This window comes from Homo sapiens, chromosome 2, assembly GCF_000001405.40.
Source record: "Homo sapiens chromosome 2, GRCh38.p14 Primary Assembly".
NCBI lineage: Eukaryota > Metazoa > Chordata > Mammalia > Primates > Hominidae > Homo > Homo sapiens.
In genome coordinates this window covers 185,449,737-185,593,915 of record NC_000002.12, presented here as the reverse complement: position 1 = coordinate 185,593,915, position 144,179 = coordinate 185,449,737, and the positions used below count along the sequence as shown (strand labels likewise).

At 34.2% G+C, this 144,179-nt stretch overlaps 1 long non-coding RNA gene and 1 pseudogene across 4 annotated transcripts, besides 5 other annotated features; one reads left to right on the top strand and one right to left on the bottom strand.

Moving 5' to 3' along the window:
- Positions 10,021 to 10,596: an enhancer, noted in NCBI's record as "OCT4-NANOG hESC enhancer chr2:186448047-186448622 (GRCh37/hg19 assembly coordinates)". NCBI's record gives its function as "activates a minimal SCP1, AML or CMV promoter by ChIP-STARR-seq in primed H9 embryonic stem cells {active_cell/tissue: H9 hESC(primed)}" and the evidence as "EXISTENCE:reporter gene assay evidence [ECO:0000049][PMID:30033119]".
- Positions 10,220 to 10,514: a silencer, noted in NCBI's record as "tiled region #9118; K562 Repressive non-DNase unmatched - State 24:Quies". NCBI's record gives its function as "represses a minimal TATA promoter and a strong SV40 promoter by Sharpr-MPRA in K562 cells {active_cell/tissue: K562}" and the evidence as "EXISTENCE:reporter gene assay evidence [ECO:0000049][PMID:27701403]".
- Positions 24,997 to 26,196: an enhancer, noted in NCBI's record as "MED14-independent group 3 enhancer chr2:186432447-186433646 (GRCh37/hg19 assembly coordinates)". NCBI's record gives its function as "activates an origin of replication core promoter dependent on BRD2, BRD4, P300/CBP and CDK7 cofactors, and independent of MED14, by STARR-seq in HCT116 cells {active_cell/tissue: HCT116}" and the evidence as "EXISTENCE:reporter gene assay evidence [ECO:0000049][PMID:35650434]".
- Positions 46,098 to 48,194, top strand: ELF2P4 (ELF2 pseudogene 4; annotated as a pseudogene).
- On the bottom strand, positions 84,286 to 112,001 carry LOC124906104 (uncharacterized). 4 transcript variants are annotated; one of them, XR_007087400.1, is made up of 3 exons: positions 110,825 to 112,001; positions 91,177 to 91,253; positions 84,286 to 89,852 (listed from the first exon to the last, which is right to left on the bottom strand). It is a non-coding gene; the product is annotated as an uncharacterized LOC124906104 (long non-coding RNA). The 4 variants fall into 4 exon arrangements; XR_007087404.1 differs by lacking the exon at positions 110,825 to 112,001 and adding an exon at positions 97,402 to 98,132; XR_007087392.1 differs by having other exon boundaries at positions 84,286 to 91,253.
- Positions 108,318 to 108,820: an enhancer, noted in NCBI's record as "H3K27ac hESC enhancer chr2:186349823-186350325 (GRCh37/hg19 assembly coordinates)". NCBI's record gives its function as "activates a minimal SCP1, AML or CMV promoter by ChIP-STARR-seq in primed H9 embryonic stem cells {active_cell/tissue: H9 hESC(primed)}" and the evidence as "EXISTENCE:reporter gene assay evidence [ECO:0000049][PMID:30033119]".
- Positions 109,881 to 110,381: an enhancer, noted in NCBI's record as "H3K27ac hESC enhancer chr2:186348262-186348762 (GRCh37/hg19 assembly coordinates)". NCBI's record gives its function as "activates a minimal SCP1, AML or CMV promoter by ChIP-STARR-seq in naive H9 embryonic stem cells {active_cell/tissue: H9 hESC(naive)}" and the evidence as "EXISTENCE:reporter gene assay evidence [ECO:0000049][PMID:30033119]".
- Positions 112,002 to 144,179: the final 32,178 nt, after the last annotated feature.

Here is a 144,179-nt window from a genome sequence, read left to right as displayed (position 1 = left end):
AGTATTCCCTTTGAAAACTGGCACAAGACAGGGATGCCCTGTCTCACCATTCCTATTCAATATAGTGTTGGAAATTCTGGCCAGGGCAATCAGGCGGAAGAAAGAAATAAAGGGTATTCAATTAGGAAAACAGGAAGCCAAATTGTCCCTGTTTGCAGATGACATGATTGTATATTTAGAAAACCCCATCATCTCAGCCCACAGTCTCCTTAAGCTGGTAAGCAACTTCAGCAAAGTCTCAGGATACAAAATAAATATGCAAAAATCACAAGCATTCCTGTACACCAATAACAGACAGAGAGCCAAATCATGAGTGAACTCTCATTCACAATAGCTTCAAAGAGAATAAAATACCTAGGAATCCAACTTACAAGGGAAGTGAAGGACCTCTTCAAGGAGAACTACAAACCACTGCTCAATGAAATAAAAGAGGACACAAACAAATGGAAGAACATTCCATGCTTATGGATAGGAAGAATCAATACCGTGAAAATGGCCATACTGCCCAAGGTAATTTATAGATTCAATGCCATCCCCATCAAGTTACCGATGACTTTCTTCACAGAATTGGAAGGAACTACTTTAAAGTTCATATGGAACCAAAAGAGAGCCCACATTGACAAGACAATCCTAAGCCAAAAGAACAAAGCTGCAGGCATCATGCTACCTGACTTCAATCTATACTACAAGGATACAGTAACCAAAACAGCATGGTACTGGTACCAAAACAGAGATATAGACCAATGGAACAGAACAGAGCCCTCAGAAATAATACCACACATCTACAACCATCTGATCTTTGACAAACCTGACAAAAACAAAACTGGGGAAAGGATTCCCTATTTAATAAATGGTGCTGGGAAAACTGGCTAGCCATATGTAGAAAGCTGAAACTGGATCCCTTCCTTACAGCTTATACAAAAATTAATTCAAGATGGATTGAAGACTTAAATGTTAGACCTAAAACCATAAAAACCCTAGAAGAAAATCTAGGCAATACCATTTAGGACATAGGCATGGGCAAGTACTTCATGATTAAAACAACAAAAACAATGGCAACAAAAGCAATATAGACAAATGGGATCTAATTAAACTAAAGAGCTTCTGCACAGCAAAACAAACAAACAAAACAAAACAAAACAACAACAAAAAAAACTACCATCAGAGTGAACAGGCAACCTACAGAATGGGAGAAAATTTTTACAATCTACCCATCTGACAGGGCTAATATCCAGAATCTACAAATAACTTAAACAAATTTACAAGAAAAAAAAATCATACAATTCCATCAAAAAGTGGGCAAAGGATATGAACAGATACTTCTCAAAAGAAGATATTTATGCAGCCAACAGGCACATGAAAAAATGCTCATCATCACTGGCCATCAGAGAAATGCAAATCAAAACCACAATGAGATACCAAATCACACCAGTTAGAATGGCGATCATTAAAAAGTCAGGAAACAGGTGCTGGGGAGGATGTGAAGAAATAGGAACACTTTTATGCTGTTGGTGGGACTGTAATCTAGTTCAACCATTGTGGAAGACAGTGTGGCGATTTCTCAAGGAACTAGAACTAGAAATACCATTTGACCCAGCCATCCCTTTACTGGGTATATACCCAAAGGATTATAAATCATGCTGCTATAAAGACACATGCACACATATGTTTACTGCGGCACTATTCACAATAACAAATACTTGGAATCAACCCAAATGTCCATCAATGATAGACTGTATTAAGAAAATGTGGCACAGATACACCATGGAATACTATGCAGCCATAAAAAAGGATGAGTTCATATCCTTTGTACGGACATGGATGAAGCCAAAAACCATCATTCTGAGCAAACTATCACAAGGACAGGAAACCAAACACCACATGTTCTCACTCATAGGTGGGAATTGAACAATGAGGACACTTGGGCACAGGGTGGGGAACATCACACACTGGGGCCTGTCATGGGGTGTGGGGAGCGGGGAGGGATAGCATTAGGAGAAATACCTAGAAGGAGGAGCCAAGATGGCCGAATAGGAACAGCTCCAGTCTACAGCTCCCAGCGTGAGCAACGCAGAAGATGGTGATTTCTGCATTTCCATCTGAGGTACCGGCTTCATCTCACTAGGGAGTGCCAGACAGTGGGTGCAGGTCAGTGGGTGTGCGCACCGTGCACGAGCCGAAGCAGGGCGAGGCACTGCCTCACTTGGGAAGTGCAAGGGGTCAGGGAGTTCCCTTTCCGAGTCAAAGAAAGGGGTGACAGACGGCACCTGGAAAATCGGGTCACTCCCACCTGAATACTGCGCTTTTCCGACGGGCTTAAAAAACGGCGCACCACGAGATTATCTCCCATACCTGGCTCGGAGGGTCCTACACCCACGGAGTCTCGCTGATTGCTAGCACAGCAGTCTGAGATCAAACTGCAAGGCGGCAGTGAAGCTGGGGGAGGGGCGCCCGCCATTGCCCAGGCTTGATTAGGTAAACAAAGCAGCTGGGAAGCTTGAACTGGGTGGAGCCCACCACAGCTCAAGGAGGCCTACCTGCCTCTGTAGGCTCCACCTCTGGGGGCAGGGCACAGACAAACAAAAAGACAGCAGTAACCTCTGCAGACTTAAATGTCCCTGTCTGACAGCTTTGAAGAGAGCAGTGGTTCTCCCAGCACGCAGCTGGAGATCTGAGAACCGGCAGACTGCCTCCTCAAGTGGGTCTGACCCGCGAGCAGCCTAACTGGGAGGCACCCCCCAGCAGGGGCACACTGACATCTCACAAGTCAGGGTATTCCAACAGACTTGCAGATGAGGGTCCTGTCTGTTAGAAGGAAAACTAACAAACAGAAAGGACATCCACACCGAAAACCCATCTGTACATCACCATCATCAAAGACCAAAAGTAGATAAAAACCACAAAGATGGGGAAAAAACAGAACAGAAAAACTGGAAACTCTAAAAAGCAGAGCGCCTCTCCTCCTCCAAAGGAACACAGTTCCTTACCAGCAACGGAACAAAGCTGGATGGAGAAAGACTTTGACGAGCTGAGAGAAGAAGGCTACAGACGATCAAATTACTCTGAGCTATGGGAGGACATTCAAACCAAAGGCAAAGAAGTTGAAAACTTTGAAAAAAATTTAGAAGAATGTATAACTAGAATAACCAATACAGAGAGGTGCTTAAAGGAGCTGATGGAGCTGAAAACCAAGGCTCGAGACCTACGTGAAGAATGCAGAAGCCTCAGGAGCCGATGCGATCAACTGGAAGAAAGGGTATCAGCGATGGAAGATGAAATGAATGAAATGAAGCCATAAGGGAAGTTTAGAGAAAAAAGAATAAAAAGAAATGAGCAAAGCCTCCAAGAAATATGGGACTATGTGAAAAGACCAAATCTACGTCTGATTGGTGTACCTGAAAGTGATAGGGAGAATGGAACCAAGTTGGAAAACACTCTGCAGGATATTATCCAGGAGAACTTCCCCAATCTAGGAAGGCAGGCCAACGTTCAGATTCGGGAAATACAGAGAACACCACAAAGATACTCCTCGAGAAGACCAACTCCAAGACACGTAATTGTCAGATTCACCAAAGTTGAAATGAAGGAAAAAATGTTAAGGGCAGCCAGAGAGAAAGGTCGGGTTACCCTCAAAGGGAAGCCCATCAGACTAACAGTGGATCTCTCGGCAGAAAGCCTACAAGCCAGAAGAGAGTGGGGGCCAATATTCAACATTCTTAAAGAAAAGAATTTTCAACCCAGAATTTCATATCCAGCCAAACTAAGCTTCATAAGTGAAGGAGAAATAAAATACTTTACAGACAAGCAAATGCTGAGAGATTTTGTCACCACCAGGCCCGCCCTAAAAGAGCTCCTGAAGGAAGAGCTAAACATGGAAAGGAACAACCGGTACCAGCCGCTGCAAAATCATGCCAAAATGTAAAGACCATCAAGACTAGGAAGAAACTGCATCAACTAATGAGCAAAATAACCAGGTAACATCATAATGACAGGATCAAATTCACACATAACAATATTAACTTTAAATGTAAATGGACTAAATGCTCCAATTAAAAGACACAGACTGGCAAATTGGATAAAGAGTCAAGACCCATCAGTGTGCTATATTCCGGAAACCCATCTCACGTGCAGAGACACACATAGGCTCAAAATAAAAGGATGGAGGAAGATCTACCAAGCCAATGGAAAACAAAAACAGGCAGGGGTTGCAATCCACATCTCTGATAAAACAGACTTTAAACCAACAAAGATCAAAAGAGACAAAGAAGGCCATTACATAATGGTAAAGGGATCAATTCAACAAGAAAAGCTAACTATCCTAAATGTATATGCACCCAACACAGGAGCACCCAGATTCATAATGCAAGTCCTGAGTGACCTACAAAGAGACTTAGACTCCCACACATTAATAATGGGAGACTTTAACACCCCACTGTCAACATTAGACAGATTAACGAGACAGAAAGTCAACAAGGATACCCAGGAATTGAACTCAGCTCTGCACCAAGTGGACCTAATAGACATCTATAGAACTCTCCAACCCAAATCAACAGAATATACATTGTTTTCAGCACCACACCACACCTATTCCAAAATTGACCACATACTTGGAAGTAAAGCTCTCCTCAGCAAATGTAAAAGAACAGAAATTATAACAAACTATCTCTCAGACCACAGTGCAATCAAACTAGAACTCAGGATTAAGAAACTCACTCAAATCCGCTCAACTGCATGGAAACTGAACAACCTGCTCCTGAATGACTACTGGGTACATAACGAAATGAAGGCAGAAATAAAGATGTTCTTTAAAAACAATGAGAATAAAGACGCAACATGCCAGAATCTCTGGGACACATTCAAAGCAGTGTGTAGAGGGAAATTCTTAGCACTAAATGCCCACAAGAGAAAGCAGGAAAGATCCAAAATCAACACCCTAACATCACAATTAAAAGAACTAGAAAAGCAAGAGCAAACACATTCCAAAGCTAGTAGAAGGCAAGAAATAACTAAAATCAGAGCAGAACTGAAGGAAATAGAGACACAAAAAACCCTTCAAAAAATTAATGAATCCAGGAGCTGGTTTTTTGAAAGGATCAACAAAATTGATAGACCACTAGCAAGACTAATAAAGAAAAAAAGAGAGAAGAATCAAATAGACACAATAAAAAATGATAAAGGGGATATCACCACCGATCCCACAGAAATACAAACTACCGTCAGAGAATACTACAAACACCTCTACGCAAATAAACTAGAAAATCTAGAAGAAATGGATAAATTCCTCGACACATACACACTCCCAAGACTAAACCAGGAAGAATTTGAATCTCTGAATAGACCAGTAACAGGATCTGAAATTGTGGCAATAATCAATAGCTTACCAACGAAAAAGAGTCCAGGACCAGATGGATTCACAGCCGAATTCTACCGGAGGTACAAGGAGGAACTGGTACCATTCCTTCTGAAACTATTCCAATCAATAGAAAAAGAGGGAATCCTCCCTAACTCATTTTATGAAGCCAGCATCATTCTGATACCAAAGCCAGGCAGAGACACAACAAAAAAAGAGAATTTTAGACCAATATCCTTGATGAACATTGAAGCAAAAATCCTCAATAAAATACTGGCAAAATGAATCCAGCAGCACATCAAAAAGCTTATCCACCATGATCAAGTGGGCTTCATCTCTGGGATGCAAGGCTGGTTCAATATACGCAAATCAATAAATGTAATCCAGCATATAAACAGAGCCAAAGACAAAAACCACATGATTATCTCAATAGATGCAGAAAAAGCCTTTGACAAAATTCAACAACCCTTCATGCTAAAAACTCTCAATAAATTAGGTACTGCTGGGACGTATTTCAAAATAATAAGAGCTATCTATGACAAACCCACAGCCAATATCATACTGAATGGGCAAAAACTGGAAGCATTCCCTTTGAAAACTGGCACAAGACAGGGATGCCCTCTCTCACCACTCCTATTCAATATAGTGTTGGAAGTTCTGGCCAGGGCAATTAGGCAGGAGAAGGAAATAAAGGGTATTCAATTAGGAAAAGAGGAAGTCAAATTGTCCCTCTTTGCTGATGACATGATTGTATATCTAGAAAAACTCATTGTCTCAGCCCAAAATCTCCTTAAGCTGATAAGCAACTTCAGCAAAGTCTCAGGATACAAAATTAATGTACAAAAATCACAAGCATTCTTATACACCAATAACAGACAAACAGAGAGCCAAATCATGAGTGAACTCCCATTCACAATTGCTTCAAAGAGAATAAAATACCTAGGAATCCAACTTACAAGGAATGTGAAGGACCTCTTCAAGGAGAACTACAAACCACTGCTCAAGGAAATAAAAGAGGATACAAACAAATGGAAGAACATTCCATGCTCATGGGTAGGAAGAATCAATATCGTGAAAATGGCCATACTGCCCAAGGGAATTTACAGATTCAATGCCATTCCCATCAAGCTACCAAAGACTTTCTTCACAGAATTGGAAAAAACTACTTTAAAGTTCATATGGAACCAAAAAAGAGCCCACATCACCAAGTCAATCCTAAGCCAAAAGAACAAAGCTGGAGGCATCACACTGCCTGCCTTCAAACTATACTACAAGGCTACAGTAACCAAAACAGCATGGTACTGGTACCAAAACAGAGATATAGATCAATGGAACAGAACAGAGCCCTCAGAAATAACGCCACATATCTACAACTATCTGATCTTTGACAAACCTGAGAGAAACAAGCAATGGGGAAAGGATTCCCTATTTAATAAATGGTGCTGGGAAAACTGGCTAGCCATATGTAGAAAGCTGAAACTGGATCCCTTCCTTACAGCTTATACAAAAATCAATTCAAGATGGATTAAAGACTTAAACATTAGACCTAAAACCATAAAAACTCTAGAAGAAAATCTAGGCATTACCATTCAGGACATAGGCATGGGCAAGGACTTCATGTCTAAAACACCAAAAGCAATGGCAACAAAAGACAAATTGACAAATGGGATCTAATTAAACTAAAGAGCTTCTGCACAGCAAAAGAAACTGCCATCAGAGTGAACAGGCAACCTACAAAATGGGAGAAAATTTTCGCAACCTACTCATCTGACAAAGGGCTAATATTCAGAATCTACAATGAACTCTAACAAATTTACAAGAGAAAAACAAACAACCCCATCAAAAAGTGGGCAAAGGACATGAACAGACACTTCTCAAAAGAAGACATTTATGCAGCCAAAAAACACATGAAAAAATGCTCACCATCACTGGCCATCAGAGAAATGCAAATCAAAACCACAATGAGATACCATCTCACACCAGTTAGAATGGCAATCATTAAAAATTCAGGAAACAACAGGTGCTGGAGAGGATGTGGAGAAATAGGAACACTTTTACACTGTTGGTGGGACTGTAAACTAGTTCAACCATTGTGGAAGTCAGTGTGGCGATTCCTCAGGGATCTAGAACTAGAAATACCATTTGACCCAGCCATCCCATTACTGGGTATATACCCAAAGGATTATAAATCATGCTGCTATAAAGACACATGCACACGTATGTTTATTGCGGCATTATTCACAATAGCAAAGTCTTGGAACCAACCCAAATGTCCAACAATGATAGACTGGATTAAGAAAATGTGGCACATATACACCATGGAATACTATGCAGCCATAAAAAATGATGAGTTCATGTCATTTGTAGGGACATGGATGAAATTGGAAATCATCATTCTCAGTAAACTATCGCAAGAACAAAAAACCAAACACCGCATATTCTCACTCGTAGGTGGGAATTGAACAATGAGATCACATGGACACAGGAAGGGGAATATCACACTCTAGGGACTGTTTTGGGGTGGGGGGAGCGGGGAGGGATAGCATTGGGAGATATACCTAATGCTAGATGATGAGTTAGTGGGTGCAGCGCACCAGCATGGCACATGTATACATATGTAACTAACCTGCACAATGTGCACATGTACCCTAAAACTTAAAGTATAATAAAAAAATAAATAAATAAAATTAAATTAAAAAAAGGAGAAATACCTAATGTAAATGACGAGTTAATGGGTGCAGCACACCAACAAGGCACATGTATACATATGTAACAAATCTGCACATTGTGCACATGTACCCTAGAACTTAAAGTATAATAAAAAATAAAAACTCTACACTTTAACTTCAATCCTCTAACTTTTCTACTTTCTGTTGTCTTTATTCAGATCTTTTTAAACCATCTCTTAAAAATTGTTGTAGCTATTGTTTTTGATAGGTTTGTCTTTCTTTCTTATACTAAAGATATGAGTGGTTTCCAGATTGCAATTACAGTGTCACACTATTCTCTGTTGAGAACAGGCCCCCAGATCTGGCCATAAACTGGCCCCAAAACTGGCCATAAAGAAAATCTCTGCAGCACTGTGACATGTTCGTGATGGCCATGACGCCCACGCTGAAGGTTGTAGGTTTACCGGAATGAGGTCAAGGAATACCTGGCACACCCAGGGCGGAAAATTGCTTAAAGGTTCCTAAACCACAAACCATAGCATGAGCAATCTGTGCCTTAAGGACATGTTCCTGCTGCAGATAACTAGCCAGAGCACATCCCTTTGTTTTGGCCCATCCCTTTGTTTCCCATAAGGAATACTTTTAGTTAATCTATAATCTACAGAAACAATGCTTATCACTGGCTTGCTGTCAATAAATATGTGGGTAAAACTCTGTTCCAGGCTCTTAGCTCTGAAGGCTGTGAGTCCCCTGATTTCCCACTCCACACTCTATATTTCTGTGTGTGTGTCTTTAATTCCTCTAGTGCCGTTGGGTTAGGGTCTCCAAGACCAAGCTGGCCTTGGCAATTCTGTATTTATGTATTTACCGTTAGCAGGTGATTTCTGGTTGTTCATTAGTGTCCTTTCCTTTCAAACTGAAAAATTTCCTTTAGCATATCTCGTACGACAGGTCTTGTGCTGAAAAAAATCCCTTAGCTTTTGTTTGTCAGGAAAAATATTTCTCTTTCATGTTTGAAGGATAATTTTCCTGGATATGTTATTCTAGGTTGACAGTACTTTTCCTTCAGCACTGAATATTTTATCCTACTCTCTTCTGTCCTAAAACGTTTCTCTTGAGAAGTCTGTTGCCGGGCATATTGGAGCCCCTTTATTTGTGATTTGCTTCTTTCCTCTTACTGCTTTTAGGACCCTTTCTTTATTTCTAACCTTTACAGTTTAACTAATGTATGCCTTGAGCCAGTCTTATTAGGGTTGAATCTTCTTAGAGTTCTATGACCTTTTTGTATCTGGTTATTCATATCTTCCTCTAGGCTTGGAAATTACTGTTATTATTCCTTTGCATTAACTTTCTACTCAGATCACTCTCTCTATGTCTTCTTTATGGCCGATAACTCTTAGAATTGCCTTTTTGAGGCTATTTTCTAGATCTTGTAGGTATGTTTTACTTTTTTTCTATTTTTCTTTATTTTTTTTTCTTCTGATTGCATTTTCATATAGCTTGTCTTCAAACTCACTATTTTTTTCTTCTTCTTGATTGGTTCTGTTGTTGAGAGACTCATGCATATTTTCAATTTGCCAGTTAAATTTTTCAGCTCCAGAATTTCAGCTTGATTTTAAAAAACTGTTTCAATCTTAATGTTAAATTTCTATGACAGAATTTAGAATTTCTCCTCTGGGTATCTTGAAGTTCACTTAGTTTGCTCAAGGCCACTATTTTGAATTCTCTGAAAGATCACATTTCTTAGTCATTCCATTTACACCTTATTTAGTTTGGTGAGGTTGTGTTTTCCTGGATATGCATGATGACTGTGAACATTTGTTGATGTCTGGGCATTGAAGAGTTAGGTATTTATTCCAGTCTTTGCTGTCTGGGGTTGTTTGTCTGGGCATCTTTCTTTAGCAGGTTTTTTATGTATTCAGAGTAGACTCAATGTTGCGATCTAAACCTGTGGTCACTGCATCCATATCAGCACTAAAGGGTGCCCTAAGCCCAAGAATGCTCTAATTCTTGCCAACTCCTACAGGCACCACTTTAGTAGGGCTGGGTAAAATAAGAGAGAATTTACTTAGTTATCAGACAAAGTATCTTGCCCTCTTCCCACTCTTCCCCCACAAATCGGCATAAGAATCTCCACATTCTGTGCTGCCTGGAGTTGGGAGAGGGGTGACATGGGCAGTCTTGTGGCCACCACAGCTGGCATGGCACTGGGTCATTCCTGAGATTTTGCACAAGACCTGTGGTGACTAATACCTGGCTACCACTGATGTTTATTCAAGACCCAAGGGCTGTGAGTCAGCAGGTGGTGATTCTTGTTGTAATGGGTTCTTCCCTTCCTGGCAGCACATTCCATTCTGGCCCAGGATGGGGGTAGAAATGCTATGCGGAAGACCTGGAATTGGAAACTTTAGGAATCTACTTGGTGCTTTATTTTACTGTCATTGACCTGGTACTTAAGTTGAAGGACAAAGTTCTCTGTACTCTTCCCTCTCCTTTCCCCAAATAGAAAGAGTCTCTCTTTGACCTCTACTTCCTGGAGTTGGTAGACAGGTGAAGTAGATACTACCTTGGCCACCACAGGCAGTGTTGCACTGTAATGTGCACCCCAATGCCACTGCTTCTGAGACCAGCACAGCACCAAGGCTTGCCCAAGGACTGCAGTCCTTGTGATCTGACTACCATCCAAATTTATTCTTGGCCATAGGCCATGTTAGTTCACCAGTGGTGGAGCCAGCCAGGACTTATGTTTAATGAGCTGGGGCTGAGAAAAGTTCCTCTCTGGCCCTGGGCTGGTCTAAATGCTGCCTCTGTGAGCTGCAACAAAATTCTACCCTATGTTTTGTTTCGCCATGACAGGTCAGCACTGAGTTACATTGCATAGACACACACTCAACTCTTCCTCCCCAAAGAGCACAAGCTTTTCTCCACGGTGCTGATATGGGATGAGAGAAGGATGGTGTAGGCATTACAAGATTGTTTTCTGCCCTCTTTGATGCTTCTGTCTTTGATATTATGTTAACATCAGGTACTGTGATGGCTTGTCTGATTTTTTTTGGTTATTACTGAAGGTCCTTTCTTGTGTACATAGTTGTTCAGTTCGATGTCTCTGTGGGAGGATGATTGCAGCAGAGTTCTATTCAGCCATCTTGCTCTGCCTCCCTCTCCTATTAAGGAATGAGCCAAGTCTTATATAAACATACACATATCAAATATTTAGCACAGTATCTGCAACACAGTTAGTACTGTTTTTTTTTATTGTAACATGATCTAATGCAGATAAGTAATCAAGTGGAGAAAATTTATGAGACTCACTATTTAAAAACTTGCAAAAGAAATATTTAAGCGTTATTGTATATAACACAAAATTCAATAATAAAATGTTTAAACTTTCCTTTCTATAAAACATCAAAGTAATAAATCTATGAGGTAGTGTCCTGAATAAAATGTGAGACGAGGGAGTTTTCAGTTGTGGTAATCACCATTTTCTTTCCAATAAGTTGAGTCTCTAAGTGGCCAGACAATAATTAAACTAATAACATAAACCATTAGCTGGTCATAAAAGGCTTTGTTGTTGTTGTAAGATGACAGCTGTGCAGATAGATGAACCAAGGAAGTATTGAGTGGTACAGGAACTACCACAGCACTGAGATTTAATTTCTAGATGTATACTACTATGAATTTTGATGGCATTCAAAACTTTCCTGTTTTGCATAAGTTATCCCTTAGGTTTCTCTGTGCCACTTCTAAAATAGTCTCTAAACACCTACCTTGGCCTTTGACTGACTCCCTAAATTAAAATGACTATTATTAAGAAAATATGTGCAACTTATTTTGTACACTCTGAGTCTAACTCATAAAATAATACACAATAACCAGTAGGTTATGTCATAGTTTTAAACTAAAAGCCTAACAAAAATAGGTCATTAAAAGTTAATGGGATTTTTCTCACTCTGTAGGAACATAATTCTCTATGCTTCTGTCATCTTCATTCTAATCCTGAGATCCAGCTGTTGAATAGACTTGAGATTATCACACAGTATACATTTATGTGTAAAATTGAATTCCTATTAAAGCTCATTTCTTCAATTGAAATATGCCTTGTAGCATTTCCCACGAAGAAGCCTGCTGTGGTCTGTCATGATACACTGAAAACAGACTTTCCTCTTTCAGCTTACTGCTTAGTGCCTGGGGAATGTGTTATTTATTCTATTTTCTTTTGTTTATTTCTTTTGGTTATAATCTGCACTATTTTGACAGAAAGAACACCAATTTGGCACTACTCTGTTTAAAATAAAGTGGAGTATATAATATTCTCACATTACCAATACTGTTTAAATGTGGAAACTCATAACAGGCAAATCAGTGTGCTGCTGCAAGAAATACTTGTAAGAATAATTGTCTCCTCTGTATTGTTATGGTAATAATTTCACTGGAAATAGTTTGGATTTTAAGAACTTACCCTAGACACATCTTAATCTTAGTATGAAATAGATTGACTATATTCTCATCACAAATAATAAAGAATTATTTTGAATTCGGATTAACATTTCAGTTCATAATATTTTTCCCCATCTGGTTCCTCTTCTGATCACTCTCATCACTTATCTGACTAGTGGGAAACATTTAAATGTCTTTCCTGATTTTAGTACTTAATATACGTTTATTTTTTCTTAATATTACAGAAAAAGTATTCTTTTTAAGATGTACATCTGGGAATGTGATTCCACTGCTGAAAATATTCAATGGCTTCTTAATATCTGTGATTCACTCATACATTAATCTTGGACCTATGTTGGATTATTATAACAAGACATTCAGGAGAAAAAAGAATTGTAAAAAAGAACAGTTCAAAGTATAGTATTTGAGAGAGAAGAAAGTTTTTTTTTCATAAAATTTACCTCCTGAAGAAAAAAAAAAGAATTATATAAAATATTCTTAAAATCTTGTGAGATTTTAGAAGCAATATTAAAAAAGAATAGGATTAAAAATACACCCAAACTCCCGAACTGAGAAAGAACATTATAAACATTACAAAAATTCTAAAGCTACACAGATTCTAAAAGAGATAATTATAAGAACTACGATGCTAAGCGTATCTTAACATTACCCTAAAGTGTAGAGCAATATGGCTTCGCAGTTTAACATCAGAGGAAGAACAACAGGAATTTTATTTTCTCAAAATAAGCAGTGAAAGCCAGAAAACAATGAAATGATATACAGTTGACCCAAAGGTGAAAGGTAAAACAATAAAGCTTTTGGGAAAAAATATGTAATATAGCTTGATTATTTGGGATAGACAATGATATTACAATCAGATATAAAAATGCAATTGATAAAGTTCAAGAAAATATAAAATGGATACATTAGAATTAAGTAATTTTACTCAAATTTACATCTGGAATATAAAACTCCTAAAAATTAATAATAAGGGGCCGGGCGTGGTGGCTCACGCCTGTAATCCCAGCACCTGGGAGGCTGAGGCGGGCAGATCACGAGGTCAGGAGATCGAGACCATCCTGGCTAACATGGTGAAACCCCGTTTCTACTAAAAATACAAAAAATTAACTAGGTGTGGTTGGGCACCTGTAGTCCCAGCTACTTGAGAGGCTGAGGCAGGAGAATTGCTTGAATCTGGGAGGCGGAGGTTACAGTGAGCCGAGATCACGCCATTGCACTCCAGCCTGGGGGACAAGAGTGAGACTTAATCTCAAAAAAATAATAGTAATAATAATAATAATTCAATAGAAAATTGAGTGTTTCCCCAAAAGGGCATTTAAATTGTTAAAATTTTTGAAAAACATGTGAAACTATTAGCCATTAGAAAAATAAAAAGCAGAACTAAAAATTGATATTATTATAAATCTAAAATAATACCTGAAATGAAAAAGAGGCTGGCAAGTATTTTGAGCAGTTTGAATACTGCTGGTAGGAATATAAATTGGAATACACATTAAGAGGAAGTATTTGTGTGGCTAAAGCTGAATATGTTACCACTCATAGACCTGGGCAGGCAGTACTGCCTGTTGGGGCCCTGAACCCCAGGAGTGCTATGCTTCAGATTATGTACCTTATTTATATTTCCAAGTATATCTTTTGTGTCTGGTACTTGGCATAGTACATTGCCATAGGCATCATCAATTGCAGTGAGGACTCAATCACTCACTGGTTAAAGGTGAAGCACAAACAGACCATGGTTCAAACTGACGGTGAAACTGTTAATACTTTCACCAGTGATAAACTGGTTGGTATGGTATACTGGTTGAAGGAAATGCACTGGTAAGTGTGGTATCTCAGACTTCTGAGAGTTTCAGAACAACAGTAATTATTATTCAAAAATGAATATAAGGACTATTGTTAGACGTTGCTAATGTACTAAAGAAAAGTGGTGCATATCTAAGAATGACTAATTACCAAGTTAAATCAAAATGTGAAAACCAGGTAATCTCAAAGCCAGTACAAAAGGCACTCTTATCTTATTTAGATAAAGGCTAGAAATCACTAAGACCTGTGGCACATTATAATTATAGCAATGCTCCAATGAAGGTTGTGAATTTATCATCCCCAGCAGTCTACGCCAAGTATGCCTTCCCTGATTGGAAATAATAAATCCCTGAGATTTGGGGTGTGGGCATTCAGGAATCATGCACTCAACAACCCTGAATTCTCATATTTTCCTTAATCCTATGAATCCTCCTAAGTGACTCATTTCTGTCCTAAAACGCCAGTGTTTTCTTCCTAGCTTAAAATTGATACAGAGTTCTCTGTCTTGCAAGAGAACGTGTGCCTGTTTAGGATCTATGCCCTATACCCCTACTGGCCAACAGATCAATAACTATTGTTAAATTACAACACAACCCAGCCAGGTGATATATATGTATCACCACATAATGATGTTTCAGTCAGTGATAAATCACATATATGAGAGTAGCCCCATAAGATTATAATAGTGTATTTTTACTATACCTTTTCTATATTTATATATGTTTAGATACACAAATACTTACATTATGTTTTGCATTACATTTGCATTTGCAGTTGCCTACAGTATTCAGTACAGTAACATGCTGTACAGGCCTGTAGCCTAAGAGCAATAGGCTATACCCTATAGCCTAGGTGTTTTGTGTAAGTACACTCTATGACATTTGCACAATAATGAAATCATCTATAGACACATTTCTCAGAAAATATTCAAATTGCTTAACATACACTGTAGTGCAAGAGTTATTGCTGATTCAGTTTACTGAGGACTATCTAAAAATCAATGCGAGTGGGAAAACAAATTGAACTTGTACTGAGATTTGAGGGATTCCAATACTGTTTCTCTTAAGCTACAGCCCCTTAGGCGTCACATAAAATGAAACACATAATCAGCTTTCAGTATGTGTTTGCCTTCATTAATCATAAACTGTAGGCAAAGCCTGAGCTTGCAAATTTAGATCCTTTATTGTTGCTTCATGTTAATGATTATTGTCATTTATTTCCCTTTGGGTTTAACATTTTGAGCAACTACAGAGCACAGATGGTTGAAAGTCCTTGCAGAAATGTGATCAGCAAATGTGAACGAGTTGTATCCAAAATGCATGACAAAGGAAAATACTAAATTACTCCCTAACCTAGATAATCAATCAAAATATTATGCTATAATATATATAGCATATATAAATATATATAGCAAAACAGTCACAATTTTATTCTATCACTGAAATCCCAGCATGTGTACATTATGACATTGAGCACTAACCTCCAACTGAATGCTTACATTAAATAAAAAGATATATAAAAACCAAGTATTTTAATTGATGCTGACATTAACATACTAATTTTATTTCATCCATAAAAATATAGCTAACAATAAAAACATTTAGAAAAAACTGTATCATTTTAAACATCTTTACATTAGCATCTATAAAGCTGTGTTAATTTATAAAACTGTTTTAATCCTATAAAACTGTTCAACCATAATTGGAACTTTAGTTGCATATGAATATCACCTAAATAAGAAAGCCAATAATTTATATATAATATTATTTATATATTCATATATCAATTTAAATTTACAAGTCTCTCTACTTTTGATTCAGAGAAATTAATACACAGCCTTGAAACCAATCCTTGGTCAGGTTGCTACCTACATAAAAGGAATAATTCAGAAAATGATATGGCTGAATAATTACCAGACTTATTTTTAAAAATAAGCTTATTTATTTTTATTTGACAAATAATAGTTATATATATTTATGGGGCACAATGTGATGTTTTGATCTATGTATACATTAGAAAAAGATTAAATTAAGCTAATTAACACATCCACCACCTTACCAATTTAACATTTTTTTGTGTGTGGTGAGAACATTAAAAATCTATTAATTCAGCAGTTTTGAAATACATACTACATTATTAACTGTGTCATGATGAAGTGCAAAAGATCACTAAAACCTATTCCTCCAGTCTAACTAAAACTTGTATCCTTTGATCAACATATCCCCTTTCCATAACCATTTCAAACATGTTAGGAGCAATTAATCCGTTTCAACCACAGCTTTTGAAAAGGAGATCAGTATGTTACTACAGTCTTTTAAAATACTATTTTTTTTATTTTAAAATTGTGGCCATTCTTGTGGGAGTAATATGGTATCACATTGCGGTTTGCATTTCCCTGATAATTAGTGATATTGAAAAGGGAACGCTTTTACATTGCTGGTGGTAATGTAAACTATTACAACCACTATGGAAAACAACATGGAGATTCCTTAAAGAACTAAATGTAGATATACCATAAAATCCAGCAACTTCACTACTGGGTATCTACCTAGAGGAAAAGAAGTCATTATATGAAAAAGACACTTTCACGGGCATGTTTATAGCAGCACAATTTGCAATTGCAAAAATATAAAACCAGCCCAAATGCCCATCAGTCAATGAGTGGATAAAGAAAATGTGGTATTTATATGCCATGGAATACTACTCAGCCATAAGGAGGACTGAAATAATGGCATTCACAGCAACCTGGATGGAGTCGGAGACCATTATTCTGTGTAAAGTAACTCAGGAATGGAAAACCAAATATTGTATATTCTCTTTTGTAATGGGAGCTAAGCTATGAGAATGCAAAGGCATAAGAATGATACAGTGGTCTTTGGGGACTTGAGGTAAATGGTGGGAGGGGGCTGAGGGACAAAAGACTACACATTGTGTACAGTATACACTGCTTGGGTGATGGGCTCACCAAAATCTTAGAAATCACCACTAAAGAACTTATCCATCTAACAATACAGCACATGTTCCCCAAAAAACTATTGAAATTTTTTCAAAAAGACTATGGAATTTAGGGAGAGAAAATCTGTGTCTTACTGTGACTAAGTAGACTGAGTGACTCAGGAATATTTTTGAAATATTGGTGCTTCAAAATGTTGATCTAACTGGTAGTTTCAACAGGTTTGATTTATAACAAATAAAAAATATCCTTAGTAAATTGAGAATAGCGGCATTTCCATTGTCACGTAGTGTTTCTCAAAGAGTAGATTGCCTGCACCTGAATTACTCATTATGTCAGCAAAACATAGATTCTTATTTCCATCTTAGTTCTATCAAATCAAATTATCTGAGAATGGGTCCTGAGAAACTATGATACCAATAAATTCCCCTGGTCATTTTTAGCAAAACTAAAGTTTTAAAAGCATTGTAAGAAGCTGAATAATTATTTAACTGGACTAAGCTTTTTTTGCCAAGTACAGTCAATTCTTGTTAATAAAGAGAGTTTCCATGAAGTCACCACCAACAATGAGCTAGTGAATACTGAACTATTGCTCCAAGAAGAATACACTCTGGCACATAACCACTTTCTTTTTCTTTCTTTCTTTTTTTTTTTTTTTTTTTTTTTTTTAGACAGAGTCTGCTCTGTAGCTCAGGCTGGAGTGCAGTGGTGCAATCTTGACTCACTGTAACCTCCACCTCCCGGGTTCAAGCAATTCTCCTGCCTCAGCCTCCCAAGTAGCTGGGACTACAGGCGCCTGCCACCACGCCTGGCTAATTTTTGTATTTTTAATAAAGACGGGTTTTTATCATGTTGGCCAGGCTGGCCTCGAACTCCTGACCTCAGGCAATCTGCCCACCTTGGCCTCCCAATGTGCTGGGATTACAGGTGTGAGCCACTACACCTGGCCCATATAACCACTTTTTATAGCCAGGAACAAATGTATTTTATCTGCTCTAATCTGGATGCCTTTAGTTTTAATTTCAAGGATCAAGATTTAGAATAGTAACAACAAAAGTACTTGAACAGGGAACTGGAATTGCCATCTCTATTGAAGCTTAAAATGTGAAAAATATTGACCGAGAGTCTAAAATCTCACTTCAGTCATTCTCCAACCTTCACCTCTTATTGGGGATCTTGGTCTTTTTTGCAATGGTTTAGGTAAAGTGGACTTGTGTGTTCTATGACATTTTTAAGATTGCTTTTGCCCTATTCCAGGCAAATTGATTAAATCTTGCTTTTGCTCAATTTTAATTGACTATGCTAAATGTGGACTTAACCATTCACTCCCAGGGAGTCAACTATACATACAGTAATCTTAAAAGGTTACCAAAAAAATCACTGCTTTGATTATGGAAATGATAAAAGTAGGTTAATTGACTTCATTTTTAAAATTGTTCTACATGGCCAGTGTATTAAACAGAGGTTCCTAAAGGTTGCCAATGGACACCTGAGGATTAAACATGGTGGCTCCTCTAATTGCATCAGATACATGACATGGAAGTTTAACAGGTCAAAGAGATTGGTATGCTATTGTATACCTGGCCAATTTCTTTTTCATTCCAATTTTGGAGTCTAGCCAGGCATATGTGTCAATATAGTTAACTCCTCTTGACTTTCCTCCTCTAAGGAAGTAGTTTATCATCTGTGCGATGTACTCATTTGCTCTTGGTTATTGAATCTAATATCTACTTAACATTATTGGAATATTATTCTAGCAAGCTGAAACTTTTGTGTAGTATTACAGTAGACTATATGTTTCCATGCCACAATTTTGTGTGAATGTACACTGAAATCATAATAAACAAATAGAAGGTGACTGGCAAATGTAGCTAAAATTCATTTTTCTGCTCAATCTGTGAAAACTGGTAATTACATGGATAAATTTTTATCAGAGACATTCTTCAAACTGTGGAAAATAAGGAATTATCTCATATAATCTTCCCAATAAACAAGAAATTCAGAGACTGGCAGGGTTATTTAGGTTTTGTCAAAATTATATTCCATAGATTTTCTTTACCACTCTCACAATGCCATCACCCTACTCATATTTCCTGGAATCACCACCCTAAAAAAATTTATTACTTGTACTTACAACAATGTCTCAGGTTCTGCTTCTGGGGCTACTCAAAGTAAGATACAAGAGTAAACTAAAACTCACAAAGAATCATCGTTTACTCATTTTAATTATTGGTTGCTTTTACACAACCTACTTCTACTCCAGATGTCATCTAAAGTAAAAAGTGGAATTATAAATGTTAAATAACATCAGTGATTAGATGAGATGTAAACCAAATGCTACAATAAAAAGACTATGCTTCTCACATTTAATTGTGGGGAAAGTGTCTGTCTGCAGGCTACATAAAAGAGAGATATGTAAAATATAAGGACAAAGAAATGTTGGAAGTGAAAAAATTTTAATATTCATGTTTCATGTCAATGTAAAGGAAATAACATTCCATAACCTTAATAATGTAACAAAATTAAATATGAGTTAAAATCATTACTAGAGATAGAGACATTTTATAATCAGAAAAGTGTTAGTATAATTGAAATATTGAATAATTTTAAATTTACACTTAACAAATTTAAATATAGCTTCAAAATATGCATTATACATTTAAAAGTTATTTACAATAAATTCTTTAAATAATCCCTTATGAATCTTAATAAAACAGATTAAAGTGAAAAAAATCAAATAAACATATGGCTGGCTCAAATACAGCATAAAATTGACTGTGTTTACCTGACATAATCCACAAAATGTAGAAAAGGTAAAAATATAAGCAAATAGTTTTTTTTCTTTCTTTTTTTTTTTTTGAGACGGAGTCTCGCTCGTTGCCCAGGCTGGAGTGAAGTGGCACCGCCATCTCTACTCACTGCAAGCTCCGCCTCCCGGGTTCATGCCATTCTCCTGCCTCAGCCTCCCGAGTAGCTGGGACTACAGGTGCCCGCCACCATGCTTGGCTAATTTATTGTATTTTTAGTAGAGACGGGGTTTCACCATGTTAGCCAGGATGGTCTCGATCTCCTGACCTCGTGATCCACCTGCCTGGGCCTCCCAAAGTGCTGAGATTACAGGCGTCAGCCACCACGCCTGGCCGGCAAATAGTTTTAGAATCATCTCTGTGAAACTGATCTCATGAGCCTAATTGGTAAATTTGCTTTTTATATTTGTATTGATTTTATATTCTTATAGATTCATATAGATTTTAACATATCTGAGAACACAAAGTTCTGCACAATACTTACATGTCTTGCTTACATTAAGTATTTAATCAATAATTGTTAATAAGTGAGCAAATGAATGCAATTTGGTTTACGAATACATGCATATATTGGCACTCCACTTTGACACATTTATTATAAATGTATTTGTCGATATGCCTTATGTCAGTTATTTCATTCACATAGTTGAATTATAACCATCCCAATGCCCAAGCAGATTTCAGAAAAATGTAATGGAAAAATATTTCAGAATGACTCTAAAGTGTCTTTAGAACTTTGATTATTTTAAGTCTTGACAAATGAATTGGTGATTACATTCTATCTTCACAGCATAATTTATAATAATGTTCTTTGTTTTTTTTTTTTTTTTTGAGATGGAGTCTTGCTCTGTCGCCCAGGCTGGAGTGCAGTGGTGCAATCTTGGCTCACTGCAAGCTCTGCCTCCCAGGTTCACACCATTCTCCTGCCTCAGCCTCCCAAGTAGCTGGGACTACAGGCACCTGCCCCCACGCCCGGCTAATTTGTTGTATTTTTAGTAGAGATGGGGTTTCACCATGTTAGCCAGGATGGTCTCGATCTCCTGACCTTGTGATCTGCCCGCCTCGGCCTCCCAAAGTGCTGGGATTACAAGCGTGAGCCACTGTGCCCGGCCTATAATAATGTTCTTAACTAAAAATATTGCAAAGCCATTTCAGATATCAAGTTTAAAAGTTTGATAATTTCTTTCCACAATCTAATAATAAAAAACACTACAAGTTCATTTTGTAATTATTTTTTAATTGCATTCTCTGTGTTCTATCAGCCAAATTACTACTGTAGATCAGGTTTCCATCCATCTGGACAAATTCAACTGCTTCCTAAGAAGTGTCTTAATTCTGCAATACTTTCCTCAAATCAATCTATTCAGCAATCAAAGCAATCCATTTAATATTTAAATCTGATTATATCTTTTCTATTGTTTAGTAAAACACTCAATGCCTCTGAATTGTCTACAAGATTAAAGTCAAAATATTATATATGAAACATAAAGCTTTCATGATTTGATTTCTACCTATCGCTCCAGTATAATCTCTTGCTACTTCCTGGTTTTTAGTTTAAATTTCAGAAATAACTCAAATTATATATTTTACACAACATACTATCAATTTGTTGCCACTGCATCTTTTCTTATTCTGTCTCACAGCTAAAAATTACTTACAATTGTCTGTGTGATTTGCCTACGTAGACCCTACTTTCCTTTTAAATCTCTGTTTGTATGCTCTCTTTCCCAGGAAGACTTTCTGACTCCATATTATATTATGTGTCATTACCTTTCTTAACATTCTACAGGATTGATTTTATAAGACTACATTATAATAACTTTTTAATACATCTGTACCTTCCATGAGATTGAAAGTTCCTAAGGATCATTAAATATGTCTCATTATGCTTTTTACTTTTAGTGTTAACACACTGCCTTGCACATTGTAACCTTTCAACAATTCATTATTGAGAGCATATAATTTTGCAAAATTAATGCTGTATAAGCTTGATATTTGATAGTTTCTCTAAAGTAAAACGCTTTATCAGTCTATCATAGTATTGTAAATGTGAAAGGTTTAAGAAGTATATAATCACTATTTCATACTTTAACAACTTTCTTAGAAGATTTACTATAAAAGAGACTACAAATTTCAATATCTACTGCCTCCCATCTCCTTTCAGGAATAGAAAAAGCAAAATTATCTAATGAAATAATAGCAGATTTTAAGAAATTCTAAACAATTTTGGGAGACATCTTTAAGAAAATATTTCAGAAACATCAATAGCAATTAGTTATAGTCAATGTTTAAGGTGCTATTTATGAGTATAGATAATCCATTGTTTGCAAAACTATTTAATATTGAGTATGTTTTTTTGGAATACACATGTAAGCTTTTATAAATTTTTTTTGTTATGCTTGTATGGTGAAAATGGTGAAAATTCCTTCGGTAATTTTTTAAATGTAACTGAAAGCTCTTCAAAGTAATGAGAAAAAATTCTGAATGAAGTTAATAAATATGAAAGAAACAATACTCAATTGAGAACATTTAAGTAAAAGCATACTGCTACATGAGATTGTTCTAAAGAAATGGAATCTTTGAGTTTGATAGAGGAGGCATTTAGAGTCCAACTAAGAAGATAGAAATGGAGGGCCTTGGAAGAGAAAAAACACCCATGGAACCACACCTGCACCATTCCTGTTAGGTAGCTAGTGGGAGGAAATGTAGTTAAGAACTTCCTCTTATGCCAGGATGTTTGCTTAGAAGGGACTGTTCCAACTTCAGTACAGGCACAATAAATCAACTAAATATCCTTAACTTGATCCAGAGCTAATTGCAATATCATTAGTATTTGGTTCACCACAGTTTTGCCTGCCACCTCTGTGGGTTTCACTTAGGCACTCATGGATAATAACCAAGATGGAGTCCCTATGGCCAACCCCAGACATGCTCAGATGCAACATCCCCAAGGGGGAACTATACCCCTCTCATTAGGGCAGAACCCACAGATGACTTCCTTGTTTTTGTCACATAGAAGTCCCAGAGCTCAGCCCCATTTCTGGCAACCCACTATTGGGTCCCCTCTGGTTGTTGAGAGCTTTTCTGTCATTTAACTACTCTGCCTTACTTACTCTCCGGTGTCTATGTGCCTTATTTTTCTTGCTCATGGGACAAGTACTTGGATCTAGCCAAACTAAGGAGTAAGAAAACTACCACAAGATCACAACCTAGAAATCTTTGAGACTGTTTTAAAATGTCTAAATAATTTATTTCCTTATAAATTAATATTTTTTCTCTTGTCATCATTTTATAAGCAGAACTATTTTATTTTGCTTGTCTGCTAAGCATTGTTGCCATTTGAAATCAAGGGTGAATGTTATTTAAATAGTGAAAATAAGTTTTCCAAAAGTCTTCATAATATGCTTTTTAAATTTGTAGAAATATAATTAAATGATCTTTGTGTTTGGATAACAAATACCTTATAATAGACAAGCCATTTTGACCACTAAGACAGATGTACACTCCTTAATGATTCTATTTTTAAATTTGATATCTGTTTTAAAATGTTTTCAAAAATACTTAAAAGTGTCTATTTATTTTATGAAATAATAAATATTTTTATATCTGCTTACATCACACTTAAAAAATGAAAATTACAGAGAACATTCTAGCTGTGCTGATATTGAGAGAACTGCAGATTAAGTTAAATTTGTAACACCTTTTTAGGTCAGATGATCACTTTCGTTTTACAAACACACATAAAATAGCTGCTTAACATTTTAGTACCATTGGATAGAATACTAATACATTAGACAACAGTGAGTGTTTTTAAAAGTGAAAAACAAATTGAAATAAAGATTAATTTTACCTATTTCTGACCTTTAATTAAATGCAATAATAAAGGATATACTCTCTTGTGTTTGGCTTCATCTACTCAACTTGATGCTTGCAGGATTCATCCATCAATACACGATACATATACCAACAGTATGCTTCTCTTTCATTGCTGTATGGTATCACTTTGTAGTATATACACTACACTTTATCAACTCTCCTGATGAGTAGACATTTGGATTGCTTCTAGTTTTGCATATTGGTTTTGCTAAACCATGTTTGGTTATTAACATTAGATTGTGTTGCCAAATCACTTTTAGAAGTGATTGTACCTACACTTTTAGCTGCTGCCTCTGTGGTGGCAGTCACTCTCAAGTACCAGCAGCACCTCTACTTCTGTAGCCAAAGAAAAAAGACATGGGAAGCAAGTGGGTTATTCATACCATGGGCCAAGCCAACTGCCTGCAAAGCAGTTAGCTACAAAAGTTCTTTGCAAGAGTTTTTCTTGTGAACCCTGAAAATCTGCGACAGGTCTCAGTTAATTTAGAAAGTTTATTTTGCTAAGGTTGACAACGCATGCCTATAACAAAGCCTCAGGAGGTTCTGATGACATGTGCCCAAAGTTGTGAGAGCACAGTTTGGTTTTATACATTCTAGGGAGACATAAGACATCAATCAACATATGCAAGATGAGCATTGGTTCAGTCTGGAAAGGCAGTGAAACTTGAAGTAAAGTCAGGAAGACTCAAAGTGGGGAAGCGGCTTCCTGGTTATAGATAGATAAGAGACAAATGGTTGCATTCTTTGGAGTTTCTGATTAGCCTCTCCAAAGTAGGTGGTCAGATATGCATTTATCTCAGTGAGCAGAGGGGTGACTTTGAATAGAATGGGAGGCAGGTTGGCCCTAAGCAGCTCCCAGCTTGACTTTTCCATTTAGCTTAGTGATTTGGTGCCCCCAAGATTTATTTTCCTTTCACAGTCTGCTATTAGAAACATGAAGAAACCTTAGTACAATGACACAATTATTATATCAGGAATTATCAAACTTTTCCAAAACTTCTGATTTTTATAAACTCTCTAGCCTCTGATGCAAACAATTGTACAGGTCTTCAAAAGATAACTGTGCTTCCTTAATGCAGCTACTTGTAATGTGCAGGAACAAGTGAAGCCTAACAGTCTGATCTGTTAAAAAATATTCACCTGACTTCTATCCACGCAAAATATATAATTATGTCCCCTAACATTTAGAAACATTACACATAAGTGCTGCTTATGGTTCAATTTGATGGGAAACATACATTTTGTTGTGAATTATTTATTGGTAATTATAAACACTAGGTATTTTTTTCCCATTGGGTTGAAACTAGAGGACAGAATCAGGTTTTTACTAGGTTTTCTTTATTATTTTTATTTGCATGAGGATATTTAATATCATTTCCGGGACATACAATCCAAGTAAAAGTGTTTCATTGAACATATGTCAGCAATTCAATATTAAAACAATTATAAATAAACCTTGAAATTTCCTGCATTTGGATGTTTATAACTGAAGTAAATTATTTTTTGATGTTAACTAGATGATGTTTGCAGCCTTTTAAAAAAAAATCACATGATGGATAATATCCATTCACAGTACATGTGTAAATAAATTTTTCTACATGCAGGAACATATTTTTAATGTTATTGGTCTTCTGCTTCTTTCTGTTATATTTGCTATCAAAATGTATTTCACTGTCTTTAAGCAAAGTGATGATACTAATGAGACAGCCAAATGACTAGGCAGATAAAAAGGGGGTACCCAGAGAATCTCCGACCTGCTCCACAAGGGTTTACATCAGGTGCTTTTGTGCAGATGAGGAAACCTGCCCAGGGCTTGTCTGGGCATGCCCACAGCAGACTGGAGCCCGACATGTGCACTGGGGAAAGTGGGTGGAGCCACAGGGAATTTCGCGCCTTGGAGTTCCGGGGAGTCTGATCGCTTTAGTTCCTTTGTGGTGGCTTGGGATTCAGTCTATGAGGTCGAGGACCTGTTAACAGGACTACCATGTCGTTTTGCTGAGACTTTTTCTTTTTTCTTTTTCACCAAATAAAACCCTGCTCTACTCATCCTTCAATGTGTGTGCCTAAATTTTCTGATCATGTGACAAGAACCTGGGTTTTAGCTGAACTAAGGAACAAAATTCTGCAATACTAATTTATATCTCCACTGGCAGTGTGTGATTGTTAGTATTCACAGCCTCGCATATGTTGGTTCTGGTTTCTTTGTTGTTTTTAGTTTCTTAATATTTTGTTTTTGTAATTTTGGCCATTGTCGTGGGTAGATAATGGTATCTCATAATTTTTGTTTTCATTTCCCTGATAACTGATAATGCCGACCATCTATTCCTTTGTTTGGCTCTTTTTTTTTTTTTTTTTTTTGGTGGGGGGTGGACAGTTTCTCACTCTGTTGCCCAGGCTGGTGTGCAGTGGCACAATTATGGCTCACTGCAACCTCTGCCTCCGGGGTTCAAGCTATTCTCCTGCCACAGCCTCCCAAGTAGCTGGGATTACAGGCACAAGCCCCCACACCTACTAATTTTTGTATTTTTTGTAGAGACAGGGTTTTGTCATGTTAACCAGGCTGTTCTCAAACTCCTTACCTCAAGTGAACTACCTGCCTTGGCCTCTCAAAGTGCTTGGATTACAGGAGTGAGTCACCGTACCCAGACAGCTCTTTTTTGAAATACCTGTTTAAGTCTTTAGCCCATTTTTTCCCACCAGATGTTCTCTCTATACTTTTTTACTGCTTTAACAGTTATTTATATATTCTGGATAAGAGTGGTCTGTTTAACATATGTACTGTAAACATATTCAATTTCCTGGCTTGACTTTTTAGTCTCTTATTATTTACTTTTGATGAAGACACATTTTTCATTTTAAACTAATTTATCAAATTTATTATTAGTACTTTTTGTGTCTTGTTTAAGAAATTCTTGGCTTCCTCGTTTTATTATTTATCTTCTAAAAGCTTTATTGTTTAATTATATAATTCATCAAACATTATTTTCAGTGTATCTGTAAGTGATCATCTTTTTTCCATATGTATATCTAATTTAACGAACAGCATTGATTGGGCAAACCATCCTTTACTCAGTGCGTTTTGGTGGTAGTGTAATTCAGGAGGCCTTATGAGTTTGTGTCTGCTTCTGTACTCTATTTTAATCCATTGCCATATTTGTCTCCAAATCATTATTATAATTTCATAATCCTGTTCATGGTCTTTTCTTAATTGACACATAATAATTGGATATATTTATGGGGTATAGTAAGATATTTCAATACATACATATATGTGTAATGATCAAATCAGGGTATTTAGCATTTCTATTATGTCAAACATTCATCTTTAATTTATGATGAGAGCATTCTTCTATTTTGAAGTATATTAAATAATATTGTTAACTATAATCTCTTTTCTGCACAACAGAACACCAGCACATAGTCCTCCTATATAATTGTCACCCTGTCCTCATTAACCAATCTCTTCACATTCGTCCTCACTCCTCCTTGCCCCAGCCTCTTGTAAGCATTATTCTACTCTCTTCTATGATATCAACATTTTTACATTTTGGTTTGAGTGATACCATGCAGTATTTGCCATTCTGTGACTGGCTCACTTCACTTAACAAATGCCTTCCATGTTCATCCGTGTTGCTGCAAATGACAAGATTTCATTCCTTTTTTACAGCTGAATAATATTTTACTGTGCATATAAAAACCCTCATCGATCAATTGACACTATATGTTGGTTCCATATCTTAACTACGTGAACAGTGCTGCCATAAACATGGGACTGCAGATATGGATTTGATAAACTGTTTTTATTTCCTTTGGGTATATACCCAGGAGTGGGATTGCTGAATCATATAGTAGTTCTATTTTTTAATTTTTTGAGGAATCTCCACACTGTTTTTATTGTTGCCATACTAATCTGCCTTCTCCTTTCTCCTCATCCTAACAGCATTTATCTTTTGTGGTTTTGATAATAACCAGCGTTCTCTAGAGGGATATAACTAACAGGATAGATGTATATATAAAGGGGAGTTATTTAGGATTATTGATTTACACTATCACAAAGTGAAGTCCCACAATAGACCATCTGCAAAGTGAGGAGCAAGGAAGCCAGTCAGTCACAAAACCTCAAAAGTAGAGAAGCCAACAGTGCAGCCTTCACTCTGTGGTTGAAGATGCAAATGCCCCTGGCAAACCACTGGTGTAAGTCCAAGAGTCCACAAGCTGAAGAACTTGGAGTATGATGTTCAAGGGCAGGAAGCATCCAGCATGGGAGAAAGATAAACCTGGAAGATTTAGCCAGTCTAGTCCTTCTGTATTCCCCTGCCTGCTTTTATCCTAGTTGCAATGGCAGCTGATTAGATGGTGCCCACTCAGATTGAGGGTTAGTCTGCCTCTCCCAGTCCACTGACTGCAATGTTAATCTCCTTTGATAACACCCTAAGGAACAATACTCAGGAACATACTCAGGACATACTCAGGAACAGTACTTTGCGTCCATCAATCCAATCAAGTTGACATTCAATATTAACCATCACACCATTCTAATTGGGTGAGATGATATCATCATTTTGATTTGCATCTTTCTAATGATCAATGATGTCAAACATTTTTTAAATGTACTTAGTAGTCATTAGTATGTATACTTTTGAGAAATGTCTATTCAGATTTTATCATATTTTATTTATTTATTTATTTTGGAGACAGAGTCTCCCTCTATTTCCCAGGCTGGAGTGCAGTGGTGCAATCTCAGCTCACTGTAACCTCTGCCTCTTGGGTTCAAGCGATTCTCCTGCCTCAGCCTCCTGAGTAGCTGGGACTATAGGTGCGTGCCACCACACCTGGCTAGTGTTTTTTGTATTTTTAATAGATACAGGGTTGCACCATATTGGCCAGACTGGTCTTGAACTCCTGACCTTGTGATCCACCCACCTCAGCCTCCTTATTTTATTTTTAAATCAGATTACTTGTTTTTTTTCGCTATTGAGTTTTTTGGGTTTGTTATAGATTCTGGATATTTAACCCTTGTCAGATGTACAGTTTGCAAACATCTTCTATTCTGTAAGTGTTCTCTTCCTTCTGTTGATTATTTTCTTTGCTGTGCAGAGGCATTTTAGTTTGATAACATTTCGTCTATATGCTTTTGTTGACTGTGCTTTTGAGTTCTTATCCAAAAAATTCTTGCCCAGATCAATGTCATGAAGGATTTCCCCTGTGTTTCCTTCTAGTAGTTTTATAGTTTCAGGTTTTACCTTTAAGTCTTTATCTTGAGTTGAATTATTTTATATGGTGAGAGATAGGGGTCTAGTCTCATTCTTCTACATGTGTTAAAAATCCAGTTTTCCCAGAATCATTTGTGGAAGAGACTGTCATATCCCCAGTATATATACTTGGTGCTTTTGTCAAAAATCATTTGTCTATAAGTTCATAAGTTTATTTCTGGGTTCTGTATTCTCTTTTATTGATCTATGTGTCTATTTTTATGCCAGTATCAATCTGTTTTGTTTACTATTGCTTTGTAGTATATTTTGATGTAAAATAGTGTGATGCCTTTAGCTTTGTTCTTTTTGCTCAATATTTCTTTCACTTTTGGTGTCTTTCATGGTTCCATACAAATTTTAGTGTTTTTTTTTTTCTATTTTAGCGAAGTATGTCATTGGTATTCTGATAAGGTAAATTGTGTAAATTGTGTTGAGTAGTATGGGACATTTTAACAACATTAATTCTTCCAATCTATGAACATGGGATGTCTTGCCATTTATTTGTTTGTCTTAAGTTTGTTTAGTTAATGTTTTATAGTTTTTCTTGTAGAGCTTTTTCAACTCCTAAGTTAAAACTATTCCTAGATCTTTTACTTTTCTCTAGCTATTTCAAATGGGATTGTTCCTTGATTTATTTTTCACATAGTTTATTATTGGAATATAGCAATGCTACTAATTTTAGCATCTTGATTTTGTATCCTGCCATTTTACTGAATTTGTTTATTCTTCTAACAGTGTTTTGGGGTTTGTGTGGAGTCCTTAGGGTTTTATATATATATATACACATATAGAATCAGGTCTTTTGCAAACAGAGACAATCTGCCTTCCTTCCTTCCAGTTTGGATGCCCTTTATTTTTTTCTCTTGTGTTATGCTCTGGCCAGGACTTTCTAGCACTAGGTTGAATAAAAGTGGTGAAAGTGGGTTGCCTTGTCTTGTTCCAGATCTCAGATCTCAAAGGAAATGTTTTCAGTTTTTCCTATTCAGTATGATGCTAGCTGTGGCTTTCTTATATATGGCCTTTATTATGTTGATGTATTTTTTCTACAACCGTATGTTGAGAGTTTTTATTGTGAAAGGATGTTGAATTTTACTGAATAGCTTTTCTGCATTAAATGAAATAATTCTGTAGTTTTTGTCTTTGATTCTGTTAATGTGATGTATCACGTGTTAATTTGCATATGTTGAACCAATCTTGCATCTCTAAGATGAACTTGATTATGGCAAATGACCTTTTTAATATGCTGTTGGTTTTAGTTTCCTAGCATTTTGCTGATAATTTTTTCATCCTTATTTATCAGAAATGTTGGTTTGTAGTTTTGTTGTTGTTGCTATTATGGTTGTGCCACTGTCTCATTTTTGTATTAGGGTAATGCTGACCTCATAGAAAGAGTTTGAAAAATTTACCTCCTGTTCACTTTTTTGGAATAGTTTGAGTACATTGGTGTTAGTTCTTTAAATGTTTGGTAGAATTCAGCCATGATGCCATCAGGCCCTGGGCTCCTATTTGATGGGAGACATTATTACTTATCTTATTATTCATTATTGTTCTGTTCAGCGTTTTTATTTCTTCTTCATTCAATATTAGTAGGTTATATATGTCCAGGAATTGTCCATTTTTTCCAGATTTTCCTCTTAATTGGTATATAGCTGTGTATAAAATCTCTTATCCTTTTTACTTCTGTAGTATCACTTGTAATATTTCCATTTAATTTCATTTTATTTATTTGTCATCTCTCTTACTTTCTTAGTTCATCTAGCTAAAGATTTGTCAATTTTGTTTGTTCTTTGAAAAATCAATTATTACATTGATTTTTGGTATTATATTTTTAGACAATAAAAATACAATTAAAGATATTTCTGCTCCGATCTTTTTAATTTCTTTCTTTCTACTGATTTTGAATTTAGTTTGTTCTTGTTTTTGTAGTTCCTTGGTGTGCATTGTTAGGTTGTTTATTTGAAATCCTTCTACTTTTTTGATGTAGGTATTTATTGCTATGAACTTCCATCTTAGCACTGCCTTTTCTGTGTCACATAGGTTAGAATATGTGTTGTTTTTTTATTTTCTTTTGTCTCACAATATTTTTTAATTTTCTTTTTAATTTCCTCATCTACCTGCTGGTCATTCAGAAGTTTATGTCTCTTAATTTCTATGTATTTGCAGTTTCCAATGTTCGTTTTGTTATTGATTCCAGTTTTATTTAGTTGTGATCAGAAAATACACTTGATACGATTTTTATTTTTTGAAAATTCACTGAGACTGGTTTTGTGGCTCAACACATGATCTATCCTGAAAAATGTTCTCTGTGCTGTTGAGAAGAATGTGTAATCTTCAGCTGTTAGGTGGAGATTTTCTGTAAATATCTGTTAGGTCCATTTAGTCTAGAATGCAGAAATCTGAGGTTTGTTGATTTTCTGACTGGATGAGCTGTTCATTGATGAAAGTGGAGTAAATTAATTAAAAAGTAATTAAAATCTTTTACTATTATGGTATTGCTGTCTATCTCTCCCTTTAGTTATACTAATATTTGTTTTGTATATTTAGATGCTCTACTGTTGTCTGTATGTATATTTAAGACTGTCATATCATCTGGCTGTATTGAACCTTTATCATCAGATAAAGGACTTCCTTATCTCTTTTTTCAGTTTTTGAGTGAAAGTCTATTTTGTCTAAATCTTGCTACCTCCATATTTTTTTTTTCATTTTCATAGAATTTTTTTTTCATTGTTCCACTTTTAGTCTATGCTTGTCTTTATAGGTAAACTGAGTTTTCTATAGGAAGCTTATAACTGGGTCTTGATTTTTTTTGAAAAAAATCCATTCAGCCACTCTTGTCTTTTAACTGGAGATTTCTATCCATTTACATTCAAAGTAATTACTCATAAGTAATGACTTGCTTTCATTTTGTTACTTAATTTCTGGGTATTTTGTAAATCATTTCTTCCTTGCACTTTGTGGTTAAGTGATTTTCTTCAGTAGTATGTTTTGATTCCTCGCTTTTTATTTTCATTGTATCTATATATGTTTTTGTTTTGTGGCTACCATGATGCTCACATAAAACATAGTTATAACAAGTTATTCTAAACTGATAGTAACAACTTTAATAGCGTTTAAAAAAATAAACAGAATAAAATTCAACACTTTAACTTCATTTCCCTACATTCTGAATTTTTTATGTCACAATTTACATCTTTAAATATTGCCTATCCCTTAACAAACTGTTATAGTTATAATAATTTTTTAATAGTTTTGTCTTTTAGTATTAACATTAAGAATACAAGTGGTTTACACACTACAATTACTATACAAGCTTTGTACTCTATTAGCTTATTTATAAATCATTTCATTATATTTATGGGTACTTAAGTGATTAAAGTTGACCTCCTCAATTATTAGTTAGTATTATTATTTTAATAAATTTCATTTATATTCTTCCTACTTTCTGTGTCATTACTGCTATCTATTTTAAATCCACATATTATATTTAATATTCTTTAGACATTACTATTTTTTAAATACTAAGTATTTATTTAGATAATTTAGATTTAGATTAATCTACACATTTATACTATATTTATACTTTTTTATGCTTTTTATTCCTCCCCACATTACCATTCTTCCATATGAAATTTTCTTTTTCGTAAAGAATTCCCTATAGTAATTATTTTAGGATAGATGTAATAGAGATAAATTCCCTAATATTTTGTTTTTCTGAAAATATTATTTCATTTTCAGTTATTAAAGACATTATGTTTTGTATAGATTTAGTTTTGTTTTTCAGTATACATTTTATTTTGAAAATTATTTTTTATTAGGAATTTAAAAGTATCATTTTATTGTTTTTTTGGTGACATCTTTCAGTTGAAGAAACAGTTGTTAGATTTTCCAGGTCAATAAGTATGTTTTAATTATATGGCTTTAATATTTTTACTTTTTCTTTTGTTTTCACAGTATAACAAGGTTTCCTTGGTATGGTATTCTTTATCTGTTTATTTATTTATATATTTATTTAATTTTATTTTTGAGACAGGGTCTCACTCTCTCGCCCAGGCTGGAGTGCAGTAGTGCAATTGTGGCTCAGTTCTACCTCTGTCTCCTGCGTACAAGTGATTCTAGTGCCTCAGCCTCCAAAATAGCTGGGATTACAGGCACCTGCCACAATGCCCGGCTAATTATTTGCATTTTTAGTAGGGACAGAGTTTCATCATGTTGGCTAGGCTGGTGTCAAACTCCTGGTCTCAGGTTATCTGCCTGCTTCAGCCTCCCAAAGGGCTGAAATTACAGGCCTGAGCCACCACACCAGGTGGTATTCTTTATTTATATTCTTACAAATTGTAAAGCTTATTGAATCTGTGACTCTGTGTCTTTTGTCACTTTAAGAACATTTTTAGTCATTTCTTTAACTATTGCCTTTTCCTTATTTTTTTTCTCCTCTTCTGAGGACTACTATTACATATACACTAGAATTTTTCATCATGTTCCATTTATCTCTTTTGCTTTTCTTCTGATTTTCTGTTTTGTTCTATGTCTGCACTTCAGTTATATATTTATATTAGTATTCATTATGGCTAACTGTCTCTTATATGACAAATGATCTCTTAATTTCATCTGTTGCATTATTATTTAGGGTTATTTAATTCTTCATTTCTATACTATAATTTTCAGTTCTCTGAAATCTTCACTTTCAAAGGATTTTCTTTTTGTCTCACAGGTTGATAGAGTAAGTACAGGTTAACCTTGTTCTAAAAATGAGACAACCGGGAATTTTGCTCCATTCTTTACGAGACCTAGATTATTTCCAGTATGCCTTGTTTCCTAGAATGTAAACTTCACTTGTCTTAAGTAAAAGTCTATGGCATTATCAGAGCCTATTCTATTCAGTTGAAGTGTATGACAAATGTCTCAAAAGAAAATTGTAGGAAGATGAAATTTTTTTCTCAGTTTTCTTTTTTTTTCAGCACATTAACTCCTCAATTTTGCTGTCCTTGTTATTCCTGAAGGTGAAAAATATAAGCCATACATGGGAAAGAAAACTAGTGCAGACTTGTTTTGTTTTGTTGTTCTAAGAAAACCATCTGGACAGAGAATGGGAAGATTGAAGCTGAAGTGTAAACATTGAATTGTAGTGAAATTATGTAAAAGTAAACAGCAAATCTGATAGAAAGTTATTAAAATAAAAATAAAAGAAGTTGAAAGACACCCAGTGTGTGAAGGTTTTGGAGAGAACCCATGAAAGTGTCTCATGAGAGAGACAGTTGACTTTAAACATCTGTCAGTACTAGATATGATGACCATGTTATGATAGGACCAGTCAAGAAAGAAAAGGGTAGAGACTCTTTTTCTCTTCTCTACCATACCATTCATACATAATTCCTCGTAAAGAATGTTGGCTTAAAATATTTGATAAGCCTGGAAAGCATAAAGCTCTCTAAGGTAGGTAAAAATTTCTTTTTACTTTTCTCCTCTATCAATTTTATTCTTATGAATAAGCTAAACTATCAGGGGACTGATTAAGTTTTAGTGGTATTATATTTTAGATAGGTTTTATAAAACTTTTTAATACAATGGAAGATAATTTTGAGATAATGCTTTTCAATTCTCTTCCAGTGATAGAATTTCTTTAGCTGTTTCTTATGTTAAATATCAAATAAATTATTTTATTATTGATTCATTTATTTATCTTTTTGAGGCAGAGTCTCTCTCTGTCACCCAGGCTGGTGTGGAGTGGTGTGATCTCCTCTCACTTGCAACCTGCCCCTGCCTGGTTCAACTGATTCTCCTGCCTCAGCCTCCCGAGTAGCTGGGATTGCAGGCGTCCGCCACTACGCCAGGCTAATTTTTTTGTGTTTTTAGTAGAGACGGGGTTTCACCATGTTGGTCAGGCTACTCTTGAACTCCTGACCTCAAATGATCCACCCACCTCCCAAGGTGCTGGGATTACAGGCGTGAGCCACTGTGCCCTGCCGGAAATGATTTTAAAATTTAGAAAGAATAAAACAAATACAAATACATATATAGAAGCAATTTTGAGTTTGTTATATTCCAATATGTGTGATTTTAATCAGTTAACTTTATATTATTAGTCTGCAGTTTTCATTATCATATTACCTTTGTGAAGGAGGCTTGATATTTTTTAACCTATATTCTGATTCTGTATTTTCTATCCTACTTATTCAAGCTGTTTTGAACTGCATACAATGCAGAATGTTTGCTAACTTAAAGCAAACTGGAGTGCTGATTTTATAAGGGCAATTCAATGTACAAATCGTCTTTCCCTCAAATTAGTATTCCTATCACACTAAGGCAAAACTCATGTTTTATAAACTTAATAAATTCAACTTTACACATACAGGTAAATTATAAATTAAAAATAACAAATATGAATTGTTTAAGCATTTTTCTCTTCAGCTATATTGGCAGAATAATAACATTACAATTAAAAACATTCATAGATTCTGTATATACTGACTATATAAAAAGCATTTTTGGTGGCTGATTCAGCTTTTAATAATGAAAAGACACTTTAAAAGTGAGAAAATTGTTTTAGATTAATAAGTATACATCTTGAACTTGAACTTCTATTACAACTTTAAGTATCACCAAACTTGGTAACTTTTACAATTTGAATGTTACTTATATTTTATATGTCTGCATTTCCTAGGTTCTGGAAAAGAAGTGAAATCATTAGAAAGGTGTTCTAAGCATTTTTCTAGCCTGAAGGGGAGCAGCAATCATCAGCAATCTAATAATAAAACTAGTATTCAAGAGGTGAGTTTTCTAGGAAAATTTTGCAGACCTAAGATGTTTGGAGAATTTTAATAAGCAGTCAAACTTTTGGGTACTTATAAAACTCTCTGCATATTGAGAGTTTTTCATCACTATCAATATCCCATTGTCACCCCTTGATCCTGTGTAAAAAAGACATCTGTGTGGACTTGGAGCAAAATTTTCCAAACTGTGTTCCACAGTAATTCTATAGTATATTTATAGATCACTATCTCTTACACATACACACGAGTGTAGACATATACTTTTGTGATTTACTGGATTTAATTTTCTTTTCTTGGCTGTAGTTTTTACTCAGAATTTATTATACTTTAAATGATTAGTGATTCTCCAACTAAGTGATACATATGTACATTTTCAAAAAGTATTTGGGTACAGCACCCTTCTCCCAGAATGTCTTAAAATAACTAGCATTTAGTAGGGCCTATTTTGGGAAATGTTCTCTTAAGAGTATGATGTTAACATGGCTGAGGTGATGGGTTGCGTTTCTGTATCAATCATGTAATATCTTGCCTCACAGAAGAAAGCCACATTTCTTTCCTTTGGAATAATATAACATATTTGGGTGTGTTTAGTCTAGAACCCCAATCTACTGCTTGGGGTCAATGCCACTTGATTTATAATATTAATGGCTAACATATCGTATGCTCCTAGAGAGCCTTACAAAATTTTTTACTTATATTAATGTATTTAATTCCTGCAATAAGATTGTGAGAAAAGTAACGTTGTTACATTGCTGAACTAGGAATCAGTTCAAACTGTGTGACCCCACCACTCAAATTTCATGTTGTTTACCAATATTCTACACTGCCATTTGCCTTTCAGTGTATCATATTTGATAGTTTAGAGGTAAAATATCATACAAATACTAATGGCCACAAGAATGTTTATATACAGTGTCAACCTTTATGACTACATTACTTAAGGAAAGAAACTAAATAATCAGAAGGATATCTCAATTATAAATCCAAGAAAGAAGTGAGGATACCAACATATTAGAACTGAGACGGTAGGTTTATTGCTTTAATACTATTTATGAGAACACATTTTTTAAAGAAATCTTTGGAAAATGATCATATTGTTAGAATGCACATTATTATTTATAAATTTTTTTCTTAAAATGTCACCTCACATTTAACTCCTTCAAGATTAACTGATAAGCAGAGCCACGGATGCTACCTGTACATGATTGTCTAATGATTTCACAAACATATGTTCTATCTTTTTCTTTGGATCCTGAGCTATTTGGGGGCATGCTGATCTTTTCTTACAATTATTTTGCTTTTTGTCAGCCAATATGTTTAATGAAATACCAAATACTTAGTTTTTAATAAACACTTCTCTAAACCATTAATGTATGTAATTATGGCCAGAGGCAAAAATTAATATTTGAAAAAAACACCTGATACGGCATATAGGGAAGTGGCTCAGTGCATGTTAGTATTTGAAAATAATTTTTAACCTACAATAATTTATAAAAATATATTTATCTTTGGATAGTGAAATAATCTTTTTACGTGCAAGTCATATAATTGGTGAGATTTTCTGGAAAAAATCCAAAGGACTCTAAATTTTAAGTTAAAGATAAATAAAGGAACTTAATGAAAAGTAATTATAGTTGAAAGTATAGCTGAAAAGCAATTACAGTTCTCAAGACAACTGATGAATCAAACTTAGATTTTTAAAATTGAAAACAGCAAATACAAATTTTTTTTAAAAGGAAAGCTTGTTACAGTGTCAGAAAATTCCTACTGTATTTACTAATAGTTTTGTATTAGAATCATAAGGTTAACAGAACTACACTTGTAGTACTTTCTCATCATATGATTTACCATTTGCCTCCTTTAAATTTGAAGAGTTTATCCTATGCCTGATTAATTATAAAACAAAGCAGGGCACAGTGGTGCATTCCTATAATCCCAGCTACTCGGGAGACTGAGGGGATCACTTGAGCCCAGGAGTTCAAGACCAACATGGGCAACATAGCGAGACCTTGTCTCTTAAAAAAATGAAAATAAATATATTAAATAAGTAAAGTACATTTATTGAGCTCTATGTTTCTGCACCTGCAGAATCAAGGCAGAATACAAAATAAAGTTAACAAAATAGTTGGTATAAAAAAACATATTCTGTTTAAATGCCCTTTCGTATGCTTTGGTTTTTTAAATAAAGTAACAATTTGAGAATTTAAAATCAATGTAAACAACTTATTATTTAAATGTTATTTCTTTTGTCTTACTGAATTAGAGCACCACTACATAACTTTGTACAGATGTAACCATTTTAAGGCTATATGGTTCTGCATGAGCCATGGTTAGGGAAAAATCAGTCACTTTCTCTTGATATCCTTAGGAATGTTGGAAATAATAAGAATTTTACATTCTCTTATTCTAATTACAGAAAATAAAAACAGTAATGGCTTCTGTATACTAATTGATATTATGTCAAGATAATTTTATTACTCATTAAACCAAATTAGTAATCTAGTGTTTTATTGTACTCCTGAATATTAACTAAGTTGGAATCTTATTGTGATATGATAGTTTTCCTTTGGAAATTCATAAACTCATTGAAGGCAATTTCAAAGCAAGAATTAAGAATACAACCTTGATTTCTACTTGGGCAGAAGAAGTTGGCAGCAGTTATGGTGGTACTGAAATTCTCCAGATGTTTTTAATGAGAGCTATTAATTCTCTATTCTCTAATGACATTAATTTTTCAATACAGAACACAAAAGATATGCCCTCTGAGAAAGAAGATGCAAAGTCTGCTGTATGAGAACAGATTTCTTTCTGTAACTTAAAAACTTAGAACTATTGGGATATATGTATCTTTGGAAACAATTGGGTGTGTTCAAAAAAAGTAGCAAGTTGTATGGCTCACATTTATATAATAAGAAAAGTTATTCATTTCCATATCTCTTATAAAACATGTTGTACATTGAATTGTTCTTAACCTGTAAGTAGTAACAAATACATTTTATGATATCTATGTAGAAAAAAAGAAGTGTCTGAGGTGTTTTGGAGGCTTCTAAATTGTTTCTATTTGTATTGTAAGATGAATATTCATAACTGCCTAGTGACAATATTTTTAGAAAAAATCTTTCAATTTCATATCATTCTTTAATCCAGTTAAGTATATATTTATTTATCCTGAATGTACTTGCTACAGAACAACTTCCCTTGCATGAGATATCTCTTGAGATACAGATATCTCAAGAAGTTATTTTTAAGCATGCATATATGGAAAAGAAAATAAATTATTATTTATTAACCTCTAAGTAGTGCTGCACATATAAAATGCAATTTTATTTCATTTTCTAAATAGCATTTTTAGTTTTTTAAAAAATATTTTGTAGGGAAAATCCAGCTTGTTTTATGTTTTGTTTCTGCAATGAGTAATTGGTGGGGATGATATTTGAACTCTGGTTTTTAATAGGAGATCTTTTCTTCTACAGAATTCTGCTTTCCATTCCACAATTTTATGCTAATTAGGAAATCCATAAATTAACAATTACATTTACCAGTGAATCATATTTGCTCACTGATGAAATATATATTCAGTGTCTATTATGTGTAAAGTCCTGTATTAGAAGACAGGAAAAAAAATAAACCAGGGCACTGTGATATACAGGCATTTTGGGGGGGCGCATCAATAAATGAGTTTCTTTTATAATTTGTTTTTTAATTTATGTATAATAGATGTATGTAGTTTTCAGGTACATGTGATAATTTCATGTAATCAGATAATTTGTAAAGATCAAATTATTGTACTTGGGATATAAATCACCTCAAATATTTGTCCTTTCTTTCTGTTAGAAGCATTCTAATTATTCTTTCCTAGCTATTTTGAAATGTACAATGTAGTAAATGTAGTCATTCTAATGATATAACACTTCATCTTATTTCTTCTATCAAACCATGTGTTTGTACCTGTTAAGGAACAAATGCCCCTTTTTCTTCCCAGCCTCTGGTAACCACCAATCTATCTTCAATCTAACCACCAACTGATCTTCATGAAATCCACTTCTTTAGTCCTCATATAGAATGTGAGAACATGCAATATTTGTCTTTCTGTGCTTGGCTTATTTCACTTAGCGTAATGACCTCCAGTTCTGTTTATGTTGAAGCAAATGACAAGGTTTTATTCTTTTTTTTTAATGGCTGAAAAACATCCATTGTTTTTTTAAGTGGCTGAATAACGTTGTGTACCATATTTTCTTTACCTATTTATTCATTGATGGACACATAGTTTGATTTTATATTTTAGCTATTGTGAATAGTGCTGTAATAAATGTGGGTGGGAGTGCAGATGTCTTCTCGATGTACCAATTTCTTTTCTTTCGGGCACATACCTAGCAGTGGGATTGCTGAATCATATGGTAGTTCTATTTTTATTTCTTTGAGGAACCTCCATGCTGTTCTGCACAGGGACTGTACTAATGTACGTTCCCACCAACAGTGTGTGAGGGCTCCCCTTTTTGCATATTCTCACTTGCATCTGTTTTTGCCTTTAAATCATCTCACTCAAAAGGAACAATTTTTGATCATGAATAACTCTCTGGAGTGCTGACTTGTACTAAAATCTGAATAACAAAACGAAAAATCTGAGGAAAAGGTTTTAGGTAGGGGGAACAGAAAATAAAAGACCCTGAGGCTGGAACTAGCTTAGTTCATAGACAAGTAAAAGGGAGGCTGGTACGATTAGAGCACATCAAGCAATTGGATGAGTGGTTAGAAGTGTGAAATGAGAATCGGCAGAAGCAAATAATGTAAGGCTATTGTAGGTCACTCTATGGAGATGGAATTTTGTAGGTGAAAAGCAATTTAAATAGTGTGATTTGTACTTTTAAGATATGTGGAGAATAGATTGCAGATCTCAAGAATGGAAAAAGTGATTCCAGCCAGGAGATTGTATCTTTCCCCATAATCCAAGTGAGATACAAAATTTATTGCAATTTTAAATCAGATCTGAAACTATAATTCTGAAACAAATGTTTTCCATGTAGGTATTCTCTCTCTCTTTAATGTCTTAGATTAGTGCAATGTCAAGTATAGCTACATAGAGTTTCATCTCTAGTCAGTGTAATAAGGGGTAATCATATAACCATTTCATAAGCCTCAAAAATATTATTAATAAATGTTTTTTGAGGCCCTCAACAAAAGTTTTACACTATAAAACAATTATTGAAATGTAAAAATTCTCTTTTAGTACAATAATTACTTAAAATTTTCCATCTGAAAATATCTTTTTGAAAAAATAGCTCCTTAAATGATTTTGGTTTATCAGTTCAGGCCGCTAACCAAGTAAGAACTCAAGAGTCTAAGACACTTAAAAATCATAAAGAGAAGCAGAAGAAAAGAAAATCCAAAGATAAGTTTGTAGGTGCTACCATTTTACTTCATAGAGATAGAACCTTTCAATATCCGATGTAGTGACTTTTGTGTTAGGAGCATGATAAACACTTAACCAATATAGTCCTTCCTTGAGGAAAATGTATTTGATTTAGAAAAATAATATTGTAGTTTTTATTTATTTATTTTTATTTTTTTATTATACTTTAAGTTCTAGGGTACATGTGCACAACGTGCAGGTTTGTTACATATGTGTACATGTGCCATGTTGGTGTGCTGCACCCATTAACTCGTCATTTACATTAGGTATATCTCCTAATGCTATCCCTCCCCACTCCCCCCACCCCACAACAGGCCCCGGTGTGCGATGTTCCCCTTCCTGTGTCCAAGTGTTCTCACTCATAGGTGGGAATTGAACAATGTAGTTTTTATTTATTAACAGAATGGTGAGAGTCAGAATTTATGGATTTGCATAAGATGATATATATTATATGATTATTTGGTTGTGTATTTTACAACTTATTTTTATATTTATATTCATATACTATACATACATATGTTTTTAACAGAAATCTGTTTTGAGAAACCATATTTTGCTATAGGATGAAAATCTGTAGATACATAATAGATATAGTTATTATATACAATAAATTTTCATTAGGAGGCAGAAATCCTTGTTTCTAATGGAATCAGCAGTTTTTTTCTAACTACTTAGATATACGCTATGCTTATAGTCTCTCTTAAAAATTGTCATCTCATTAAATGAGGGCAGAACTAGTGGTCTCAGTGTAGACACTTCAAATTATTCTAATTTTATTCTGTGATTATTTTGTGAGTATCAACTAGGAAAAATAAATATCAGGGTAGAAAATGTATGTGTTGAAAATTTAATTACTTATTAAGAAATATTTTAATGTTTGTTTTTTAGAATGTGGAATGCCTTACAAGCAAAATAACAATTCCGTACAGTATGTATAAGTATGTTGTTCTTTATCTTGGACTCAGTTCACTTCTTATCAATAAACTCAGTACTATTCTCCTATTTACAGTTAAAATTCTTAAAAGACTAGCCAGGCAGCTCCCATGTTTCTCATCTCATTCTCCACAAAACTCAGCCAAAGCTTTTGGCTCTTTTCTCTACTCCATTTAAACTACTCTTGTCAAAATAACCAATGACATCACTTTTGCTACATCTAATGCTTAATAGTCAGATTTCATTTTATTTAAATCATTTTGAACATTTGCCATAGTAAACCTCTCCCTCCTCCTTAAAGCACCTGCTTCACCTGGTTTCCAAGATACTGTACTCCCCTGGTTTCCCTAATTCTTGCAAAATGTCCCTCCCTCACTTTCATTCGCTGGTTTCCCCTACTTCCCAGTTCTCTTGAGGCCTTAGTTACTGCCTTTCTTTCAATTTCTGGCTATACATATTCACTTAAAGAACTCTTCTGTTAGCATGACTTGAAATTACCTTTATAAACTGATAATAATTTACTTCTTCAGCTTATACTTCTGTAAATTCCAACTAATTGATGAATCAAATCTTCCTTTCTATATATACTAGAAATCACAATTTGGTGCAACCAAAACTGAGCTTCTCATCTCCAATCACAAAACAAACAAACAAAATACGTTTTTTCTGTCACAGTCCTATCTTAGTTAATGGTTATTCCATCCTTGCATTTGCTCAAGTCAAACACTTAGAGTCATATTAGTCATAAAGATCTTAGTCATAAAGATACAGGTAGGTTAAGAAGGAATAAGCGATCTCACTTGTTAAATTAAAAATTTTCAATTGATATGTTTATGTCCATTGAAAGTGACACATATTGATGATTAATATGGAGAATCACTGTTAAATCCAGTTTTTTTTTTTCTCTTTAACCAATCACAACTCACAGTAGAGCAACTGGTCTTGTGGAAGTACGCTTATGGGAATGACAAAAGGTATTTAAAGCAGTTCTGGCAGGCAAATAATGTTCACTTTTGTCTTTTCTTCAAAATTAAGAAAATTAAGCTGTATTTTAAAAATTTATGTTCAATTTTTTGTCAGTAACCAGTTATAACAGTTTATCTGTGAATGAATATTTAAATTTAAATTAACTTTTGAAAAAACAAATGGATGAAACAATGGAGTCTTATGTGTTTATCTCTTGCTGAAGGACATACTTTAATGCAATCAAATTTATAAAATATTTTAAATAAAATACCCACAAATAAATTGTTACTTGTTTCATTGGTAATTGTCATGAAATTATAGAAAATATCAAAAAAATCTATAGGCATTCTATTTTTCTAAGCTTATTATTTTTGTTTTCTTTCAATCTAACATGATATTTCTTCCTTGCATGGCAGTATTAAAATCATTAAAAGGACGGGCGCTGTGGCTCACGCCTGTAATCCCAGTATTTCGGGAGGCCAAGGTGGCTGGATCATTTGAGGTCAGGAGTTCCTGACCAGCCTGGTCAACATGGTGAATCTCTGTCTCTACTAAAAATACACACAAAAAATTAGCCAGACGTGGTGGCGGGCTCCTGTAGTCCCAGGTTACTTGGGAGGCTGAGGCAGGAGAATCACTTGAACCAGGGAGCTTAGAGGAGCAAATGTTTAATAGCTTATATTTTAATATTAGTGAGCTTTTTTTTGCTTCTCATAAACAGTATTTTGGGTTCCTAAGACTAAAGAACGATATGCAATTTTAAGATAATAGTGAAAGATTGCATCTGAAAGATTGCATCAAAGATGTTCACTTAGAAATATTTGGTAAAACAGTGGCAAATAAGATAATTCAAGTATCACTTTCTAGCGAAATCATAGCTTGAACTATTCAGGATGTACTGGGTCATAACGCTGGAAGATCATCTCACAAAATAAACAAACTATAAAGTGTTTGTTATTGCAACTTTAATGAATCTACTGATATTGGTGATAATGTAATTCTTTTATAATATAAGAAATTTGAATATGATATAAAAGAATAATTATTTTAGCATCAATTGCTAATATTGTTAACTTTGAAGAGTACCAACTATGAAATATTACACAATATCCATTTCTCTATAAACCTAACCAAACATCAATTCCTTTTTTTTATTCATTTCAAAGTTTTAGCTACCAATACACTTTACTTCTAAATATGTCATCATAAATCAATATAACTGGGAGTTCAATATTGTTTATACATTTGTAAGATAAATTTTACATAAAGTAAAATGCACCTTTTCATATATTTAATTTTTATTTTATTTTAGATTCAGGGGATACATGAGCAAGTTTGTAATATGGATATATTACATAGTGGTGGGGTTTGGACATCTAGTGTACCCATCACACAAATAGTGATTATTGTAACCAATTGATGATTTCTAAAACCTCATCCCCACCCTAACCTCTCTCCTTTTCGGAGTCCCCAGTGTCTATTGTTTCCATGTTTATGTCTATGTGTACTCATTGTTTTGCTCTCACTTATAAGTAAGAATATGTGGTATTCGATTTTCTGTTTCTGAGTTATTGTACTTAATGACCTCCAGCTCCATCCATGTTGCTGCAAATAATATGGTTTCATTCTTTTTAATGGCAGCATAGTATCTCATGGTGTATATGAACCCTGTTTTTATTAACCAATCAATCGTCGATGGACAGTTAGGTTGATTCCATGGCTTTGCTACTGTGAATAATGGTGTGGTAAACATATGAGGGCAGGTGTCTTTTTTATATAATAATTTCTTTTCCTTTGAGTAGATACCAATCTGTGGGATTAAATGCACCAATTTTAAATTTACTGTTTAATGAGTTTTCACAAATGCTTGTATTGTAATCCAAATCCATACCAAAAAATAAAACATTATCATTACTTTATAAAGTCCCTGGATGTTCCTTTTCTTCTAATTACTGACCCACCCATCAGAGTGAAGTTTTCCTACAAAAGTCTAGTTATATCTGTTCTAGAGCTTTACATAACTAAAAGAATGTGTATATTTGGTATAAAATTTTCATTCAAAATATAAATTTTTCAAATTAACCCATTTTACATGTAAATACTAATAATTCCTTTCTTTTAATTACTGAATAACACTTCATTGTATAAATATATCCAAATAAGATTAAACAAAGAAAACCACAGCTATGTAAAACATGGTAAAACTGTGAAAACCAAAGGCAAAGAGAAACTCTGGAAGTCAGCCACAAATAGAAAACACATTGCCTCCTGGAAAGTAATAATAAGGCAGATAGATGAGTTTTCAACAGAAAGTATATAACCAGAATACAATAAAATGACATATTTAAAGTGCTGATGTATGTTATTTAAAAATAGGAAAAAGTAAAGAAACCACCAACCTTAAATTCTATACTTATTGAAAAATATCCCTCAGATATATCTTATAAATATGGCAAAATAAAGGTTCTTTTTCAGAAAAAAAAAAACAGTATGTTGAGAGACTTTATTAGCAGCAGGTAGGTAAATATCAATTAATGTAGTTCTTCAGGATAAATTAAAAGAATCTCAAATAGATGAAAATCATCCCAGATGGAAGCATGGATATTCTGGAAAACAATGAAAATCATGAGGAATATATTAAGTGGAATACATGGACTATTAAATATTTATTTATTTAATTTATTTATTTTAAGACAAAGTTTCACTCTGTTGCCCAGGCTGGAGTGCAGTGGTGCAATCTTGGCTCACTGCAGTCTCCACCTCCTGGGTTCAAGTGATTCTCCGGAATAGCTGGGATTAGAGGCATCTGCCACCAAGCTGGGCTAATTTTTGTATTTTTAGTAGAGACTGGATGCTTCATCCAGGTCTCCTACTACCACTGCATCTGTGTCAGCAACAGCAGCTCCAAGGACAGTTTGTGTGGCAATACAGGTATCTGTTGTAATGACATCATTGGGTTAGAAAATTTCAACTGTGGCAGTTCAGTCAGTTAATGCAGGTGCACCATTAATAACCAGCACTAGTCCAACAACAGCGACCTCTCCAAAGGTAGTCATTCAGACAATCCCTACTGTGATGCCAGCTTCTACCGAAAATGGAGACAAAATGACCATGCAGCCTGCCAAAATTGTTACCATCCCAGCTACACAGCTTGCACAGTGCCAACTGCAGACAAAGTCAAATCTGACTGGATCAGGAAGCATTAACATTGTTGGGACCCCACTGGCTGTGAGAGCACTTACCCCTGTTTCAATAGCCCATGGTACATCTGTGATGAGACTATCAATGCCTACTCAGCAGGCATCTGGCCAGACTCCTCCTCGAGTTATCAGTGCAGTCATAAAGGTGCCAGAGGTTAAATCGGAAGCAGTGGCAAAAAAGCAAGAACATGATGTGAAAACTTTGCAGCTAGTAGAAGAAAAACCGGCAGATGGAAATAAGACAGTGACCCACGTAGTGGTTGTCAGTGCGCCTTCAGCTATTACCCTTCCTGTAACTATGAAAACAGAAGGACTAGTGACATGTGAGAAATAAAATAGCAGCTCCACCATGGACTTCAGGCTGTTAGTGGCAGTACTGACATAAACTTTTGCAAGGGAAGTCATCAAGAAAAGTCAAAGAAGACTTTAAAACATTTTTAATGCATATACGAAAACAATCAAACTTACTGGAAATAAATTACCTATCCCATGTTTCAGTGGGAAATGAACTACATATTGAGATGCTGACAGAAAACTGCCTCTTACAGTAGGAAACAACTGAACCCATCAATAAGAAAAAGGATTGAAAGGGACCAAGTAGCTCACTACGATATCAAGTTACACTAAGGCTTGGAACACTAACATTCTGTAAGAGGTTATATAGTTTTCAGTGGGAGGGGTTGGGATGGGTAATCTCATTGTTACATATAGCAATTTTTGATGCATTTTATATGCATACCAGCAATTATTACTGTGTTTGCACAGTTCTCACTTAACTGGTGCTATGTGAAAACTCTGCTAATATAGGTATTTTAGAATGTGAATTGAAGAATGGATCCCAAAAACTTCAGAAAGAGGATAGCAAAAAATGATCTAGTGCAATTAAAAAATATATATATATGCATATATACACATATATATGCATATAAAATATATATATGTGTGTATATATGTGTGTATACATATATATACATATACGTGTGTATACATATATACATATATACGTGTGTATACATATATACATATATACGTGTGTGAATACATATATACATATATGCGTGTGAATACATATATATACATATATGTGTGTACATATATATACATATATGTGTGTACATATATATACATATATGTGTGTGTACATATATATACATATATATGTGTGTGTATACATATATATATACACACACACACATATATATATCATATAGCTTAAGCTGATTTAAAACAAAGGCCTTAGACTAATTTTCGGTTTTCTTTCTTGAAATAAGCTAATGGCTTGTTTGTGTAAAGCTTTTTTATTAAAATAAAAATTTTAAAAATCTTTTACCTAGAACAGTATTGTTATAGAATTTACATGTAACATTTTATATGGTAGTTTAAGTCTGTCAGTTTCTTAATTGTGGACAAATTAACAGTTGGCTCTGGCCTTTTGCTATAACATGCCTGTGTCACTCAGCCGTGGCATTTGTGCAGACATATCATTTTCAGTTCTGCTGTCACTTGGAAGTTCAGGCTCAGCATGAATTTTTGTCAGGTAGCTCTAATACCTGGAGTTTTCTTTGTTTGTTTGTTTTTTTGTTTTGTTTTGTTTTGTTTTTTTAGTTGAAGTTTATGAGGGAAATACCAGTGTTCAGATTTGAACTATAATAGTTTGTATATTCAACATTTGAAGTATATTCTATTTTGTTGTACTCTTGTTTCAAAGTGTATTCAAGTAGGTTTTATGAAATATAGAAATGAAATTAAAAAAAAAAAAGACATTGCCAGATTGGGAGAAAAACACCAAAGAACAAACCTCAATTATTTGCTTTTAAAAGGAGATCCACTGAAAAAATAATGTTATGGATAGGATGAAAGTAAAATAAATAGAAAAATTGTTATTAAAATAATAAGAAATATAAATTTGGTTATAGTAACATCAGAGCAGAATTAATGCAATAAATATTACTAAAGATGAAAGAGGCATTTTATAATGATAAAATATTTGGTCAATCAGAAATGCCTAACAATCTTAAAATATATAAAGCAAAAATAGATAAAAATAAAGGAGAAATATGCAAATTATCTTAACATTTAAAGATTTTAACATAATAATCATAAATTAATGGAGCAGCAAACATATATTCATCTAAAATATAGAAAATTATACAATAGTATTTATCAATTTGATGTAGACCTAATATACAAAATATATTATCCTCAAGTTCATACGAGCCATTTGTCATCTCTCACAAAACCTTCTTTATATACAAAATTTATATACACTGAAAGTTTGTGTATTTAGGTATATATACATACATATGTGTATGTATATCGTTTTACAAATTATAAAGAAAGGAAAAACTAATGAAAAATAAGCAAAATAATTAAAAAGCCACTTCACAAAAGATGATATCTAAGTGGCCAATAAGCTTATAAAACATAAGTTTAATGGAATTATTTTCAGGGAAATGCAAATGAAAATTACAATGAAATAACAGTATACTCTCGCTAAGAGTGACAACTGCAAGTGATGGTGAAGATATTAAGCAATTAAAACACTCATACATGGGAGGTAAATTTTTACAACCATTCTGAAAGAACATCTTTTTGTCAGACTCTACTAAAATTTAACATCTTTCTATTCCTGTGATTCAAGAACCCTGCTCTTATGAATATACTTAGGAGAATTGCACATACATATTCATTTCAACTTCATTTGTAGTTGCCCAAAACTGGAAACAACCCAGAGATTATTAATAGAAGAATGGGTAACTAAATTTTGGCATACAAAAACAATTGATTAGGTCACAACGATAAAAAAACAATCTACTGATGTACTCAAGAATGTGGATGAACCTCACAGATGATATATTGGGAGACAGAATGCAGACGCACGTAAGCCCATAGAGTGTTATTCTGTAAATATGTTGAAATTCAATTTAACAACAAGCAGAATTCATGGTGATACAAGTTAAAATAGAGGGTATGTATTTACGGGAAGCAACACAAGGGACCTTTCTGGGATGTTGGAAATGTTCTATATTGATGTGGGGAGTTTTACATGTGTGGTGTTTACTAAACAGTATTGACATTATTTCATGTTTCTATATATATGCTAACCATCAATAAGAATTTAAATAATATATATTTACATACCAATCACCATTTATATATCCATCATTATTCTATCTTCTTTGTCTCTATCTCAGTATTATTTATTAAGACGGAAAAGTACAAGATAAAGTTTTGTTCATGTTCAATGGACAGAAGATTTTATTTTCAATTTAGGGGAGACATTGTAATCTTCCATGTAACTATTTTTCTTCATTTTAGTAGTTTTTGTATATGGTTTATATATTATATATTAAATTTCAACATGTATCTAATCTCATAATTTAAGGTTTATCACTCATTAATTTTAATAAATTATATCTCAGTCATTACATAATTTCACTTGTTATACTTGCTTTTTAAGTACATTTATCCTTACTCTAACACATGTGATATTAACTTATCATTCTTGTTTTGTATTTATTTGCCATGGATACCTTTGTCTAAATACTTATTTTCAATCATTTTGACGTTTTGCATTAGTGTGATTTTACTAAAAATGCATATATCTCAGTTTGTTTTTCTTAACTCAATCTGAAAATTTCCTTGGTCTCATTTACTCTCCTTTACTAATCTCAATTAATCTGAACACTTCTATACTTGATTTGAGTTCTTTTGACTCACTTTAGTTATTATCCATGTTGACTGCCCCCCCTTTTTTTTAAACTTTACTTTCCCCACTTATTTTTGCAAGCTTAAACAAGCTGCTATTCAATCTATCTCCTTCTGCCTACTGATGTGGAAGTTCCTCTGTATTTTCTGTGCCACAGATGGTTACATTTTTCCTGACCTACAAATAAATATGACTCTTATCATATTTGAAAATAACAGCAGTTTTTTCTCCACCGATACTTTTTCCTATATGATGAGACTTGCTTTATTGTGTTGGTATTCAGCTGGCACTAAGCCCTCACTTGCACCCTCTCAATCTCAGCACCTGTTTGCTTCAGGTGCAAGAAGTCTTTTGATAGAAGGAATGATGGAGAAGACATTAGCATTCGGGTCACATCTTCCTAATACATGTTGCAGGGTAGTTTTCAGTTTGAATGTGAAAATTTGATTATATTATCTCTCAAACTTAGACTTCCCATTTTGTATTATTTCCCATGGTGTATTGAGGGAGAGGGAAAAGTGCAAGTGGGGAGACTTCATTATTACTTTCTGGAGATTCAGGGAGCACAAAGTAATAAAAACTGTATAATTAGTTGCAATTTAAAAAATGCCAATATTTGTGAAATAAAATGAAATTTGGGTAGAAAGAGCAGTTAAAATCAGTATACAGTAGTGCCACCAGTCTGCAGTTTCACTTTCTGTGTTTCAAAAAAAGGTGACTACAGTACAATAAGATATTTTGAGAGAGAGAGGTGCCACATTCACATAATTTTTATTAGAGTATGTTGTTATAATTGTTCTATTTTATTATTGGTTATTGTTAATATCTTATTGTGCCTAATTTCTAAATTAAAATTTATCATAGGTACATATGTTTAGGAAACATTGTACAGTATATATTGAGTTTGTACTAACTCTGATTTCAGGCATCCACTGTGGATCTTAGAATGTATCCCTTGTGGATGAGCAGGGACTACTGTATTTTGCAGTTCTTTGACAACTGTATATTAGCATTGGTCTAAAAAAGCATCTAATTGTGTCTTACATAGAGAAGGTAAGCTCTGAGATAAGGGTGATAAATTGTTTTTGACAATAAAATATGTTAAAGTCTATGAAAGAACATTTTTAATTTCAAATTGACAAAATAGAATCATTACATGTTATCTTTAAAGACATGACAATTTTATGTAAGTTTTAGAATTTTATGGAATGATTTACATGGTTTCTAATGTTCTTATCTTGGGATATAAATAAATTTCAAAAACTTATGTTTTGTTCATAATATTTTGAATATTTATTTCTTAACGAATTACCTTGCATTTACCCGCATTTAACTTGTATTCTGCCTTTTTGACTATGCTTTCTTTTTTTTTTACTCTGCTTCTTATTTTATTCTCTTTTTGTAATCTTAGAAAGTTTAGAATCATTTGCTATTTTGACAGTTTCATTCTTAATATAATTTCCTGTTTCTTTTCCTTTTTCTCATTCTTCTCCTCCTCCTCCTTCTTTTTTTTTTTTCCTTTGAAGATCTGATATTGGTAACAGTATGCTGAAAGTAAACTTACGTGATAACCCAGCTTCTCACAATAGGAGTGGAAGTGTGACCAGGTTGATTTGCCAGAATATGGTACGTACTTGCTATGAATGAGAAATTGGGAAATGGACTTTTGATCTAGCCAGTGTCAGTGCAAATACCATTTTGCTATGTGCTAGAATGTTTGCCAGTTATTTAAAAGTATCTGAACAGAACCATAGGCTAGGTATATTAAAAATCCCTCTGAATTTTACGGGAATCTTGCCCCCATCAATTGGTAATATCAGCAGCTGTGGGACAGATTGACTTGACCAAGTAACTATCAACACTGCCACAGCTTTGTCTTATGCTTCCTCTGGCCATCTATGTGAAGAAACCTGTAACCTTTGCTTGTGTCTAATGGCATCTTTCCATCACACACATCCATTGCTTATTATAATTATCATTTTATCAACAACCTAGAAAGAGCAGAGTTCTGGAAGAGCAATATCTTAGGTTGATCTTTTCTCTGATCTAAGACTTGGCACAATGAAACTTTCTCTTTGGCTGTTTTTGGAACTATGATGTTTTTGCTTGAGCTATTTTAATATGAATCTTATCTTTCTTAATAATATTATTAGGTTTCTTAAGAGGATGTGCATATCAACTGTAGCCTTTTGAAGATTTTTGTTCAATAACTTAAATTTATTGAATGCTTATTTATATGTATTATTATTTACTTGAAATAATCACATCATGCTCCTTAATAAGTTGAAGAATAATTTTATTTTTCTCTGGAGTTTTGTCAGTTTTTTCCCCAACATGTTTTCTTTAAAAAAAGTGTGTTCCAAGATAATTTATATAAATTTTGAATTTGTGTTTTGGAAAATTCAAGTGAAACTCCAACAAATCTTATATTCCATGTAGTATTTCTGAGGTAAAAATGTTGGTAAATTTTTTCAAAAATTTACCAATTGTTCTAGTCAGATAGTTTTCTCTTTTTAAGTTTGTTTTGCAATAGAGATTTCTTACCAAAAATGATACTTGACAGTTCAGAAAGCTAATATTTTCAACCAATTATTTCTGAGTTTTGTTTTCTTTTATTATCTAGATTATATTAATTCTCCAGTTGTATGTATTTTGATCTATGAGTTTATATTTGATTAAAACTTAGGCTTCATATGTAGTGTTGATGTTGTCTTGCCTATTAATAAAATTGAATGAAATGTTGTAAGTTCTCTCAGGTACAAGTCAGTTTTAATGTGTTATATTCTGAAAGTGTTAGGGATTATATTTTAAGTAATTTTTTTTCAGAAAGTTTTAAAATTTATGGGATGTGTATTAAAGTCTAAAATTTTGCTGTAAACATTTAAGGATAATTACTTTTAAGAATTTCTCAATCATTGTCATGGCAGATTTTTTTCTCATTCAAGACTACTTTATTCTAAAAAAGTACATTCATATTATATTTTACATTATAATAAATAATTTGAAAAACTTATCTCTAAAGTTTTTCTTTAGTTTGTTTTCCTAAATACATACTTTTACATTTGATCAGTTAAGCCAAACAGCAGCTAGTGGGGAGAATATGAGGTGATAATCTACCTAATGAGGGGCTTTTCCTTTTGTAGTAGATGTGAATAATTAGCTGGTAATATACCTATAAGTTATGTTGTTTCTCTGTCTGGTATTACAAAATTTCTAAAAGTAATAAATATTTATGCTCCTGGAACTCCAAGGTAAAAGGCATTCCAAGAGATGTCCTGCAAAGTCTTTTTCTAACTTCTCAGGCAGTCCCCAGGCCAAACATGCTGCTCTTCCCAAGGGTCATGGACTAAAGACTTAGAGCACACACTGACTCCTCTGTTACGACTTTTCATTCATTGCAGTTCGTGAAAAGTTGTGCCAACTTTCAGATAATGAGAACGTTTCTTTGTGTAATGTTTTTCACGTAAAAACACTAAATAAATAAATATGCGATGTTTTGATATTACTGTTTTAGGCAAAGATATCCTCTCCACTTCACTCAACCATAATTTTTAGTCAGAATATATCATAGGGAAGAAATTTGGATTTTCCAGCTTGTTGCTTTGTGTACATATCCAAGCTGCAAATACTAATGTAATACGACACTTCAGAGTGAAATAGCATTTATGCCATGTTCACACGGCTTAAAGCATGCTTATCTTTAGATTTTGTTTTATGCAACAGGTTATTTTCTTGTGCTGTAACTTTTTAAGTATAATTTTAGTGAAAAATAATAAGTCTACAAAGTTTTTTAATATTAATAAAAAAGGGCTGTAGAAAGAATGTCCTTCCAAAGAATAACTCCCTTACAGCTGCTCTCCTCTACCAACAACAATCTTTTCTTTTTCTCTTCTAGAAAATATAATAAAACTTTGTTATATTTTATGACAATCCATATGTATTTAATTTCAAATTGTTATTTATGCAAATTTTTTTAAAGTAAGATAGTTTTTATTCCTATCTATGAAAATTGTTTATGTCTTTTGAGTTAGGATTAAACACATCATAATTTTTTTGAATGCTTTAGAATATTCAGTATGAATGTTGAAACCTATTAATATTACATAGTACTTATTTGATAAATAATTGACTTTTATTAATTGTTTCATATTTGGCTATTTGAAATTGTCTTTTAGTTGTAATTGCACTCCAATATTCATTAGCTACCTTTTTTTAATTTTAAATTTTTTACTTATTTTCAAAACTTTCACTTTTCAAAGATTTGAAAGTCTTCTGCATATTCAGTATAAATATTCCTCTGCTGCCAGATTTGCATGATCAAATGGCACTGAGAAGGCAATGTTTGCCTAGGCTAGAAATGATTACTCCTTAGACAAAGGACATGCATAGTCATTTAGAGAAAGATCAAATGGAAAGTTTAACAATTTAGAATTGAGAAACTAAGGTTACTTAGACTACAAAGAAGTTTTTATCAGGAGGAATATTTAAAAAAAAAATTATTTCTGAACCTCCTTTCTGCTCATTCAATATTACAGTAATATCTTTCAGGAATGCCTCTCAATAGATGTATATGAGTGGAATTAAGCTGTTATAGACCTAAAGTTTAATTTTTTGTGTGTTTGCTCAAAAACAGGCAAGAGTACTGAATTGTGTACATTATTAACTAAAAAGTAGTAAGAGCAAAGATGCTTGTCTCTTTCTTTCCCTCTTAAATCTTCATCATCTACAACAGTGCCTGGCATATAGTGTTTATTGAATGAATATTTTTCTCAGTATACTATTTTTATAACTATTTCTAATTATACATTACATTAAGATAGGCAACAGTAATAGCATTTCACATGGGAATTCCCTTTATATCACAATAAATATGTTAACATATAATTTTTACATTTTGGACTCATATTTACAAGATAAATATTATTACCATTTTAAAAGAGTGAAACATTTGAAAATTTTCATTTGTTCATGATAATAGAGCTATTGTCTTTATAAATAGGCCCAGGAAGCAATTATATTTCTTTGTCATTTAATATTCTTTTCTCTGTGCTTAAGTATCTCTTCTGTGATAAGTTCTCATCTCCAGCTGGTATTATAAATGTCTTTTATGCTTTTTACTTCAAATTCAGTCCCAATGCTTAATCTCTGCAAATTTTCCCACTGCACTTGGAACCTTTTACTATCTGATTTCAACTCAATTTAGGTGGCTGGAATCTAACTAAATTCACATTCATAATGCATCTGTTAGATGCTGAGCTCTGTCCTAGAAACTGAGGGCTCTATAGTTGAAGAAGCATTTGGGGAGACTCATATATACATAAATGACTCAAATATATGAAAGTCTTTGTTCAGTGCTGTAAAACAGCTGTCAACAAAGGCCTCTACTAAGACACAGGGAGCAATTAATTTGAGTGAGAAAGAGAACAGAGAAGGCTTCATTTTCAGATTTTGAGATGACATATGTAATGAGTATGATATAATATGGTATATATCATGCACATGAAAATAATTTTGAAAATAACTGTACTTAAGTATTTTCCAAAGCCCAATATACGATTCAGTTTTCCCAGTAGTGGATCTTTTAATTTTAATAATTTCAGAAAAAAATGAGATTTTTCAGTATTTTTAAATTAATTTAACATTTATCCCTCTCTAGTTTGCTTGACTTGCACTTATATTGGATATATTTATTAGTTTCAAAGTATAGGTGGGTAGGATATAATAAATAAATAGAAAACCCTGCCAAAAGTCATTATAAGGCATCCAACAAAATATATATTATCTCATAGAATCTACAATGGCCAGAGTCTTGGCTTATTTACCACATCTTCTTCTTTGTTGTTGTTTGGTTTGTTTTTTAGCTGACACAGACAGAAAGAAGAAGACAAGACCTACATCTCTTCGAGGAAACAATTAGTGATTAGGCCTCTATTGCTGATTTGTATCTGAATCGGGTGAAGAATGTAGGGAAGATAATTTGTCTCATTGGTTTTTCTGTTTTTAAATTTTTATTAAAACACTCAATGATTTACTTATGTGTTTTCTATTCTGTTCAATAAGATTGCTCAGTTTTCTCTAGGTGCATAGTGTTTTAAACAATTTGGCAGTTCTTCATGGTAGAGCTTATTCTTATTAAGTGCTTTTGCCAGTTATCAAATAAATGATATGCTTCTTAAAGTAATGTCCTTTGGAGGTCAAATGGTTGTCAAACGAATTTTTTTATCGTCTAAATAATATGTCCTCATAATTTAAAATTTATTTCAGTGGCTAACCACAAAATCACATTAATTGATTATTTCAATATTTGCAGTGCTTGAAAACAATTGCTATAGAGAATGTCAATCAAACACAATATTCTTTGGAAGAATTATAAGGCAAAAGCAGCTACTCTTCTCCAGTGATAGTATTTATTATATATATATAATTTAATTTTAATATAGTTCCATGGGAAACAGTTATTCATTCTAACAAAGAGTAGAAAGAATCATAAATAATATAATGCACTAAATTATGTGCATATTTAAAAATAATCATATAAAGCAAAATGAGTTTAATATACTTTTATGTATGTATATTACTATGAGGTTTACATTAATAGAACACTTTGCTCTTTAATCTATATATAATACCTATTTCCATTATGTACCCTCTTTTAGAAATACCAAATGACAACTAGCTCTGCAATTTTTGTCTCATGGCATTTTTTTCTGATGGAGTGTAATTTCTTTAGCAGTATAATGCTATGCAATGTTTCCTGTGTATTATTTTAGGGAAAAAAATTTTAATGTTTTAAATGTCATTTAAAATGACTCATTTTAATGGCTCTGTATTATGAATAATCCTATGCCAAAATTGCATGCTTGTCAAAGAGTTGTGCTACTATAATATGTATATCTCTACATTTGTATACATTGAAATGTTTCATTTTCACAATTTTATTAGTGATGAATTTTTTTGATTAGGCATTTTCACAGTCAGTTATACAAGGTCCATTGCCTCTTTTTATTCTATTAGTTCCTTGTTTGCTATAAATATCCCAAGACTATGAATTTAAACATTTATAGTTGCAGATTTCTTTGTTGTATTTTTTTAGTTTCAAGTTGTTTCAAGTTTTCCCTCTCTTGATAATTTGGTTTTAATGCATGAATTGCAAATACATTTCTGACTTCTAATATTCATAATAGTATAGTGTTTTGCTGTATGTAAAATAGAAGTAATTATTTGATATTATATCTATATATAAAATATGTAATATTTAGATTTTTATGATTCAAAGTAATATTTTGTGAAAAATGTAAAGACTTCTTTATGTCAAAGGAAGAAAACATTAAGCAGACTTTTTGCTCATTTCAGTCAACAGAATTTGTAATGAACTTGTTCCACAGAGAGGGAAAGAAGGTAAGAGATGGCTGAACTATATCTGGATAATTTATTGAAAATAAACGAATGGAAATATAGACATTAAATTAATAAAAATGTGAGCAGATAAATAAAAAAAATTGTTTATTTGATCTCCTGTACCTCATTCCCCACTCCTAATTTCTAGAGAGACTAGTGAGAACTTTCTCATATTATTCTTAAACAATGAGATGGAATTCAGTCCAATGACATATAGAATGCTAATTGACAATCATATTCAAAATAAAATTCACAAAGAAATCAATACATGTCAGTTATTTGGGCCATTCTAAGCTACCATGTATTTCCTTTTCCTGAATACAAATTTAAGTGTGAAAAAAATACATGAAATACAAAGGCTTCTCACTTCTTAAGTCATACAAATGTTTAATGTTTATTTCAAACAGTTTCATTTTCTGAAAATAGCTTTATCAATAAGATTTTCAGGTAAGTTTTTATTAAAATACTACAAAAATCAATTGCAATGGTAACTTATTTATGTAATTTTGTTATATCGGAGAAAATGATTTTTATCAAATTATCCAGGATTGCTTAAAGTGAATGCTAGGTTTTTGGTTTTAAGGTAATTCAGAAAACAGAAAGGTATCTTTAGAATTAAATAATAAAACGGTGAGGGGACTATACTTACAATATTTCTCAAATGTGTTAAATCACTTGCTAACTTTTCTTTTGTGGAATATCTAATAGTTTTATTTTTGTTTCACCCCATGCCAGTATGAATCTGAGTTATGAAAAACATGGTTAGTGATATTTGAATATTTTTGTTTTCAATATCATCCAAGGCTCTTCCAACATTTTGTGAATAAATAAAGAGAAAATTAAGTTATTTTTGAATGACCATGTCAGTAACATACCTAAAACACTTTTTTCAATCAATTTAAAATGTTAAAGTTTCTATGAGTGTTACTGAAATTACCCTATTCCTAATGTTAATATTGTTAATAACAGTGATAATATTAATACTGTTAAAAATGTTAATGATATTATATCACATTAATACAAAAACAATGCAACGAATATAGCTTGTTTTTCATGAAATGATACTAAAATTTAGGTTAGAACAGAGGGTTTTGGCATTTGTTAAAATAATAAATAAAAGCATATTGTTTAGTCTTCACAGTTTCTATTTGATGTAAATGCTAGATCAAGTCAACAAAACTCTGTAAAGAAAGGGTTAATTTTATTGTATGGGGGACTTCAATCATAATAGTGCAGTCTACTGATAATAGAGTTGTATATGCAACATTTCTAAGCAAAGTAAAAATGAAGAATAACGTATGATATACTTTGAAAGAAGAAGAGTTTAGGAAACCACTGCAAGCAAATAGTCTTTGATAAAGGTTATTCCTGGATGTAACAACACAATTAAAGATCAGCAATTTCAGTAAGTGGCATAATCAATATCGTATTTGTTCACTAGGCACCAAAGACTTTAAATACATTAAAAAATATTAAACAGTTGCTTCGGTATTCACTGGGCAAATAATTTCAAAAACACTTTTTCTATTAAGTAATCTCTTGCTTTGGTACACTCACTTATAATGTCCAAATAAATCCACAATTCTATACAGTCAAGCATTATCTTCTTTTGGAGAATGGAAGAATAAATATACCAAATAAACTCACCCTACAATTTTCACTATTCAGAATATGTATGAGCTACTAAAAGCTGCATATAAAATTACTATACAGAGTTGGATATGTAAATAAACATGATAGAGTTCAATAAAATCACAAAAGCAAGTTTTAGAATAGTTGAAGATCCATTTAAAATACATTTGTCTTAACCAAAAGAGTTTCTGCTTTCACATACACATATAAAGAATACTTTGTTGGCCAAATACACATACATTGACAAACACACATCACTCAAACACAAACACATGCATGCACATACACACACACAATTAATGCAACTTTCTTGCACATTACCATTTAATACATTTTGAATATTTAGTGATGACTATATTTGTATATTTAAAATGTCAATTATAATGGAACATAATGGGTTCAATAAAGGTGAGATAGTAGAAATATTTGAGTTGTATTGTCATGAGTATTTCTTTAAAATAATAATTGAATATTTTAATATGAATCCACCTGCTACTTGCTCACATGATTTTTACATAGTTTGTGATATGTGTCCCCAACCAAATCTTACCTCAAATTGTAAGCCCATGTGTCAAAGAAGGGACCTAGTAGGAGGTGATTAGATCACAGGGGCTGTTTCCTCTATGCTGTTCTCATGATAGTGAGTGAGTTCTCACAAGATCTGATGGTTTAAAGTGTATAGCTTTCTTCTCTTTCTCTCCTGCCTTGCCATGGTAAGATGTATTTTGTTTCCCCTTCTGCCACAATTGTAAGTTTCCTGAGGAGTCAATTACACCTCTTTTCTTTTAAATTACCCAGTCTCAGGTAGTTCTTTATAGCAGTGTGAAAATGGACTAATACAGTTTGCATCTCAACATATCACATGGTCAGTTAGAAAAAGTAAAATAAATTAAGATGTGCTCAATTATATAGGCAGTCTTACGTATGCAATTCAGTAGACAGGTTACTGAAAATTTCACATAAAATAGGTAACAGCATTTTGGTCCCAAGAATTTTTGATAAATTAATCATTTTGATCCTGTTGGCCATCTTTAATTTGATCCCCAATTTCCTTTCAATGTTAATATTTTACAGTTTGACTCTCATGATAGCTCATCTCTTTCTTCCTTTATGCAAATATTTATTATGTACCTTTTATGTTTTGGGACTATTTCTAACCCTATACTGGTGAACAAGATGGATAAAGTATATACCATCATGGAACATACATTTAAGTGTGGGGTAAACAAACATAATTTTCTGTGTCTCTGTTGCAAAGTCTTTTTCATTTGTTCGTTTCTTCTTTTCCCTTCTTTTCTTTTCTTTATTCAACCCTTTACAAATGTAAAATCCATTCTTAGTTCATGGGCCACACAAAAAAATAGGCTATAGGCCATATTTGGCACAGCAGGCTGTAGTTTGCCAACACTTGTTACAGTTCAATGGTGTCACAATGTTTGGTTTTGGTTGTTATTATAAAGATAGGGAAACTTATTGGCAAAGGGACAAACACGTCAGACATCCTACAAATAATAGAACAATCTCAAAAAATAAAGATTATAATTGAATATCCAATAAGACTTTGAGTTATCCTAATGCCAGTCATTAAAGTGAAATATTTGATAATAGTGACATGTATCAAAATACAACTTTATCTTAGAAATTAACACAAATTATGTTTGCAAGATTTTAAAATTCATTAAAATTTCTAAGAATAAAACTAAGAATAGTCCTTTTTGTTGCTGTTATTAGGAGTCATTACTAAAAATTGTTCATCAGAAACTGCATATGGAAATCAATTTACAAATACAATGTACTTGCAGCAGTCTGCATTTATAACTGTATCACATTCACTATAATTTTTTTAAGAATAAAATTATATTCTTTGTTTCTTCTAATATACTATTATTTTATTTTAAATTACTCTTGTTTTATTTTCCTTTATGTAACAGTCAAGAAATCATATGCACACCCACCTACACATACAGGCAAAGGCAATTATAAGTATTTTATGTTATTTCTGAATTTCATTTTATAATAGGACTTTGATTAATTTAATTTAAGCCAGATTCTATCTTGGTTGTTTTCTATTATCAAAAAATGACATGGTGAAAGTAAAAGAAAGAAAAATGATGAATTTCTACTTTTGATTATTCTATACGTGTGTGTGCATACACACACACACACAGTCAGGCGTGTGCGACCATGCCTGGTCAATTTATTTTTTTTTCTTTCTTAGAGACAGAGTCTTCCTATGTTGTTCAATATTTATATATTTTAAGACATATGCTTTTTGGTGATTACACAGAATTGATTAGAATTTGAATTATTTGCCCAGTAAGTTTGCTCATCAAAATCAGTGAGAAGCAAAATGTTATCTAATATGCATTTGGCAATATGGTTTTGCAAACTATTTAGTGCTTACTCTGTGTTCATTTTTCTGAACCCCTCTGAAGTTAGGTCGCTTTTCTCATTTCACCCATTAACTTATTTAAACTTTACTTTCTTGCTAGCATTTATGAAACATACAGTTGTAATGTTTTAAGCATTAGGGACACTATCACAAAAGTCATCATCTTAAAATCATATATGACTAGTGAATGACAGGTAATGTGAGTTGAAAATAAAAGCTATCCACTTTCATACGTAAGTGGTAACTTTAACATTCATTTTATCTTTAACTCATAAAAAAATAGCTGCTTCCCTGAGACAGGATAAATAAGATCATCTAACAGTAAGTTCAAGTTTGTTTCTTTCTATCCAAATAGTTTATTGTGGTTAGAAATTTCCACATTAAATTGTGGGGTTTTGGTTGAGGTTAGTATAATATCCTACTTAGGTTGAAGTCCTCTAGTGACCTCAAGAGAGATGGAATTACAAGAAAGTTTAGAGACAAAGAGCCATTATGTGAAAAAGAATATCAACTAACGAGTCTCAAGTGTTTAAAAAATACCTAATACTTGGAAGCTTATGAGGTCAGATTCTTTCAGAATTCTTTTCTTCTTCAGTTGACATTGAAAAGGAACTAGTACATTTCCAGGTGCTCTTGAAATTATCCTTGTGACTCTAAACTTCTAAATGGAATCAGTTTAATATTCAATCCTAAAATGAAAGTTGTGTTTATTCTTTCAATAATGCTATGTCAGACATTTTTCTAGGTCCTAGATATGGATCCAGCAACAAGAAAACGAGGTTTCTGATCTTGTAGAATGTGTATTCTAATATATATGGTGGGAGATGGTGATGGGAAGACAATCAACAAATACATGTATTATTTTAAAAATTAAGTTTAATGCTAAGTGCTATGAAAAAAGTACATATGAGAGGATGGAAGGCCTGGTAATTGGTCAAGGAGTCTTCATTGGATCATCAACGTTTTCGCTTAGAAGTGAAATGCAAGAGAGAACCAGCCATATAGCAAAGCATCCAGGCAGAGGGAACTGCCAACGCAAATGTCAAGGCAGAAAAAATAAATTTTTTGAATTGTTTTAGAAATGCAAGGGCCTGTGAACTTTCAGGTCAGTGACTAAAGTTGACAGAGGTAGGTTCAAAGTGTTTTTGGAAAGGTAAGGGGTGAGATTACAAAGGACACTGAAGAGTTAAATAAAGAGTTTAGATTTTAAGTAAAACAGAAATTTAGCAGAATACTTCAAGCAGTTGAGTATCATGATCCAAAAATGACACAGAGGAATTTTTATAATAATGAAAGAATAAAAAGCCTATGGAAGAGGCTATTGCTGTTACCCAAACCAAAGAGAATTGTGACATAGCTGGAATGGTAGCTGTGGATAGGGATTGAATTATAATTTTGGTTTTAGAGTGACCAAAATTTACACACACAAGAAATACATAAGCTCCATAAAAGTAAAAAATATAACAGTTTATAAAAGTTTGTTGAATGAATGTATAGTTTAGATATGGGTATTAAGGAAAAAAGATAATTCAACAATACCTCCTAGGTTGGGGACTAGAAACTGTGGCAGATGATGCCATTTATTACGGAGGATACAAGACTGACTTGTAGTCCTTTAATATTAATAGTCTGTAGCTGCTATTCCATTGTCTTCTGTCTTCTAATATTGAAGACACTGGAACTCACAAACATGTTTTAAATTTATAGACAATTTTTTCTTTTGCCTGGAAGCTCCTTAGGTTTTCACTTTGTATTAAGAGCTCATATATTTTATCAGGGTATGGTTAGTTATAACATTTGTCACAACAATCTTCTCTGGAACTAGATTGACTCTCAAAACTAGAAGACTCATACCTAAAAGTAGTCTATCCCATAATTTACAGGTAAGAATTAAAAATGGAAGTTCTTGAACTAAAAGCCAGAATAACAAAAAAGTGTTATTTTTTAACAAATGGATGAACATAACATTTATGAATATAACTGAATATAAATAAGATATAATCAGAAATGTATCTTTAGTCATAGTATTTATTGAATTTATTTTATATATAACTTATGTAAATAATAACATTTTAAATAGTATTTATTTTATATATAATTTTAAATGCTCTGGGGGCATGAATATACACGTATATAAACTGAACACTTTTATTATATTAATATGTTGAACATTACAAAAATTAGTAAGATCTTATACAGGCATATCTCATTTTACTGTGATTTGCTTTCTTGCATGTAGCAGATACTGAGTTTTACAAATCGAAGATTTGTGGCAACCCTGCATCCAGCAAGTATGTCTGTACCATTTTTTCAACAGCATGCGCTCACTTGGTGTCTCTGTTATATTTTGATAGTTCTTGCAGTATTTCAAACTTTTTCATTATTATTATATCCGTTATGCTGATCTGTGATAAGTTATCTTTGATGTTCCTATTATAATTGTTTTGGGTTGTTATGATCCATACCCATACTAGATGGCAAACTTAATCAATACATTTGTGTGTTCTGACTGCTCCACCAGCTGGTCATTTCCCCATCTCTCTCCCATTCATCATGTTTTTTTTATTTCCTAGGACCGACGATATTGAAATTAAGCCAACTAATAACGCTACAATACCCTCCAAATGTTCAAGTGAAAGGAAGAGCCACATGTCTCTCATTTTAAATCAAAAGCTAGACATGATTAAGCTTAGTGAGGAAGGTGCTTCAAAATCTGAGATAGGCTGAAAAGTAGATCTCTTGCATCAGTTAGCCAAGCTGTGACTGCAAAGAAAAAGTTCTTGAAGAAAATTTAAAATGATATTCCGATGAATACATGAATGACAAAAGAGCAAAAGAGCCTTATTGTTGATATGGAGAAAGTTTTAGTGGTCTGAATAGAAGTTAAATCAGCCATAACATTCCCCTAATTCAAAGCTTAATTCAGAGCAAGGCACTAACTCTCTTCATTTCTATGAAGACTGAGAGAAGTAAGGAAGCTCCAGGAAATAATGTGTGAGGCTAGCAGGAGTTGGTTCATGAAGTTGAAAGAAAGAAGCTGTCTCCATAACATAAAAGTGCAAAGTGAAGCAGCAAATGCTAATGTAGAAGGTGTAGCAAGTTGTCAGGAAGACCCAGCTAAGATAATTGATGAAGGTGGCTACACTAAACAACAGATTTTCAATGTAAACAAAACAGCCTTATGTTAGAAGATGACTTCTAGAACTTTTATGCCTAAGAGATGTTAATACCTGCCTTCAAAGCTTCAAAGGAGTGGCTCTCTTATTAGAAACTAATGCAGCTGGAGACTTTAAGTTGCACCCAATCCGCATGAGATTACAAAAATTCTAAGACCCTTAAAAATTATGCTAAATCTGTCTTCCTGTCCTTTATAAATGGGAGAATAAATCCGGAATGGTAGCACATCTGTTTACAGCATGGTATATTGAATATTTTAAGCTCAGTGTTGAGACCTACTACTTAGAAAAAAAAACATTATTTTCAATATATTACCGCTCATTAACAATGCACCTAGTCACCCAAGAGCTATGATGGAGATGGACAGGGAGATTAATGCTATTTTCATGACTGCTAATACAACATTGGTTCTGCAGCCCATGTATCAGGAAGTAATTTTGACTTTCAAGTCTTATTATTTAAGAAATACATTTAATAAGACTATAGCTGCCATAGATAGATTCCTCTAATGGCTCTGGGCAAAGTAAACTGAAAATCTGGTGGAAAAGAGTCACCATCCCAGATGTCATTAAGAACATTCATGATTCATGGGAGGAAGTTAAAATACCAACATGAACAACAACTTAGAAAAAGTTGACTCCAATCCTTATGGATAACTCTGAGGGATTCAAGACTTTAGTGGAGAAAGTAACTGTAGAAGTGGCGGACAAAGCAAGATAACTAGAATTAGAAGTAGAACCTGGAGATGTTACTAAACTGCTGCAATCTCATGAGAAAACTGAATGGATGAGAAATTCCTTCTTATGAATAGCAAAGAAAGTTGTTTCTTGAGATAGAATCTAATCCCGGTAAAGGTGCTATGAACATTGCTGAAATAATAACAAAGGACTTATAATATTCCATACTCTTAGTTGACAAAGCTGTGGGAGGGTTTGAGAGGATTGATTCCAGCTTTGAAAAGTGCTGTACTCTGAGTAAAATGCTATCAAACAGCACTGGATGCTGCAGAGAAATCTTTCATGAAAGGAAGAGTCAACCAATGTGGCAAACTTTGTTGTTGTCTTGTCTTAATAGATTGCTATAGCCAACCCAACCTGCAGGAAACACCAGCCTGATCAGTCAGCTGCCATAAATGTTAAGGCAAGATCCTCCACTAGCAAAAAGTTTAGGACTCGTGGGAGGTTCAGATGATCACTAGAATTTCTTAGCAATAAAGTATTTTAAAATTAAGTATATACATTGTTTTGTACGCAAAATAGCATTGCACATATAGACTACTGTACAATGTAAACATAACTTCTATATGCACTTAGAAATCAGAAAATCTGTGTGACTTGCTTTATTGCGATATTCCTTTTATGGCAGTGTTGTGGTACTGAAACCATATCTTTGAGGTACGCCTGTATATCAAATTAGTAAAGAACATGAAAAATGGTGTATCCATGTGAAATGTTAAAGTAGGTACTGGATCTTCATTAGTGGTTCCCTATTGGTAGAAAACAATAAATTCTTCAATTCCCTGGCCATAATTAGTATTTCAGTTATGGGCCAGTGGCCAATTCTGGCCAATGAGAGTGAGAAAATCTCACTTAATAGAAGTCACCAGAAATATCTCTCACTGAATGTAAAAGAAAAAAAAAGCCTCTAAATTGAAGCAGACTTAAGATGAAGTTAAAGATCATAGAAAACAGTGCAAAGATTTAAAAAAATTCTTCCTTATAATATGTTTTATCAACTATATCAAAAGTTGTCAAGAATGTCCTCATATATCTTTCAAACCAGTTATATGTTTATTTCAGCTTTTCAGTTTTATTTTTATATATATATATATATAAACACACACACAAATAATTTTCATATATATGTATGTAAAGAGAGAGAGAGAGAGTTATGAGAAAAAAACTCCTTGGCCAAATATGAAAGAAATAAAACAGATATAATAAGTCACTATAGAAAATAATTTTAAAAAGTGAAGTAGAAAAAGACAATAAAATAGAAGGAAAGGCTTTTTAAAACATATTATGAGAGATGTAGGAAATATAAACATGGAATATAGCAAAGGTAGTTAGGAAGTTTTCAAAGAAGATTAAGAATATCTTATTTGAGTACATATCCCTTCAATATATGTACTCAAAGGAATAATTAGACTAGGTCTGCCTACAATGTTTCTTTCTTTAATGAATTATATCTCATTTTATAGAAAAAAATCTATGTCTAATAATTATTTTAGCTTTTCTCAATGTTCAAGCTTGTCATCTATTTCAAATAACACAAAGGATAAAAACATGCTTTGAATAAGCTTAAAGTTATTGAAAACTTCTACTGTAATTACTTCAATATATTCTTTGTATATTTAGTAAATATGATGTGTGTTTCATTACGGTAAGGTGTCCAAGGAAACTATTGGTTTATATAAAACACTTAAAAATAATAGCAAACAAACAACAAATTTACCTCTTCTTGAGATGGTAAGCTTACTATTACCTTTGAAAAAGATATTTAAAATGTATGCTGTGTAGAAATATAATGGCATGCTTGTATAATAAGGGCTTAATTAGATTGTATACTATAGTAAAGTGTTAAAATATAGGTGTTGCAAGATTTATTCTAAATAAGGAAATAGTAAAAAAAGATGTGCTCTTCACTAACAAAATACCACTGTTCTATTCTGGCATTAACAGACACCATATTCCATATCCAGAATAAAATTGGTGCAAAGTGCCATATTTTCCAAGTATAAAACATGACTAGGATAACTCCAGAGCTTCAGTAGTAGTTTCTTTGCTGTCAGCAAAATCAGCGGGGGCTGCAGCCAAAAGCACTGGAGCTAGTTAACAGCATAAATGTTTCTAGAAAAGAACATATTCTGAAGTAAGATATTTTAGTTCAACATTCTTCAAAATTTACCTTCTATATATGGATTTGAGTAAGGCTTGACTTTAGAGGTTGCTAAATAGAATATAAGAGGATTGGAGATTCTCTATATGTAGACAAGTGATTAATCACAATAATTAAAGTCAGTCTGTCGAAAGACACCTCAGGTGGTGCAACTATCTCACTCCAATGTATGTTGTACCTTGCTTTAAAAAAGAATTAACCTTTGAATATAAACAAATGTGCTGCCTATTTTCTAAGAAATCCTGTTTTATCATGAATATATTTTTGTGTATATTTATATATATACATAAATGGAATAACCCATATTTTAATAATTACATAAACCTTTTTATAAATCAAGAGAGGAACACTAAATTTACTATAAGCAGAAGGACAATGAAAATAGTTGCCATATATGTGTGTGTATATATATATATGTGCTGTGGAATACTATTCAGCCAAAAAAGGGTGAAATCATGTCTTTTGAAGCAACCTGAATGGAACTGAAAGCCATTATCTTGAGTGAAATAACTCAGGAAGAGAAAGCAAAATACTGCATATTCTCGCTTATAAGTGGGAGCTAAATAGTGTGTACATATGGACACAGAGAGCAGAATAGTAGACATCGGAGACTCAGAAAGGTGGGAGGGTGAGAGGAGGGTTAGGAATGAGAAATGAACTAATGGATACAATGTGCATTATTCAGATGGTGATTACACTAAAAGCCCAGACATCACCACTATGCAATATATCTGTGTAAGAAAACTGTACTTGTACCCCCAAATCAATAAAAGAAATAATTTTTAAAAATAAATAAATTTGTATGCTTAGTAACAGAATTACTTTTAAATAATAAAAACTATGTTTTTAATACAGTAAATGTCTCAAATTCCAGGAACCAATATTTATTGATTTATATTATTGATATCCTCATTTACATTTGTGACAATATGTCAGAATCTCCGAATTTTTTAACTGTTTTTATATGCCTGTAGGTAATTTCATCTTGAATTTTTGACATTTTAATATAATTATTAGCAGTTATCAAGTGGTTACCTTCTTATAATGATAATGCTATCTAGTATATAGTGCCAATAAATATTAGTTTTATTACTATTATTATTAGTGCAATAAAATATGAATTTATAAGGTGCAGTGTGGGTTTAGGGTAAGAAACACAGGAGTCTACAGAGATGCAGAGGAATGCAGTATGGATATGCATGTAGATATTGATGTAGACATAGGCATAGAAATAGATATAAACAGACATAGACATTGATTAGATGTAGATATAGACATGGGAATAGATGTAGGTATAGATATGTGAATGAGATATTGGTCATATAGACAGAGACATTGATATAGTGTATTAGTTCATTTTCACACTGCAGATAAAGATATACCTGAAACTGGGAACAAAAAGAGGTTTAAATGGACTTATAGTTCCATATAGCTGGGAAGGCCACAGAGTCATGCCGGGAGGTGAAAGGCACTGCTTACATGGCAGAGGCAAGAGAAAAATGAGGAAGAAGCAAAAGCAGAAAGCCCTGAAAAACCCATCAGACCTCGTGAGATTTATTCACTATCATGAGAAGAGCACAGGAAAGACTGGCCCCATGATTCAACCACCTCCCCCTGGGTCCCTCCCACAACACTTGGGAATTCTGGGAGATACAATTCAAGTGAGATTTTGGTGGGTTCCAGTCAAACCATATCATTCTGCCCCTGGGCCCTGCAAATCTCATGTCCTCACATTGCAAAACCGATCATGCCTTCTCAACAGTTCCCCATAGTCTTAACTCATTTCAGCATTAACCCAAAAGTCCACAGTCCAAAGTCTCATCTGAGTCAAGGCCAGTCCTTCCACCTATGAGCCTGTAAAACGAAAGCAAGCTAGTAGTTACTTCCTAGATACAATGGGGGTACAGGTATTGGGTAAATATATCCATTCCAAATGGGAGAAATTGGCCAAAACAAAGGGGTTACAGGGCCCATGAAAGTCCAAAATCCAGCAGGGCAGTCAATTTTTTTCTTTTTTTCTTTTTTTCTTTTTTTTTTTTTTGAGATGGAGTCTTGCTCTGTCACCCAGGCTGGAGTGCAGTGGCGTGATCTTGGCTCACTGCAAGCTCTGCATCCCTGGTTCATGCCATTTTCCTGCCTCCACCTCCCGAGTAGCTGGGACTACAGGCGCCTGCCACCATGCCTGGCTAATTTTTTGTATTTTTAGTAGAGACGGGGTTTCACCGTGTTAGCCAGAATGGTCTCGATCTCCTGACTTCATGATCTGCCTGCCTTGGCGTCTCAAGTTGCTGGGATTACAGGCATAAGCCACTGCACCAGGCCACAAGGCAGTCAAATTTTAAAGCTCCAAAATGATCTCCTCTGACTCCAGATCTCACATCAAGGTCACACTGATGCAAGAGGTGGGTTCCCATGGTCTCTAGCAGCTCCAACCTATGACTTTGCAGGGTACAGCCTCCCTCCTGTCTGCTTTCACAGGTTGGCATTGAGTGTCTGTGGCTTTTCTGGGTGCACAGTGCAAGCTGTTGGTGGATCTACCATTCTGGGGTCTGGAGGATGGTTGCCCTCTCTTCTCAGATGAGGGGACCCTCTCCTCCCCAGTAAGATGCAGTGTGGGGGCTCCAATCCCACATTTCCCTTCCACACTGCCCTAGCAGAGGTTCTCCATGAGGGCCCTGCCCTTGCAGCAAATTTTTGCCTGGGCATCCAGTTGTTTCCATACATCTTCTGAAATCTAGGCAGAGGTTCCAAAACCTCAGTTCTTGACTTCTGAGCACCCACATGCTCAACATCACATGGAAGCTCTCAGGGCTTGGGGCTTCCACTCTCTGAAACCACAGCCCAAGCCGTACATTGGCCCCTTTCAGCCACAGCTGGAGTAGCTGGGACAAAGGGCACCAAGTCCCTAGGCTGCTCATGGCATGAGAACCCTGGGCCCATCGAACAAAACCAGTTTTTCCTACTGGGCCTCTGTGCCTGTGATGGGAGGGCCTGCTGGGAAGTTCTCTGACATGGCCTAGAGACATTCTCCCATGATCTTGGGGATTAACATTAGGCTCCTTGCTACTTATGCAAATTTCTGCAGCTGGCTTGAATTTCTCCCCTAGAAAATGGGTTTTTCTTTTCTAATGCATTGTCAGGCTGTAAATTCTCCAAACTTTTAGTCTCTGCTTCCCTTATAAAACTGAATGCCTTTAACAGCATCCAAGTCACCTCTTGAATGCTTTGCTGCTTAGAAATTTCTTCCACCAGATACCCTAAATCACCTCTCTCAAGTTCAAAGTTCCACAAATCTCTAGGGCAGGGGCAAAATGGCACCAGTCTCTTTGCTAAAACATGACAAGAGTCACCTTTGCTCCAGTTCCCAAAAATTTCCTCATCTCCATCTGAGACCACCTCAGCCTGGACGTTTTCATATCACTATCGGCATTTTTGTCAAAGCCAATCAACAAGTCCCAAAGAGGTTTCAAACTTGCCCACATTTTCCTGTCTTCTTCTGAGCCCTCCAAATTGTTCCAGCTTCTGCCTGTTACCCAGTTCCAAAGTCACTTCCACATTTTCGGGTATCTTTTCAGCAAGGTTGCCCTCTACTGGTACCAATTTACTGTATTAGTCCATTTTAATGCTGCTAATAAAGACATACCCAAAACGGAACAAAAAAAGAGGTTTAATTGGACTTACAGTTCCACATAGTTGGGGGGGTCTCAGAATCATGGCAGAAGGCAAAAGGCACTTCTTACATAGCGGCGGCAAGCAAATTAGGCAGAAGCAAAAGTGGAAACCCCTGCTAAACCATCAGATCTTGTGAGACTTATTCACTATCATGAAAATAGTATGGGAAAGACTAACCTCCACGATTCAGTTATGTCCCCCTGGGTCCTTCCCACAACACATGGGAATTCTGGGAGATATAATTCAAGTTGAGATTTCAGTGAGGACACAGACAAACTATATCATATAGTTTAGATAGATATAGTGAGATATGAGGGAGACATTGGTCAGGGATGTACTTAGAAGAAAAACTATCATTTAGACTTTATAAAATTACAAAACAATTACTGGGATGAATTATTAGCATAAGAAATAATGCACAAAAGGGTAAAGGGCTAAAAATTTATTAGAGTGTTATAGATTTAAAAGACCTTCTAAAATCCCCCAACTGTCTCCATACACATACACACCACTTACAAAGTTTCAAGTTTATTAGGGCAGGATATAGAACACATGGAATGTATGCTGTCATACAGAACAGATGATAATGCAACAGATATTTGTGAGACACTTTCTTGAGTTGTTTTCCATAAAAGTTTCCATGCTGTACACAACACTTTTCTGCTAGAATTGAGAAGGAAGCTAATTTCTTGTTGTGACCTGCCCATTTAAACTCTGGGTAATTTACCCATCACTGGAATAAACAAACAACGGCTCCTTTAACTTTCTCTAAGCCATGAGCCTCTACTGCCCCATCAAAGCAAACTCATTATGGATGAGAGGATGGAGAGATATGTAAAAGAAGTCAGCACTAATGCCTCCTAGATTATACTTCTGCCTCCAGATCTCTAACAGACTCAAAGCCTATCTCTTCATGTACAAACACTATGTGGCTGAGTGTACAGAATGAAGAGCTGTAATGGTTAAACAGAGAAGGAAGAAAGAGGACTTTCTACAGGAGGTTGAGACATTGCATTTAAATTATATCTGATGGGAGCTAATTAAAATTTTTGAGAAAAGTAAAGAAGGGATAAATTATTCAAACTTAAAAAGAAAAACTTTCTTTTTTTGGAAGCAGAGAAGACAAAATGGAAGAAGGAGAGATTATAGAGATTTGAGATCTCAGGGTGAGATGATAGTCTTAATAAAGAACACAGTAAATGAAGGGGAGAAAGATATGTGTGTGGGAGTATGAAGGAAAAATTGAATGGGCAACGGTCGGGGAGACATGACCACATTGGAGAGAGATTTTATTGATTATATGACATATTGGGAGGGCTATGGTGAAAGAGGGAGAAGAGCTGACAATAAACCTTGTTTAAAATATCACAGTCAGTACTGAAAACTCACATCCTCAATCTACATAATGCTGGTCAGATAAAGACCTCTTGAAATTGAAGATCATAAACAGAAGTTCATTTATTGGGTTTCAGGGCTGAATTTTTAAATACCTTTTATGAATAGTCTTTATATTGATGGGAATTGAACAGCTTATATTTGTCTTTGACAAAAATGAGTGGATTTGCTAGAATTTTATTTTCTGGAACACATTTATCCAACTCTGGAGAAACATCAGAGTTCTAGACAGGTTTCAATAGCAGTCTATAAATCATCAAATTCTCCTATGAAAAGTGTCTGAGCCAACTGGTTTAGCTTGTTGAATTCATATAATTAGAAAAGAAAAAAAGGTATAGGAAAGCCAAGTTACCCCATTAGGTTGTAGGTAGAAACAGAATAGTTGCAGAATACTTAAGACATAACTTATCTAGCCATTTACTTCTGACATATATGTTTGTTTTGTTATTTCTTTAATAGTCATTATCATTTGCATTTACATATGGAGGCTCATGAATATATATATTTACATATATATGACAAATTATTTCCTGATTCTCTTCCTGTTTGACCAGAACAGGATTTTTAAAAACTTTCGCCTGCTATCACCTTGAAAATGTGAGTATATAATATTTTCTTAACATTTCACAAATAGTGTAGAGTTAATAACTAGTGTACCTATATCTCTATTGAAATTCTCTTTTGCATCATGAAAGAGAACTCAGCTATAACTAGAATCATACTCCCTTTTACATCTCCTTTATGCATGAGGAATTAACCTAGGCCATCCTCTCCATATTCTGTCTCCCCATATATTTTGTTTCCTTGTTTAGAGTAATAAAATCATAAAATATATTGAAATTGAAATTAGGGGTGAAATGTGAAATCTTACTTAGAAATATGTAAACTGTATGATTTTTACCCTAGATTTGTGCTTAGGGCACTGAACTCTTGTACACATTTGTCTACCTTTCTATTCTTACTTATTGCAGTTACCATTTGTTGAGATTATTGACTTAGTTGATTCTAATTTGGTCTTTATCCTTTCTAATCTTCTCATTTTGTTCCTCCATTATATTTTATATTTTTCTAATGTTTAATTTTCAAAATTCTTGCAATAGACAGTTTGGTCACCTGAAACTTATGGTTGTCAAAAAAATACCTATACTGATGAATCTAAAATTTCTTTTTCTAGTCCTGAGTTTTATTTTAATATATCTTACTACATATCTGGATATTCTCAACTATTTGTTAAAAAATTGTCACCATTTAATCAAAAAAATTCTTATGGTCATAAATTCTTTTTTTCCTTCATTCTATACTTCCTACCCAAATTAGATTTAAAAATAGTTCTAGACTTTGTTAGCATGTATCACTTCATTCAGTCAAAATTTTTCTGCTTTTAGCTTTTGTATTATTCTAGATTTAATCACTTTTTCTGTAGTAACTATGACTTTATTACTTACCATTTCACTAAGTGCTTGAGTCAATAATAAAAACACCCTTCACAATGTATAATGGATCAAATGTAATAGAAATTGTTTTCTAGGTAAAAGATCAAAATAGTTATTCTGCATTACCACATAGTTTTTCTCCAAGGTCTGCTTTGAGTTTCCAAACTTTTTACATTTTTCCGCTTCAACATTTACAGCTGGCTTTAAAGGTAAGTGTTCTCATGTACATCAAACTTGTACTGAGGGAAAGCACTTGGAGAATCAAACATTCATTTAAAAATTTAGTATAAGATTGATGCAAAGGTTATTGTGGTTTTTGCACCAATGTTTAGAAATGACCGGTGCATACCAGTTCCCCTCACATTTAAGCAGGTCTTGTTTGGTCAAATGGAACCCCAGGGGACAGGGACAAGATGGCTGACTAGAAGCAGCAGCAATCAGAGGCTCCCACAAAAAAGAATCAAAACAGAGTATGAATTCTGCACTGGCAACCGAAGTATCCAAATTCTGTCATCAGTACTGACTAGGTGGCTGGCGTAACCCAGAGAGAGGAGGGAAGAGTAGGTTGGTGCGTCAGCTCACCTGAGGGCCACACTGGGCAGAGGAGCCCCATACCCCAGCCAAGGGAGGCATTGAGTGAGCATGCTGCCCAGCCTGGGAAACCATGCTTTTTCCACAGAACTGGGTAACCCATGGATCGGAAGATCCCACTCATGAGCCCATGCCACCAGGGCCTCGGGTCCCAACCATGGAACTGTACAGATTCTCAACAGCCACTCACCTGGAATATGCCTAAGCCTACTGAGTTCCCAGGAGGAGGAGTGGCCATCACCACTGCTGCTGCTGCTTGCTGTCTAGGCCCTCTGAGCTCCCCGGGGAATGGGCGACAGCCAACACTGTGGCTGCTAGCTGCCTAAGACACTAAACTCCAAGGGTGAAAGGGCAGCAGCCTTCACTATGGCTCTAGGGCCAGATTTCACCCTACTGAAGCCAGGGAGCCTGGACGGCCTGGTCCCAAGAGGTATTCCCCATAACACAGCACACCAGCTGTGGCAGACTGCAGCCAGACTGCATCTTTAGGCTGGACCCTGACCCATGCCCCCTCACTGGGCAAGGCCTCTCTATAGGAACTCCAACAACTCCAGCCAGGGCCTCAGGGTCAGAACTCTGATCTCCCTGGGTCTAAACCCCTAGTGGGAGGGGTGGCCATAGTCTCCATGGACCGGCAGACTTAGTCTTTCCTCCTGCTAGCTCTGAGGAATCCAGCAGCATATCAAAAAGCTTATCCACCGCTATCAAGTCAGTTTCTTCCCTGGGATGCAAGGCTGGTTCAACATAAGCAAATCATTAAACATAATCCATTACATAAAGAGAATCAGTGAAAAAAATCCACATGATTGTCTCCATAGATGCAGAAAAGGCCGTCGATAAAATTCAACATCCCTTCATTTTAAAAACTTCTATCAAACTAAGTATTGAAGGAACATATCTCAAGACAATAAGAGCAATTTATGACAAACTCATAGCCAATATCATACTGAATGGGCAAAAGCTGGAAGCATTCGCTTTGAAAACGGTGCAAGATAAGGATGCCCTCTCTCACCACTCCTATACAACATGTTCTTTTTGCCTAGGATTTTCTTGGTTATATGGGCCCTTTTTTGGTTGCATATGACATTTAAACTAGTTGTTTCTAGTTCTGTGAACAAAGTCAATGGCAGCTTGATGGGACTAGCATTAAATCTATTGGAAGTTCTTGCCAGGGCAGTCAGGCAAGAGGAAGAAAGAAAGGGTATTCGAATAGAAAGAGAGGAAGTCAAATTGCCTCTGTTTGCAGATTATATAATCCTATATTTAGAAAACCCCATCATCTCAGCCCAAAAGCTCCTTAAGCTGATCAGCAACTTCAGCAAAGTCTGAGGATACAAAATCAAAGTGCAAAAATCACAAGCATTCCTATACACCAACAACAGACAAGCAGGAAGTCAAATCATGAATGAACTCCCATTCACAATTGCTACAGATAGAATAAAATACCTAGGAATATAGTTAACAAGGGATATTAAGGACCTCTTCAAGGAGAACTACAAACCACTACTCAAGGAAATAAGAGAGGACACAAATGAATTGAAAAACATTCCATTCTCATAGATAGGAAGAATCAATATTGTGAAAATGGCCATACTGCCCAAAGTAATTTATAGATTTAATGCTAGTCCCATCAAGCTGCCATTGACTTTGTTCACAGAACTAGAAACAACTAGTTTAAATGTCATATGCAACCAAAAAAGGGCCCATATAACCAAGAAAATCCTAGGCAAAAAGAACAAAACTGGAGGCATCATGCTACCTGACTTTGAACTATACTACGAGCCTACAGTAATCAAAACAACAAGGTACTGGTACCAAAACAAATATATAGAGCAATGGAACAGAACAGAGGCCTCAGAAATAACACCACACATTTACAACCATTTGATCTTCAACAAACCTGATAAAAACAAGCAACGGGGAAAGGATTCCCTATTTAAGAAATGGTGCTGGGAAAACTGGCTAGCCATATGCAAAAAACAGAAACTGGACCTCTTCCTTACACTTTATACAAAAATTAACTCAAGATGGATTAAAGACTTAAATGTAAAACCTAAAACCATAAAAACCCTAGAAGAAAACCTAGGCAATACCATTTAGGACATAGGCATGGGCAAAGGCTTCATGGTTAAAACACCAAAAGCAATTGCAACAAAAGCCACAATTGACAAATGGGATATAATAAATCTGAAGAGCTTCTGTTCAGCAAAAGAAACAATCATCAGAGTGAACAGACAACCTACAGAATGGGAGACAATTTTTGCAATCTATCAATCTGACAAAGGTCTAATATCCAAAATATACAAGGAACTTAAATAAATTAACAGGAAAAAAACAAAGAATCCCATCAAAAAGTGAACGAAGTATATGAACAGACATTTGTCAAAATAAGACATTTATGTGGCCAAGAAACATATGAAAAAAAGCTCATCATCACTGTCATTAGAGAAATGCAAATCAAAACCACAATGAGATACCACCTCATGCTAGTTAGAATGGTGATCATCAACTGATACCATCTCACACCAGTCAGAATGGTGATTATTAAAATGTCAAGAAACAACTGATGCTGGTGAAGCTGTGAAGAAATAGGAGCGCTTTTACACTGTTTGTGGGAATGTAAATTAGTTCATCCATTGTGGAACACAGTGTGGCAATTCCTCAAGGATCTAGAACCAGAAATACCACTGGACCCAGCAATCCCAGTACTGAGTAAATACCCAAAGGAATGGAAATCATTCTGTTATAAAGATACATGCACACATATGTTTATTGTAGCAATATTCACAATATAAAAGACATGGAACCAACTCAAATGCCTACTAATGATAGACTGAATAAAGAAAATTTGGTACATACACACCGTGATATACTAGGCAGACATAAAAAGGAATGCAATCATGTTCTTTAAAGGGATATGGATGAAGGTATAAGCCATCATCCTCAGCAAACTAACACAGGAACAGGAAACCAAACACCGCATGTACTTATCGTAAGTGAGAACTGAACAGTAAGAACACATGGACACAGGGAGGGGGACAACACACACCAGGGCCTGTTGTGCTGAGCCGAAGGGAGGAAGAGTATCAGGACAAATAGTTAATGCATGTGGGGCTTATTACCTGGGTGACTGGTTGATAGGGGCAGCAAACAACGATGGCACACGTTTACCTGTATAATAAACCTGCACGTTCTGGACATGTATCCCAGAACTTAGGTCAATTAAAAAACAAAAACAAAAACAAATGTTACCCCAAGCTCCAAGAAAGCTGGGAAATACAGCCTATCAGTAAACACAGGATGAAGAAAAAATGAGTTCTTTGGACAGAAAGACAATCTCTGCTTAAATCTCCTTAATCATGTGTAGAAGATTTAAAATGACTTTGCATACAAAATAATAATAAATTACATCAGTATCTCAAAATAAACTCAATTCCTTTATAAATTAACATGAAAATATCTCTCAAAAACATATATGTAATAAAATGAAATAAAGTTGTCTATTTTGAGAAATAAAAATAGAAATAAATTCAATAGTTACCCCTTGCTAAGAAAATTAAAGTATGTTTTGGTCACAGCAGATGGATATATGTCATTCCATATTGACTTTACTAAGTCTATACATAGTAAAGTGAAAGAAACATTTACGACAATTTTATAAAACATATATGTGGCTATTCAATGAAGAAATAAATCCAATGAATCATTGGCATTATATTCAAAGTTTCATTTCAAAAATGATTTCTAAGTATTCTGTTAGTGGTGTAAAGAATCTTTATGTATAAACATTAACATGGATTTATATAGCCAAGGGGTTAGCTTTTGAAAAAACAATCTCCTCTATCTAAACACAGCAATGGTATATGAAATATAAAAAATGTTAACTAAGTAGACATTGCTGGGAGTAAAACCACCGTAACTTACCTATGGATTAGAAACATAAAGCAAATATAAAACGTTAAACCACAGTTGATAAAATAAACTTGCTGCAATGTGAGTCGAAACTAGGCAGTTATGACCAAAATAAGGCTACTTTGGTGTAAGGAGAAATACAAATATTTGTTTTAGACAGCAAACAAGAGAAAGTTTCATTGTTAAAAGCTAGAGGTAAGAATGGAGTTACCCTCATTAAAGAGGGTAAATATTATTATTAGTTTTTGCCTTTTATTACTATTATCTACTAATTCAGGTTGTAATTTAATTCAAAATTATTCACCAACAAGGCAGAAAAAAAATCAACCTTATTACTAGCAATTAAGCAAAAGCACCTTCACTCACTGCTTCCCTGCATGTATCCCCATACCTTTAACTATCCATGGGAAGAGTCATTCCTAATTGATATCAATGGCATGATTTTGAATTCAGAGTCCAAAAGAACAGGTAGAAGTAATGGCAAAATGAGTAAAGAATGAGGAGTAAGTGAAAGGGGGGAGGGAAGAGAGAGAATTTGAGAGAGAATTGTCAACCCAGAATAAAAAGTCTGCAAAATGCAGGAATGAGTCTAACAATTTAATAAAAAGAGCCAGCAAAATCAATGATTAGAACAGTAACTGATCTGATATGAAGTGCATTTTAGATATCAGCCTGAAAAAAGTTAAAACTAGTGTACTGAAAATGAGGAATTCAAAGAAGCCACTTATAAGACAGAAAAGAAATAGTCCCTGAAATTTAAAATGCAATACATTTAATAAAATCTAAGGAAAAACTGGAATTGAAGAACACCACTGTAATGTTTGAAGTTAAGAAAGAAGATAAGAAATGGATGAATGAGCAGTTAATGGATATGGATGAAAATTTTGAGACTCCAATGAAGTTTGTGCTGTTTTCCTTCCTTTGCAATAACAACGCTAATTAGAACATTATTATACACATCTTGCTGTAGACCTGTGTGAGAGTTTCTCAAAATTTATATCTAGAGGTGAAATTGGTGGGTTGTTAAAATATACATATTTTCATTTTGTAATTTGTTTCTAAATTATTTTAATATGTACATACTCAATTTATATCCACACAAACAGTTACATTTTCTTTATATTTTAACAAGAATTGGAAACATGAAGGTCTTTTCCTATCTTTAGCGATCAAATCATTTTAAAGTGGAAAACTACGGCTTTAATTCATGTTGTTCATGTATGGACCACTGATAAGAATGTGTCATGAACAAATAATTGTATTATTACAATTCTGTGTGCCTGGGGTCCAAATTATAAATAAATAAGTTACTTTTTTCAGTGCAAGAATCTGGAAAAGTAACCAGATATATTTGAATATAGCAAGGGAAATTAATAAATACATAGAAGTAAAGATATTAATTGAAAAGAAACAAGACACAATGAAAAATAGAGGGGATCAACAAAACCAAGCACTTATTCATTTAAAAAACTAATGTAATAATTAATAAACACTAGAGGGACTGATTTGTTTTTGAGACGGAATCTCCCTCTCTTGCTCAGGCTGGAGTGTGGTGGCACGATCTCGGTTCATTGCAACCTCTGACTCCCCGGTGGAAGCGATTCTCCTGCCTCAGCATCCCAAGTAGCTGGGACTACAGGCGTGTGCCACCACGCCTGGCTAATTTTTTTGTATTTTTAGTAGAGACGGGTTTTCACCATGTTAGCCAGGCTGGTTGCGAACTCCTGACCTCAGGCAATCTGCCCGCGTCGGCCTCCCAAAGTGCTGGGATTACAGGCATGAGCCACCATGCCCAGCCAGGACTGATAACTTTAAAAGAGGAAAAAATAAGATAATATTATAAACAAAATAATGAAAAACAGTAAGATTTAAAGGTTATTTGTTAATACATTGAGTAAATTAGTGCAAATAAATTTGAAACAAGTATAAAATTCACTAGGCCCAAACTAAGTTTGACCAATATTCCATAGAAGAGGTCATCAGTCTGTTTAAAATTGTTTCACAAAATAGAAAAAAAGATCATTTTACAAAGCTCTTATAAACTTGATTATAACATTTTCTTCACAAGGAAAGCAGAAAGAAAAAACAAATCTCTTTCTGAATATAATTATAAATTATTATAAAATATTATCCAGTTGAACTTGGCAGTTTGGCACAAAACATACTATGTTCAAAAAAGTTGTTTATTTATCCCCAGCACTTCAAAATGGCTCAACTTTAGGTAATCTGTTATTATAATATATATACTCAAAGAGAGAAGGAAAAAAATCAACTTTTACATATAATTAATTGAATAAATATTTATTTGAGATAAAATCTCAGTTATTTACCAATATAAATGTCTTATCCTGATAACAACCTTTGTAGCAAACACTATATATAATTGTGAAATTTTTAATAGCAGTTATACTATAGTAACAAGAAAGAAATGGCAGCCATTGTTTTTACTCAACAGTAAACTAGTTTTTATCTAATACAAAATTGCAGAAACAAAATTGAGAAATTCAAAAGTTGCAAAGGAAGAGATAATACCATCTTTCTTTACAAATAAAATGAGAATCTATCAAAATAGCAACACAATTTTTAAGTTACTGCTAAAATTCATAGAAAAAATATTTTACAAATATTACTGGGTAAAATATAAATATAAATGTATATATTTCAAATGTAAATCAATGTGACTTATATATGCCAATATTTAGAATATAAAAAACATAGTAGGAGAATTTTTAACTATCATTATGAAACAAACAAGATATAACTTATGATTAAGCCTTAAAATTATATGCAATTTCTACCTCTAGGTTGGAAGAAATGCTTTACAACATATCAATTGCCAAACAAGCCGAAAAAATCCAGATTAAAAAAATAGCTTAAAGAAAATTATGGCCAAAAATAATAAAGAAATTAAATTAACATTAGACAAATTGAGCAGTAAGACAAACTCTTTTACTACCGATAAAGACGCTCACTTTAAACAATAAATTATTTAGTTCACTAGAAGATAGACTCATGTAAAATATATAGATATGCACCTAATAATAAAGACACAAAAATAAGGAAAGCAAAAAACACAGCTAAAGGGAAAAAGCAACAATTAAGAATCATAGTTGTATTATTCTAGACACATTTTTAAATTGCTGACAGGGTAAAAATAACAGTAATAATATATGAGACCTATAAACTATAGATCTATAAATTATATGAAACATCACCTATTCAAAATTACATCACCAATCACAGAATCCATATTCTGTTTATGTGAAAATAGAATATTCATAATATTTGTCAAGTAAGAATAAGTAAAAAAGGATGAATAATTTAAAATATGCTTGCCAACTATAGTATAATAAACTATAAAACAATTTTTAAACAATAATTAATAATTCTTATCTTCCTGGAAATTAAAAAAATATATTTGTTATTCTATCTATCAAAGAAAAAATCACAATTAAATTAAGCAAATATTCTCAATTGAATTATACAATATATAAAAACTAACAGGATACAGCTGAAGTAGTTCTTTAAGAGAAATTAAATAATTTTAAAGATGTAAAAACTGTAAAGAAATTACTTTCTTGATTTCTTTTTCAGGTCTTTCACTATTAGTATATAGAAATGTTACTGGTTTTTGTATATTGATTTTGTATTCTACAACTTTACTGAATTCATTTTGCATTTCGTCCCAGGGAGGCAGGGATGGTTTAACATACGCAAGTCCGTAAATGTGATATATCACATAAACAGAATTAAAAACAAAAACCATATGATCATCTCCATAGATGCTGAAAAAGCATTCAACCAAATTCAGCATCCCTTTGTGATAAAAACTCTCAACAAACTAGACATAGAAGGGACTTACATCTCAAAATAATGAAAGCCATATATGACAGACCCCAGCCAGTATCATACTAAATGGGGAAAGTTGAAAGCATTTCCCCTGAGAACAGGAAAAAAGAAAAGGATTCCCACTTTCGCCACTCCTATTCAACATAGTTCTAGAAGTCCTAGCCAGAGCAATTAGGCAAGAGAAAGAAAGGGCATTCAAACCGGAAAAGAGGAAGTCAAACTATCACTGTTTGCAGATGATGTGCCCCTACATCTAGAAAATCCTAAAGACTCCTCGAAAAGGCTTCTAGATTTGATAAGCAAATTCAGTAAAGTCTTAGGTTACAAAATCAACGTACACAAATCAGTATCCCTGCTATACACCAATAACAGACCCGAGAATCAAATCAAGAACTCAATCTCTTTTACAACAGCTGCAAAATATAAAATAAAATACCTACAACTATACTTAATCAAGGACGTGAAAGATCTCAGCAACGAATATTACTTCTAACAGTTTTTAGATTGAGTCTTTAGGGTTTTGTATGTATATAATTATGTTATCTGCAAACAAGGACAATTTGACTTCCTTCTTTCCAATTTGGGTGACTTTATTTCTTTATCTTGGCTAATTACTCTGGCTAGGACTTCCAGTATTATGTTAAATAAAAGTGGAAAAGTGGGTACTATTGTCTTGTTCCAGATTATAAAGGAAAAGATTTCAGTGTTTTCTCTGTTTAGTATGATGTTAGCTGTGGGTTTCTTATGTACGACTTTTATTAGGTTGATGTACGTTTCTTCTATACCCAGTTGTCTGAGGGTTTTTGTCATAAAGGGATGTTGAATTTTATCAATTTTTTTTCTGTATTTATTGAAATAACCATATGATTTTTGTTCTTATTCTTGATTTTGTTAATGTGATGTATCACATTTATTAATTTGTGTGTGTTGAACTATCCTGCATCCTTTGGATAAATTTCACTTGATTATGGTAAAATATCTTTTTATGTTGTTGAATTTGATTTAATCATCAGAGTAATGCAAATCAAAAGCACAATGAGATATCATCTTATTTCAGTTAGAATGGTTATTAATAAAAACATAAAAAACAAATTCTCTTGAGGATGTAGAGAAAAGAGAACTCATACTGTTGACGGAAATATAAGTTAGTTCAGCCATTAAGCAAAACAGCATGGAGGTTCTTAAAAATATTAAAAACAGAACTACCATATGACGCATCAATCCCATTACTGGTTATATATCCAAAGGAAATGAAATCAATATGTTAAAGAGAAATCTGCATTCCCATGTTTACTGCAGTGCTATTCACAATAGCCACGATATGGAATTAACCCAATGCCCAACAATTGATGAAAAGATAAAAATGTTGTGGTCTCTATACAATGGAATACTCTTCAGCCATAAAACAAAATGAAACCCTGTCTTTTGAGGCAACATGGATGAAGCTGAAGGACATCAAGGACATCATATTAAATGAAATAAGCCAGGCACGGAGAGACAAATACCATATGATCTCACTCATATGTAGAATTTGTAAAAGGTTGACTTCATAGAAGTAGAGCATAGAATAATAGTTATCAGAGTCTGGGGAGGGTAGTGGAGATGTGATACTGGGAGAAGCTAGTCAATGGGCACAAAATTGCGGTTAGAAAACATAAGTTTGGTGCTCTCTTACAAACTAGGGTGACTATAGCAGATAACATAGTGTATATTTCAAGATAGCTTGAAGAGATGACTTAAAATGTTATCGCCACAAAGAAATGATAAATATTTAAAACGATGAATCTGCTAATTGCCTTTATTTGATCATTATAGAATGTATACATGCATTGAAACATCACACTGTACTCCATAAATATGTACAATTATGTCATTGCAAATACAATTAAAAAAAAGCAAATTTAAAATAAAATAATTCCCATAGCTTCTATCTCAATTTACAAGAAGTTAAAACAGCAAATTTAATATAAATAATTAAAAGAAAGGAAATAATTAAGATTAACAATCAACCAGGTAGAAAACCAACTATAATAGGGAATAAAAAGCCTAAAGTTGACCCCTTTCTAGCAGCATGATCAAGGAGGCAGAAAACAAAACATAACAATATAAATTGGCAATTAAAAAATATGAAAATGGAAAATTATTGCATTTCCTATATTTCAATGCATTGAACCATAATTAGAAGGCACAACTTCATTCTGATATATGTGATATATAAAACTGGCAAATTCCTCAAAAGACATAATTTGCCAAAAAAACCTACAAGAATAAATTTTCAAATGTAAATATTTCCTTTTCTACTAATGATATTAAGTATGTTTTAGAACTTTCTGACAAATACCCCTGGGTACAGATGGCTTCACTGGCAAATTATTTCCAGCATTTAAAGAGAAAGTAACACCAACTTTATGCAAATATTTCAAGAGAAATGAAAAAAAGGAAATCTTCCAAGTCTTTTATAAAGCCAGTATCACCCTTACCCAGACATTACCAAAAAAAATTAAAAATATTTAAACATCAAAATCTTTTACAATCCCTGAGTGGTTTCATTTTTTCTCCCATGTTTAAAAGTTGTAGTACACTGGAAAATAAGACAGTATAATGAATCACATTGCCATGTAATCTTTCAATAAGAAATTTGATAAAATTTACTACCCATTCATGAGTTGAAGTTAGTAGGATTCTAGGAATGTTGCTATATTGTTGAAGGCTTATTAGAGCTACTTAATTTCAGTTCATTGCACTGCTACAGAAAATATGTGCTAGGTATATGATAAATGTATTATTAATATTAAAGACCAATAATCATCTCAATACATAATAATGGGTAATTTATTTGATATAGATTAAATTTCTATGGAGCAATAAATAAAATAATCAAAAGCACCTCTTTGTCATTCCCCATGATACATTAAATTTTTCCAAAGCATTGATAATCAGATTAAATGTGAAAATCAGCAAGTTACTATGATGAACTAAGTTTTTTTGAAATTACATATATTATATTTCTTTATGTATTTTCTTTTATTTTGTTATTATACTTAATCTGTGATTAAATATATAATTTGGAATGAGTTTAATCCTCTATTCTTCTTACTGAAAAATCTTTTGGAGATGTCAACCACTTTTACCACTGTATGCAGCTTTACCCTTTCTGCCTGGCTTCAGTGTAGCTCTGTCTCAGTGTTTTCTTTCTGTGAGTACTATTAACAATATTAGGAATGCTATAGAAGGGAAGACAGTAAAATAGTGTTTGTGAACTAGGTTACTCATTGTCCCTGCCTATTACTTTGAAATTACCTTCAGTACTTCTCCTGTAGTTCATTCCACTGGCAGGCTCTTCTGCCTGTTGATAATAAACCATACCAGCTCCGTGTAGCACAGCTAATGCTGCTTATTAAACACACATAATTCTCTACTGTAGACAGCGTGGTCTTCGTCTAGAATCTCAGGGGACTGTATTGTGATTTGTCCAGTGAAGCTTGACAGAAACCTCCCACTTTTTCCACCGCTGATATGTTCTAAATAATAGGGCCAGCCAGTGTATATGACTCAAGTAGCAAGTCTGCCCTAGGGCAGTTTCCTCCTCTGAGCTTCATTCAAAGCTGTTAGCCTTCTGTGACAGCTGATGTAGGAGCTAAAGGAGTATTTCTCCTGTAGAATGTGCTGTCTTCACAATCAGAGGAGACCTATCAGAAACTGTTCTGTGCTGTTTGTACTAGGGGATGCAAAGTCAATTATATTTTAGTTTTGATTTATTAATCTGCATTGGGCAGCTCAACTTTTACACATGTAGTATTGTTGCAAATAAAATACATTAATGTCATAAATAAGACAAAATCATTATAACGCTAATCTCATGATTGTGAGATTTAAAATTATTCTTAAAATTAAATTAATTTATTGGAGATATTTTTCAAAGATTTAAACAGATTGTTTCCAGCATTTTTGTCTCTAAAAGTGAGGTGAATTAGATGAGCCTTATAATTATTACCAGATATTTCAGAATATTAAATATAAAACACTCTTCCTGATTTAAGATCAAGTGCAATATGAAGAGATAACTGAAACTAGAAGACAGTGAAAACCTGGATGAATAAATACAAAGCTCACAGAATACATCTTTGTAGTAACCATTTATTTGTTTGTCATGTGATACCTGTTACTGAAATATTTTATTAAGTATATATAATGTGTAGGATACCACTGGATGCTGAAATCAATTTATTCTGGATCAAAAATATATTTTTTACAAACACTTATGGCCAATTTTAGTAAGAAGACATTCTTACTAAAGAATTCACCCCCTTAGGAGAGATGACAGGAAAGCAACTACAGAGGTGTATAATATGGTGTGTGTGTAAAACAAAATACAGCCAATTTATCGGTACTTTTTCTATCCATTCTTCTTCATTTCCAGGAGAGTGAATCAGTGTGAATTAACATTTGTGAGAAGAGATAAATATTCTCTTTCTTTGAGCATAGGATAGCTATTTTACTTCTTTTGCCTGAGATCCCATATTTTCTGCAGTTATATTTCTTATTCTTATGTATATCAATTATTTTAGTAATGTTTGTAAATTGTTGCTAATGACTACATTCTAAGCAACAGTTCTTTTTCTCAGACACTTCACAATGGTCTTTCTTTCTAAATTCAATCTAATCTCCTATCAATGGGGTTTCTATGTTATTTTCAAAATGGTCTTCTGAAATAATCAAAAGGACCATGTTATTTTCATAAAAATATCTTTTGGTGACCTGACATAGCTAATAGAAAATCAAACAAATCAGAATGGTATTCAAGGTGCTTCATGATTTAGACTTGTTAAAATTTTTACCCTCCATACTAGTCACTCTTTTAACACCCTCTGCCTAAATCTTGGTCACACCAATCAATGATCCATCTAGTAATCACTGATTAATCACTTAAACCAATTAAGAGAAGAAAATTCATAGAAGCCTGTAGAAACATGAGACTTTTAAGATCTTTATCAAACAAAATGTGATCTACTCTTCAATACTGGATAGAAGCATCAGCTTCTCTGGTTAGCCAAAATGCCTCAGGTTGTTCTTTTAAGTGTTTTCGTAGCAAGTTAAAAAAAAAAATGTAAATGTGGATTTATCTCCAACCTTTACTTATAGGTTTGAGAAAATAGCCTGTTCATTCAGATTTGTTTTTCCAATGTTTTTCTGGCACATAGTAGAAGTTCAAAAATATATTTAGCATTAATTAGTTATTACTACCAGAAAAAAATATAAATATTATTTATTATAACACATTTTATAAGTATTTTGAGGAATTTGCCAAATTCAGCATTTCATACAGACTACCTTGACAATAGCATTTCTATTTGCTGCAGGTACAAAGATGGTGGGTATAATTGTAAATCTCATTGAAAAGAACATTGTTGCATATTACTTTACATTAACTCTACCTCAACTTGAAAATAACGTAACAGCAGATCTTTATGTCTAGGCCAGGTATGTGCACCCTAAGATTCAGTATGCAACATATATCATAATAGAAAAAACCTCTGGATTTCATAAAGCAAGACATGCTAATGAATAGATAGGCAACTTTGGATCACCCTTTAACACTTTTTAAAATTCATCATATACAAAAATAACATTTGGAATCAGATCCCTTGTAGTTTTGAAATTGTAATTTTGCCTATGCTTTAATAAAACATAGCAAATATGATTCCAACCAATTTGTTCCTAGTTCAATGAACAGCTTGTTAATATTGAACACTTCAGGGAATGTCAGAAAAGAGAGGGCCAGTGCCTGCTCATATATATATAAGTACGTGGGGATGCTTGCAGTTAGAGATGCAGCTCTTCAGAGGCTTGCTCATGCTTGCTCTTGACCAAGAGAATACAAATCTAGAAGATAGGATATGCTATGACATTTCTCTTTTTAAATCCAGAAAAATACTTAATAAAAGTGCTAGTTGACATTTTAACCACCTTGTTTTAGATATTTATTAAAAGCATTTGATGGCTTGAAAAGCAGTGAATATTTTCTTAGCTATGTATGAGAACTGATTGATTTTCAACAAACTGTTTTTCTTTGGTGAAATCAAAATTAATTTTTTCTTCCTAGACCATTAATCTGTCAGATTGAACAAATATTCCATCATGTGATTGCATCAATTTTCATTTCAGTCTTGTGATAAGGGGAAAAAATTCTAAAAAACAACTATCACCGGCCGGGCGCGGTGGCTCACGCCTGTAATCCCAGCACTTTGGGAGGCCGAGGCGGGCGGATCACGAGGTCAGGAGATCGAGACCTTCCTGGCTAACACGGTGAAACCCCGTCTCTACTAAAAATACAAAAAAAAAAATTAGCGGGGCGTGGTGGCGGGCGCCTGTAGTCCCAGCTACTCGGGAGGCTGAGGCAGGAGAATGGCGTGAACCCAGGAGGCGGAGCTTGCAGTGAGCCGAGATCGCGCCACTGCACTCCAGCCTGGGCGACAGAGCGAGACTCTGTCTCAAAAAAAAAAAAAATAAAAAAAAATAAAAAAAAAAAAAACAACTATCACCAACTAAGAGGCATTGATTGAATATACAAATTCTTTGCCTGCTTGGTCCTCTAAATCATATATCGACTGCAATCTCATTCAAAAAACAATTTCAGTTATTTATCCTGTATCCTATTTTTTGGAACAAGTTAGAGGATAGTAAATAGATGGGATAGGGAAAAAACATCAGTTGAAATCATTTGCATAGCTAAGAGCACAGTCACTTAACACACAGTAGGCAATAAATATTTCATCCATAAATGCACATGTATATAGAGATACATATGTACATGGAGATATAGTTCACATCTGTAGTCCATATTAGTGCATGCATTTACAGATTTATCCTTCCACATATATAGGGCATGCCATAGACACAAACACACACACACGAGGGTTTTCAAAGATATCATAAAAATGCATATTATACAAAAACTATTCATGGATTTCAAAAAGATTTTGCACCAAAATAAAGTCATACACCTTGTTAAAACATGTATAAACAAGATCTAGTCTGAGTCACTAAGATGGGTAAGACATCAGTTTGACAAAAGCCCTTGTCAGAGCAACATGAATTCTGCTAAAATTGACCAAGAACAAATATCAAATTATGGTGTAGTTGGGTGGAAGAAATGGTAAAATCATTGATACTTTATGAAATGCTTTACGGGGAAAATGCTCCTCTATCCCAAATTAGCAGTATACAAATGAATAATCCATTCTAAGAAGGGACAAGACAATGTTGAAGATGAAGCCTGCAGCGACAGATCATCCACATCAATTTGTGAGGAAAAGTTCATCTTGTTCATGCCCTAATTGAAAAGAACTGATAACACCAGAAGCAATAGTCAACACCATAGGCATTTCAATTTGTTCAGCTTACATAATTCTGAGTGAAATTTAAAGTTAAGCAAACTTTCCATTCAATGAGTGTCAGACCATTGCACCCAGATCAGCTGAGGACAAAAGCAGAATTTCAATGAAATTTTAAACAAGTGGGATCAAGATCCTGAAGTATTTCTTCAAAGAATTATATTGAGAGATGTAACACAGCTTTACCAGTACAATCCTAAAGACAAAGCACAATCAAAGCAATGGCTACCAAGTGGTGGAAGTGGTCCAGTCAAAGTATAAGTGGACTGGTCAAGAGCAATGATCCTGGCAACAACAGTTTTATGGGGATGCTAAATGCATTGGGTCTTTCTGGAGTGCCAAACAATCATAACATGCTTATTATGAGAGTGCTTCAAGAAAGTTAACCAAAACTTTAGCAGAAAAATGGCTGAGAAACATTCACTAGAGAGTCCTTCTCCACCATGTCAATTCTCCTGCTCATTTCTTTCATCAAACAACGGCCATTTTGAAAGAATTTTGATGGGATATCATTACGTACCTACCTTGCAATCATGATTTGGCTATTTCTGAATTCTTTCTGTTTCCTAATCTTAAAAATTCATAAAGGAAGCCCTTGTTCTTCAGTTGATAATGTAAAAAAGATTGCATTTACATGGTTAAATTTCTAGGAAACTCAGTTCTTTAGTGATAGACTAAATGGCTGGTTTCATTGCTACAAAAGTGTTTTGAACTTGACGGAGCTTTATGTTGAGAAATGTTTTTTGAATTTTTATCTTTTAATTCCTTTTCTTCATGAATGTTTTCTTAACATTAAGTTTTTTAATCAGATGTTTCTTTATGTTGAGAGATTTTTTCTATTTTTATCTTTTAATTCAATTTTTCTATGAAATTTTTGAAGTCCCCTCTTATATGTACACCACATACATCTGTGTGTAAATATATATAGTGTATGTGTTAATGTGTGTATATGTGCATGCATGTACTGTACACACATGCTATTACACATAGACAAATACAAACACATTCAATAATAGAATTAACTAGATTTTAATTTCTGATCAACTGAAAATTACTATCATTTTAATATAAAAATATTGCTATTAATAATGCTTAAGCATCATAAAATCCATACTAGACACTCTCTCTGAAAATTCAAAGTTACTGGTATAAATTTCTATAGAAAACTATATCCTTCATATTATTTGGAATGTGTGTGTCAATTATATATTAACATTATTCCCTGAAATATCATATTTCCCAATCTTCTTAAATAACATAAAGTTCAAGGTACTCACTGATTTAATACATACATGCAGCTTCAGTCAAATTTTAATGCAGAGCTAGTCATGACTAACAGCTCCAGAAATAGCATCTGGGTAAAAATATATAATGTTGCAAGAGTTAGTGGTTGGTGAAATTACATTTTGGAATGGAAATTCGATTTTAAAGTAAATGCTAACATCCTTGCTATGACAGATGGACTCAGCAGCTTTAGAGTGGGCCCCTGCTGTCTCTGTCCCATTCTTGGCTGCCTTGTGTAGGCTTCAGCCCTTAAAGCAATAATAGCCTCTGAGAAGGCAGAGGGATAATGCACACCTTAAATAGCTATAAGTCATATGAGTTCAACTAATTAATATATATCCTCAGATTTTTAACCTCTAGCCATTTACCTGAAAATTATGACAATTGTTTAAAAAAAGTTGGATAATCTACAGTAGAATGCCACATGAAAATATTTTCTATAGCTGTTACACCTATATTATATCTTGAAGTAGATTTCCTCCTTCTAGATTTCTATTTTTACCTATAGTGCCTCCAATCTTGGTAAATGGTAATTCTTAAAAACAGTGGAATGGGTGTGTTGCTATTATAATATGAGAATGAAAGAGTAGTATATAGTTAGCAGTTTGGAACTCAGGAGTGATTATACATTTCTGTGATAAAAAAGTGAAATATGGAGAACTGTTTCATAGTTTGGAACAACTCAAACCTCTCTTCATCTTTTAAATTATATTTATTATCCATTTATATATATAATCTATCATATATAATTTATATATCTTTTCAATTATATTTACTATTGTAGATAGTAGATATGTTTACTATTGTAGATAGTAAATATAGATGTGCAAAAAGAGAATCATTTTAATTTCAACTTTTATGTTTTAATTTTTAAAAAATAAAATGTAAATTTTTCATATTTTAATTTTTACAATAATGTAGTTATGAACATAAACTAAAGTTTTCTAAACTGGGTAATGTTGGAGATGGTTCAATCAGAAGTGTAGAATTATGAACTGGCGATGATGCCATTGCTTAAAATGTATAAGTTCATTACTCACTTCAGTCATGTTGGGAATTGACCCAGAAAAGATATATAGACTTACTATATATCTTTTAATAATAGATTTACAATTTACTATACATTTACTGTAATAGATTTACTACAATAAATTTAATAATAGATTTACTATTGATTATATATAGTAAACATAATTTAAAAGATATATAGACTTACTATACATCTGACATATTTGTGATAACTGAAGTTTTACGTATACAATGTCAAACCAATTTGACGTTCAGTAGAAAATTAAAAACCTAAATCAAGCAAAACGGAATTCTTGATATCATTATAGGCACAATCAGTGGTGGCTACACAGAATTTATCTTTTTTAAAAAATTTTGTTTTTATTTTTAAGTTCTGGATACAAGTGCAGAATGTGCAGGTTTGTTACATAGGTATACATGTGCCATGGTGGTTTGCTGCACCCATCAACCTGTCAAACCGCATGCATTAGGTATTTGTCCTAGTGCTCTCCCTTCCCTGTGCTCCCCACCCCACGACTGTCCCCATTATTTGTTGTTCCCCTCCCTGTTTCCATGTTTTCTCATTGTTCAACTACCACTTATGAGTAAGAACATGCGTTGTTTGGTTTTCTGTTCCTGTGTTAGTTTGCTGAGGATGATGGCTTCAAGCTTCATCCATGTCCCTGCAAGGTACATGATCTCTTTACTTTTTATGACTGCATAGTATTTCATGGTGTATATGTATCACATTTTCTTTATTCAGTCTATCATTGATGGGCATTTGTGTTTGTTCCAAGTCTTTGCTATTGTAAATAATGCTGCAATAAACACACATGTTCTTGTGTCTTTATAGTAGAATGATTTATCTTCCTTTGGGTATATTACTCAGTAATTGGATTTCGGGGTCAAAAGAAAATTTTTGAAATCTACCCATCTAACAAAGGTCTAATATCCAGAATCTACGAGGACTTAAACAAATTTACAAGAAAAAAAAATAAACAACCCCATGAAAAAATGGGTAAAGTTTAGGAACAGACACTTCTCAAAAGAAGATCTTTATTTGGCCAACAAATATGAAAAAAAGCTCATCATCACTGATCATTAGAGAAATGCAAATGAGAATCACAATGAGATACCATTTCATGCCATTCAGAATAGTGATTATTAAAAAGTCAAGAAATAATAGAAGCTGATGAGGTTGTGGAGAAATAGAATTTATCTTTTTTACAAAGTAGTTGCCTGTCATTATGTGGCATCTGAGATATGAAAGACAAAGTTTAGGAGAATAGCATAGCATTCTCTAATATAAACATTTAAAATACTTTAATTGATCTGTCTTCCCCTTTGACTATTTTAAGAAATTATGGTATGATTTGTTCAGAGTAGGTCTAGAATGTGGCACAGAAGTAATAAATAGGATATACATAATAGGTGGCTATTAGTCACAAATCAGATATAGTAATCTAATCATTGCTACCTTGTGACACTTGCCATGCAAAGTGGGCATGGGTCAATTTCACAATATCACATTTAGCATTAAGAATACTGACAAATAGTCTTTAATTGGTAAAGTTGAAATTCAAAAGTCAGCATACAACCACAGAAGTCACCCAATCCTCACTATGTCCCACAGAGAAGTGTGGTGGATGCACGCAGTGAGAACACATGTGTCCCAGTGGTGGGCCCTGCAGTCCCTTCCCAACCTTCCCAGTGGGAAGAGAAAACATTACACAGGTACCAGGCAATCTGGGTTTAGATGCCAACAATTTATGGTATTTGTCTTAAAAACATCAGGGACCCTGCACTTAAAGATTCGATGCATAAGAAAAGCTGAATTTAAATAAAATTCCTTCACAAGGAGAAGTTAGAAGATTTCTCTACTAGTTAGCTCATTGTCCAGGCAATGCAAAGTGAGCTTTGTGGGTCAATTTCCAACAACACTGATGTGACTGAAGTGAGTAATCAACTTCCACAGTTTAAGCAATGGCGTCATCACCACTTCATAATTCTACACTTCTGACTGAATCACCTCCCACATTACCCAGTTCAGAAAACTTTAGTTTATATTCATAATTACATTATTGTAAAAATTAAAATATAACATTTTAAGTTGTATTTTCTTTTAAATTAATACATGAAAGGTGAATTTAAAATTATTCTCTTTTTGCACATCTATATCTGTATAGCTCTATATCAGTTTCTGTTATGGCACCATTCCCATTATTATTAATTGTTTATTTATTCAAAATGAATAAAATCACTATTAATCATTTTACCATTTCAAAATTTTTAATGGGAAAATATAAAAGATTAAAATAATCTCAAGACCTTGAGAAAATAAAAGGAATATGTGTTTCCTACCAGATAATGTTGCTTACCTAAAAAAAGGAAAAGGTACAAAAATGTGTACGTTTTGTACCTTTGTGACTTTCCTCTGCCCTTTCTGATTTATTAAGAAAATAATTTATAAATGAATAAAAGTAAAGAGAATAAAAGAGTGGGATTTGCTGTCTTTAGAGGTTATAACAAAATTAACATAATTAAATTTATTAACTTGTAAAATAAATGTTTTGATATGTAAAAGCACAAAATTTAAAAGTCAGTAGTTCATATTTTCAAGAAAAAATACTAAAAAGATATTATGAAGGCATTATTGTCTTGGTATCTGTGCCATGCATTGGATTTTTTAAATATAAAAATTATGTCACATATTTTTGGTTTCTGACACATTGGATGGTACCCCTTCTCACTGCAGAATCCATGCAATTAAATGTTATTATGAAGGATGAGGTTTATGAATAAATAAATTCAATCCTGGTTGATGTGGTTTAAACTTTATTATTTAGTAACTAGGGTTATCAGCTCTGCAATATCTTGAATTACGTGATACCGTTTAACACCAATACCTGAATCTAAAATTCATATTCCCAGCAGGTATCGTCTTAGTAACTATAAATTCTATATGATCTTCTATTATAAAGGACTAATCAAGTTTAGTGTGATCTTAAAAAAAATTCGGTTGGTCATAGCTTCATGTTTTCTTAAATATAATATATGTATTTATAATTATTATCTATAATTTTTAATAGATCTCCTTGATCAAAATCACAAAATAAAATTTAAAAAACTAGTGTGTAATGAGTTTTACAGTTCAAAGAATGTGTTTAATTTGTTTTTCCATGGAATTAATAATAATCAATATTGAAGACACAGGAATAAACTTGTCCCTAGAATAAGATAAAGAAATTGGGGCTTTGTCTACACAGCACAATTTTTTCCCAGTAGATATAGAAACATTACACGTGCCTATATGACATGTAAATATTTCTTGTAGATATAATCTACATGTAATATGACATGTAGACATTTTTCTACAAATTTAATTAATTTAATAAATATACAATTTGATTGACTGTTTTTTGTCCTTCAGACTGACTAGTAAGTTGTATAGAGACAAATAGAATGGCATTATTGTGTAAGTAACCTACCAAGAGTTTGGGACTTCATAGCTGTAATGATAGACTCTGTAGATCACAATTAACAGGTATATTTCTGAGATGTTAAGATTTAGGAGGATTTCTTTGTAAAATATCCCCTTCAATATTGCATCCAACAGGGACCTGTATTAGTGGGAAACTCCATTGTTGTTTAAGACAAATGAATTCAGTTAATTCTCACTCTTTAATGATGATATAGCATCTTATGTGGATAAGGGAAGCTCATTTTCACTTGTGGGAGTTGATCATGGGCATTGCCTTTCAACTCTAAGTTTAGTGGCCTCATGGGGATAGCTTGAAATCAGCTATTGTAATAGTATTTACACCATATTATACAACCCATCAGAGTTATCAAGCAACACCCTATCCCCAACCCTAAAGAGGTAGTATATACCAGGATACCATCAGTATATTCAGAGTTGAACTCCTGGGTTAGAGAGTGTATACATTTTTGCTTAAATACTTATAGCCAGACATTCTTGCAAAATGGATATAAATAATAACGACTCCACAAACAACATATAAAATTTTGCTTCTTCATTCTTTTCAAAATCTGATATTGTCCTACTATTAAATTTAGCTATTCTGGTGGAGTCATAAACATATCACATTGTGATTTAAAATATGGATTTATTTGTTAAAAAATAATTAGCAACTTTTCATACGTTATTGCTCATTTGAGTATCTTCTTTGGTAAAGTGCCTGTTCAAACCTTTTACTCACATATTATTGGGCTGTCTTTTATTTTATTAGAGATTTGTACGAGTCATTTATACATTCTCATTGAGTGCTCTCTCTTGTGTATGTATTGCAGATATTTTTTCCCATTCTGTAGCTTGTTTTTTCACAATATTAAGTTTTTAAGAAATAGAAATTCAAATTTAATACAATACGAAAAATATATTTTCATTTTTGGCTAGCACATTCTAAAAAATTATTGCTTTATAATTTTTGTTTAGGTTTGTAGTCCATATGGAATTTATTTTCTGCATGGTATAATACAGAATTCAAGTTATTTATTTATTTTGGATATGGGTACCCAACTGACACGCCATCATTTACCAAGATAATTATTCTTTCCCCATAGTTTCTTTCACTACTGAAAGAAAGAATAATTCTTTCTTTTGTCATGAATTATATATGGGATTTTTCTGGATTTTGTTGTTTTGTTGGTTAATTGTACGCATCTGTCTTAATAGCACCTGTTTTAATTGTTTTACTGCATAATAAATCTTGGTATCTACAGCCTTGATTTTCATCTACAATATTTGGCCATTGTAAGTTATTTAAATCAATATAAAATTTTAGAAACATCTTGTTCAATATACTAATAAAACACTTCTTCGAATAGAGGAGAAAGATCAACTTTCTGTGTAACCATGTGAGGAGTTCTATTGACCCACTCCTCAGTGAAACTGGTGAAAACTATTAAACACACATGTGCACTTCTATTAAAAGCCTCTGGAAATAGCCCTAAGAGCAAACAGCAAATGAAGACATGACAATTTAAGAAAATCTATGAAAATATCTTGAGAAAGGCCAGAGTCTGTGGAATGCGAATTAAGTCAGTTTTATCCCTTCCTTCTACCAGCTCAGTAAGTAGGAAATTCCTCTCTAGATTGCTACAACAAGGAACACAGGGACCTCTCTCCTCAGGATTCTTGCTGGAGAGCTTTCTTCCCAGAAGAAACAAGACTTTAGGATTTCTCTTACAGTTTCTAGCTGCTTGTGGGTTGGGATAAGTCCAGGGAACTTCAGTTGAAGTTGGGGACTTCCTTCTTCATCCTGAACACCATAAATTGGGAAAAGAATAATCTTTTTCACAGATAGATCCGAGGCAACTGGATAACCACCTGCAAAGTAAATAAGTGGGATCCTTTCTGTTAACAAATAGTAAGATGGGCATGAGCGGGCCAGGAGAGGGGTCTCCCCTGCTCACTAGAATTATCAGGTGATGGTTTGACAGTTATCACACTGCTTCTCTAAAAATGATAATTTGGCAGCCTACCCAGGATGCCATGGAGGGGCCATTTCCTGATGATCCACAGCTATTAACATTAAAGTGTTAATTGAATCCAGATGCCAGGGAGAAAAAACTTCCTGGGCATGCACGCTAAGAGACAAAATGGCAAAGTATGACCTTCAGGGTGCACTCCACCAGAAAAGGAAGAAAGTCTCAGATGGGTGTGAGTACAACTTCCTAAACACACTGCATGTGCTCAATTCCTAAGGATAAGGGGGCACTGCGAATGGGGGGCCCACCCTAAGGGAAGAATAATGGGAAAGAGGTGAGCCTATAAAGCCCTAGCATCAAGGTTAAAGGCTCTCTTCTCTTTGACCTTCAGGTGCCCTCTTGGATCTCTTTCAAGTGAATTTTCCTTTCTTTCCTGTTCTAAAGCCTTTTTGAATGAACTTCCACTCCTGCTCTGAAACTTGCATTGGTGTCTTTTTCTAGTTTATTCCTCTCAGTCTAATTCTTTCTTCTGAGGAGGCAAGGACTGAAGTTGCTGCAAACCTGCACACATACACCACTGTCAACTCATGGTAACTGGGATCTCTTCCACTGTTAACACTTTCTTCAAATCATGTATGTACCAATAAAACCTCAAAATGGATTAAAGACCTAAATATAAGAGTAAAAAGTTGCCAGGCATGGTGGCTCACGCCTGTAATCCCAGCACTTTGGGAGGCTGAGGTGGGAGGATCACTTGAGACTAGTAGTTCGAGACCAGCCTGGCCAACATGGTGAAACACCGTCTCTACTAAAAATACAAAAATTAACCAGGCGTGGTGGCGGGCCTGTAATCCCAGCTACTTGGGAGACTGAGGCAGGAGAATCGCTTGAACCCGGGAGGCGGAGGTTGCAGTGAGCCGAGATCACACCACTGCACTCCAGCCCGGGTGACAGAGTGAGAGTCCGTGTCAAAAAAAAAAAAAAAAAAAGTATAAAGTGTAACATTCTTAGAAAAAAACATATGGTTGACTCTTCATGATCTAAGATTGGGAAATAGTTTTTAGATATGACAGAAAAAGATGAACAAGAGAAAAATAAATAAATATATTGAACTTTATCAAAATTAAAATGTCTATTTCAACAGATACAACTTTAAAAATACTAAACCTTTTTTTTTCCAAGATGGAGGATTAAAGGTTTTCAGAGTGCCTCAGCCACTCAGAAATAGAAAGATACTACATAAATATCAACAGTGTGAGCTTTAATTCAAGAAGGAAAATGGGAATCCACCAGAATTGTGAACAACACCCCGTATCTCAGAGAGAACACCGGCAAACAACCCTGTGATGGCATCCAGCTGATGAAAGTGAGTGGAGCCCCAGTATGAGAGAGAAAGGCAGAGAGCTTCCCTCGTGATTCAACTTTTGACTTGGGATCATAGCAACCCAGGCTGACGGAGAGCACTTTGATTCTCTTAAACCCTGGAGTTAATTTGGAGAGAGACTTGAAGGTGCTATGATGAAAAGAGACCAGGAAAAACTGCAGACATTTTCTCAGACCCAGGAGTGAAAGCAAGGTGCCATTTTTAGTCCAAGTACATACAAAGTCAATCATTTGTGGAGACCTGGCAGTGTGGCTGTGCAGCCATTTTACTCTCAGGCCAGGGATTGAAGTGTATGCTCTGGTGTAGGGTAGGGGTTTCCACAGCTAAAACTGTGGAAATTACCTCAGCAGTATGTGCTGGAATTGTGCTCTCCTCTGTCATAAGCCTGGGAGGAGAGTTGCTACAGCTGTAGTTTTCTATGGGAGGCAAGACTTGACGTCGGATTTAGCTTGGCGACCTGGAACTGACTCGTTGGTGCCATTTCTGGGCATTGCACTCTGCTCCCCTGAGATCAGGTGGGCCCTCTCTGCTCAACCCCCAGTTAGAAATCCAGGCGTTTGGGGCACCTGCTTGCCTGAACCAACAGCTTGAGCTGCCCTGCTTTTTCTGGACATATATGATGGTGCAGTGAGGCTCTCTCTGCTCCATGCCCAGGTAGATGTCCAGGCATTTTAAGCACTCATTTGCTGGTACAGCAGCCTGAGTTGCCCCAACATTCCTGGACATAGATCTTGGTGTAGTAGGACTCTCTCTGCTTCACGCCCAGAAGATCTCCAGGCTTTTGGAATACCTGCCTAATGGTATCAGCAGCCTGACCTGTCTCACTCTTCCTGTGCAGAGATCTTTGTGCAAGGGGACCATTTCTGCTCCACAACCAGGCAGACCTCCAGGCATCTGAAGCACCCACTCTGCTGGAATAGAAACTTAGGTTGTTCTTCATTCCTGTGCAAAGAAGTTGGAGGCAAGAAGGTTTCCCAGCTCAATGCCTAGGTTCACTACTGGGTGACTGGTGGCCACCCAATGAATAAACCCTTGGCACTGGTGCTATGCCTGCGATCGGGGCATCTGCAGGAGGACCTTCCTTGTCTGGCCCCATTCTTCATGGCTCCTGCCTCTCCCTTACTGAATTTTGTTTAATGTCGGCAAAGATTGGTAGAGTCCTCAAGTTTTTGGAGAAGCAAGTACAATTTATTCTGGAGAAACATCAAAATAAACATCATGATAACTTAAAATAATTTCTTCAAATAATTTTCTAAGGAAAATGAGAAGCTCATAGGACTAAAATAAAAGCAGCACAAGAAAATGAGGCATATGAGCAAGAACCATCAGAAATATTATTAATTACAGCTCTACAAATATTTTATGTTAAATTCTCAGATGTAGAAGATAGTGCATTCAATATCTTGAAAAATAAAGGCTAAACATAAAAATAATTTCCAATTACTCAGAATTAAGAGAATACAGTAAATTAAGCAGCAATTCTGAGAAATGGCTAAATAAATATATATTTGTATATTAAGTATCATCTGTAAAAAATTAATTAGGATATCTGTAAAAGGAAAACATAGCAGATATTAAAAATTCTATATTTAATAGCACACTGAATTGAGAATCGGTGAATTGAAAGTAGATATTAAGAAGCTGAATAAAATGGACCACAAGGAAATAAAGAGGTAGAATAAACAAAAGACATGAAAAGAGACACCAAACACAGAGCGTGAAGTTCTAATCCCTGATTAAAAATTCCAGAGAGAAAATTGAGAGAGAGCTGGTGATCACTGATTTGTCATGAATTGGCACCCCTGACTAAATTTATGAAGATAATTGCTGTTGTCCTATTTCAAACATAAGAGTACATTTCATGGCCAAGGAGGAGAGACAGCTTTTTTTTACACTTAATTTTTTTAGAATAAATATCTTTGTTGTGATAAACAAGACAGTGCAAATACTTTCAATCTGAAGCTCAGTGAGTACTTATTTTATGATCTTGAATAGGAAAATCAATGGAGTCATCTTGAATATGGAAGTCAGTGGATTCTGAAGTTATGGGTAGCTCTTGAGTTGGTCTGAGAATATGTCAATACTCATGAGTTTACTATCATTTTGTAAATGTTTAAGATTGATCAGTTAGTACCCTGAGAATATCTTGATGGGCTTCAGAAATTAGAATCATATCAAATTTATCTAATATGTTAATATATAATTATGATAATGCATATGATATGTCTTATTTCCTTTTTAATATTCTTAAAATATGAAGGCTAGGCCAGGAGCGGTGGCTCACGCCTGTAATCCCAGTACTTTGGGAGGACGAGGTGGGCAGATCACAAGGTCAGGAGATCAAGACCATCCTGGCCAACATGGTGAAACCCCGTATCTTCTAAAAGAACAAAAATTAGCTGGGTGTGGCGCCACGTGCCTGTAATCCCAGCTACTTGGGAGGCTGAGGCAGGAGAATTGCTTGAACATGGAAGGCAGAGGCTGCAGCGAGCCAAGATCACACCAGTGCACTCCAGCACCTGGGTGACAGAGCAAAACTCCATCTCAAAAAAAAAAAAAAAGGCCAATAGGTGATATTTTATCTATTACTCTATGTATCTGTGGTACAGGTATACTAAGAGTTGATTCATAATTCCTCCAGTGTTACTAACACACAGCTATTCTGATCCACTGACAAAAAATAAACAATAGCATAATAAATAAAGCTTAATATAAGATCTAGTTATTTTCAGAAATATATTAAACAACTTTCAGGTTTTGTGTGAAAAGCAAGCATTCTAAAACATATTTTGTGATTATTTTCCACAATGTGTCCAATTATAAAGTTTTGAGAACTTTGTACAATAACTTGAACTCATTAGTTTACACAGCAATAACAATTTTGGCATGAGGTTAGTACTTCAGACTGATAAAACAGATGAGCAGGCAAAATTTTCACTGAAGGAAAAGACAAGCCTCACAAGACTTTGAGGGAAAGGCTGTAACTGATGAGTTTTACAGAGAGTGCCTTTAACTACAGTCAATTTATCTGCCCTTAAGGTTATTTGTACTGAAAGATTCCCCAGAATAGGATTTATAATTTGTAAAGTTAAAAAGGTTTATAGAAAATCAAATTTTATGCATCTCTTTTTCATTAGCTTTTTTCTCTGTCTGATGCAACAAAATTTACATAGAGTCAAAAGTAAGTTGCAGAGGAACAAAACTACACGATAAGGATGCTACTTTCAAAAAGTTTCTTCATTTGCTCTCACCAAAAGGCATATATTGAATGTATAAATAGCACATAAAATTTCAGTTAAATAAGAATTTGTGTGATGTTTGTTTTGAAATTTGAGGACATTATGCTTCTAACACAGGTTCTAATAATGTCAAGCAAAAACAGCTAAAGTTTATTATGTTGATTTTTAATGTTGTTTGATTTTGCCATAAAACAAAATAAATTTATGCTTAAAATTAAATTTCAAAATAATAATTGAACGTATTAGGCAACTAGCTAGAAAACTGATAGTGAGAAGAGAATATATTGATATATTAGATATACACTCAAGATTTCTCTTATATGGAAAGGATATATTAATAACCTAATTGTTTTAATAATGCATATCTAAGATACCTAGTGAAACTATTTTCCATAAATTACTAGCAATTTTTTTTACATTAAGTTCTACATAAGTAGATTCTGTAGTGTTATGCAATAAGAATTATAATTTACTAATTGTTAGTTTCTCTGTAGCAAAAACCAAATGAGTGAATATAAAAGTAGCAATATAAATGAATTGAATTGCAACTTGACTAATATAAATTTTAGTACTACAGAAAAATAAATCAATTTAAGTATATTTACAAATGACAGCTAATTAAGAAGCTCATATTAAATTTTAAAAATTTAAAATGATGTATCTGTTAAAAATCTTTATTATCTTTAAAATTAAATGAAAACATGATTTTTTAAAGATGCAATGGCAGGCCGGGCACAGTGAATCATGCCTGTAATCCTAACAATTTGGGATGCCAAGGCTGGCGGATCACTTGAGGTCAGGAGTTTGAGACCAGCCGGGCCAACATGGTGAAACTCCATCTATACCAAAAAATACATTAAAAAAATTAGCCGGGTGTGGTGGCATGCGCCTGTAGTCCCAGCTATGTGGGAGGCTGAGGCACAAGAATCGCTTGAAACTGGGAGGTGGAGGTTGTAGTGAGCAGAGATCGTGCCACTGCTCTCCAGCCTGGGCGATGGAGTGAGACCCTGTGTCTAAGTAAATAAAGAAACATGCAGTGGCACACGATAAGGATATTATCAGCTTCTCCTTGTTCCTCCTCCACTGGCACACTGGTAAGGTAACAAAAGCAGCTAATACGATATAATGGTTTTTCTGTTCCCCCACAACTTTCTCTATTCTCCGAAAATCATATCTATCCATTTGCCTATTTACCTATGTACCTGTAATACATTTATAGCAACAGTTTTTTAAAACTTTTTTCTCCTTTATAAAAAAAATGCATTATACAGAAAAAAATGAATAAAATATAATGAAAACCCATCTTTATTACCTCTTCATACATATATATATATAATACATATAACACATATAAATGATATATGTATACTTTTTCTATGGATATTTATAAAAATATGTAAAACATATATAAACATATTTTTTAAAGTATTTTTTTTTCATTTTACACTTCAAAAGAAGCCAGGGAAAAATAGGAAAAAATGTAGATAGGAAAATAGAAAATATATAGTAGTAAAATTAAGCCCAGCTATATTAAAAGTTTTATTAAAAATGCTCTAAATATTTCAGTGCAAAAGTAGCGATTGTCAGACTGGATAAAAACAAGACCTAACTATATGCGGACCTAACCATATGTTAGGTTTCAGATTACATGAAAAAAATGGACAGAACTAAAAAATAAATACACAATTACACAATATGATTTAGACTCTTCACTACTCCACTCTGAGTTATGAAAGGCCCCCAAATTAGTAAATGTATCAGAGATATAAATGACACTATTAACTACCTTGTACATATTAAAATTTGTAGAAGACTATTCGGGCGCGGTGGCTCATGCCTGTAATCCCAGCACTTTGGGAGGCCGAGGCGGGCGGATCACAAGGTCAGGAGATGGAGACCATCCTAGCTAACACGGTGAAACCCTGTCTCTACTAAAAATACAAAAACAAAATTAGCCGGGCGGGGTGGCGAGCTCCTGTAGTCCCACTACTCGACAGGCTGAGGCAGGAGAATGGCGTGAACCCGGGAGGCGGAGCTTGCAGTGAGCCGAGATCGCGCCACTGCACTCCAGCCTGGGTGACAAAGCAAGACTCCGTCTCAAAAAAAAAAAAAAAGAAAAATATATATATATGGAATACTAATATTTATTTTTTATATCAACTGATAACAGTAGAATATATATATGTATATATAATATATATATATATATTTTGAGACAGTCTCGTTTTGTTGCTCAGGCTGGAGTGCAGTGGCACATCTCTGCTCACCACAACCTCCACCTCCCAGGTTCGAACGATTCTCCTCCCTCAGCCTCCAGAGTTGCTGGGACTACAGGCACGCGCCACCATGCCCTGCTAATTTTTGTATTTTTAATAGAGACGAGGTTTCACTATGTTGGCCAGGCTGGTCTTGAACTCCTGACCTCGTGATCTGCCCGCCTCGACCTCTCAAAGTGCTGCGATTACATTCTTTTCACCAGAAATAGAATACACATGGGAAGAAGAAACACTGGGCCACAAAACAAATAACCAAAAAATATGGATGAATTGAAACAATGCAAAGTGTTTTCTCTGACCATAATGTATTTCAACTAGAAACCAATGACAAAAACACTTATGAAAAATCCATAGATATTTAAAAATTAAACTGCTTACTTCTAAACAAGTTATTCATCAAATAAGAAAATAAACAGAGAAACTTAAGAATACTTTGAAATGATTTATACTAAAAATTCAGCATATCAACATGTTAGATTTTATAGCTTTAAGCGTTTATGTTAGGAAACAAAAAGCAATAATATAGAGCGTTCCAATTTAAGAAGCTGGAAAACAAAAAGCAAGTCTAACTCAAATTAGAAAGAAAACATGTATCATAAAAGCAAGAACAGAGACTAAAGAAATAAAAAACAGACAAAGGGAATTATGAAATCAATAGTTAGTTCTTTGAAATAAATAATGAATTTGACAACCTTCTAGCCAGACTAAGAAGCACAGAGAAAATATACAAAGTGCCAATATCAGGAATATAAGATAGGAGATCCCAACAGATCCTATGAACACTAAAAGATAATAAAGAGGAATAAGTTTGCAACAATAAATATAAAGGCTTTGACAAAAAAAATGCATTCCAGGAAAGACATACATTACCTAATTAGAACAAAATGAAATAAAAAACCTGAACATGAAACCCTTCCTAATTCATTTTATAAAGTCAACATTCACCTGTTACCAAAAATAGACTAATATATTACAAGAAATAAGTAAAACCATAGACCTATACAAACTATGAAATGCATGTGAAAGTCCTTAGCAAAATATTTCTGTACAGAATCAGGTAATAGAAAAGGATAATACATAACGACTAATATTGTGTTATCTCAGGAACACAATGTTTGTTACCAACTGAAAATCAATCATAGCAATTGATCATATTAACAGTATAATGAATAAATCACATGATTTAGTATATTTATATGTGAGCACATAAACGTGTAGTTAAGTCTATCTACTTATAATTTTCATTTGATTCTAATTTCCTTGCTTTTAGAATACCTTATAAAGTTTTCATTTTATTGATTTCTCTTCTAACAACATTTTGGTCCTGATATACCTATTGTAGGTAATTTATGTTAAGGTATGGTCACAAAATATTATTAAATTATATTAAAATATTATTCTAATATTCAATAATATTACTAAAATATTCTAATACTATTTTCAGACATATTTAATTTTGATCTATTCATTGTCAACCATAATGGATATTATAGCCTATTATTTTCAATTTAGATACATCTTTATATTTTTAACTTAACTACATCTTCAAATTTTGGGCACACTTCAAGGTATTTTTAGCTTTTTGATATGATAGTGTGTAAAAATAATACATTATAAATATATATTTAACAAAAAAATCACAGGGGTTCAATTTTATTTATACTGGATGTTTAATATTTCAAACATCAGCATACATGCATATTTTATTTTTCTATTGCCAAATAAAAGAAAAATATATCTTAGATTTTATATTTTAAGAACTCACAGAATATCTGTCGAATATCTTAATAACTGGAAGAAATCAAGACAGTCTTTAAATATATTTGATAGTTTTTAAATAAATCTGACACAATGAACACACTGAAACTACACTTGAGATAAAATGTCAATGTGTAAAATCAATTACCTATGTTTGGACAGAATATGTAATTTAATTAATATTTGCCATACATATATATTATTTAGCATAGTAGTAGGAAATAAAATTGTTTAATATGGCAGACTTGTAGGAATTCTTGGAGTTCATTTTTGCTACCATAAAAATTTAGATTTAGGGCCTCTGTCCACCCCCACTCAATGTGACTACCAGTCTCTGTTTCCTCTGACTTCCTTACTCCCACAGTTCCCCTACCCCCAATGCTGACATAGACCATAAATCATATGAGAATCCAGGAGTTGTGTTTTTGTTTTTGATTTTCTTTTTACCCCAACGTTTTATGGGGCTTTCTATATAGATAACGAAATCCATAAAGGTAAACAAAATAATTTAAAAAATAATAAAAATTTATACTACAAAAGAAGGATAAGATATTTCAAGAAGAAAAGAATACATTCCACAGAAAAAAGAGTTGGGTGATTAGATAATGAATTGACTAAAATTATAGACTATAGAGAATTGAGGGGCAATTTATAAAAAGCAGAAAGGGATTTCAGAAGTATGAGATGTTCAGCAAGGGGGAAAATTTTTAATAAATTATTTCTGTTTCCTGTTGTTTCCTCATAAGTCTCTGGTAAATGTTTCTATTAGTTTCTAAATATTCATATTCATATCTATATATTTTTCTTTCCTATGTCTAAGAGGTGTTTGTTTAAAACTGGCTTTAAAATTAGAAATCAGTTTTAATTAGAAGCCATGTAACTATTTTCTACAAGTTATAAGAATAAAGGGAACAAAACCCAGAGTAAAAGTATCCTGTGCAAGATCACTCCACTAACGAAAAGGTGGAGCTAGAGAACAAGGTTTCTAACCTCTTGTTTTGATCCCTAGCTATTTGACTATACTACTCTAAAAATACTGTTTGACTATACTACTCTAAAAAGACTGTTCAGAAGTGCCCTTTTTCTGTATTAGAAAAGTATTTGTTCAACCATATTTCTTGGAATAATTCCAGCAAATTAACACTCAGTTATACCTAATCAGTTAATCAATAGGTATTTTAAAATTTTATTTTCTCTACTAGTAAACTGGGAAATAGGCTGTTGACCGTTTTATACAAATAGAGGATTCAGAACCTACCACACTGTGAACCGCTCTCTGTGAACTTCTGAGAATTTTTTATTGTATTCCAAAAAGTAAAAATGCATTTTGAATTATTTTTAAAAATATACCTATAGAAATCACCTTCAGAATATTATACCACCCATAAATTAATGATGTTAAAGCTGAATTTTTTCCCTTTTCTCTGATATTGGAACTTTTTTCAGTGCTTTCAATATCGTAAGTCAGAATCCAGAGGCATATTTCTGACATCTCTATCACAGTTAATTCTCAATCATTCTCCAAGGCTTCCTTCATAAATACCTATTTAATCCTTTACTTATCTCCAGCAACAATTTATACTCCAGCTCAAGTAGTGTATTCCTTGCTTAGATTACTGCAAAAATACTCCAAATAATACATAAACAATAACAACAAAAAACCTCAACTCATCAAGTATTTCTATTCTTCAGTACATTGTCCACCCTATTATCAACATTTGTTTCTGTATTAGTTTATTTTCACAATGCTATAAAGAACGATCTGAGACTAGGTAATTTATGAATAAAATATATTTAATTATTGACTCACAGGGCCACATGGCCGAGGAGGCCTCAGGAAACTTATAATCATGGTGGAAGACAGGAGAGACAGGAGAGAAAGCAAGAGATCTCAGATCTCATGAGAAATCACTTGCTATCATGAAAATAGGATCAGGAAAACAACCCCCATGATCCAGTCACTCCCCTCAGATCCCTCCATTGACACGGGATTATTACAATTTGACATGAGATTTGAGTGGGGACACAGAGCCAAACCATATCATTCCACTCTTGGCCTCTCCCAAATCTCATGCCCTTTTCACATCTCAAAACACAATCATGGCTTCCCAACAGTCCCCCAAAGTCTTAACTCATTCCAGCATTAACCCAAAAGTCCAAGTCCAAAGTCTCATCTGAGACCAGGCAAGTCCCTTATACCTATGAGCCTGTAAAATCAAAAACAAGTTACTTACTTCCAAGATACAATAGGAGTAGAAAAGGTGGGTAAGTACTCCTATTCCAACTGGGAGAAATTGGCCAAAACAAAGGGGCCACAGGCACCATGCAAGTTCGAAACTCCACAAGGCACTCAATAAATCTTAAAGCACTTAAATAATCTCTTTTGACTTCATGTCTCATGTCCAGGTCATGCTTATGCAAGAGGTGGGCTCCCTAGCCCTTGGGCTGCTCTGCCCCTGTGGCTCTGCAGGTACAGCCCCAACAGCTGCTTTCATGGGCTGGGGTTGAGTGCCTATGGCTTTTCCAGGTGCATGGTGCAAGCTGTTGATGGATCTGCCTTTCTGAAGTCTGGAGGAGAGTACCCTCTTCTCACAGCTTCACTAGAGAGTGCCTCAGTGGGGAGTCAGCGGGGGAGCTTCAATCCCACATTCCCCCTCCACACTGCCCTACTACAGGTTCTGTATGATAGCTCTGTCCCTGCAGCAGACTTCTGCCAGACATCCAGGCTTTTCCAAAACTCTGTGGGTGCACAGAAGACAAGCTTGAAACCATTTACTCTCTAGGTTTCCTGGCCTGTGATGGGAGGGGCTGCTGTGAAACCCTCTGACATTCCCTGGAGACACTTTCCCCATTGTCTTGGCAGTAAACTTTCCACTCCTCTTTACTTATGCAAATTTCTGCAGCTGGCTTGAATTTCTCCCCAGAAAATGGGTTTTTCTTTTCTACCTCATGATCAGGCTGCAAATTTTTCAAACTTTTAAGCTTCACTTTTCTTTTAAACCTAAGTTCCAATTTCAGATCATCTCTCTGTGAATGCATATGCTTTCAGAAAAAGCCAGGTCATCTCTTGAAAGCTTTACTGCTTAGAAATTTATTTTGCCACATACCCTAAATCATCTCCTCAAATTCAAAGTTCCATAGATCTCTAGGGCAGGAGCAAAATGCCACCAGTCTCTTTGCCACAGGATAGCAACAGTCACCTTTACTCCAGTTCCCAGTAAGTTCCTCATCTCCATCTAAGACCTCCTCAGCCTGGACTTCATTGTTCATATCATTATCAGCATTTTGGTCAAAATTATTAAACAAGACTCTAGGAAGTTTCAAACTTTCCCGCATCTTCCTGTCTTCTTCTGAGCTCTCCAAACTCTTCCAATCTGCTACCCAGTTCTGAAGTCATTTCCAAATTTTCAAGTATCTTTATAGAAGTATCTCATTCTTGGTGCCAATTTTCTTTATTAGTCCATTTTTCTCACACTGCTATAAAGAACTACCTGGTGTAATTTATGAAGAAAAGAGATTTAATTGACTCATAGTTTTGTGTGGCTGGGGAAACTTATAATCATGGTGGAAGGTGAAAGGGAAGCAAGGCACATCTTACATGGTGGCAGGAGAGACAGTGAGAGCAGGGGAAGTGCCAAATACTTTCAACATCAGATCTCATGAGAACTTGCTCACAGTCATGAGAATAGCATGGAGGAAACCACCCCCATGATACAATCACTCCCACCAGATCCCGCCTTGATAAGTGAGGATTACAATTTGACATGAGATTTTGATGGGGACACAAAGCCAAACCATATTAGATTACAAGACAAAAATCCAATTATGACCTTCTCTGGCTTACGTTTCTCTCATGCTTCACATGCCTTAGGATAAAGCCGAAATCCTTAAGTCCTGCTGTCAAAGTCTTTCCAGATCTAGTCACTGCCTTATCGTACACCACCTACCTTTTATTGTCTTACTCTTCCCATTGTTTCAAGTTTCAGTTAAATGCCCCACCCATGGTATCCATTTATACCTTAAACCAGCAGTTCCCAACCTTTTGGGCACCAGGGACTGTTTTTTTTTGTTTGTTTGTTTATTTGTTTGTTTGAGATGGAGTCTCGCTCTGTCACCAGGCTGGAATGCAGTGGCGCAATCTCGGTTCACTGCAACTTCCTCCTCCCAGGTTCAATCAATTCTCCTGCCTCAGCTTCCTGAGTAGCTGAAATTACAGGCATGCACCACCACGCCCAGCTAATTTTTGTATTTTTAGTAGAGACGGGGTTTCACCATGTTGGCCAGGATGGTCTCGATCTCTTGACCTCTTGATCCGCCCACCTCGGCCTCCCAAAGTCCTGGGATTACAGACATGAGCCACTGAGCCTGGCAGGGACTGGTTTTATGGAAGACAATTTTTCCATGGACTGGGTGGAGGGGAGCGGAGGGATTGTTCCAGTATGATTAAAGCTCATTACATTTATTGCACACTCTATTTCTATTATTATTACATTGTCATATACAAGGAAGTAATTATACAACTCACCATAATGTAGAATCAGTGGGAGCCCTGAACTTGTTTTCCTGCAACTAGATGGTCCAATCTGGGGATGAAAGGAGACAGTGACAGATCATCAGCCATTAGATTCTCATAAGGATTGTGCAGCCTAGATCTTTCACATGTGTAGTTCACAGTACGGTTTACACTCCTATGAGAATATAATGCTGCCTCTGATCTGACAGGAGGTGGAGCTCAAGCAGTAATGTGAGTGATGGGGAGTGGCGTTAAATACAGATGAAGCACTGGTCCCTGGCCTGGGGGTTGAGGACCCCTACCTTCAACTTTTCTAACATAACACCTATTATTATTTACTGTATTTGCCTCATTTCTTTGTATCCTTACACTCCCTTCCAACAGATTTTAAGACCCAAGAAGGCAGAGATTATTTCTACCAATTCACTGTTATGACTCTCAGCACATAAGGCCCTTGCTCAACTATTGTGGAACTATTGAGTCTCTGAATGGCTGAATGCCCAACAAAATAAATAATTTAAAAGAGAACCTTTATTTGATAAGTGAATAAACTATTTTAATTGCATTTTTCTTTCCCTTTGTCATCTTCTAAAATCATCATTTATTTTTGCCTGCAACTAAATAAGCATGCACATTTACACATACATAAACACACACACACACACACACACACACACGCACCCCATAAGTTCTGTGGGCAGAATTAAACATTTCTGAATTTGGCTACAGCATATTTTTTAGTACTCTGGTTCATTAGCCAAACATCCACAACTGCAGCATACTCTCAGGAACAGATGCCTTCTAAAAATTCAATTTCTATCAGTTGACTCATATGTTCACATTGATGTATATTCTAATTTTAAAATCACTTTATTTTCATTTTCCAGTTATTTTCAGTGGCCACTGATTTCTAATATATTGTCACTTTTTCCCAGCCTGCAAATTAACCTTATAAATACCTACCAGTGTATAGTTGCTCAAATGGTTGCCAACATTTAAAGGCACTGCTTTTTAAAGTTCATTTGTTTAAATAATCCTCCTGACAATCAGTGTCTTTTATTTTTAGAAACATTTTAAAAAATGCATTTTTAGAAACAAGTTACTCTTAAAACATAGAACACATGTCATTTACTGTACAACTTTTGAACATGGAGATTCTGGATGACCAAGCTTCTATCCAAGTTCGGTTTGTTAGAAAAGATAGAATTCGTATATGAATTATAGAAATCTGTCTTCTGGCTTTGTAGCTTCAAAGATATATATATATATATATATATATATATATATATATATATATATATATATATCACAGAATAAAACTTGGAATTGTATAGCACTTTAAGATTTGGGGAGAGTTATTCTTGTATACATACTTTATTAAATTTTCACTGCAATCATTTCAAGTAAACACATGTAAACTACTAGTTTACAAATGTGTTAATTGATCTAGATAAATAAATGCATTTTAAAGGTCATTTTCATTATAAATACTAGAGTGTGGATATAGTCAGGAGTTTTATGTACATAAACCCATTTTCAATGGTTATTCTGCTACGTATTACTGTTTTAAAATGGAGAGGGCATATCTAAACACTAGACATTCAGTGGTAAATATGATAGACAGTGTTCATATTGGCATGGAACCTACATATTAGAAGAAAAATTTAGAAATAATTAATAATATTTAAAAAGACAATTCCAGATAGAGAAGACAGGTACAAAATAATAAATAAAAAATTAAAAAAAAACCTGTAGTGTGAAAATGATTGGAGTGAGATAAGTTATGATAGTCAAGAGAGACTCTATTTGAAGAGGTGATTTTTGACTGGACTGAGTTCTAAACAGTGGTTATGAAGAAGGAACTGACTTAGCTGGTTTGAGGAATCCAAAGAAAACCAGTACACTGAGTGCATGAGAACAAAGATCCCAGGGTTCGATGTCAAATATGTAGACAGTAGAAACAATAATGTAGGGCATAAAAGCTATGATAAAGAAATTAAATTTTATTCAACGTGCATTGAGAAACTAGTAAAATGTTCTAAGCAAGGCAATTATGTGTCTTGATTTATGGTTAAAAAAGAATCCTTTATGATTGTGGGTAGAATGGAATTTCACTAGGGGTGGAATAAGAAGCAAGGAGATGAACTCTTGCATTAAAGAGAAAAGGTAACTTTTATTAGGGTGATAGCAACTGACATGAAAACAAACTGAAGTAGAAAGACTAAAATGGACTTTGAAGATAGAATTGACATGATACAGTGATTTACTGAGAAAAGCAGAAGTGATTTACTTGAGAAAAATGGAAGAATCAAGGCTATGGATAAGATTTTTGTCTTATTTAATTCAAGTGATGCCAGTATTTTTTTACTGAGGTGGGGCAAACTGGATAAAGAACATTTTTAAGTTCAGTGTGAGAATGACAATATTATTTTACATGGGTAAGTTTGATGTTATATGAACTGCAGGTAGTAAATAGATGCAAATAGACTCAAAATAGAGTTCTGGTCAAGGTTTAAATATTGATGATTCATTTATACACACACACACACACACACACACACACACACATACATGCATATGTGGCATGTAATGATGGAATGGCATTGGATAGTTTGTGATTGCCTAGGGATAACATTGAATGGATAAGAAAGTCCAAGATAGTACAATCTCTGGAGCACCGCAATATTTAGAAGTCAGAGTAGAGGAGGTTGATTCAAAAAAGGTAACTTTAAAGGAGCAGCTGGTAACACCAGCAGAGTGTTACATTACAAAAGCTTTCTTATTTTAACAAAGAGGGAGAGAAGATAGCAAAGGAAAAGATATGATTAAATTTCTTTATTTATATTTTTACTATTTTGTAGCTTTTGCCTGCAAATTATTTTGGGTTAAATGAATCATCTCTACAATACTACTATACTAGCTGCAAATGCAAAGGCAATTCTGCATAGTTTTGGTAATTTACTCATTCGTTCATTGGGACAGTATTTATTAAACCATGCATTGATTCTTCATTCAATACAGGTAATGTGGTCACTTATTTTAATAATCCCACAGCTAAATAGGAAACTAACTCACTTTTACAATAAAATGTAGTAAACACAATAATAGAAATATGTAAGGACAATTAATTCAATCTAAACTGTAGACAAACTTCCAGAAGAAATTAACTGAGTAAAGGAAATAGTGGAAAGCATTCATTTCAGTGAAAAATATTATGATTAAATGAAAAACGATTAAAGGCACAGCAGTTTATTCTTGCAAGGTAGTGTGTAGTATGAAGTCAAAAGCTAAAATTGCTGGGGTTAGTATAAAGGGGTTGTCATGGCAGAGAGCTTGGGTTTTATCTTAACAGTCAATTAAGAGACATCAAAATTTTGGGCATAAGAATGAATTGCTTGTGATTGCAAGACGTATAGAACGGAGGTTGTCTGACTGAAGGCAGAAGCACATAGTAAGCATTATTTCCAGAAACTCTGGAAATAGAAGATAAGGTCTCAAATCAAGATAACAATAAATGATATATGGACAAGGCAAATAAATTAGAGAACTAGTTGGAGCATAACATTTTTCAGAAATATCTTATTACATGCAAAGACAGTAAAAGATGTGACATTAATGATGTCTGCATTCTTAGCTTGGGTGACTGAATGATGCTATTGCTATTGTTAGGGAAATTTGAAGACACTGGTAATAGTAATGTCTACTGCATGGTCACAAGATGGTAAGGAAAACATAACCAATCATAATTTTAAAATTACTTTATTCAGTTAAATGAATTATTCATTTAAATTAATAATCACAGACACACACACAACTTGTTTCATATGAAATCTACTAGAAATTGATGCCATTATGTGTCTCACTTGGTTTACAAATAGGTTAGAATGATTTTAGCAAAATAGAAAGGCTTGTGGGGCAAATTCTCTCAGTTCATTACTTAACAGTACTACCTATCAGCCTTTTCTAGGTTGGCAAAGCACGTCTCCAAAATCAGAACCTAAAATTTCCAGCTACTCACTCTCTAATTATCTCTTTCTTCAAAGTTAGTCATGAGATTTTGGGCAATGAAAAGTAATGATCCTCTGAGTTGGGTAAGGGAGACTACTGGTAAAGATTTTCCTCTCAGATAAAAACAGACACCTAAGAACTCTCTCAACAGTTTGCTATACCCTTCTTTTACTCCTTTGTACATTATTATATAAGGACATTATTTTCTAGCTTTTGTAGCCCCTTACAGTTCATGAGTAAAGATATGAACACTATTATATAGGTGGCAAAACAAAAAGAAGAGAACTCTGTCCTTGAGAGTATCATTGAGCCTCTAATCTAATCCCTTAAATGCTTCCTGCAGACTTGTAGGCTTCCTGCAGACATAGGCTAACTCAAGGTCATCCTTGGTTAAGCCATTGCAAATCAGGCATTCTTTCAACTTTTTGCTGAAAGTATTCTAGTTGATACAGCAAGTAAACATAACACCAAGGAGCCTTAACTCAGTGTAGTATAAATAAAAAAAAATTAATGATTTCTAAATGTTACATTCAACCCTAATGTGTTGAATCTCTGTTTAATATCCTTTAGAAGTATCTAAGGCAGATTGATAGTTCTGCTGTCACTTAGAGTAGTTACAAAGTTCAGTTGAGTTCAGCATAAAACTTCCATTTTCTATTTACTTTACACCTACTCATCTCATTCTACCCTCATCTCCCTCATCCACCAGTCCAAATACAGTTCAGACTTTGAGAAGTACTAGTGATGGGGAGTTCGGTGAAATAGACTGATCTTTCACTCTTTTTCTCTTTCCAACAGTTTGGAGGTGGGGCCTGGAAGAGGAACTTTATTAAATGAGCAAAGATATTTTTCCTTAGCTGGGTTTGTAAATGTGACCCTGCATTCATTTATGCTACCATCTCTCTGTTAATAACCTTTAGGGAGGAAGAATGTTTTTTTCAGGGTGCCTTAGGGGGTTTCACTCCACTGCAAGGAAGGCAGCTTTGCCAACAGCAATTTTTGGGTGTGTAAAATAAAAATATATGTGGACTTAGATAAACAGAGTTTAATCAGAAAGACCATTACAATAGGGAGAACCATTTGAACTCAGGGGAAGGGGAAGTATCTCAAAATCAAACAGAAAAATACTTTCTTTATAGGAAAGCATAAGCAATAAATAAGTAGTCAGGCAAAGGAGGGGAAATGATGAGTGGCATCTGACAGGAAAAGTCTCCAGCTGTCATCAGTCAGTTCTCAGGACAGCTGATAAGGTGATATGTTCTGCTTTTTAGTGCATGTTCAAGTTTGGGGCAAGCGGAGTTAGGAATTCTGTAGGGACAGAGAAGCCTGATTCTAAAGTTTGGTTAAGAGAAACCAGAGGGTAGGAAATGAGTGACTTTGAGCATTTGGTCAGGTGAGATTGTGGTGAGGCACATGGAACTAGTGGTTTGGTTAGCTCTCTACCACTTTATGACCTTTGTCTGAAGTAATTATAAATAGTCCATTTTACTCATAACATTGACTCATTTAGGACAACATATTACATATTTATCCGAGATTTAGCAAGGTTGCTCATGCCTGGCTACCAACTACTCTGCCTACTTGATTCAAAGGAAACATACAATCTTGCCAAAGCAGATTCTGGAAATAAACTCAGACTCACTGAAGCCCTTGAACTCCAACCTGCCATTTCCGCTCAAATCGTCCTTTCCCTGATCTAACACGAACATGGCTGGACAGTAATTTTGCTTCATAAGTAGGCACACATGTAACTCAAGAACAGCAAAATTATACACCCTTATCATCAATTCCTCCAATTTTTTTTGTGTGTGTGTTTGTGTGTCTTTGAGAGTTTTTTGTTTGTTTGCTTATTTGGCACCCTACTCGTTTGAAGAACTCCAAATGTTCTCCTCTCCTTCTTTCTCTAGAATTCTATGCATACAATGGTAGAAGGATGTATGAAGATGGAGAGAGCATTTCTGGATAACAGAGTTGGCCTAACTGCTTCTTATCCATTCAGGAGGTCTGGCTGTCAATTTCTTTAACCTCTTTTTGATATATATAACAAATGCTAGTTTTCTACCCATGTTAATAGAAAAATACGATTCAAAATTATGTGGAAATATAATTGTTAGAGAATGAATTTTTCAAATTATTTTAGTACTATTTTTGAGAATATATAATGAATTGAAGTTTTAAAATATAATTAGTAACAATGGAAAATCAGCATTAAATATATTCAATTAATTCTTATGCTAATTATTTAAATTAGAACATTGTTCTGCAAAAGGATGGGCTTAGTATTAAAAGAAAAAAAGAAAATTAAGCCAATGAAAATAATCATTTTTTATGTATGTGATTGTGTGTGTGTGTGTGTGTGAGAAAGAGAAAGTGTGTTTGTACTTACGGAAAATCAGTTCATCATAATGATTGAGCTATGCATGTATTCAAGTATCATCATTTTTACTGCAGGCTTAAAAAGAAATATTAATTTACTTACTAGTACTAATTTAATCACAATATAATGTTCGATTGCTAAAACACAATCAACGTTTGCAACCCATTACTGCAATTGCTTTAAAAAATGAATAAGCAATTGACATAATGTTATAATGGATGTTAATTGTAACTGTCTGACCATACGTTATTTTCCTGACAGGCTTGAACAACAAACCAAACCCTCAAATAGGCAGGATAAGTTAAGAAGAAAGCAAAGCAAATAGTATCTTCAAGGGATGTCCATTTGTCAGCCATTAGCAGGAGATAACCAGCTGCTAAATAAACCCAAATGCCTCCTTATATTCTTCAGGAACCCACTGGGGAAGGACTGCAACAAACTATTCAAGAAGCAAAGAGCAGACTCGGCACCAGCAACTGAATGAGGCAACCTATCAGGTAACTATGAACATCCTGAGTGGTATAAATTTACAAAAGGTTTCTAAATTTATGATGGTGAATAGAAAAGATCCCAGTGGCCAAATCCAATCCAATTAGGATAAAAACACTTTTCCTCCTTAACTGCCAGCTTTTGTATGAAAATTGCTTCTTCTAGAACTCAGTCAATTAAAAAATGTCTGCTAGCTGAGTTTGCCCAGCAGGAGGCTAAAGGGCCTATTATGCTGACAGATGCTCCCTGCTTTAAGTTGGTACAGAATTTAGATGACTTTTATTTTCTGCTTACACCCATTTAAACTGAATTAATATGAAAAAGTAAAATCAAAATTTTGCCATTAAAAACTTTTACCTTTCTAGCAATATATTAAATGATTGCAGATGTCACTGGTAATCTATATTTGTGGTAAGATGTGAAGTTATATTTTTAAAGTTTTATATTTATAAATTGTAAGAAAAAATGTTAATAGTTAATGTGTTACAAATTTGTATTTTGCACAGTTATGACAAATATATCACTTTTGCATTATTGGTATGACGAGCAGATGAAGTGGATGCACAGGTATAATTACATTCAGCTAATCTGTGAGGAAAAATAATTTTACTTACTTAGTTCATTAATTCTTGTTTAGACATTGAGTGGTGGACTCAGGACTATTTTCCCAGATGATTTTTCTACTAGTTCAGAGTTCATTAAATGAAGTTCTGCAGTCATTCCATAAATTCAAGTGAAATGATAATATTTCCTAAATAAACTATAACGTGCATGTATATATTGGAGTTCTCATTGTTATCAAGGATTGAATTCACATATAAATTCATTTTTCTTACAATTTTTTTTTATGTATTTATTTTGAGACAGAATCTTGCTTTGTTGCCAGGCTGGAATACAGTACTGTGATCTCTGCTCACTACAGCCTCAACATCCTTGGCTCAAGCAATCCTCCTGCCTCAGACTCCTAAGTAGCTGGGGCCACAGGTGTGAGCACCACACCCAGCTAATTTTCTGATTTTTTGTAGAGATGAGGTGTCGCTATGTTGCCCAGTCTGGTTCAAACTCCTGGGCTCAAACAGTCCTCACCTTGGCCTTCCAAAGTGCTGAGATAACAGGCATGAGCTGCCACCCCGGCCTTATTTATTAACTGAAAGTCTATTTCTTGAATTATGTATTGATCAATCTAATTATCTATTTAGAGCTTTCAAGCAGCATAACTGGCTGAATTAGACAAAACAATGATGTAATATATTAGTTTCACTGTGTCTATTTAGTCTATTAAAATTTAAAAGAGTGGAAGGCTGGGTGCAGTGGCTCATGCTGTAATCTTAACTTTGGGAGACTGAGGCAGGAGAATTGCTTGAGAACAAGAGTTCAAGAACCAGCCTGGGCAAAAAGCAAGACACTGTGTCTAAAAAAAAAGTTACAAACTATAAAAAATAAAAATAAAATTAAAGAGTACAATTGTAATAAATTAGTATTTGGTGTCCTCTTATGGAAAATTTTCATAACAATATCAAAATCATCTTCATAATACCATCAAAATAATCTATTCATCCTGTCATAATGCTTGTCAAAAATTCTATAGATTTGTAGACAACAATTTGTTTTATGTTAGATACATGTTCTCACTCAGAAGTAGTGACGGTGTCACAGGAAACCTCTGGTTGGCAGTGGCTCTGTTTGAGTTTTGCTCTTGCCTGGTGGGCTTGTTCTACCCACTCAACCAGGCAGGCTGTGCTCAGCTCACGCTATTGCCCAGCTCCCACACCTGCCGAGGTTGAGCCAGGCACTCATCAGCGAGTGATGTGTAAGCGAGCAAGTCAGCATGGGGTCTGGCCACTACACATAGCCAGGCACACAGGCTGCTGTGTGGCGGGGTGGGCAGCTCCAGGTGCCAGCACAGGCTCTGGTTCCATGTAAGACTGTGCTGGATCAGAGGTAACACAAGCGGCTTCCGCTGCCAGCACCAGCGTCTGGACGAGGGGTGTCCAAAAACACGAAGATGCCAGTAACTGCAGACTCCCAAAGTGGGTGTTAGAGTGTGTCACAGCCCTAGATTGGGGAGTCCCGGGGTCTGGGCTCTTCTCTCCCTCTCATCGCCAGCAGTGTGGTGAGCAGCGGTAGGTGGGAGTGTTCCGTGGAGATGTGTTTTAGTCTGTTTGTGTTACAACTCTCAGTCCTGCCACCCTGCTACGGCCTGTGGCTCGTGGGCTGGCCTGACCCTATCAGTGCTTCTTGTCTTGTGGGGCAGCCACCCAATGCTGACGGAGGGCAGGAGGGCTGTAATGTTCACAGCTCTGGCTCAGGGAATCCTGAGGTCTGGGCCCTCAGAAGGGTCACCAGGCTTCACTTCCACAGTCTGAGAGCATGTCACTGTCTGCAGATAGGAGAGCCCACCAGGAGCGTTACAGCCTCTTTAGCTCCCATTTGCAGCTTGAGAAGCCAGCTAGGAAAGTGTTTCAGTGATGTACCAGTCAGGAAGCTGTTTTGGCTCCTTTCCAGCCTGCCATTCAGCAGACCCTGAGTTTTTGTCCTGCGTCCAGGAAGAATAAGTTACACGGACATTGAAGGGTGAGCAGGTCAGAGAAGAGCTTTATTGGGCAACTGAACAGCTCTCAGTGGAGAGGAGACCCAAAACAGGTAGCTCCTATTTACAGGCAGGTAGTCCCAAGGAGTGTCTGAGTCTGGCTCAGTCTGGGGGGTTTTATGGGCTCAGAATGGAGTCAGTGTGTGCTGATTGATCCACGGGCAGGAGGAACTGCATGCTGATTGGTCCTTGGATGGGCCTAGAAAAAGCATCACTTGACTGGCTGAAAGGCGTCAAAGAAGTTCTCACTCTGGGTCATGACTTCACCCAAACTGGCAGTCTCCCACCCAGGCTTCAGGCCATCCCTGGTTTGAAGGTGGGGTTTCACCAGGGACCTGCCCCTTCCTGCCTAGGAACCTGTCTGCCTCCAGCTGCCGTCAACATGCCTTCCACGGCATCCACGATGTCTGCACCAAGAGGCAGCCACAGGCCTCTGTGCACCAAGGGACAGACACAGGCTTGTGCCCGCCCTCCCTCAGCCCCCTGGCCTCCCTCCCGTGGTCCTTCATCCCCAAAGTTTCCTCCTCAGAAACAGTTTCCAGAGGGGCCTGAGGCAACAGGGGGCTGGCATGTCAGCGTGGCCCAAAGCATGCACACACTCAGTCAGGTCATGACAGCACCTGGGCTCAGCTACTGGGGCACATCCACACTTTTGCTCCACCAGGCCGGGTGCTGGGAGCCAGGAGAAGCCAGGGAACAGGAGCACACACTTCCAAGCCTGTGGGGGCAGGGTGCTCCTCAGCCCCCTGAGAACAAAGGGATGACCAGGTCTGAAGCTGTTGCAGGGTGGCTGTAGCTGCACCCAGAAGCGCAGCCTCCCACACACCAACTCAGTGGGGCATTGAGCTCCTACTGGGATCACCTGTTTCCAGCCCTCACCTGCTCCCTTGACTGCACAGCCCCAGCTGCGCCTCCCCCACAGCAGCTGCCGTCCCCACAGCGGCCAAACTGGATAGGCCACTGCTGCCACCACAAATTGTTTAATTTTTATGATTTAAACAATAAGTGGTAAACTTGAGGTTTGTGGATTGTGTTAGGGAATTTTCTTTTTATCTACATCAACAAGAACGTCACTAAAACCCCCACAACATCTACAAGTGTGAAACAACCTGGACAATAAAAACTGAAAAAAGATGATAAAAATTGATCAGTGGAAGTCTGCTGTTATCTTTGCAAAACAATTATACAATATATGATTTTTGAGTGGGTAAAATTCATATTTTTATTGCAAGAAAAAAGACGTAATTTCAAATAAACATTTGGTTACAAAGTCAGAAATATTTCACAATTACGATGTCAAGTTTTATTTATGTTATTTAACAATATTTCTCGTTAACAAAACGCTAACATTTCAATATCCACTTTTGTTATCACCATTGAAAATTGGTATTTAAATAACACTCAGGAATTATATCATATTTATATCACATTTAAATATAATTTTTTCCCTACTGACCTTCTAAGAGCAGAAAATAACAGAAACACACACAAAGGAAATATTTGTCATTGAATAATTTCAACCTCTTGAAAGAAAATAATCCACCCTACTAGTTTTTAAATTAGAGTTTCTGACAAAATTCTCTACTGCAATAAAATGTTTCAAGCCACCATATTATCCATTAGTTTATCAATATAATAAATTATCTATTGATAAATATAATGTGACATGTAAATACCAGCTAGTTTCTTTAGCATAAAAAATTTAAAATATGAGAAATAATCTATTGCTTTTTTATTCTGGAAAATTCTTTTATTTGGTGATCGTCCCATGTTGCAAATGTAGGATTGATTCTATGGGCTTCTGATAGGTGATTTAGAATCCCTTTACATTTTCTAGGATAAGAGTAAATTTTGGTACTTGTCCACCTTACACTAGCATCTCATTACTGTAGCTGTCACATGGATATAACATTGAAATTAAACACAATAGTGGCATACCTGATGCTGACAGCTGTGCATATCTGTGCAGCATTCATCATGACATCTGCACAATTGCTACCTCATCTGGTCCTCAATTAATGTAATCAGGAAGGTGTACAATTCCCAATGCACAAATCACTGAGAAGTCTAAGTTTTACCTGTCTTTTCGTTGCCTAAACTTAATTATTTGCTCTTCACATATTCAATATATTTGCATAAATTACCATATTATACACCTCTGTAGTTGCTTTCCTGTCATCTCTCCTAAGGGGGTGAATATAAATGTCTTCTTACTAAAATTGGCCTTGTTTGAAAAATTATATTTTTAATCTAGAATAAATTGATTTCAGCATCCAGTGGTATCCTATACATTATATGTATTTAATACAAATTTCAGCAACAGGTATCACATGACAAATAAATAAATGGTTACTACAAAGATGTATTCGGTAAGCTTTCTATTTATTTATCCAGATTTTCACTGTCTTCTAGTTTCAGTTATCTCTTCACATTGCACTTGATCTTAAGTCAGGAAGAGTGTTTTATATTTAATATTCTGAAATATCTGGTAATAATTATAAGGCTCATCTAATTCACCTCACTTTTAGAGACAAAAATGCTGGAAACAATCTGTTTAAATCTTTGAAAAACATCTCTCAAATAAATTAATTTAATTTCAGAATAATTTAATTTTTAATCTCACAATTATGAGATTAGCATTATAATAATTTCATGTCTTATTTATGATATCAATGTATTTTATCTGAGGCAATACTACATGTGTAAAAGTTGAGCTGCCCAATGCAGATTAATAAATCAAGACTAAAATATAATTGACTTATATCATATGAACATTTTATTGTAATTGTTTTTTTTCAAGTGAAAAAAATTGTCAAAAATTCTACTGCTAAATTTTACTATTCTGATTTGGAGTATTCTGATTTGGGGATGAAACAGTTAATTTTTTTTCAGTCTGGAAAATTTTAGTCATAAGATTAAAAAAAAAACTTTGTCCATTTTTCTGAATACTAGTAATATCAAATTAATACTGACCAAACAGGCTATTTGCTTACATTCCCTTTCTGTATTCGATTTAGAGAGAGTAATTTGGAGATGAGAAAAGGGAACATGGATATAGCACAAGAGTAATACATTTTTTAGATATAGTTTGAGTGTTAGAAAAATAAACAACATAATATATTTTTGCTGAATTCAATCCCCTTTTATTCCCAGCCTCTTTTCTAGGTTAAAAGTGAAGGGCAAGGAACTAAGATGAAGGTAAGACAATTGGAAGTAAATAAGAGAATAGGAGAGCAATCTTTGGGAAGTGGAACTAAGACCACTGTAAAAAAAAATCTTATTTTTCTATGAATATTTTCAACCCCAGAAAATGAAGAGAAAAATAAAATAATTGGAAAGTAATAACATTTTACAGAATTAAAATATAATAGCATGGTTAAGAGAGATTGAAAGTTGTTTGCAATTTTAAATAAATGAGTTACAAAATTTACCTTTGAAGAACTGCAAGCAATTTTTAAAAAGAAAAAAAAGAATATCATATTTTTAGTACATTGTTCTTAAAAAAATAGTAACTTGGTATTAGAAAGAAGGATGGTAAAGAAACAAATTGAATTACCTTAAAATATACCCCAATTATTCCACATGATGTTTATTTAGATAATTAAAGCTTACAATTAGTACAAAAATATCTGTTGGGATTTTATATGTAATTTGTTGAATCTATAGATAAGTTAATTAATAACTGACATTTAATGATATTGAAGCTTCTCATGCATGAAAACAGTGTTATTACTCAATTAATTCTTCCTTAATTTCTTTCAGCAATGTTTTTTAGTAGTAAATGTACAGGTATTATACATGTTTTGTCAGGTTTATCCTTAATTATTTGTGATTATTTGATGCTATGGTGAAGTTATTTTTTAATCTCAATTTTATAATTTGTATTACTTCTGTGTGTGTGTGTGTGTGTGTGTGTGTGTGTGCGCGCGCGTGCCTATGTATCTATGTAACTATGTATATGCTACGTAGTATTTACCTAAATGAGTGGAAAATTTCCATATACACAGAAATCTACACACAAATGTTTACATTATTGCTCATAATTGCCAACATTTGGAAGCGACAAAGATGCCCTTTAGTAGGTGAATGGGCAAATAAATTGTACTTCCAGACAATGGAATAGTATTAGACAACAAAAAGAGATGAGCTATTAAGCCATGAAAAGACATGCAAAAAACTTAAATGCATATTACTAAATGAAAACAGACAATCTGAAAAGGCTACATACTGTATGATTCCTACCATATGGCATGCTAGAAAAGACAGAACTATGGAGATTAGTAGTTGCCAGGGGTTGATGTAGAGGAAGGGATAAATAGTTTGATCTCAGAAGATATTTAGGGCAGTGAAACTATCCTGTATAATACTATAATGGTGGATATATGTTGCCTTACATTTGTCAAAACCCATATAATATACTGTACCAAGAGTGATCCTTAATGTACACAATAAACTTTGAGTGATGTGAGTACGTCATTATAGATTCATTGACTGTAACAAAAGAACTTCTTCTATGTAGGATATTGATAGTGGTAGAGGCTGTACATGTGGGGGATCAGAGGGGGTAAGGGAAATCTCTGTATTTTTCACTTAATTTTACTGTAACTCTAAAACTGCTCTAAAATTAAAATCTATTTTAATAGATTTTAAAAGGTCATCATTAAACCTAAGGACACCTAGATTTTCTCCTATATTATCTTCTAGAAATTGTATAGTTTCAAGTTTAATATTTAGGTATATGATCCCGATTGAGAGTTAATTATTGTGAAAGATGTAAGATCTGTGTCTAGATTCATTTTTTTGCATATGGCCATCTAAATGTCCTATTAGCATTTGTTGAAAACAATATTCTTTCTCCATTAAAATGTTTTTGCTCCTTTGTCAAAGTCAGTTGGCTATTTGTGTGTGGCTATTTCTAGGCACTCTATTCTGTTATAATAATCTATTTATTTTATCAAAGTCACACTGTTTGGATTACCGTATCTTTATAGAGAGTCTTAAGTTAGTGTTACTCCTCTGAGTTTGTTCTTCTTCTTCAATATTGTGCTGGCTATTCTAAGTTTTATATCTTTCTGTATAAACTCTAAAATCAGGTTTTCAGCTACCACAATATGACTGATTAGGTTGTGTTGCATCTGTATACCACTTTGAAAAGAATAGACACTTCTTAACAATGTTTAGTCTCCTTGTCTGTGAACATAGAATATCTATCCATTTACTTAGATTTTTAAAATTTCTTTTATCAGAGGTTTGTAGATTTCCTCATACAGTTCAGGTATATATTTAGTTATATTTATATCTAAATACTCATCATATTTTGGTGTTAATGTACATGGTGTTGTATTTTCAATTGAAAATTTCAAGTGGTCATAGCAGGTATATAGAAAAATGGTAAACTGTTGTATGTTAACAGGTATCCTGCAATGTTTCTAAAATTGTTTATTGGTTCTAGTAGGTTTTGTTATTGTTGATTCTCTGGGACATTCTACATAGACAAACATAACATCTGTAATCAAATACAGTTTTATTTCTTCCTTCACAATCGATACATATTGTATTTATTTTTATTTTCTTATTGCATTAGCTAGACTTCCAGTATGATGTACATCAGGAGTTGTGAAAGGAGACATCATTTCCTTGTTCCCATTATTAGAAAGAAACCATTAAACTTCTCACCATCAGTATGGTGTTAGTGGTAATATTTTTGTTGATGTTCTTTTCAAGTTGAGGAAGTATTCGTCTATTTGCAATTTGTATACATTTTTAAAAATCATTAATGAGTATTGGGTTTTAGAAAATGCTTTCTGTGTATCTATTGATATGACAACATAATCTTTTCTCTTTACCCTGTTGATGTGATGAATTATATTTATAGGTATACCTCAGTTTATTGTACTTACCTTTATTGTACTTCATAGATATTACTTTTTTTTTTTAACAAATTGAAGGTTTGTGGCATTCTGGTGTCAAGCAAGTCTGTCAATACCAATTTCCTGCCACCCTCCCCCTCAAAAAAATGTGCTCATTTTGTGTCTCTGTATAACATTTTGGTAATTCTTGCAATGTTTCAAACCTTCTCATTATTATTATCTGTATATCTGTTACAGTGATCTGTGATCATTGAACTTTGATGTTAACATTTTAATTGTTTTGGGACACCATGAACTATGCCCCTTTAAGACAGCAAACTTAATTGATAAGAGTGTGTGTTCTGACTGGTCAACTCACCAGCCATTCCCCTGTCTCTGTCCCTCTTCACAGGCCTTCCTATTCTTTGAAAGACAACAATGTTAAATTAGGTCAATTAATTGCCCTATAATGAACTCCAAGTACACAAGTGAAGGAAGGGGATGCATATCTCTCATTTTAAATTGAAAGCTAGAAATAATTAAGCATAAAGAGAAAGACATGTTGAAAGTTAAGACAAACTGAAAGCTAGGCTTCTTTTGCCAAATAGCTAACTTGTGAAGGAAAATGAAAAGTTCTTGAAGGAAACTAAAAGTGCTACTCCAGTGGGCACATGATGAAAGGAAAGTGAAACAGCTTTATTGTTGATTTGGAGACAGTATTAGTGGTCTGAATAAAAGATAAAACCAGCCACAACACTCCCTTAAGCCAAAGCCTAATTCAGAACAAAAGCCTAACTCTTTTCAATGAAGGCTTATAGAGTGAGGAAGCTGAAGAGAAAAAGTTGAAAGCTAGCAGAGATTAGTTAATGAGTTTGGAAAAAAAAAAACTATTTTCATAAAACAAAAAGTGCAAGATGAATGAGCAAGTGCTGATGCAGAAACTGCAGCAAGTTATCCAGAAGATGTAGCTGAGATCATTAATGAAGATGGTTATACTAAACAACATATTTTCCATGTAGACAAAACAGCTTTATATTGGAAGAAGATATGATCTAAGACTTGCATAGCTAGAGAGGATAAGTCAATGTCTGACTTCAGAGTTTCAAAGGACAGGCTGACTTTTTTTCTAGTACCTAAAGCAACTGGTGACTTTAAGTTGAATCCAAAGCTTACTTACCATTCTGAAAATCCTAAGACCCTTAGCAATGATGCTAAATCTACTTTGCCTGTGTGCTATAAATGGAAAAACAAAGAAAGCACATCTGTTTGCAGCATGGTTTACTAAATATTTTAAGCCCACTGTCAAGACCTACTGCTCAGAAAAAAAAAAAAAAATTCGCTTCAAAGTATTACTACTCACTGACAATGCACCTGGTCACCGAAAAGCACCAGTGGAGAGGTACAAAGAGATTCATGTTGTTTTCATACCTGCTAACAAAACATCCATTCTACAGTCCATGGACCAAAAAATAATTTTGAGTTTCAAGTGTTATTGAGAAATATATTTTGTAAAGCTGTAGTTGCCATAGATAGTGACTCTTCTGATGAAACTGGGCAAAGTAAATTAAAAACATTCTGGAAAGAAATAATCATTTTAGATGCCATTAAGAACACTTGTGATTAATGGGAGGAGGTAAAAATATCAACATGAATTAGAGTTTGGAGGAAGTTGATTCCAACCCTCATGGATGACTTTCAGTGATTCAAGACTTCACTGCAGGCAGTAACTTCAGATCTGTTGCAAATAGCCAGACAACTAGAATTAAAGAGGATCCGGAAGAAGGGACTGAATTGCTGCAATCTCATAAGAAAACTTGAATGGATGAGGAGTTGCTTTTATACATGGGCAAAGAAAGTGATTTCTTGAGATTGAATCTACCCCGGTGAAGATAATGTGAACATTGTTGAAATACCAACAAAGGATTCCAAATATTCAATAAACTTAGTTGATAGAGCTGTAGTAGGGTTTGAAAGGATCGACTTTAATTTTAAAATAAGTTCTACCGTGGATATGCTATCAAACAGCATTGCATGCTACAGATAAATCTTTCATGGAAGAAAGAATCAATTGATGTGGCACACTTTATTGCTGTCTTTCTTTAAGAAATTGCCACAGCTACTCTAGCCTTCAGCAATCACCACCCTAATCAGTTAAAAGCCATCAACACAGAAGCAAGACCCTTCACCAGCAAAATATTATGACTCACTGAAGGCTCAAATGATCAATCACAATTTTTGCAATGATGCAATTTTTAATTAAGGTATTACAATGTTTAGACATAATGCTATTACACACTTAACAGTCTATGGTATAGCATAAACAAAACTTTTACATGGACTGGAAAATTTTTAGAAATATGTTAGTTGGTATATTGTGATGTTTGCTTTATTTCGGTAGCCTGGAACTAAACTCACATTATTGCTGTTTGCTTGTATTAATTTTTGAGTGTTGAACTAGCCTTGCCAACCTAGAATAAATCTCACTTAGATATGGTGGATAATTTTTTTATACATTGCTATATTTGATTTGATGATGTTTTGTTAAGGATTTTTGCATCTGTGTTCAAGAGAGATAGATATTTGTCTACACTTTCTCTTTCTTGTAATTTATTTGCTTAGTTTGGTATTAGGATTTTAGAATGAGTTAAGACAGTTCCTTAAATGTTTGGTAGAACTCACCAATAAGCTCATCTGGGCCTGGTTCTTTCTGTTTTGAAAAGATATAAATTATTTATTTAACTTATTTAATAGATACAGGACTATTTAGATTGCTTCTCTTTGTGTGAGTTTTGGTAGTTTGGTGTTTTTCAAGAAATTAAGCTATTTCATACAAGTTATCAATTTGTAGGCATATAGTTTTCATAAAATTCTTTTATTATTCTTTTAATGTTCAGGGAATCAGTAGTGATGACCCTTCTTTCATTTCTGATATTAGAAATTTGTGTCTTTTTGTTTGTTTGGTAGCCTTGTTAGAGCTTTGAATTTTACTGATCTTTTCAGAAAAAACAGCTTGATGTTGTTTATTTTCTCTATTGTTTCATAGTCTCAATTTCATTGATTTCTGCCCTAATTTTTATTATATATTTTCTTTTGCTTATTTTTTATTTAATTTTCTCTCTTGTTCTAATTTATTATCATGGAAACTTAAGTTTTTAAATTTTATATCTCTTTTTTTTCTAGCAGATGCATTCAGTGGTACAAAATTTTCTCTAAGCATTTCTGTACAATACATCCCACACAAAGTTGTGTTATAATTTTCGTTATTTCAAAATATTTATTAATTTTTTGAGCCTTATTATTTGAACCATGTGTTACTTAATTATTTTGTTTAATCTCCACATATTGGGGATTTTTCAGCTCTAGTTCTGTTATTGATTTCTATTTGAATTCTACTGTGGTCTGACAGCATACTGTGTATGACATCTATTAAATTGGTTAAAGTGTGTTTCTATTTCTGTTATTGATTTCTATTTGAATTCTACTGTGGTCTGACAGCATACTGTGTATGATATCTATTAAATGGGTTAAAGTGTGTTTTAATGATTACAATGTGCTCTATTTTAGTGATGTCTCATGTGAATTTAAGAGAAATTAATATTCTGCTGTTTTTGGCTGAAGTCAGTTAGATCTAGTTGACTCGTGTTTCTTTTTTTTTTTTTTTCTCTTTTTTTTTTTTTTTTCTGTGATGGAGTCTTTCTCTGTCGCCCAGGCTGGAGTGCAGTGGTGTGGTCTCCGCTCATTGCAACCTCCACCTCCTGGGTTCAAGAGATTCTCATGCCTCAGGCTCCCGAGTAGCTGAGATTACAGGCACCTGCCAGGAAGCCCAGCTAATTTTTGTATTTTTAGTAGGGACAGGGTGTCACCATGTTGACCAGGCTGGTCTGGAACTCCTGACTTCAGATGATCCATCTGGCTTGGCCTCCCAAAGTGCTAGGATTACAGGCGTGAGCTACTGTGCCCGACCAACTCATGTTTCTGTTCAACTGAATTATGTTCTTACTGATTTTCTGCCTGCTGAATCTGTCAGTTACTGATAGTTGAGTGCTGAAATATCCAACTATAATAGTAGATATTTCTATTTCTCCTTGCAGCTCTATTAGTTATTGCATCACATATTTTGATGTTCCATTGTTAATCACCTCACGTTAAGGATTTTTGTGTCATTCTGAATAATTTACCCTTTTATCATTATATAATGCCACTCCCTGATAATTTTCTTTGCTCTGAAGTCTGCTTTGTTTGAGATTAATATAGCTATTCTAGCTTTCTTTTGATTTCTGTTAATATGATATGATTTTCTCTAACCTTTTACTTTATGACATTATATTTAAAGTTTCATATAGACAACCCACAGTTTGGTCTTGTGTTTTTTAATCCCATTGACAGTCTCTCTTTTAACTAGTATATTTAGACCCTTCATATTAAAAGCGATTGTTAATATGGTTGGATGAATAAATACATTTTTAACTGCTTTCCATATATTGCCCTTGCTTTTTGTCCATCCCATGCGTTATCATTTTAGACAATGTAGTTTTTCATCCCTAGATATTTTGTGTTTGTATTTGTGTGTGTATACATATTTCCCCCACCCCCTACCACCATGTCTCTACCAGGTCCCTTGCCATTTTTATGTCAGGTAATTCTTATCAGATTTTAGACATTTTAAGTTTTCATTGTTGTGTGCTAGATATTTTATATTTCTAAAAATATTCTTGAACTTTTCAAAACTTGTAAGTACTTGGAATTGGTTTTATTCTATCAGTTCTTGCCTCTAAACTTTGTTTGGCTGAAGCACAGCAGCATTTAGTTTAGGACTAATTTTGCCTCACTCCTAAGCAAAACCCATGTGATACTTTGCTTAATACTCTTCTCTTTCATTGTGTGACACAATTTTTTCAAAGACCTATTTGTTTGTTTTGATTTGTTCTCAGTTCATTCATTCATTCTTTTCTATTTTGGAAATCTGCTAAATTTTATGGTTCTGAAAACAATTTTCTTGTCTAAAATTTCCAAGAGTAGAACAGAATGTTTGATTTAAATAAAAGTTTATTTCACTTCTGAATTCAATATTCATTTATTCTTGCCTGAGGAGATATATATATATTATATATATATTATATATATAATATATATATATATATAATATATATAATATATATAATATATATATAAAATATGTGTGTTTATATATATGTATATATGTGTATATGTGTCTGTGTGTGTGTATACATATATATATATATATTTGAAATGGAGCTTTGCTTTTGTTGCCTAGGTTGTAGTGTAATGGCACGATCTCAGCTCACTGCAACCTCCACCTCCCAGGTTTAAACAATTCTCCTGCCTCAGCCTCCCAAGTAGCTGGGATTACAGGTGCCCACTACCATGCCCAGCTAATTTTGTATTTTTGGTAGAGACAGGGTTTCTCCATGTTGGTCCGGCTGGTCTCATACTCGCGACCTCAGGTGATGATCCAGCCTCAACCTCCCAAAGTTCTGGGATTACAGGTGTGAGCCACCATGCCAGGCTTACTGAGGATATATTTCTATAGATACAGTTCCCTTCCTTCCTTCCTTCCTTCCTTCATCTTTCCTTCCTTTATTTCTTTCTTTTCTTCCTTCTTTCTTTTTTATTTTTTATAATTTTTTAATTTTTAATTTTTATGGGTACATAGCAGGTGTATATATTTATGAGATACATGAAGTACAATGTGTGATAATCACATCAGAGTAAATGGGGGTATCCATCACCTCAAGCATTTATCATTTCTTTGTGTTACAAACATTCCAATTATACTCTTTCAGTTACTTTAAAATATACTATAAATTATTGTTGAGTGTAGTCACCACTTTGCGCTATCCTTTCTTTTTGTATTTTGTAAACATGTGGCAGGTTTGTGAGGGCCTTAGCTTGAATTCTGCTAAGTAGATATTTATCTAATGCAATTCTGTTTATTTTATATATAAATGCATTTCATGTATCATCTTTAACCAGGTATGTTATATAGAAACCCAGCTTTCCCTGCTACCAAGGTTGTTTTTGTTGTGTTTCATTTTGTTCTGGCTCCTTTATATAACTTTAACTGGGAACCTTTATTATCATCCAAAATTTCACATTTTTCCCTTTAGCATGAATTAAATGTTCATTACTTCTTGAAGTGTTAAACATTCTCTGATTGGCAGTAAGATTTAATAGCTGATAACTATAATTGGATAGCATATGAATGGGCTGTAACTTTGGCAGCCTTATAAAATGGATCTCTTATTAAAGTCATTTTCTCCCTAGTTCTCTAACCAGTTCAACCTTAGGACATAAAGCCGGATAAGATTCAGAGAATGAAATACAATAGAGATGGTGATGAAATATTTTATTTGCATTATTCTCATGTATGAATGTTTATGTGTTCTAATTCAGAAAATATAATTATCATGTCATAATTGTTTTTCTAAACCAATTCTATGAGTAATACATAGTAAAAATCATCTAGACTCTGCTATATAATCTATGATACCTTTAATTTCTTGTAATTTGGTACAGTTTAGTCTCTTTATTTTATTGGTTAATATGTGAATCTGAAGAAAGGGTATATGACTATTTATATTATTCTTGCAATATTTTTAAGTTTAAAGTAATTTTGAGATAATAAAATACAAATGAGTGAAAAGGTTGGGCAATTACTCATATGTTTTTCTCTTAGCACTTCCATAAACACTGTGCTGACATCCAATTCCCATCACCTGCATTCCTTTGTGGAGGACTTTCTCATTCTTTCAGGTCTCACGTTGTCCCACTAAACCAAGTTTGAAGCACTGTAATTAGCACTCATAGTGATTAGTCTACAATCAATGAGTGACAGAAGATGATTAAAAAATACCCCAACCCTCTTACTACTCAGGTGATATAGCTCTGAGAGGAATGTTTTACATTGCACTTCTGAGGCTCCAGTGGGATTCTATTCTAGTAACCTACATTGGTAACTTCCTTGGTAATGTATATCCATTAGTGGCTACTTTCCTTTTCCCTTCAATAATCTCTTTCCAACATTTCATGAGACAATATAAACTACTTACGCTGAAATTACAGCCCAACCTAACTTAAACAAAGTTTACAAGACCAATGAATGAGTAATGTTAACACCTGATCAATTCTGCCTCCACTTTTTGAGTTGCCAAGATTCAGGATTTTTTCCCAAAGCTGTTTATGCCAGTTGACTGACTGTTATATGCACATAATTTATTTAAACTTATTTTAAGGCAATAATTATATTAATACGAAAAGAGTTTCAGATAAAAAGTGAATTGAATGATTTGAAAGGACTTATTAATAAAGTCAATAAATAACATTAGTAAAATAATTTCGTGTGAATGGTGTTCCACTTAAGTACCTGCGCGTTCATGCTACAAGTGTTCCTTGGGTAAGAGTTCAGATCTGCTCTTAAGACTCCATATGCAATATTCACAGTTTAAGTTAAAATTTATTTACTTATATTTTAATATATCAAATTTCTATTACTATCAACATTAATTTTTTAATTAAATTCTGCACTACTAGGCTCCATTTTGTTATTTTGGTGCCAATAATGAATATCGCTCACCTACGTTCCTTAAGATATGTAGTTGTATGTACATATATCTCAGAATCCTTGGTAAATGTATAAAATCAGAAAATAATTTTTAGTACTGTGTTTCAAATTAAAATAAGCTAAAATAAGCTATTAATTGTATGGAAATCTATTTAGAGCTTATTTCTATTGAAGTGTATCACAGAGTAACAAAAATTACTCAGTATCATTATTGAACTTCTCTAACAGCTACACAGTGAGTTATTCTACTACTTAATTAAAGTCAATATTTTTTGCTAAACTTATTCATCATTCAAGATAGCATTTTATTAATACTATAATGCTCACAGAGTAATCTAATTGTTTTCAAAAATATTCTGAACAAGTTGCTCAATACCCTAGTTAATCATATTGAAGCTCTTTAAATATTTAGGCTTTCAAGACTTTGTTTTATAATCATTTATGTAAATAGTATGTATCTTGGGTATTTTTCAGTGTATTAAGTTTTATTATATATAAAACATGTATTTAGTTATATTTAATTGGTAAACAAAAATATAAAAAACACATGATGCTTTTGTTATGACAGAAATTTGGGCTAAATGGATTTTTAAAACTTATATATTATGTACGTATCATAATAAAAACTTATATGTTTCTAATTTCAGCCTGAATTACATAAGGAGAGAAAAATAATTTATGACATATAGTTTTTAATAGAATGAAAAACTAATAAGCAACAAAAAATATTCTGAAGGCATAGCTAATAATAATTAGACAGGGTAGAAATTTGTTTCCTTATTTGTATTATTACTACATTTTAGATTATTACAGAATAAGATGAGCTTATACTAAATTTAATTTGTCTTTGAATAAAATATTTAGCTCAGTATGTTTAAAACAATATGTCACAAATTTAGAAGTAAGCAATAATCCATTTATAATTATTTCAAATTATTTAAAAATATAAAGTCTATTTCTAAAAATACTCAGGATTTAGGAAATAATAATTCCTGACCTCAGAAACAACATTCAAAATGGAATAGAAATACATAACGAAAGTTGAATGGTAAATTTGGAAAATTTTCAAAGGTCTATAGATTGATATAAAATTTGATATCAGATCAAGTCAGTTTACTTTTTCTGAAAACAAAATGAGAGCTCATAAAATTTAATGTGACCAGAAATACAAATATTATTAAAAGTGTTAGTATTATAGTCATTCATTCCAAAAAATATTACTGAGAATGAATTCTGTACTGAGTTGGTTTTTCTGGGAGGGTTACAGAACAGACAACAAGACAGCCATATTCCTGCCTTCATGAAACATACATGAATATTGGGGATAAAACAAACAGAATGTTTCACAAATGACAAAAACCAGTAACTGGAGATTATTATTCATGATAACAAAAATAATGTTGATATCTTGATGCTTGTGTTTGATAATAAATGTAGAAGACTATTTCAGATGTGATGCTCCCAAAATGATCTCACTAATAAAAGATTAAAAAATGGAAAAATGAAAAATAATGGAACTTTAATGACATTTACAACTTGATTATATTAAAATATCACATATAAAAATAGGTGGAATGAAATGCAAACAGAGATTTAAGAAAAAATACTACATTAAATATTTACATTTAAATGAAGAATGGGCAAAAATAGATGGTTTTCCACAAATTCAAATACATTTCTGTGAACACCAGTCAGAATGCACAGCAAACCAAAGTGTGTGTGTGTGTGCGCGCATGTATGTACAGATTCACATATTCACATGTACACACATGCATAGACACACACATCTGGGATTATTGTATTCACACTTGAGAAACCAAAGATGGAAAGAAATTCTTAAAGGAAGCCAGAGAAAAATGACACATTATATAGAGTAAAGATCAGTATGAAAGTATATTTTTCCTCAGAAACAATGAAACAAGAATAAAATGGATAATAAGGATGATATTTTTATATGGCTGGAAGAAAATATATCTGCCAACCAAGATATCAATAGCAGCAAACATAATCCTCAAAAGTAAAGAATAATTAATGACTCTCAGGCAAACAAAAACAGTAATTAATTGCCAGCAGACCTAATCCACAATGTTAAAGAAGTTCTTTAGGCAAATGAGAGATACGCACACACATGTACACATATGTGTACTTTTTCATATCTTTACAGTGCAATAATTAATATTTCAAAAGGAAATAAATATATTAATTTTTAAATTTTTAATTACTCTAAAATATAATTAATTGTATAAAGCAAAAATAATAACAATGTATCTTGTCAAGGAGTTGTAAACCAGCAGGCCAGCTAGTAAATATTTTAGTCCTATTGCCTTTGTTGCAACTACTTAACTCTGCTACTGTGTCACACAAACAGCCATAGATAATATGTAACTTAAGTATGCCTTTGTTCTATTAAAACCTTATTTTTGAAAACAGGTAGGAGGAGGATTTAAGAACTTCTTTTTGAAAAAAAAACAAACTAGAGAATGATTAAGAAACAATACCTGCTAAGGAATTTTATCTAATAAAGGACTTATATCCAAAATATATAATAAAATCTTAAATATAAACAATAAGGAACCTAATAATCCACTGGAAGTGAGCATGAGCTTTGAACAGACCTAAAGAGATTTATGGAAAATAGGCACATGAAAAATAGTGAACATCGTGAGTCAACATGAAACTGTCCATTAAAACTACACACTTGTTAGAATCTTTACGATTTCAGAAAGTAACAAGAACTAATGATAAAAATGTCTGTAACCTAGAATCCCCCTTTTCTTATCCATTTCTTATCCATTCCATCCTACAGTTAACAGCTATTCTAACTTACAATAGCATACATTAATTTTGTATTTGTACTTTTGATGAATAGTGTCTGTCATACAGTATACACTCTTTTGTATCCGGCTTCATTAACATTACATTGATTCATCTGTTCTGTTTAGCATAGCAGTTACTCTTTTTTATTTCCATATGCCTTGTATAAGTACAACATAGTTATTTATATACTGTTGATATAAATTAGGGTTTTGCATTTTATTTTATTTTATTTTATTTTATTTTATTTTATTTTATTTTATTTTATTTTATTTTATTTTTATTGGGACAGAGTCTCACTCTGATGCCCAGGCTGGAGCACAGTGGTGTGATCTGGGCTCACTGCAACCTGTCTCTAGGGCTCAAGCAATCCCCCCACCTCAGTCTCCCAAGTGGCTGGGACTACAGACATGTGCCACCACACCTGGCTAATTTTTTGTAAAGATTGGGTTTTACCATCTTGCCCAGGCTGGTCTTGAACTCCTGGGCTCAAGGGACCTGCATGCCTCAGCCTCCCAAAGTTCTGGGATTACAGGCATGAGCCACCATGCTTGGCCTAAATTTTTTCTTATTGTGAATAGTGTTTGTATGAATAGTCTACTACACACATTTTGGAAAACACATGTATGCCTTTTTGGCAGGTCTAAACCTAAGAGTGGAATGGATGAGTCACAGGATACACATACGGAAAACTTTAGTAGATCTGCCAAAGACTTTTCCAAAGTGATTGCAACAATTTACACTCCTGCCAACCAACACTTTGTACTTTCCATCTTTTTTTCTTTATTTTATTCATTCTACTTTTGGTGTGCTTGCACTGCTTCGTGACTTTATTTTCTTCCCCTAGTTACTAATTCTATCAGTTGTCTATTGCTGCACTATAAGTCACTACAAAACTTACATGTATTCTAAAAATATTTATTATGTCTCATAATTCTGTAGGTTGTTTGGGTAGCATTTTGGCTGTTTTCAGCTGGGCTCATTCATACAGCATCACTCAGTATATGAGAATGTCCTAGATGGCTTCCCTATCACCTGAGGTTCCTCAGTTCTTCTCCACTTGGCACTTTATTCACTGATAAGCTTGATTTTTTTTTATATGGTGGTCTCAAAATACCCCCAACATTGAAACACTTCCACATGGTAGAAGTTTCAAAACTATTGAGGTCTACATATGTTACTTTCTATTGGTAAAAACAAGTTGCAAGGTATTCCCTGACCAAGGCAAGGGAAATAGATTAAACTCCTCAAAAGGAAAGGCATCAAACTTATTGAAAATATTATTTTTTCTTACTGTCCTGCATGTCACATCTGTCATGGTATAGGAGGCAGTGTTTTTGAGAACTGTTTTCTGGATTTGATATTCTGCTCCATTGGTTTATCTGGGTTTCCTTCAAATAGTACTGCCATGTCTTGATTGATATAATTAATAATAGGTACTGATATCCAGAAAGTAATTCCTCCAATTGATGCAGAATTTTTGCTCCTTAGTTCAGTTAAAATTGGGTTCCTGTCACACGACCAGGAGAGATTAGGCACACAGACACATTGTAATTTGAGGAGAGAGCAATTTATTAAAAGAAAGCTCTCAGCCAAAAAAGAAGAGGTTCTGCTAACAGGCTCCCACCTCACATATTGAATACCAGACCACCACACACATGAACTTAAGAGGTCAGGCTCCTCCCCTCTGCACAAGGTGCAAACCTCCCGTGGCTCCACCCCATTCTCCCAGTGTGCATGTGGGGATTATTCAGAAAGAATCAGTTGAGAAAGGGCAGACAAACAGGAGCAGTTCTCCCTCTGGATCCTGGGTTTCATCGGGACCAGCAGTCTGGTTTTTCAGCCTTCAAAAGTGTTGACTACCAAAGTCAATGTTAGAAACAAATAATAAAGTTGTGATAGAGAGAGTAGACAGCCAAGGGTCCTTGGCAAAATCCCACCTTCAAGCCTAAAACAGCAGAAAGTTTTGCATAGATTTGTTAAAAACTGTATACATTGTTAAAAATATTAGCAAAACAAATATATGCAAAACTTTATCCTTGAATTTTGGGGGCTCAGAAAAAAATGGAATAAATTTTTTAAAAAACTAATGTAATCAAAATTTAAGGAAATATAACATCTTTCATTCATATTTCTGAGAAAATTGTTTCTTTTTTTCTTCCGGTACTCTTCTTATTTTTTGCTAGAATATGAGAAGCTTTAGGAGCTAATTTTTTATTCTTCCATTATCTGGAAAAGATTGTGTAAGATTCTTAACAGTACAATATGATGAAATATTTTCATTTTTTAAAAATCAGGTCAAATTTGTATTTTTTAATTGTTTTACATTTTCTGATAGCTTTCTTTGAGAGTTTTTCTTTCTGTGTTGCCAAATATGCTTTCATAGTTTGGGGTCTTACATTTAAGTCTTTAATGAACTTAGAGTTTATTTTTGTATATGATGAGAGACAGGGGTCTACTTTCAATCTTCTGAATGTGGATATCGAGTTTTCCTGGCACCATTTGTCAAAGAGACTGTCCTTTCTTCAATGTAAATTTTTGGTACCTTTGTAAAAAATCAGTTAACTATAAATAAATAGATTTATTTCTGAATTCTCTTTTCTGTTTCATTGGTCTATTTGTCTGTTTTTTTATGCCGATACCATGCTGTTTTGGTTGCTATAGCTTTGTAGTATATTTTAAAGTCAAGTAGTGTGATGATCCCAAACTTTGTCCTTTTTGCTCAATATTGCTTTGGCCATCTGGGTTTTTTTTTTTTTTTTTTTTTTTTTTTTTTTTTTGCATTTCCATACAAATCTTAGAATTTCTTTTTTCTATTTTTGTGAGGAATGTCATTAGTATTTTAACAGAGACTGCATTGAATGTGTAAATTGCTTTGGGTAATGTCAACATTTCAACACTATTAATTCTTCCAATCTATAAACATGAGATACCTTTAATTTTATTTGTATCCTCTTCTATTTCTTTCATCAATGTTTTACAGTTTATATTGTAGAGATCTTTCACCTTCTTGGTTAAGGTTATTCCTAGGTTTTTTTTTTTTTTTTTTTTTTTTGTAGCTATTGTAAATTGAATTGCTTTCTTGATTTTTTTTCAGATAGTTCACTATTGGTGTATAGAAACACTGCTGATTTTTACACATTGCTTTTATGTCTTTCAACTGTACTGAATTCATTTATTAGTACTAACAGTAGTTTGGTAAAGTCTTTAGAGTTTTCTAGAAATGCAATCATGTCATATGCAACCAAGGACTATTTGACTTTCTCCTTTCCAATTTGGATTCCCAACATTCTTTTACCTAATAACTCTGGCTAGAATTTCCAGTACTCTATTGAATAAAAAATGATGAAATTGGACATTCTTGGCTTGTTCCAGAGCTTAGAGGAAAAGCTTCCAACTTTTCCCCTCATAGTATAATGTTAGCTATGGGTTTGTTATATATGGCCTTTAGTATGTTGAGATATGATCCTTTTATGCCCAGCATGTTGAGAGTTTTTATCATGAAATGATGTCTTATTTTATCATGGTTTTCAGCATCTATTGAAATGATCATATGGTTGTTGTCCTTGATTCTGCTAATTTAATGTATCACATTTCTTTGCTTGCGTATGTTGAACCATCCTTGAATGTCTGAGATGAATTTCACTTGGTCATGGTGAAAGATCTTTCATATGTGTTGTTAAATTTTGTTGAGCATTTTTGCCTGTGTTTATCAGGTATATTTCCCTGTATTTTTCTAATTGTTACATTTCTATCTGGTTTTGGTATCAAGGTAATGTCAGCCTCATAGAATGAGTTTGGATGTATCCCCCTCCTCCTTAATTTTTTGCAAGTATTGGAGTACAATTAGTATTAGTTTTTAAAATTTCTAGAACTGAGCAGTGAAGCCCTCGGGTCATGGGATTTTCTTTAATGATCAGACTATTTATAACTGCTTCAATCTTTACTCATTATTGATCTGTTTAGGTGTTTTATTTTTTCATTATTCAATCTTGGTAAATTGTACATGTCCAGGAATTTATTCATTTCTTCTTACTTTTTCCATTTCTTGGTGTATAGTTTTTGTAATAGTCTCAAGATGTTTTATATTTCTGTGGTACCAGTTGTAATATCTTCCTTTTTATATGAGATTTTACTTGTTTGAGGCTTTTCTCTTCATGGTTTAGCTAAAAGTTTGTATAGTTTTTAATCTTTTTTTTTTTTTACAGCTTTGTTGATTTTTTTGTATTGATTTTTGGTCTCCATTTCCTTTAAAAATCCATTTTGATATTTGTGTGTGTGTTTGTGTGTGGGTATTTAATTGGTTTTTAAATAAGAAATTTTAAAGTTTATATCTAATTATACTTTCTCTTGTGAACTTTAGTATTGTATTTATTAAGAAAGTCATTCAATTTTTTACTTACATAAACATGAAGTTATTTTTGTCATCTTTTTTCTTGTTATTGTCTGCATGATCTAGCAATATATTAATGTATCACTTTCATTTACTTACCTGGCAATAAACATGTGTTTGTGGGGTTTTTTGTTTTTTGTTTTTTTATTGATTGTTACAAGCTTCTTAACTTTTTAAATCATTTCAGATAACCAAATTTGACTTTGTTGCATTTCTCTATCTCATTTATTTTCTATTTCATTAAATTCTGCTCTTTTCTACATTGTTTTTATTCTTTGATTATCCTTAGGATTGATTTTTTTAAAATAGTTTCTCCACAAAAACTACAGATGAGAGGATACAAGATGGAAAAGTAAATGACATTTAGTTATTATTCTCTGTAACATTAGTATTTATATGTATACTTTTCTTTGTAAGTATTGTATAAATATGTGATATAGGTTGGCTCTATCTTCCCACCCAGTTCTCATCTTGTAGCTCCCATAGTTCCCTCATTCTGTGGGAGGAACCTGGTGGGAGATAATTGAATCATGGGGGTGAGTCTTTCCCATGCTGTTTTCCTGATAGTGAATAAATCTCACGAGATCTGATAGTTTTAAAAATGAGAGTCTCCCTGCACAAGCTTTTGCTTGTCTGCCATCATGTGAGATGTGACTTTCACCTTCTGCAGTGATTGTGAGGCCTCTCCAGCCACATGGAACTGTGAGTCCAGTAAACCTCTTTCTTTTGTAAATTACCCAGTCTCAGGTATGTCTTTATCAGCACTGTGAAAATGGACTAATACAGTACATTGGTAGAGGTAGAGTGTGGTGCTGCTGAAAAGATACCTGAAAATGTGGAAATAAATTTGGAACTGGGTAACAGGCAGAGGTTGGAACAGTTTGGAGGGCTCAGAATAACACAGAAAAATGTGGAAAAGTTTGAAACTCCCTAGAGACATGTTGAATGGCTTTGACCAAAATGCTGATAATGATATGGACCAATGAAATCCAGGCTGAGGTGGTCTCAGATGAAGAAGAGGAACTTGTTGGGAACTGGAACAAACGTGACTCTTACTATGTTTTAGTAAAGAGACTGGCTGCATTTTGCCACTGCCCTAGAGATTTGTGGAACTTTGAACTTGAGAGAGATGATTTAGGGTATCAGGTAGAAGATATTTCTAAGCAGCAAAACATTCAAGATGTGACTTGGGTGCTGTCAAAGGCATTGTTTTATAGGGGAGGCAGAGCATAAAAGTTCAGAAAATTTGTAGCCTGACAATGTGATAGAAAAGAAAAACCCATTTTCTGAGGAGAAATTCAAGCTGGCTACTGAAATTTGCATAAGTAATGAGGAGCCCAACGTTAATCCCCAAGACAATGTGGAAAATGTCTCCAGGGCATGTCAGAGATCTTCAAGGCTGCCCCTCCCATTACAGGCCCAGAGGAGTAGGAGAAAAAAGTGATTCTGTGGGCTAGGCCCAGGGTCCCTGTGCTTTGTGCAGCCTAGGGACTTGGTGTCCTGTGTTCCAGCAGCTCCAGTTGTGGTGGAAAGAGGTCAGTGTAGAGTTTTGGCCGTGGCTTCAGAGGGTGTAAGCTTCAAGCCTTGATAGCTTCCATGTGGTGTTGAGCCTGCGAGTACACAGAAGTCAAGAATTGGGGTTTGGGAAACTCTGCTTGGATTTCAGAAGATACATGGAAATGCCTGGATGCCCAGGCAGAACTTTGCTGCAGGGGCGAGGCTCTCATGGAGAACCTCTGCTAGAGCAGTGCAGAAGGGAAATGTATGGTTTAGCTCCCACACAGTCTCTACTGGGACACTGCCTAGTGTATCTGTGTGAAGAGGGCCATCATCCTCCAGACCCCAGGATGGTAGGTCCACTGACAGCTTGCACTATGCACCTGGAAAAGCTGCAGACACTCAATTCCAGCTGGTGAAAGCATCCAGGAGGGAGACTATACCCTGCAAAGCCACAGGGGCGGAGCTGCCCAAGACCATGGGAACTTATCTCTTGCATCAGTGTGACCTGGATGGGAGCCATGGAATCAAAGGAGATCATTTTGGAGCTTTAAGATATGACTGCCCACTGGATTTTGGACTTCCATGGGGCCTGTAGCCTCTTTGTATTGGCCAATTTCTCCCATTTGGAAAAGCTGTATTTACCCAATGCCTGTACCCCGATTGTATCTAGGAAGTAACTAACTTGCTTTTGATTTTACAGGCTAATAGGCAGAAGGGACTTGCCTTGTCTCAGATGAGACACTGGATGGTGGACTTTTGAGTTAATGCTGAAATGAGTTAAGAGTTTGGGGGACTGTTGGGAAGGCATGATTGTTTTGAAATGTGAAGACATGAGATTTGGGAGGGGTTAGGAGCAGGATAATATGGTTTGGCTCTGTGTCCCCACCCAAATCTCATTTTTTAGCTCCATAATTCCCTTGAGTTGTGGGAGGGACCTAGTAGGAGATAATTGAATCATAGGGTGAGTCTTTCCCATGCTGTTCTCCTGGAAGTGAATAAATCTCATGAGATCTGATGGTTTTAAAAATGGGAGTATCCCTGCACAAGCTTTACTTCTTTGCCACCATGTGAGACATGTCTTTCATCTTCTGCCATGATTGTGAGACCTCCCCAGCCACATGGAACTGTAAGTCCAGTAAACTTCTTTTTTTGTAAATTACCCCATCTCAGGTATGTCTTTGTCAGGTGCATGAAAATATTCTAATACGGCTGGGCGTGGTGGCTCACACCTGTAATCCAGCACTTTGGGAGGCCAAGGCGGGCAGATCACGAGGTCAAGAGATCAAAACTATCTTGGCCAACATGGTGATACCCTGTCTTTACTGAAAATACAACAACTAGCTGGGCGTGGTGGTGTGGCCTGTGGTCACAGCTGCTCCGGAGGCTGAGGCAGGAGAATCACTTGAATCTGGGAGGCAGAGAATGCAATGAGCCGAGATTGCGCCACTGCACTCCAGCCTGGTGACAGAGCGAGACTCTGCCTAAAAAAAATATAAAAAGATAAAAAAAATTTAAAAATTAAAAAAAGAAAGAAAATGGACAACACGTTTTTATTTTTTCATTCAAAATATATTCTAATTCATACATTCATTTTTATTCTTTCAGCTTTGGATCATTTAGAAATATACTGTCTAATAATATGAGGTTGATAATTCTCTTCTTCTTATTGATTGTTAGCCAAATTCCATTTTGTTTGGAAACTGCACTATACATAATTTCAGTTTCCTTGAAATTGATAAGGATTTCTCCATAGCTGAACATATTT